The 121,192-nt window shown below is 43.4% G+C and overlaps 1 protein-coding gene across 1 annotated transcript; it reads right to left on the bottom strand.

Moving 5' to 3' along the window:
• Window positions 1–3,840: 3,840 nt before the first annotated feature.
• Window positions 3,841–120,725, bottom strand: LOC137651334 (DNA repair protein RAD50.L-like). The gene is made up of 28 exons (XM_068384623.1): window positions 120,542–120,725; window positions 117,568–117,726; window positions 108,218–108,322; window positions 98,394–98,560; window positions 95,294–95,392; window positions 86,880–86,992; window positions 85,297–85,509; window positions 84,988–85,142; window positions 76,051–76,222; window positions 74,920–75,076; window positions 71,754–71,958; window positions 63,853–64,019; window positions 60,362–60,455; window positions 50,628–50,748; window positions 35,206–35,294; window positions 34,868–35,002; window positions 32,303–32,451; window positions 31,762–31,967; window positions 30,989–31,158; window positions 29,348–29,548; window positions 28,278–28,484; window positions 27,749–27,922; window positions 15,733–15,858; window positions 14,507–14,690; window positions 14,215–14,332; window positions 13,931–14,041; window positions 4,360–4,488; window positions 3,841–4,202 (listed from the first exon to the last, which is right to left on the bottom strand). Exons 2-28 carry the CDS (start codon window positions 117,694–117,696, stop codon window positions 4,160–4,162), a joined length of 3,939 nt encoding a protein of 1,312 aa, XP_068240724.1. The 5' UTR covers window positions 117,697–117,726; window positions 120,542–120,725; the 3' UTR covers window positions 3,841–4,159.
• Window positions 120,726–121,192: the final 467 nt, after the last annotated feature.

Raw genomic sequence — 121,192 nt, 5'->3', positions numbered from 1 at the left:
GGCATCTGCCGGCTGGGTTAGTACTTGACGGCACTAGCTAATAAATAGAGAGAAAGCATGGAGTGAAGGGTACCTTATTAATGTATGTTAACAGTAAATAAGGGTGTAAGTACTGAATCTTACTGCCTTCCTCCAGAAGGAGGGTTCAAATGGAAGGGGAGAATGTATTATTCAGGCTTCCATCCAAACACAAACCGTTGCCGGTCACTACCAGCCGCTGGTATGTGGAATGCAGTCCAAGAGAGGACTGAAAAACACTCTACAAAAAAGGGGTCTCCCATCGGCAGCCGGCACAGCTTTTCCCGGAGTCTTGCGTCCATAAGGGAAGGCTGAGCGACTAAACAGCTGCTGTGTAGGAGCCCCGGCCGGCCCCACAACCTGCCGGCAAGCGATGAGATTGTAGAACGACGGCCAAAGGGTTGCGATGGCTTAGGCCATCGCTAAAGGACAGAGGGGGTAGGGATAAGGGTCCTGTATTAAGTGTGGGAGGAGGCGGCAGGGTTGTCGGTCCTACCACACAACGAAGAAACTCTGTTTCAATATCGGCGCTGTCCTAGGCGGCAGAAGAGTATCTATTCTTCAACCTAGGGTCTGCCAATAGGGTTAAGAGGGAGGCGTCAAGGGTTTGCCGGCCCACCTTAACCTGGGAGAAACATCGTTTCAGTGCCCCATCCTAGGCGGCAGAAGAATGTCAATTCTTAAGTCTAGGGTCTGCGAGCACAGGACTAATCTTCTAGACCGCAGGGGAGAAGGTAACTGCATCATACAACCACTTCAGGTGCAGCCTAGGGAGGTCTAGCCTCCTATGCTGGCAGCTGAGGTCGACAAGGGAGTGACTACTCACCCTGCCGGCCAGCTGCCGGCTAAAGACTGAATACTCTGAGGTTCTGACCAAAACTCAAGTCGGCTATCTGCCGGCCAGGGATAAGGACAGAAAACACTAGGCCAGTCAAGCCGGAGTGTCTACTCAGTGGCAAGACCAAGATAGGGTTGTAGCCTAAGGCTACACTCAGAGGGAGAAGGGAATACCATTAAATCTCCACTGCAGACGATTATCGATTTATATAATAATTCTAGGAGATAACTATCTCCGCCTGAATTGATAAAACGATACACGAGGGTAAACCGGGAACATGTATGAAAGTATACTAAAGCACCTAGGCTAGTAGCCTAGTGCCAGGCGAGATTCGGTTACCTTAATCGCCGAAACTCTCTCGATCGTGGGAAGAGTAAATATATATATGCAATCAATATCTTACAAGTATAAATTGCCTAAATAGCTTCATATTTAAATGCTATTACAACAAGGTATGTCATTTTATATCATGCATGAAGGTAAACTAAAGCGCGTAGGCTAGGAAGCCTAGCGCGGGCGAGGTTCGGTTACCTAAATCGCCGAAACTCTAAAGAATACAATCGACATAATATATAACTTCCTAGAATTATATAACTGAATAGCTTCGTAAATATTCATGCTATTAAAACCAGGAAAGTCATTCAGACTCACTAAATAACACATGTGTTACGAACGACAGCGCCCATGGAGCCTCCTGTGATCGGCGTAGCTCCAACTCTTAAAATTAATCTAATTTCACTGTGAGGCAGGAGCTAAAATTTTTACACTGTAAAGATTAAATACTCAACTTTCCAGAGGCAGAAGAGGCTAGAGATTGCATTATAAATCCAATAAATCAAAGCGTAACGAGAGCAACAGGGGAAATCACCGTGCGAGACCGCTACAACTAAAGGAATAGCGTGCTGGGTTGACTATAGTGCCATCTAGATACCCTTCAGTAGTACGAGAGGAAAGGGTACCTTGATAACGGCTCCCCTTCTAAATTTGCCACTTTCCCCCTCTAAGCAAAAATGCTATTCGGGGTGAAGATCGCTATGTGTCTTATCAAGCATACGTCCCCTGATTATGCGATATCCTTGTAAGAAATTTAAGGATATTCGCGCCAGGAGTTAGAATTCTGGAGACCTAATGGTTAATTCTCTGGGAATATCACTGTAACCAAATATCCCTTAGAAAGCTACCTTAAGGAACCTTCTATCAGGACAACATGGTTTGAGCCCAAAAAAGACTGAATTGCACCCTACAAGTTGCTTTTAACCTAAGGGAGGAATTGGGCCAGAGGATATGGAAACCAGAGGATGCCACTCTTTCTCTTCTTCCAGGAGACACTCAAGATTCTTTCCTCCAGTCATTCTTTCAGTTTAGTTCAAAATCATCATCCATAATTATTGGGGTAGTATTAAAACTGTTTGGAACGGATGTGTCCTTGTACCTCTACGGAATTAAGTGAAAATATAATCAGAATAGCATTACTGATTAAACTTTTTTGATTCTACCACACATTAATTGGATGCACTGCATACTCCTATGAAAAATGTTCCTCAAATGAAACTATGAATAAGATTACAATAACTTTCGTTAGCTTTTCATTTGCAAAACTTATTTGCCAACCACTGTCCCGTAAGGGTTTATGCAAACCATCCCAAGAAACTATGCCTTCTGGGTAGTCTTTCCTGGGACTCGAGGGAAAAAAATGGAGGGGGTTAAAACTAATAGAATTTTCAGCCCAATGTCAAATCAAGTTTTTCACCAAAAAAAAAATTTACGCAAAACTTTACTGATTTATGTCTCGGAAACTAATTTTAGCCCCATGGAACAAGACTAGGGCCTTTGAGACCATTCAGCATCCAAGTTCAACTCTGGAAAAGCCCTTCAGTTTCCCCATATGAAGTAAAAAGTAAGAGGTTAGACAGAAAGAAGGAAAATCAGGAAAATAAAAGGATAAAATGAAGTGCAGCTAGATAACAAAAAAATGCTTCCAAGGGCCTAAGTCCACCATTTATCTCAGAGAATAAATACTAGGCCGACGCCTAAAACCACCTATAAACTAATGACTCAACAAGTCTTTAGTTCTAAAACTGTTATGAACCCCTTGAAGGCTGAACTTTATATCTATGCTGTACTGTCCTTTGTATAGCTGAGGTGAACTGTGTATGCTGTTGATTTTTTTTAAAGAAACAGAAAATTGTAAAGCACTCATTTCACAAAATATTTTTCCAGAAGAGTTTACCCATATGAAGACTTTTGTGTAAATATCCATAAATACAAAATCTGCTTAACTGCCATAGCCTCTGTACCATGATGTTCAACTGTCTTGGGTTAGAGTTCTCTTGCTTGAGAGTACACCATTAGGTCTGTTTCCTTATTTCTTTTCCTCCCTGGGCTATTTTCCTTGTTGGAGTCCTTGGGCTTAGAGCATCGTGCTTTTCCAACTAGGGTTGCAGCTTAGTTAGTAATAATAATAAGATTAATAAAGGCAGTATGTGTAACTTTCAATAATATCCAAACACGAATCTATTGTGGGTTGTTATCTTATCAAATTGTTGAACTATTCACTAAAAGTATGTATGTGCAGTACAAAATCTTTTGTGACATCAATATCCAAAATTTTATCAGTGAATCTATTCAAGCAAAATGCATTAGATTTTGAAATGCTTGAAATAATCAATATGAACTTGTAGGAAAATTTGTAAAATTACTCTGAGAAGCTGTATTCAACAACCTTTGAGAGCCAACTTGGTCCGTTTATATTCTATAACAGATTGTACTCACACATTCTAGTAACTTCTACAAGATTTCACATTATGAACACTGTATAGTTATTTCAATATCCTCCAAATATTTCTTCACCATTATCTTAGGAAAATATCATTTTTATCCTTTCCAGATTAATAATTTTGTTACAGTACTACACAACTTCATAAAAAGGACAAAACAACACTAAATCTTTTAACTTCACAAAAGGATAAGAAAAAGATGTTATTAAAAACTAATATTTATTAATAAAATGTTCACTGAAATCAGTTATTTTCCCAAGACTATCAGAAATAGAATATATAAAATTCTTTAAAATTGCAATCAGTGTAAGATGCATACCTGATAATATGAAATCATGATCTTCCATGTAAGTCCTGCATACCTTGGATATAACCATTTCTAATGGTTCACAGAGTACTGTACAAGATAACTAAAATCAACATCAACATCCCTACATAACAAATAATGAGAAAATTCAATACCGTTTGTAAATTTTTGCATTGCTAACTGATACGAGATATGGTATCAACGGAAATGCTACTTTCATTATAATGTATCAGCAGACATCCTTTTCACTGTCGACAATCCTCTGAAAAGAAGAAAATTATTTACCATACAAGGTTACCATATGTAAGTTTAAGTCTACCTGTATTCATTTAGGCATTCATTAAATAAAACAAAATACTGTAGTGTATTTCAAAGTAATCTCTGGATGAGAAGATAAAGTAATTGCACCTCAAACCTACCTTTCGTTTCGAGACACCTTATAATAATACTCCATGTAGTCTCGCATGGCCAGTTTCTGAAGGAACTCCATATCGTGAGTGATGACTACCAGCTGGAAATTTTTCTGATGTCTTCTCTTCTCAACGATACTGAAAACAGTGATATATTTTTACTTGCAATTTGAAGGAGAATATATCTCCGTTTCTTGATATTTATGGGTGGTTCTTTTAAGCTTTTTATTCCTTTCTCTATTATAAATTACAATACTGTTCGATTAACCTTTCTGGTTCTCTAATCTCATTACTCCTTCAACCTGGATTTATATATATATGATTACTCCAGATTTCTCAAAAGGATCCCCTTCAACTGTATTCAAATTGACTATTAAGATAAATTAAATTTCTTTCAATCTATAACTCAAATAACTAGGGATAATTATTTCAATAAAATAAAATCTTCTTAGGACAACACATGAAATCCTGTTTGACTATCCTCCTCATTATATTTATGAAGAAAATTCAATTTATAAAATGTGATACAAGTAGTATACTTTCATACCATTGTTATGTTTTAATTTCTTATAAAGTACCTGTATAGGAAACAAAATTCCATCAACACTGCATGCGACAAATCCTAAAAATCAGTTGGCAAGATCATCGAACAAACAGCAGCATTTTAGAAGTAAAATTGCTTAAGTATTGAAGCCCTTATCACTGTCAATTATGATGGACTGGTCATAGCGTCAGAATGAAGGATACACCCATTCCAAAACAAGTATTCTACTCAGAGTTAAGCAAGGAAACCCAAAGAGTGGGTGGACAGAGGATTTAAAGATTTTCGATGATCAATCTATTCTAAAAAAAAAAAAAAAAAAAGTATTTTAATTCCTTCATTCTACCTTGTTTCAAGTATTGTTTGCCTATCTAGTCTTCAGCTGCTGCTTATCTTAATTTGTTGGAGAGAAACTTACAATCTATTAAAATTCTTATGCCTGATCTAGACATTAATCTCTGGCACCATCGTTCAATTACTTTGTTACACATGTTCCATAAGATTTTTCATAATTCTGACCATCCTTTACATTCTGATCTTCCTAGACAGTACCATCCTGTTCATAATACAGTACTGGGTATGCAGTTAATGCTAATAATCAGACCTTTTCCATCATGAGGCTTAATACTACACAGTATTCTAGAAGTTTTATTCCAGCTATGACCAAGTTGTGGAATGATCTTCCTAATCAAGTAGTTGAATCGGTAGAACTTCAAAAGTTCAAACTTGCAGCCAATGTTTTATGTTTAACACGCTGACACAAGTCTTTTTACAGTTTATATATGAAACATAACAAATTTGTAAGTAATTTGTATTTTTCCTAGCACACAAAACTGAAGCTATCTATAGGGTATACTTTCAGCTGCGCCAAAAGTATACCCTATAAATAGTGGAGGGTTTGCATCTACGCCGGAACAAATCTGTTTTAATGTTGTTACTGTTTTTAAAATATTTTATTTTAATTGTTTATTACTTTTCATATAGTTTACTTATTTCCTTTCCTCAATGGGTTATTTTTCCCTGTTGGAGCCCTTAGGCTTATAGCATCCTGCTTTTCCATCTAGGGTTGTACCTTTGCAAATAATAATACTAAAAATAAAAGGGCTATCTGAAAACATATATGAAAATATGACATCATAAAACCTGGGAGATGCACATGACTGCATTGCTTGGAGGGAAAAAAACATTAACAGGAGAATGATGTAAAAAGAGCAAGAAGATCAGTTAAGACGTGAAAACCCACATCTACCTCCTGATAATGTAAACCCACACTGTTGAAGTGTGTGGATATAGAATTGGACTAGTTTTTCATTTGAGAACTCATTAAAGTTTTTGAAACTAATACTCGATATTAAGTGACAGCTATGAAGAGGGAACAATAGCTCCAGATCCTCAGTTACTTTTACCCCTAGTTTTCTTTTTATTCATAAATGCCATTCGCCTTTGGTCTTTATACAAAGAAGAACAAAATATACATTTATGGAAGCAGGTGACATTATAGGGTTACTTACTAAAAAGTAAATATATATGCTAAATGAACCAAATGAGAGCATAACCTAGATGTGGCAAGTATAACATTCAGTATTCTTGTCTGTGTATTTTTCTGGGCAAATTCTACGCTTTTGGGATATTTAGTTATCATTTCTGACACTTCATATATCTCTCAGCACAATCATAACAGAAATTATAAATATATAAACAGGCTGACAAAGAAATACGATGAACGTACGTACAACAAACTATTCATGTATAAGAGAAGCTGCAAAAAGCAAATACTTGGATAAGTATGGCAGACTGTACAGGCATATGTTGAAAGTATGCAAAAAGTTAGATAAAAGTTACACCAAAAACATTGTTTAAGAAAGCATACAAAATAATATTAGTTGCATTCAAATGAAATATAAACACAGCCCACTTATGCAAAATGTCTTTTAATATGCTACTACTCTAGTTCTCATACATTTAAATATAACCATGGAATGTAAATACATGTAAAGTGAAGACTGGGAAAAATGTTATTTTCCTTAGTAAAATAAATTTTTGAATATACTTACCCAATGATCATGTAGCTGTCAACTCTGTTGCCCGATGATCATGTAGCTGTCAACTCTGTTGCCCGACAGAAATCTAAGGTCGGGATACGCCAGCGATCGCTATACAGGTGGGGGTGTACACAACAGCGCCATCTGTCGAGTAGGTACTCAGGTACTTCTTGTCAACAAGAACTCAATTTTCTCCTCGGTCCACTGGTTCTCTATGGGGAGGAAGGGTGGGTCCTTAAATTCATGATCATCGGGTAAGTATATTCAAAAATTTATTTTACTAAGGAAAATAACATTTTTCAATATTAATCTTACCCGATGATCATGTAGCTGATTCACACCCAGGGGGGTGGGTGGAGACCAGCATACATGTTAACATTAGAAGCTAAGTATCCCGTATTTCATTTTAGCAGTTATTCAAAATAACAAACATAAAATAAATAAGTACCTGGTAAGGAAGTCGACTTGAACCATTACTCTGCCTTTTTAAGTACGTCTTCCTTACTGAGCCTAGCGATCCTCTTAGGATGCTGAGCGACTCCTAGGTGCTGAAGTATGAAGGGCTGCAACCCATACTAAAGGACCTCATCACAACCTCTAATCTAGGCGCTTCTCAAGAAAGAATTTGACCACCCGCCAAATCAACCAGGATGCGGAAGGCTTCTTAGCCTTCCGTACAACCCAAAAAACAACAATAAAAAGCATTTCAAGAGAAAGATTAAAAAAGGTTATGGGAATGTAGTGGTTGAGCCCTCACCTACTACTGCACTCGCTGCTACGAATGGTCCCAGGGTGTAGCAGTTCTCGTAAAGAGACTGGACATCTTTGAGGTAAAATGATGCGAACACTGACTTGCTTCTCCAATAGGTTGCATCCATAACACTCTGCAGAGAACGGTTCTGTTTGAAGGCCACTGAAGTAGCGACAGCCCTAACTCCATGTGTCCTTACCTTCAGCAAAGCAAGGTCTTCTTCCTTCAGATTAGAATGGGCCTCTCTAATCAAAAGCCTGATGTAATAAGAAACTGCGTTCTTAGACATCGGTAAAGCAGGTTTCTTGATAGAACACCATAAAGCTTCTGATTGTCCTCGTAATGGCTTTGTACGTCTTAAATAGTACTTAAGAGCTCTTACTGGGCAAAGTACTCTCTCTAGTTCGTTCCCCACCAAGTTGGACAGGCTTGGGATCTCGAACGACTTGGGCCAAGGACGAGAAGGAAGCTCGTTTTTAGCTAAAAAACCAAGCTGCAAGGAACATGTAGCCGTTTCAGATGTAAAACCTATGTTCCTGCTGAAGGCGTGAATCTCACTGACTCTTTTAGCTGTTGCTAAGCAAACGAGGAAAAGAGTCTTTAATGTGAGATCCTTAAAAGAGGCTGATTGAAGCGGTTCGAACCTTGCTGACATCAGGAACCTTAAAACCACGTCTAGGTTCCAGCCTGGTGTGGTCAACCGACGCTCCTTTGAAGTCTCAAAAGACCTAAGGAGGTCCTGTAGATCTTTGTTGGTGGAAAGATCTAAGCCTCTGTGGCGGAAGACCGCTGCCAACATGCTTCTGTAACCTTTGATCGTAGGAGCTGATAGGGATCTTACATTCCTTAGATGTAAAAGGAAGTCCGCTATCTGCGTTACAGAGGTACTGGTTGAGGAAACTGCATTCGCCTTGCACCAGCTTCGGAAGACTTCCCATTTTGACTGATAGACTTTGAGAGTGGATGTCCTCCTTGCTCTGGCAATCGCTCTGGCTGCCTCCTTCGAAAAGCCTCTAGCTCTTGAGAGTCTTTCGATAGTCTGAAGGCAGTCAGACGAAGAGCGTGGAGGCTTAGGTGTACCTTCTTTACGTGCGGCTGACGCAGAAGGTCCACTCTTAGAGGAAGAGTCCTGGGAACGTCCACTAGCCATTGCAGTACCTCGGTGAACCATTCTCTCGCGGGCCAGAGGGGAGCAACCAACGTCAATCGTGTCCCTTCGTGAGAGGCGAACTTCTGTAGTACCCTGTTGACAATCTTGAACGGAGGGAACGCATACAGGTCTAGATGGGACCAATCCAGAACAAAGGCATCCACGTGAACTGCTGCTGGGTCTGGAATCGGAGAACAATACATCGGGAGCCTCTTGGTCATCGAGGTAGCGAATAGATCTATGGTGGGCTGACCCCACAGGGCCCATAGTCTGCTGCAAACATTCTTGTGAAGGGTCCACTCTGTGGGGATGACCTGACCCTTCCGGCTGAGGCGATCTGCCATGACATTCATGTCGCCCTGAATGAACCTCGTTACCAGCGAGATCTTTCGATCTTTTGACCAAATGAGGAGGTCCCTTGCGATCTCGAACAACTTCCTCGAATGAGTCCCTCCTTGCTTGGAGATGTACGCCAAGGCTGTGGTGTTGTCGGAGTTCACCTCCACCACCTTGCTTAGATGGAGGGACTTGAAGTTTATCAAGGCCAGATGAACTGCCAAAAGCTCCTTGCAGTTGATGTGAAGTGTTCTTTGCTCCTGATTCCACGTGCCCGAGCATTCCTGTCCGTCCAGTGTCGCACCCCAGCCCGTGTCCGATGCGTCCGAGAAGAGAAGGTGGTCGGGGGTCTGAACAGCCAATGGTAGACCTTCCTTGAGAAGAATGCTGTTCTTCCACCACGTCAGTGTAGACCTCATCTCTTCGGAAATAGGCACTGAGACCGCCTCTAGCGTCATGTCCTTTCTCCAGTGAGCAGCTAGATGATACTGAAGGGGGCGGAGGTGGAGTCTCCCTAACTCGATGAACTGGGCCAGCGATGAAAGTGTCCCTGTTAGACTCATCCACTGCCTGACTGAACATCGGTTCCTTCTCAGCATGCTCTGGATGCATTCTAGGGCTTGACTGATCCTTGGGGCCGACGGTAAAGCCCGAAAAGCTCGACTCTGAATCTCCATACCTAGATAGACAATGGTTTGGGATGGGACGAGTTGGGACTTCTCTATATTGACCAGGAGACCCAATTCCTTGGTCAGATCCATAGTCCATCTGAGATTCTCCAGACAGCGACGACTTGACGGAGCTCTTAAAAGCCAGTCGTCCAAATAGAGGGAGGCTCTGATGTCTGCCAAGTGAAGGAATTTGGCAATATTCCTCATCAGTTTGGTAAACACAAGAGGTGCCGTGCTTAGGCCAAAGCACAGGGCTTGGAACTGGTACACGACCTTTCCAAAGAAGAACCTTAGGAAAGGTTGGGAGTCTGGATGGACGGGGACATGAAAGTAAGCGTCTTTCAGGTCTAACGAGACCATCCAGTCTTCCTTTCTAACCGCTGCTAGGACCGACTTCGTCGTCTCCATTGTGAACGTCTGCTTGGTGACAAAAGCATTGAGAGCACTGACGTCCAGCACCGGTCTCCAACCTCCTGTCTTCTTCGCTACCAGGAAGAGACGGTTGTAGAAGCCCGGGGAATGATGGTGCCGGACTATGACTACCGCTCCCTTTTGTAGCAAGAGCGACACCTCTTGTTGCAACGCTAGCCTCTTGTCCTTCTCCTTGTAGTTGGGAGAGAGCTTGATGGGAGACGTTGCTAGAGGGGGACTGCGGCAGAACGGAATTCTGTACCCCTCCCTCAGCAACTTCACAGACTGAGCGTCTGCACCTCTGCTCTCCCAAGCTTGCCAGAAGTTCTTGAGCCTGGCTCCCACTGCTGTCTGGAGAGGTAGGCAGTCAGATTCTGCCTTTTGAGGACTTGGAACCCTTCTTCGATTTGCCACGGTGACTGTCGGCACGGGTACCTCCTCTGCTGGAGGTTCTGCCACGAAAGGGCGGGATGAACCTAGACGCTGGTGTGTCCATCCTAGGTCTAGGCACGGAAGGTAAAGCTTTAGCCTTACGTGCGGAGGACGCCACCAGGTCATGGGTATCCTTCTGGATCAACGAGGCAGCCATCCCCTTGATCAGCTCTTCCGGAAAGAGACACTTGGAGAGCGGAGCATACAACAACTCCGACTTCTGGCAAGGAGTGATCCCAGCCGACAAGGAGCAAAGATGTTCTCTCTTCTTAAGCACTCCCGACACGTACGAAGCCGCAAGCTCACCAGACCCATCCCGAATGGCTTTGTCCATGCTAGACATGATAAGCATGGCAGAGTCCTTATCAGAAGGGGAAGTCTTTCTGCTTAGCGCTCCCAAACACCAATCAAGGAAGTTGAAGATCTCAAAAGCACGAAAGACTCCCTTCAACAGATGATCCATGTCAGAAAAGGACCAGCAAATCTTAGATCGTCTCATAGCCAGCCTGCGGGGAGAGTCAACCAGACTTGAGAAGTCGCCCTGGGCAGAGGCAGGAACTCCCAAGCCGGGTTCCTCTCCCGTGGCATACCAGACGCTAGATTTGGAAGCAAGCTTGGTAGGCGGAAAGATGAAAGCAGTCTTTCCCAGTTGCTTCTTGGACTGCAACCACTCTCCCATAACCCTCAAAGCTCTCTTGGATGAGCGTGCGAGAACAAGTTTGGTGAAGGCAGGAGCTGCTGACTGCATGCCCAGAGCAAACTCGGAGGGAGGAGAGCGAGGGGTTGCAGACACAAACTGTTCCGGATACAAGTCCCTGAACAAGGCAAGGACTTTCCGAAAGTCTAAGGAGGGAGGCGTAGACTTGGGTTCTTCTAAGTCGGAGTGCGGATCGTCCAAATGCGCAGCTTCGTCATCGGATACTCCATCATCCGAAAGCTGAGGAGGAAGTGGCAAAGGTGGAGCAGAAAGCTGAACGGCTGAATCCGGCAGCACGGGTGCATGCGTAGCTGCTGCGGATCCAACATCATGCCGCTGCTGGTCAGTCTGCGAGCTGGCAACAACAAAAGCAGAGTGCTGGTGCGTGGGAGGGACTGCCGTGGGTTGCGGAGCATGCCGCATAGTGTCAAAACACGGCAGCTCGACAGCACCTTCCCACTGCTGATGCGGTAGCTCACGCATGTCAACGGAGGGTGCAGCATGAACATGCGGCTGGCAGGGTGGACTGCGCATCGGTGGTGGAGCTCTCACAGGTGGAGTGTGGGAGCAGGCAGCCGCAGTATCTGCTGAGCGCACAACCGTGGCAGGTTGTAGGTTAACTGGTGCAGTGTCAACCTTCTCAGCACGATACTCCTGCATAAAGGAAGCAAGCTGAGACTGCATAGTCTGCAGCATGGACCACTTAGGATCTACCGTGGTTGGTGCGGCAACAGACGGAGTAGTTGCCTGCTGCGGAACCACTCTACCTCTCTTGGGAGGTGTGCAGTCTTCGGAAGACTGCGGCGAGTCCGAACTGACCCAGTGGCTACACCTGGGCCGTTGGACTCGCTCGGAAGGGACCTTACGCTTGAGAGGTCGTGAGACCTTGGTCCAACGTTTCTTCCTCGAAACTTCTTCCACAGACGAGGAATGATAGGGCTCATTCGTCTGTTTGTGGATGGGACGATCTCTGACAGATACGTCCGCAACCACTGAGGGTACATCCGTACGGTGATCAAGGCCTGCCGAACCCTTTGGTCCTTCGACATTGCTTCTCCCCTGGGCTTGGGAGCTTGCAAGAGGTCCCGGACTGGGAGGACGACTGGCACGAACAGATGTACCCTCATGCGCAACACTGACACTGACACTTTTCACTTCACTTGCACTCACTACACTTCCCACTGCACTATGCGCTTTCAACTCTTTGACATCTGCCAAAAGTTGATTCCGGTCATTAGCTAATGACTCCACTCTGTCACCAAGAGCCTGAATGGCACGCATCATGTCCGCCATGGAGGGCTGAGCACTAGTAGCAGGGTCGGGAGTCACCACTACAGGGGAAGGAATAGGTTGAGGGGCATGGGGAGAGGAAAAATCAAAAGAGCGAGAAGAACTCCTCCTGATCCTATCCTTCTCTAGCCTACGTGCATTTTTAAGGAATTCGTTAAAATCGAATTCCGAAAGCCCAGCGCATTCCTCACATCGATCTTCCAATTGACAGGATTTACCCCTACAATTGGAACAAACGGTGTGAGGATCTATGGAGGCCTTCGGAAGACGCCTAGAACAAGCCCTAACGCTACACTGCCTGTACTTAGGAACTTGAGAATGGTCAGACATCTTGAATTGTAGAAATAGTCAAGGGGGAATTCCAAAATCTAGCAAAGTTCGTTAACAATTAATCCAAATTAAATCAAAAAGCTTGCTAAGCTAATGATAAAGGTTCCTGAATAGCGAAGGCTAAAATCTAGAGCGAATACATCACCAAAATCGTGAAAAACAACTCCAGAAACAACAGCGTATCCAAGTAGGTCTTGCCGGTGGCACGACAGAGGAAAAATTGAGTTCTTGTTGACAAGAAGTACCTGAGTACCTACTCGACAGATGGCGCTGTTGTGTACACCCCCACCTGTATAGCGATCGCTGGCGTATCCCGACCTTAGATTTCTGTCGGGCAACAGAGTTGACAGCTACATGATCATCGGGTAAGATTAATATTGAAAATTATGCATACAGTAGTATATAGGAAGTGTAATACTGCTAGAAACAGCTTTTACAAATGTTTAGGTAATAGGACAGTTTAAATCCATTGTATTGATTGCTGTTACAAAGTACCATTAAGATTATATTCTCTAAAATTACTATCCTTCATATCTATTAGTTCTGTCTTGGTGTGTTGTCCTTAGTAAAACACAGCCAAGAGTTATGCTAGATCGTCTTTACAGAAACTGCAATGACTATGAAAAAGAGCAAAGTTGCAAACATCCCAGACTTAGTTATCCAACACTGTTATATAGCTTAATTTCATCCATTTTTCATTTCCCTTTTATTATTCATTCCTTACTTATCCATGTTTTATGCCACACTGGACTACTTACTCTATCAGGGCATTGAGCTTGAAATATTCTCCTTTTCCAAATAGTGTTGTAGCTTGACTTGAAAAATATCAAATGTATTTAATATTAATAACATAACAATAGAACCCACTGCAAACACTAAGTGCAATAGAGTAATGTAATGAAAAGAAAAAATAAATAAGTAGAACATACTTGAGAAGTGCACTTGCCAAAGCCTCAATATTTTCAGCATCTAAATTGGTTGTAGGTTCATCTAAGGCTAAGATGCCACAGTTCAAGCTAAAAGTTTCTGCTAATGCCATCCTGGAATAGAAAAATAAAAAAATGACAGACAAGATGAAAAACACTAAAATACCCGTAACGTAAATTTAATTTCAACGTAAATGCAGCAACATTTTTGCTCTATCAACTTTATACTGCCATGTATTTCAAATAAATCTATTCTTTTCAATAAACATGAGATATTCAAGTAGTACCTTATAATCAGGGAAGCCAAGACTTTCTGGCCAGCTGAGCAACGACCTCGCATGTCCATTTCTGTACCGTTCTTTACCATAACTACACGGTAATTATACGTCCGCCTCTTATCAGCACCTGTGACAGAAGTCTGTTATTAACCCTTAGAGTGCCAAACTCTCACAAAAAAATTTGACCACTCAAGCAAAAGGCACTTTTTGGCAACATTTTAATTAACTAATTCTTGCAAATGAACTATTTTCTTTTTCGTATAGCTCAATAAGTCTTAAGGATAAAAAGCATTTCACTAACCTTGTGACAAACTTTCATCAGTCTTGATTTCTACGAAGTCAATGTCGTTTCCTTTATATGTGGTCCGCCACAGATCCCTGATGATTGCATTAATTGTGTGCATCTTGTCAGAATGGAAACGCATGATGGCACTGTCTAAAGCAGTGTAATACTTGTCAAGATCATCAATAGCTATGTCTGTGCACTGAAAATAAAATGGAGCAAATCTATAAGTACAGTATTATTTCAGCTCACTCGCTTTTAATACATGAATGCATTATATGAATTCAAAATGTTTATTAAAATACTCAGAATATTAGAATGAAAAGTCAACATTTTCTTCTTTCATGCACTAAACCTATATCTTCTCAACTGACCTATTAAGTGTCATTAAATAGACTATTAGTAAATATAAACGGCACATTGCAATTAACAAGTGATAAATAGCTGCACGACTGGCAAGTGACACTGCTCCCCTAGGCACTCAGACCATTGAAAAATTTAAGTATACTGCAACTTTTCTCTGGTTGGATATAAAAGAGTTTGTGACTAAATGCTTTTCCTCTATAAGACTAGTCATTGAGAAATATTCATTGTGTTTATAACATGGTACAAACCACTACTTCAAACATGAACAGCTACTGAAGGAGTTGGAAATTATGGAAAAGAAATAGTTGTTTGTATTACAAAGTTGAATTTTTCAAGGCCCATCAAAGACGAGTTAAGGTTCTTTGCAATGTTGCTCTCTACCTTTTACTTTATAACATTCATGTTTGATTTCTTCATAATTAGCTGTTTAGCTTCATTAACTTCACCTTGCAATAATTTCCATGTCTCAGTTAGGAATACATAAATAAGGCTACTCCTGTTTCTATAAATATGGTTCAAATCTCATTAAATAAATCAAAATAACAATGCAGCATTAGTAATTTTTGTATTTACAATCTAAGAACTTGCTTCAACCATACAACAAAGGAAAAGCAACTGGATAATAGGTAACAAATATGCATTGCTTGATCAATTTACTGCAAAAAGTGGGTTCCAGTTGCTTAGCATGATAACAAAGTTCAATTTCTATATTCAAAATGATGTGAAATAAGTTGGGCATCTAAGCTAGTAGACTTGAGGAATGAAGGAAAGTTAAAAATTAGTAAACAATGTAGCCAATGTAAAGTGGACAGTGAAAAATACTTTTTAAACTGTTTACTTGCGTAACATTGTGCAAAAGAGGTGGTATGCACACATACCTTCTTCTCAAAGTACTTGTCCTTGTAGTTCGCTTCCGCATCTCGAAATTCTTTCCGTGCTAAATCCTCTTTCAGCTTCTTGACTTCATCATCTATTGTTCTGGTGCTTCCGTCTATTTTGGCACTCTGCAGAGTAAGAGTATCATGAGTATAAATTCACCCGTCTTAAACTCAATTCTTTGTAATAATCTGTTGTATGTACCATAAAAATCAAATGATTTCAACATAAAAAAACGGGAAAAATCTACACCTTAACGAAAAAGAATCAATTACAGTACCAAACCATCTGCAAAACAATAAGTGCTTAAAAGAAAAGGCAGAGAATGCTATCTCTGCTTAACATTAATTCATAAATAAGTTGTGAAGAAACTACAGCACAAAGTTTCATGAAAAGAACCATTACATACATGATACCTTGCAAAAGCAGACCGACTGAATGGAAATCCTTCCAACAAGGAAATAATCATAGCCTTTACTAGTGGGAATCCTGCTAAAAGATTTCTTTTAAACATATAGAAACCTTGAAAAGATTTTTGTTGATAATGAACTCTATTATACAATCAAAAATTTTCGCAAATGTTCCTAAAATACCAATATGGAAAAGGGAAAGTTATTCTGACTTTCATGCAAGTCATATTTTGAAATTTCTGGATAAAGCTGTGGACTAATTCACTACTTTTTCTCATTACCAACGTATAATTCTAAATATTTCCCGAGACCTTCCTTAACCCTTATTTGCCCAATCTCTCTCAGCAATTTCCATAGATTAGATAGCTTCCATGGATCTTGTGAAAGCATGAGATAAAGTGACTCATGTTTGCATAACTAAGAAATATACAAAATTCTTTTAAAATTTATTATTTGTAAATTGGAACACTCAAACACTGGTGGGAGGAAGTCTCCCAGAACAAAAACTAAGGGGTTCTTTTCTTCCCTGATTATGTCACTCTTCCTGATCCTGTAAAGGAGAGAGGTAAGCAACTCCAACCTCATAACAGCTATTCATAAAACTGCAGAAGCTGCTGGGTTTCGGCCATTACTGGCTTAAAAGGAAACTAGTTCTAGGAGACAGAAAACTTATCTCCACTTAAAAGGAAACTAGTTCTAGGAGACAAAACCTATCTCCCTAAGGCGCATCAAGAGAAAGGTTTGGTAAGACATCATCCCATCATCCCTTTTGCCAGGAGGATGGGTGAATTGCTTCAAATTAGACCTCTAGCCAGTGTGTAACCATTGTGGCTGATGTATTACTATGAGAGGGAAAAAAGAAAGATGGGATAGCACGTTATTCTACTCTTCTTGAGACTTATGCTGAACATGTTACCTTTAACAGGATGCATACTAAGTCTCGTGAGGGAGCTGGGAGCATTACACAACTACTGAGCAGCCATCTCAGGACCTAAGGAAAAGGAGTTCAAAGGTCTGTTGGGAACGTCCGTAAGGTAAAGAGAAAAAGATGCTCTGTCGCTTTCATACCAACCTTCAGCTACATGTATGCAGACAGATAAAACAGAAGACTAATTGCAGGGCTAGGCTTTTGGGTTCTTCCTTGACATGGCAGACGTACATACTGGCCAAAGTCGCATCTGAAAACAAGCACCATCACCATGCCAGGAGGAACAGTGTCTGGACACTTCTCTTCTTGTTCCTGCTGGGGGTAATGATAATGCTGCAATGCATGCTTGCACACAAGGTGTAAAGTTCTCCTTAAGTAGCATGGCAGTGGCCTGATATGCCACTTGGTAACTTCATGACAACTAACACGGAGAGATAGGATTGAGAAGGTTCCGAAGTGGTGTTCAAGACCTACTGTTACAGGGTGTTCATCAAAGATTTAGAGAAAATGAGAGCTACAGAACCTCCATCCCTCAAATGCTCGACTTGATGAAGAGCCTAAAACTCTCCTGATTTTCAAGGAAAGATCCGTATGATGCCCTCTTCAGTTAGAAGTAGGTATATGTACCAGTGACATGAAGACGAGAACCATACCAACCCGGGACCAAAGTCACAGAACAAGCAAAACTGCTCTAAGCTCTCTTCAACCACGGACCTATCCCCCTAAGAGAAGGGATCCGCACAATACTGAAGAGCCTCTTCTTCTCCAAATCTCTTGCTGAAGATTTTGAGTTAAAAATCCTCTGATGCCTTCCACAGGTTGGCAGGAGGCATATGCTGTTCTATACAACTCCCTTCATAAAGCCTATCTCTCTTGCGATACCTACCTGAGTCAGCAGAATGGGACACTATTCGCCTTAGGGCCAACCTACATCATTCCAAGGAAGGGATCAAGAGGTGGAGCAACATATTCCAGCCTACCCAGACAGTGCAGGTACTCAATCCCCAGAGAGACTGTTACCTGCTGATGACATGTAAGAAGTATCTGCCATAACAGGCTCACAGTTCAGTCCTGGGAACATGGTCACTGAGTGAGCTCAGTAACCACTTCTCAAAGGAGGGTAGCTTCAAGGGCAGCGTATACCTTACCCTTACCTGGCCCACAACAATATTCAAGTTTTTATTACAACCAGACTCGTAAGCGAAATAAGAACAAACTAGAAATTACCACATTTATAGTAAACCTGTGATGAGTTTGCAAGCAAACAGAAATGCTATGTCATCCAGAGTGATCCCGTGATGAAATGAACCAGATGAGCTGATACATCATCAATAACAGTGCAATTCAAGAGCATGTACAATATAAAAAGCCATCTCTCAAATTAAAATGATATTGTTTAAGAGTGCTCCCTTTAGTGAGAGAAGGGATAAAAGGTCTCTTATAGAGAGAATTGCTATGTGGAAATGCAAGTATTTAGCTCCAGAAGGATCAAAGTAATTCAAGAATGCAAGACTCATATGGGAGGAACCCGATTCTGTAAGGTGCAAGCGAACATTCAGAATCCTTACTCAAGTACAACAACTATGACCACTAGACCCAACTATAGAAGTTAGGTTAGTGTAAGCAACCAGGCAGGCAAGCCAGACAGACTTCCTGCCCACAAAAGAAGGCTCACTGGCCTTCTGAGAATAATAAAGGAAGTTAAATAAGTTAAAACTCAAACAGGTTCATTACTCACTTGGCTGTTAAGTGAGTATTGGTGCGTTATATCGCTATCAACTCCGCTAAAACAACTATTTTCTGTATTGGGAAACAAACAGTTAATGATCTGTTTTAAAATGTAGAAGCTTTATTGCTTTGCAGTGTATGCTCTTCAGTTCCATAAAAATAAACTTGAAACATATTTCCTGATAGGAGCCTTGAGATATCCTAATTCTAAACAGAGTTATCTAAAACCCAGGCAGAGATATGAATTGAGCAGGAGAGCTACTTTAAAATCCAATAAGTACTTACCATAATTTGGAAGGTGGACATCTTAAAGCAACAACAACAGAGAAACTATTAGCGTGCTACTTACGATTAACTGCTAAATTGTTTCATTACTTTACAGGGAATGTATCTTTATAAAAGAAAAGAATTTAGGAATTTTTTGTAATGATTTTTTTGGGGTAAATATCAACAAACCCTGCTTCTAGAGAAAAAACAATATGAACATCAGGGAAGGTTCATAGAAATAAATTACATATCATTAACCTGTTAAGCGTCACCCACGTGATAAACCGTTCACCACGATCTACTCGGTACCGCCTTCAACTGCATATTCCGTTCATGACTTTAATTACCTTTTTCAAGCCGTCAGTCTCGTGATATGTTATTTTCATTAGTAAAATAAATTTTTGAATATACTTACCCGATAATCATGTAGCTGTCAACTCTGTTGCCCGACAGAATTCTATGGAGGGATACGCCAGCTATCACAATACTAGAAGGGGGTGTTCTTACCAGCGCCACCTGTGGCCAGGTACTCAAGTACTTCTTGTTGACACCTCCTCAATTATTCCTCGGTCCCACTGGTTCTCTATGGGGAGGAAGGGAGGGTCAATTAAATCATGATTATCGGGTAAGTATATTCAAAAATTTATTTTACTAATGAAAATAACATTTTTCAATATTAAACTTACCCGATAATCATGTAGCTGATTCACACCCAGGGGGGTGGGTGAAAACCAGTGTACAAGATTAAAGGATAGCTAAGTATCCCATATTTCATATAACAGTTATCTCAAATAACAATGAAATAATAAGTACCTGGTAAGGAAGTCGAATTGAACCGTTACTCTGTCTCTTTTTTAAGTTCGACTTCCTTACTGAGCGCAGCGTTCCTCTTGGAGGCTGAATCAACCCAAAGGTGCTAAAGTATACAGGGCTGCAACCCATACTAAAGGACCTCATCACAACCTTTAACCTCGGCGCTTCTCAAGAAAGAATTGACCACCCGCCAAATCAACAAGGATGTGGAAGGCTTCTTAGCCGACCGAACAACCCATAAAAAGTATTCAAGAGAAAGGTTAAAAAGTTATGGAATTATGGGAATGTAGTGGCTGAGCCCTCGCCTACTACTGCATTCGTTGCTACGAATGGACCCAGGGTGTAGCAGTACTCGTAAAGAGACTGGACATCTTTGAGATAGAATGATGCGAACACTGACTTGCTTCTCCAATAGGTTGCATCCATAACACTCTGCAGAGAACGGTTCTGTTTGAAGGCCACTGAAGTAGCCACAGCTCTCACTTCATGTGTCCTTACCTTCAGCAAAGCAAGGTCTTCTTCCTTCAGATGAGAATTTGCTTCTCTAATCAGAAGCCTGATGTAGTAAGAAACTGAGTTCTTAGACATTGGTAGAGAAGGCTTCTTGATAGCACACCATAAGGCTTCTGATTGTCCTCGTAATGGTTTTGACCTTCTTAAATAGTACTTAAGAGCTCTAACAGGGCAAAGTACTCTCTCTAGTTCGTTCCCCACCATGTTGGACAGGTTTGGGATCTCGAACGACTTAGGGCAAGGACGGGAAGGAAGCTCGTTTTAGCCAAAAAAAAACGAGCCGCAAGGAACATATAGCCGTTTCAGATGTGAAACCTATGTTCCTGCTGAAGGCGTGGATCTCACTTACTCTTTTACCTGTTGCTAAGCACACGAGGAAAAGAGTTTCTAATGTGAGGTCCTTAAAAGAGGCTGATTGGAACGGTTCAAATCCTGATGACATTAGGAACCTTAGGACCACGTCTAGATTCCAGCCTGGAGTGGACAACCGACGTTCCTTTGAGGTCTCAAAAGACCTAAGGAGGTCCTGTAGATCTTTGTTGGAGGAAAGATCCAAGCCTCTGTGGCGGAAAACCGCTGCCAACATACTTCTGTAACCCTTGATCGTAGGAGCTGATAGGGATTTTACGTTCCTTAGATGTAACAGGAAGTCAGCAATCTGGGTTACAGTGGTACTGGTTGAGGAAAACTGCATTGGCCTTGCACCAGCTTCGGAAGACTTCCCATTAAGACTGATAGACTCTGAGAGTGGATGTCGTCCTTGCTCTGGCAATCGTTCTGGCTGCCTCCTTCGAAAAGCCTCTAGTTCTTGAGAGACTTTCGATAGTCTGAAGGCAGTCAGACGAAGAGCGTGGAGGTTTGGGTGTACCTTCTTTACGTGAGGTTGACGCAGAAGGTCCACTCTAGGAGGAAGAGTCCTGGGAAACGTCGACCAGCCATTGCAGTACCTCGGTGAACCCTTCTCTCGCGGGTCAGAGGGGAGCAACCAACGTCAGCCGTGTCCCTTTGTGAGAGGCGAACTTCTGAAGTACCCTGTTGACAATCTTGAACGGCGGGAATGCATACAGGTTGAGATGGGACCAATCCAGCAGAAAGGCATCCACGCGAACTGCTGTTGGGTCTGGAATCGGAGAACAATACAAGAGGAGCTTCTTGGTCATCGAGGTAGCGAATAGAACTATGGTTGGCAGACCCCACAGGGCCCAAAGTCTGCTGCAAACATTCTTGTGAAGGGTCCACTCTGTGGGGAAGACCTGACCCTTACGGCTGAGGCGATCTGCCATGACATTCATATCGCCCTGAATGAGCCTCGTTACCAGCGTGAGCTTTCGATCTTTGACCAAATGAGGAGGTCCCTTGCGATCTTGAACAACTTCCTCGAATGAGTCCCTCTCTGCTTGGAGATGTAAGCCAAGGCTGTGGTGTAGTCGGAGTTCACCTCCACCACCTTGTAAGCTGGAGGGACTTGAATTTTATCAAGGCCAGATGAACTGCCAACAACTCCTTGCAATAGATGTGAAGTGTCCTTTGCTCCTGATTCCATGTTCCCGAGCATTCCTGTCCGTCCAGTGTCGCACCCCAGCCCGTGTCCGATGCGTCCGAGAAGAGACGGTGGTCGGGGGTCTGAACAGCCAAAGGTAGACCTTCCTTGAGAAGAATGCTGTTCTTCCACCACGTTAGAGTAGACCTCATCTCTTCGGAAACAGGAACTGAGCCCGTCTCTAGCGTCATGTCCTTTATCCAGTGAGCAGCTAGATGATACTGAAGGGGGCGGAGGTGGAGTCTCCCTAACTCGATGAACAGGGCCAGCGATGAAAGTGTCCCTGTTAGACTCATCCCCTGCCTGACTAAGCATCGGTTCCTTCTCAGCATGCTCTGGATGCATTCTAGGGCTTGGAAGATCCTTGGGGCCGACGGACAAGTCCAAAAAGCTCGACTCTGAAGATCCATACCCAAGGAAACAATGGTCTGGGATGGAACGAGCTGAGACTCCTCAAAATTGACCAGGAGGCCCAGTTCCTTGGTCAGATCCATAGTCCATTTGAAAATCTCCAGACAGCGACGACTTGTGGGAGCTCTTAAAAGCCAGTCGTCTGACGGAGCCGGACACAAGATCATGATACTGCTGCACAGTCTGTAAACTGACAATCATGGGCAAGCGAGGAAGTACAGTGACAACCCGAATCTGTCTAGACTATCTGGGTCGTACAGACAACTCCTTAACGGGTTGCTGAGGTTGCCGCACTGCGTCACAACAAGTCCCTTCTGTTGGTTGTTGAACGTCTTCCCCGTGACACATTGACTCCGTAAACAAAAATCCTCTAACAAGGACTAAGCTTGGACTGCATGTCATGCAACACAGCTCAAGGTCTATGGGAGCAGGTGTGGTAACAGACGGGATTAGCGGCTGAAGTGAAACCATTACCTTCCCTGTAAGCATGTTATGCTTAAATAAAAGTCCATAAGAGGTTATGCAGCTAAAGGCTCCCTCCAAATGACAAAGTCCTCAAGGGAATATCAGAAGGAGGGAGAAAAGAACTTTCTCATCTACAGGGACCTTATCCTAGAAAAGCTAAGTTCTCTGAGTGAGGGTTCACTGGTGCAAAAGCAGCAGACTAGAAGGCAATGTTATGAAACTGCTTGACAGTCTAGTGAGTTGGCAACAACCCAAGATATGTTGAGAAGCATGCGGTAAGGTATGCAGAGCATGATGAATGCAGAGTATGCTGTATGCAGAGCATGCTGTATGTAGAGCATGTTGTATGCATAGCATGCTGAAAGCAGAGCATGCTGTATGCAGAGCATGTTGTATGCAGAGCATGCTGAATGCAGAGCATGCTGAATGCTGAGCATGTAGTAAGCAGAGCCTGCTGTAAGCAGAGCCTGCTGTAAGGAAAGCAGAGCGTGTGCATGGCGTTTAACATTTCTCAGAAATTCCATGACCAGTGCTAGAGTGCTTTATGCATGCTTGCATGGGATTTAAAAATCAACATAATGTTTACCTTACATTCATAACTCATGATTCATATTGTTGCCATGGTTAGAAAATGGAGGTAAGGTATGCTGAACAGCAGAGTCAGAACGAGCTGGAACAACAACAGTGGAAGGTGCAGAATCAGGGTGCACGGGTTGAGCTCGGTGCAGCAGCTGAGGAGACTGACTCACAGGTGGAAGAGGTTGTACCTCCACCGAGAGTTGCACCACCGGTGGAGCAGCCAGGGGAGGAGGAGGAAGAGTGGGGTAATCCTCCTGATCCCAAACCGAAGGTTGCCTTAAAGAAGGCTGAGGCTGAACAACACTGGGAACAGCGAACACAGAAAGAGGTTCAACATCGTACGCCTGGCAGATGGTGCTGCGACTGGGTGCAGCGAGTGCAGGCGGGTTGAGCACAGGCTGAAAGGGTGCAGGGGAGGTGCAACACTCTCAGCCCGACACTCACACAACAGGTCCGAAAGCTGTGCTTGCATGGACTGTAGTAGAGTCTACAACATCGTACGCCTGGCAGATGGTGCTGCGACTGGGTGCAGCGAGTGCAGGCGGGTTGAGCACAGGCTGAACGGGTGCAGGGGAGGTGCAACACTCTCAGCCCGACACTCACACAACAGGTCCGAAAGCTGTGCTTGCATGGACTGTAGTAGAGTCTACAACATCGTACGCCTGGCAGATGGTGCTGCGACTGGGTGCAGCGAGTGCAGGCGGGTGCAGCACAGGCTGAACGGGTGCAGCCGGTTGGTGCACCACCGGTGCAGGCGGGTGCAGCACAGGCTGAACGGGTGCAGGCGGTTGGTGCACCACCGGTGCAGGAGGAGGAGGAGGTGCAACTCTCAGCACGACACTCACGCATCAGGTCCGAAAGCTGTGCTTGCATGGACTGTAGTAGAGTCCACAACATCGTACGCCTGGCAGGTGGTACTGCGATCAGGCGGAGCGAGCATAGGGGGGGGGAGTGTAGGAGCACTCTCAGCCCGACAAACTGATGACTGAGGAGAGACAGAGCTAACCCAATGACTGCATCCGGGTTGTTGAACTTTACTTCGTACGTCTGGCATAGGTCTGGACTTTACGTTTAAGAGGTCTTGAGACCTGAGACCAGCGTAACTCTGCCTTTATTTTCTCCTCTAAATCTCTTCTGCAGACGAGCAAAATAAGGGCTCAATCGTCTGCGGGTGGGAGTGACGGTCTCGGTAAGACACGCCCACAACCACCGAGGATACTTCTGTGCGCCGATCAAGGCCTGCCGAACCCTTATGCCCTTCGACATTGCTTCTCCCCTGGGCTTGGGAGCTTGCAAGAGGTCCCGGACTGGGAGGACGACTGGCGCGCACAAAAGTACCCTCACGCATAACACTGACATACTTTGCACTAATCACTTATCACTTTGATTTCTGTTTGCACTTATTTCACTGAACTCGAAACTTTAAGTGGTTTGTACCTGAAACACGCAATTCTATCCTTCTCAAAAGTTAGTAATTGCGAAAACAGAATTACAATGTAACAGAAAAATCTAATGAAAGAAAATTCAGTGGCTGGAAAGAGACTAAACACTAGATCACTCTAGAAACGTTTAGTTTCTTCCCCTAAAGAGACTAGGGATAAGAGCAAAACGATAACGACGTTACTCGTACGCCTGGCAGGCTTGAGGGAAACGTTTATCCTCTTTCTCCCTCCGTCTCTATCTCTCTCTCTCTCTCTCTCTCTCTCTCTCTTGACTTAGAACCTGAGAGAAGAGCCCAATCATATATATCGTTAAAACATATTATTGTTAAAGGAAAAAACTGAAATATTTCCCAAAAAGAAAAGTTCCTTATTAGGATCAAAACCATTAAGTTAAGAAAGAATGAACAAAACGCTAGAAACGGTTACTCTTTACTGCAATGTGAAACCGTGAACATTCTTTCTCTATCGTAACGATAGAGTGCAAGTTGAAACGTTCTGAACGTCAACAACTGCCGAGACAAACAAAACGTTAGTTCAACTTTGAAAACAGTACGAGACTATCAAAGAAATTCTTTCAAAGACCTTAAAATAGCATAATATGTTAACAGGTAAAACCGAAATGACGGGCTCACGATAATTAACTTCGGTACCAAGAAAAGACCGCCTACTATTAGGAAGGTCGAATATAAACAAATATAAAAATTAATTTTAATAAGTTTATAATAAAAGGAAGTTAATCGAAGAGGCCTATAAGAGGCGGAGAGATATAAAATAAATCTATAACTTTTGTTAAGCAAAATTAAGAAAGAGAGTCTATACTCTCTTAGACACCAACACTTCCGTCTAAGGGAAGGGTCGGCCATTGAAAGGTGAACGAGAGTTCATACTCTCTTCGTAACCATAATTAATCAAATTAATTCCAAAAGCTAACTAAGCTAATATAGAAGTTTCCAGTAAAGCGACAGCCGAAATCAAAGAGAAATACTTCACCAAAGTCGTGAAAATACTCCAAGAACATAAGCGTATCCCAGAACGTCTTGTCAGAAGCACGACAGAGGAATAATTGAGGAGGTGTCAACAAGAAGTACTTGAGTACCTGGCCACAGGTGGCGCTGGTAAGAACACCCCCTTCTAGTATTGTGATAGCTGGCGTATCCCTCCATAGAATTCTGTCGGGCAACAGAGTTGACAGCTACATGATTATCGGGTAAGTTTAATATTGAAAAATTACGTTTACTCGTATAGTAAGTATAGGATCACCACTTGGCAACACTTTCAGCATATGGGGGCTGTAAATAGAAACTTATATGATGTCTGGCAACACAGAGAGAGAGAGAGAGAGAGAGAGAGAGAGAGAGAGAGAGAGAGAGAGAGAGAGAGAGAGAGAGAGAGAGAGAGAGAGAGAGAATAAAGTGAATAAATAATGTACAAATGTATGACGAACATATTTGAAAATTATACAGGAAACGATATGGAGAGAGAGAAAGAGAGAGAGAGAGAGGGGAGAGACTTATCCATTTGCTTTTGTTGCTTATCCAGCCATAAGATTTACGATTGAAGATAAAAAGAACCCAATAGAATATTCAGTATTATGTAGCCATTTGAAATGAAATAATAGTATTAATAATTTTTTTTTTTACTCTACCATTTAATTAATATCCCTACTTTTAACTATAAATACGAATTATAAGCATAAAGAAATGATATTAACTTTGAAAAATTATCATTAGTGAAATGAACGCTCAGGGCAAAAAAAGTGTGACGGTATGTTAGCGGCAACCTGGTCCAGGGGGGACGCTTAACAGGTTAAAGGCTTGGTCACTGAAGCTCACAAAGAGTTGGATCCAAATCTTAAGAAAGCCTTGAAGGTTTAGGTTCATGGAATTAGAAGTGCACCTACATCTCTGAATTTTTGCAAGAATTTTTCTTTGAAAAGGGTTATAGCGGCAGCTCAATTACGTACCAAATTGGTTTTCGCTAAACATTCCCTTAAAGATTCATGGTTTGGTTATCAAGATCGTGTTGGCAATATAATCTGGCAATATTTTGAGCTCAATTAGTTTATAATTTCTTTATTGTTGTTTACAAGTTATAAGTTTAAGTACTTGGTTTTGGGTTTACATAAATAGAATTTAGATCAAGTTTTCATATACAAACAATCTGGAAGCCAGTATTTCTAGATTTCTTTTTTAAACAATGTGGAGTAATGTATTGGTTATGCATTTTGCTAGAGAGAGGTTACCAATTACCTATACAGGTGAGTCTAGAATCACATAATTTGGTACTTGGTTGGAATTATTTTTCCTATCTCTTTCTTTCCCTGACATCCCAGTTTCATTAGTGTGGGAGTCAGTATCATGAACATCAAGGAAGTTTCATAGGAATAAACAGATTTTTTATAAAAAAAATTTATTCCTATATTCACCTGATGTTCATATGTATATACATGCTCTCCCTCCTCCCCACTGACTGGTGATGTCAACAAAATACAATATAATTTCAACTACAGAATGAAAAGACATAGAGAGACTGGTGATCTACAGATATGCTTCTTGCCGTCTACAAGCTATTAACAAAACCCTAATTATTACAGTCTTTTTAAAGAATATTACCAAAACTATTGAGTTATGTAACTACTCTCATGGGATTTAGCTCAAGAATCTGAAAATGGAACAGGGTAAGCTGAAGAGCCTGGACAACTAGGTGGGGAAGAGTATGAAAAGAACAGAAAAGTCAAATAAAAGCAGAAACCAATACACCAAGGTGCAATTGGATACAGTCAAGAGCCTTTAGTTCTTTCTACCTCGTGAAGAACGAGGCACAATTGAAAAGTAAACTGCTCAATGACCCTTGCAAACAGGCTGCATGTCGATCAACTGCTAAACACAGATTTTTCAACGACTAACAATGTATCTGCCTTACCTCACTGTACATTTCTTCGTATTTAACATTTAGCCGATTTTTTTCATCGCGGATACCAGACTCGTCCTTGTCTCTAATGGATGATTCAATAGTGTTTATTTCCTCTTGCAACTTCTTCGCCTCTTCTTCCTTATCTCGAATTTTCTTCTCATCATCAAGATTACGCTTTCTTGCCTATATGCAAAGTAAAAGCATACATGTGTAGTATATATAGAAATAAACAATATTACAATATAGCACAACTAAATGTACTTTTGCCAATAGAAGACCGTGACAATATAGTAATAAATGGAACAAGATAATGTCTTTCTTCACAAAACATCAAATGCTACATGGCCAAAAAGACTATAAAACAATATATTTCATATAAAATAATCACAAAAGATTCTCTAAGAAATCTATATTAAAGCTTTAGTATGCTTTTACACTTATATATTATCCTAATGTAGTTTATAAAGTACAAAATAACAATAACTTGCTTAGAACTTTATATTCCTGAAACCAATATACAGTTATAAAGTCAGCTTACCTTTTGATTACTCAAATCCCTTTCAAGCTGACGTTGGTCATCCTCTAGCATCTTCTTGCGTGCATCCAACGAAACTGAATTGTCCTCTAACTGACTCAACTTCTGCCTGCTCTGTTCAAGAAGTTCCTCCTTACCTCCCCGAATGTAATCTTGAATGCTGGCCTGGAGATCCTTGGCTTTCTTTTGGTCTTGGCGCACAGTTTGCAACTGTCAAAATGCACGAATGGATAATGAGATAACAGTCACAGACCACCTATTAAAATCAGCGTGGCCTTCCATTTAAATTACAACAACGTTAAAGATGCTTTTTCTATTTCTTTTCTTATATGTGTCAACAAAATTCTGACTTAAAGATAACCATAATTCTACTGCATATTGGATAACAAAGTAACATGAGAGACATCAATATGATTCACAGCACAACCAATTACTTAATGTAACCAATTACTTAATGTAAGATCAAGAAGAAATTGAGCACAAAAGCATTTACTGTACAGTAGGTTAAAAATTGAGGGAAAAACATCTCAATAGAGAAACTTCTTAATACACCCTTAATAATTCACAAATCTATAAAGTAATTGGTTGTAAGTTGAAAATACTTATCATGACTATTGAGATCTTACAAAAAATGTTTTTTTCAAACAGCCCAACTACTCATTTAGAACCTTTATTATTGGTCTCCTAAAATAAGAAAAAAAAGTGAAAAGGTTTAAAGAACTTTGTGAAATAGCAATGAACATTGAACAATAAGAGGGTGGAGGGAGAGAGAAAATTCTATCAAAACTGTTCTTACCACAATAGACTTGTAAGCAGTGGTCCCTGGCCTTACGATAAGGTCTAATACCAAAAACAATAATACTTTATGCATCAAAAATAAACTGGAGTCAGAATTCCAGTCTAGCAGTTTAAAGAAACCCTTGATTACTGTGCATAGTGTAATACCTATTATTATGTTTAATATGAAAATTAATCTCACAATTTAAAAGAAGAGAAATAATGTAAACAGATGAACAGAAGCATATTCTATAGTATCAGATATGCAAGAAGCAAAGTGTCACTCAACAACTTACTTTCGAGTTTTCACTATCGACCCATTTCTCCTTCTCGCTAGTCTTCTTCGCCTTCTCTTGCACCTTTTTTTCTATTTGATACTTGAAGGGTGCAACATCCTCTCTAGCCTTCTCCAACTCCTCTTCAATGGTGACTCTTTCACTTTCAAGTTTCTTCAGTTCCTCCTTCAAACCCTCTGTTTCTTGTAGTTTTGTCTTCATCTGCAAGAAAAAGTATGTGATTCTTTATTTTAATATATCCTGAGTAAATTTAAATATAAGTTACTGTATTCAAGCTTCACTTTGACAAAGTCTGAACATTTCATTAGTTTTGCTACAATTGGGCATTTCCCATATTGATAGTTCAGATATACAAAGTATTTGTAAATAAAAACCTAGTTTTAAGCAAGCCTCAACTATATACAATGGATAGTTTGACAATTGGATGCTGGAATACAGAGCAAATTCTGATTACCTTAGACGTGAAAAAATAAATTACCGAGAAGCATGATCAAGGTACAGGTGTGGAAAACCAGGCTTTCAATTGGACAATAGTATATCAGTGATTTGTACAATTCTTAAGGAAAAAGATTAAAGGCAATTGATGCTGCAAAAGGGGTACAGTATTACATTGACGAAACGACAGCCATGTGTTCTTGATAATGTGGAGAACTTGCTTCTCATCTGCATCCAAGAGAAGCATTTAGCAAGAGATACGATAATAGAGAATACAATTTACGAAAAAGCAGTTTTAACATGCTGCATTTTTGAAAAATGAGCCATGTACATCAAAAGACAAAGAAAAAGGAACATTTGAAACGAGCCGTGGCTGGTTTGAAAAGTCCAAGAGAACAGTAATTCAAAGTGTTGCAAGACATGCTAAGGCTGCAATCTCTAATGTGAAGGCAACAGAAGGATTTTTTTCCTCAATTTAAAAGGAATTTTGAGTCTTTCATGCCTCAGAAAGTTTTCTACTGCCAGACCTGTCTGTTCTGAAAGAAGATGCCCAAGAGAAGCTTCATTACTGCAGAAGAAAAGCCAATTTCCATTTACAAGCACATGAAAGATTATCTAAGCCTGCTGTTCTGTGAATGCCAGCTGGGATTGCAAAATCTATCTTTTGGTGTATCACTTGAAAAATCTATGACCCTTTAAAAAATACAAGGTAAAACAACAAGGCTTGGGTGACTTGCATTTTAGTTGTGGAATGAGCTTGTATTTTTTGGCCCAAGATCAAAAAGTACCTCATAGAGAATAACCTCCCACTCCCACCCTTGATGCTTAGATGGAGGAATTCAAATTCATAAGAATCAGGTTCCTGCCGCCCAGCCCAATACCACTCCAATTCTCCAACTCATGGATCAGCAGGTGATCTAAAATTTCAAAAAGCTGTACACAAAGGCAATGTTCCAGTGATCCTTCAAGGTCACTGACAGGACCACAATCACTCTCTTAGTCCCATGGATACAGATCTGGACTTTAAAATATAAACCATCCCTGCCTGTTTACTCTGAACATCTTTACAAAGGAAAAGATAATGGTAAAAGTGGACACAATGATGGACAAATAAAGAGAATAAATGGTGTACGTAATCATGCAAAACTTTTTCTCCTCACTCACTGTAAGAGTTTTTAATATGCTAAAACCAAATATACCCTTTACCTCCAACTCCTTAGTCGATAATCTGAGCTTACGATCCTTGAGAGCTTCCAGCTCATTCTTGTGTTCTTCGAGTCTATCTTGCAAGTCGCTCTCTTGTCTTCGGTAATTCTTAATTTCTTCCTCTAAATCACTCTGTTGTTTCATTGCCTCTTCCATGGTAAGGTCTCCATCTAAAAGTAAAATAAAGATAAAGGATCCAATTTTTAAGACCTTTCAAAATAAAATTTATAATATATACTAGTTAAGACAGCCTGTTGTGTAGCACACATGTAACTTGGTACTTTAGGATGTAATTACTGGTGTAATTTGAAGAAGGATGGTTTACAAATGACGAGATGTCTGTCACAATGACAAGAGGATCCAATATCTATTCAAAACTTTACTAGATAATTTTCAAGCAATGTAATAATACCTAAACTTAAAAAACTATAAGATACAACTTTTTGTGACTTGGAAAAATAATACTAAGATTGAAATACTGTATCAATAAAGACAGTGACTCCACGTAAAGCTCACAAAAGTTCACAATTTCAAATCCTTATCTATGCTGTCCCTCTGATTGTTAAGATTCCAATAACAAATAAAATTATACATGTGAAAACTTACAGTACTTTTCTGAAAAGCAAAATCCCTTATTGAAAGAAATATATCACTTTATTAATGGCAAATCACAGTTAATCCTTTAACATTGTACAATGGAACTAAGAATATACTGAAATACACAGGCTACAGACATAAGACCATAAAATGAATTTAATATAAATATTTCTAACCTCCACCTCCCAGTGAAGTTCTCAAATCCTCGATCTGTTCTTTCAACTGCTTGATTTTCCTCAGGTGGTTGTCCATCATCACCACATCACTGTGGACCGACGATGCGGTTTCTTCATCCCCGCATGTTATTTGTAGGATCTCTGAATTTGACTCGAGGCCAAATTTGATAGTCTCTACTTCTTTGCGATCTGTTTCCATCTCTTCCCTGAAAAGCATTGCATAAATAAACATTCAAATGGAGAGAAAAATGCCATACCAATACATTTGCTAGTTAAAAACCTTGTTTATCCCAGGTATAATAAATTTTAGATAAAGATTTCTAGTTACAAAACATTTACATTTAATCAAACATTTCACCAGAACTGCAGACGTCAATAACGACAAAATGGTGCATAACGAGTAGAATCTGAAGTAATGACATAATAATTCTCCCCAATCTGTTTATGGAGACCAATAAATGAAAAAAAAAAACTAAAGTGCAAGCATCTTTTAAATATAGTTAATTAGTCAAAGAGAAATAAGAAGCTATTTTTTACTTACTTCATTTTGTCTAAGAGAACTCTAGCAGAATTTGCTTGATCTTTGAGAGGCTTCAGGGCTACCATTTTCTCATACATTTTTTCCTCTTTCTCAAGCTTTTTCTTTGCTTCATCTAATTTCTTGGGGACTTTCTTAACCTTGTCTTCCAGCTGAAAATTGAGTAAATAAAAATTTTGAATGTAACATAATTCTAGAAAGAATTTAATAGTGCATGATCGAAGATAATCTCTTAGATCAATACTCTTACTTGTACAGGACGTATAAAAAGAAACTCTGTTCAAACCAGTTCTAAATTTAGAAATGAACTAATTTTCTTATAAAAGTAGAAATAACTGAAAACTAAAGATCATCCATTATTTCTACTCAACTATTCATATCCACTATTTCCTCCTCCTTGGAAGATAGCCACATGAATGATATTGAAGGTGTTTTCTTTTATAACAATTTTCCTTTCTTATACAAAAATAAGCCTAACTTTATCAATTTTTTTATGCGATCCTTCCGCGGGTAATTTTTGCTATAAAATTACCCCCTGGAGGTTAAGCATAACAGTTTTCAGGAGGGACAAAACAGAAGGGAGAAAAAACAGGCCTCTGCGAGTTCAAGCTCAAAACGCCACCTTGCGTTTTGGACACCGTCTTACAATACCATCAATTCCTTTTTTATCCAAAATGGGATCCAAAATAGTAGAAATAATCAAAGAGTACTAGAGGAACAGAGTTGTTCCCTACGCTCAACAACAATACATATATATATATATATACCAAGGCCCTTCCCCTAATTTTTGGGGTTAGCCGACATCAAACAAATGAAACAAAAAAGGGGACCTCTCCTCTCTACATTCCTCCCAGCTTGACAAGGGACTCAACCGAGTTTGGCTGGTACTGCTAGGGATGCCACAGCCCACCCTCCCCCGTTATCCACGACAGATGATGCTTCATAACGCTGAATCCCCTACTGCTGCTACCTTCGCGGTCTTCCGAGGCACCGGAGGAAGCAGCAGAGCCTACCGGAACTGCGTCACAATCGGTTCCATTCAAATTTGATCTATCCAAACAGGTTAAGTAATCTAAGTTTAATATCCCGAAGGACCAAAAAATTCTCTTCTATGACTGACAGTCAAAACCAAAACCCACTATTGAATCTGTAGAAGAGAATTTCAACTAAACTTCCATGAAATTACCAATAAACATCTTTAGTCAACTTTTAGTCAAGTAACTTGAAAAATTGTATATAATGATTTCTATTTGCTGACACAAAGCAGGGATAATAATAACATCAGGCTACTGATTTGCTTCATAAATTAATGAATATTACCATGAAACGTAGAGAGTAGAGGTCCCCTTTTTGTTTTTGTTTCTTTGTTGATGTCGGCTACCCCCCAAAATTGGGGGAAGTGCCTTGGTATATGTATGATGTACCATGAAAGATGAGGTTTTAACAAGATGGGAAGAAGTATTGGCAAATTTTCATTCCAACTGAGAGATTAATTATCCACGTTGTCACAAATAATTAGGACATTTTGAGTATGAAAAATCTTAATAGCAGTAGGAATATCAGACGATATCGTAAAATAAAAGGCATCAGAACTTACCTAAATTAACCTAAAGTATCAAGATACATTTCCGTAACAAATAGAATAACTGAGGCAAATATACATTGAGAAAACTGAGGCCTGCAATTCAACCCTCAAGTTTTTCTATATGAAATGGGGCACATGAATAGTGAAGAGTAGTAAAAGGGCTTACTGGGTAACTCATTGCCAATGTAAGTGAATGAAGGGTTTACCATCTTTGACTGCGACATAAAAAATGCAATGAAGACAATACAGTTTGTTTAAAAAAGGAAAATAGTCAGAAATAAAGAATTAAAATCTTGCAAACAAAGCAACTATGAAATTCTTAATTTAAAAAATAAGGGTGAGAACGGGTGTAAGAAATGAGTTAGCAGCTAGAGTGAATATGAATGTGTTGAGGTGGTTTGGCCGCGTTGAGAGAATGGAAAATGGCTGTCTGCTAAAGAAGGTGATGAATACAAAAGTTGATGGGAAAAGTACAAGAGGAAGGCCAAGGTTTGGGTGGATGGATGGAGTGAAGAAAGCTCTGGGTGATAGGAGGATAGATGTGAGAGAGGCAAGAGAGAGTACTAGAACTAGGAATGAATGGTGAGCGATTGTGACGCAGTTCCGGTAGGCCCTGCTGCTTCCTCCGGGGCCTTAGATGACCGCAGAGGTAGCAGCAGTAGGGAATTCAGCGTTATGAAGCTTCGTCTGTGGTGGATAACAGGGGAAGGTGGGCTGTGGCACCCTAGCAGTACCAGCCAAACTCGGTCGAGTCCCTTGTCAGGCTGGGAGGAACATAGAGAGGAGAGGTCCCCTTTTTTGTTTCATTTGTTTGATGTCGGCTATCCCCAAAACTTGGTTGAGTCCCTTGTCAGGCTGGGAGGAACGTAGAGAGGAGAGGTCCCCTTTTTTGTTTCATTTGTTTGATGTCGGCTATCCCCAAAATTGGGAGAAGTGCCTTGGTATATGTATGCAAAAAGAAAAAAAAAATGAAAATTACATACCTCTTGAATAAGCATTTCAACATCTTCCTTGGTTCCGAAATCTCGATGGCAAAGAGGGCAACAATCGTCTTCTTTCAGCCTTCCTATGAACCTATTTAGCACCGTAATTGAACTTGACAAATCTCCGCGCTCTTTCTGAGAATGCAAAAGTATTCTTTATTGATCAGTTTCAAGGAAAAATTCAGAGAATATATCTCAACCAATATAAAAAAAATATAGTTTAAACTTGCAACACATCACACCATTCCTTAATCCCTCAATTCTAATATCTGGTTGAATATAATTTATAACATGAAAAAAATATTCTAAATTCCAGACAAAATATGAAATGCACTTACAGTCCAGTGGTTTTTTTTTTCCTTTGATTTCTCTAGCGCACCTTCCAAGTCTTGTCCTTGACATGTTTCAGTAACCTTTTCTTCAACACCTAATAAACAATAGATACATTTGTCACATATAATTGTACCATAAACACCTTACTAATTAGAAACAATTTAACAAGAATACAAGCTCACATTTCTAGATTGATAGGTCAAAAAACAAGTCTAAAGACGTGATTTATCTTGAATAATCAAGTCTGTTAAGGCTGCATATCTATAATAATAACTGAATATTCAATAAAATTATTTATCAGTTTAAAAATATTTCATATATAAGGTGAGATTTTATAATCTTTTAATAGAGCTAGAAATCCAATGCAGAGGTACAATCTACACTAAGAATAACAGGTAATACCTACGAGTTTCCAGTTCTTGTTTAACTAATTCATATAAAAAATAACTAAAATAATGCCATAAAGACTACACTATTACAGAGATTTACAGAATACCTGAATGAACAAGCATCTAAATACTGTAGTATTAAAGCATGGCATACTAAAAGTGCTATTGCAACAAAACCAACAGAAATTGTTAACCTAGAAGTTCAAAGATCTATAATAAAAAAAAAATTCCTACGGAAATTAAAATCATAGAAGCTTATATATGTAAGATGTTTAAATTCAAATTATTTCACTCGCTTTGCCTAAAGGATAAATAAAAAAGTCCATAGGGGATGATTACTTGCAAGTTGTTGAATACTTTGAAAAATTATCTTAAAAATAACAGATGTTCCATATTTATTATAATTCACTAAAGCGAGATTAATCGGCCCAATGAGTAAAACTCTACTCTTGCAGAGCCGGCTGATTCACATCGGAAAGAAAAAAATATTTATATTAATGGTAAATAAATAAATAAAATATGTTATTTTTATTAATAAAATAAATTTTTGAATATACTTACCCGGTGATCATATAGCTGCAACTCTGTTGCTCGACAGAAAAACCTACGGTCAAAATACGCCAGCGATCGCTATGCAGGTGGGGGTGTACATCAATAGCGCCATCTGTCGAGCAGGTACTTAGTACTCCAAGTAAACAAAGAACCAATTTTCTCCTCGGTCCACTGGGTCTCTATTGGGGAGGAAGGGAGGGTCCTTTAATATATGATCACCGGGTAAGTATATTCAAAAATTTATTTTATTAATAAAAATAACATTTTTCAATATTAAACTTAGCCGGTGATCATATAGCTGATTCACACCCAGGGGGGTGGGTAGAGACCAGCATTACATGTTTACATTATTATGAGCTAAGTATTTTGTATTTCATTTTAGCAGTTATGCAAAATAACAAACATAAAATAAATAAGTACCTGGTAAGGAAGTCGACTTGAACAATTACTCTGCCTTTTTAAGTACGTCTTCCTTACGGAGCCTCGCGATCCTCTTAGGATGCTGAGCGACCCCTAGGATCTGCAGTATCAAGGGTTGCAACCCATACAACAGGACCTCATCAAAACCTCTAATCTAGGCCCTTCTCAAGAAATGACTTTGACCACCCGCCAAATCAAGTAGGATGCGAAAGGCTTCTTAGCCTTCCAGACAACCCAAAAACAATAATAAAACATTTCAAGAGAAAGATTAAAAAGGTTATGGAATTAGGGAATTGTAGTGGTTGAGCCCTCACCCACTACTGCACTCGTTGCTACGAATGGTCCCAGAGTGTAGCAGTTCTCGTAAAGATACTGGACATTCTTAAGATAAAAAGACGCGAACACTGATTTGCTTTTCCAATAGGTTGCGTCGATTATACTTTGCAGAGATCTATTTTGTTTAAAGGCCACGGAAGTTGCGACAGCTCTAACTTCGTGTGTCCTTACCTTCAGCAAAGCTTGGTCTTCCTCATTCAGATGGGAATGAGCTTCTCGTATTAACAGTCTGATAAAATAGGATAAAGCATTCTTTGACAAAGGCAAAGATGGATTCTTAACTGAACACCATAAAGCTTCAGACGGGCCTCGTAAAGGTTTTTAAATAGAACTTAAGAGCTCTTACAGGACATAAGACTCTTTCTAGTTCATTTCCAACCATACGATAAGTTTGGAATATCGAACGATATTGGTCAAGGCCGAGAAGGCAGCTCGTGTTTGGCTAGAAAACCAAGTTGTAGAACATGTAGCCGTTTCGGATGAGAATCCGATGTTCTTGCTGAAGGCATGAATCTCACTGACTCTTTTAGCTGTGGCTAAGCATATCAGGAAAAGAGTCTTAAAGGTGAGATCTTTCAGGGAGGCTGATTGTAGCGGTTCGAACCTGTCTGACATAAGGAATCTTAGTACCACGTCTAAATTCCAACCAGGTGTAACCAAACGACGCTCCTTCGTGGTCTCAAAAGACTTAAGGAGGTCCTGTAGATCTTTATTGTTGGAAAGATCTAAGCCTCTGTGACGGAAGACTGATGCCAACATGCTTCTGTAACCCTTGATAGTGGGAGCTGAAAGAGATCGTTCTTTCCTCAGATATAAGAGAAAGTCAGCTATTTGAGTTACAGAGGTACTGGTCGAGGATACGGATACTGACTTGCACCAGTTTCGGAAGATTTCCCACTTCGATTGGTAGACTCTAAGGGTGGATGTTCTCCTTGCTCTAGCAATCGCTCTGGTTGCCTCCTTCGAAAAGCCTCTAGCTCTCGAGAGTCTTTCGATAGTCTGAAGGCAGTCAGACGAAGAGCGTGGAGGCCTTGGTGTACCTTCTTTACGCGTGGCTGACGTAGAAGGTCCACCCTTAGGGGAAGTGTTCTGGGAACGTCTACTAGCCATCGAAGTACCTCGGTGAGCCATTCTCTCGCGGGCCAGAGGGAAGCAACTAGCGTCAACCTTGTCCCTTCGTGAGAGGCGAACTTCTGCAGTACCTTGTTGACAATCTTGAACGGAGGGAATGCATATAGATCTAGATGTGACCAATCTAGTAGAAAGGCATCTATATGAACTGCTGCTGGGTCCGGGATTGGTGAGCAAAATATTGGGAGCCTCTTGGTCATCGAGGTTGCGAAGAGATCTATGGTTGGCTGGCCCCAGGTGGCCCAAAGTCTCTTGCATACATCCTTGTGGAGGGTCCATTCTGTTGGAATTATTTGTCCCTTCCGACTGAGACAATCTGCCATGACATTCAAGTTGCCTTGGATGAACCTCGTTACTAGTAAAATGTCTAGACCTTTTGACCAGGTGAGGAGGTCCCTTGCGATCTCGTACAATGTCAGAGAGTAGGTCCCTCCTTGCTTGGAGATGTACGCCAAAGCCGTGGTGTTGTCCGAGTTCACCTCCACCACTTTGCCTTGAAGGAGAGACCTGAAGCTTTCCAGGTCAGACGTACTGCCAGTAGCTCCTTGCAGTTGAAATGCATTGTCCTTTGACTCGAGTTCCATAATCCCGAGCATTCCCTACCGTCTAATGTCGCACCCCAGCCTACGTCCGATGCGTCCGAGAAGAGAACGTGGTTGGGAGTCTGAACAGTCAGGGGAAGACCCTCTCTAAGGTTGATATAGTCCTTTCACCAAGTCAGACAAGACTTTATCTTTCCGGAAACCGGGATCGAGACCGCTTCTAGCGTCTTGTCCTTTTTCCAGTGAAAAGCTAGATGGTATAGAAGAGGACGGAGGTGTAGTCTTCCTAGTGACACAAATTGATCCACGGATGACAGTGTCCCTACCAGACTCATCCACAGCCTGACTGGGCAGCGTTCCTTCTTCAGCATCTTCTGGATGGATAGCAGGGCTGTAGGTTGATCGTCTTGTTCAGCAACGTCCTCATCAGAGGGTTCCTCATCCGAAACTGATGAGGAAACGGCAACGGAGTGGGCAACGTCTGACTCGCTGAATCCGGTCGCACTGGTGGATGCATGACGGAGCCGGACGCAATATCATGGCACTGCTGCACAGTCTGTGAACTGTCAACAACCATGGGTGCGCGAGGAAGTACAGCGTCAACCCGAAACTGTCTAGACTGTCTGGGTTGTGCAGTCAACACCCTACCGGGTTGCTGAGGTTGACGCACTGCGTCACAACAAGTCACCTCTGCTGGTTGTTGAACGTCTTCCTAGTGACACACTGAACGTCAACAACCACCTCCGAGCGTCGCTTAACGTCAACGTGCGACTGGCAACCCACACTGGGTCGCATCGGTGGAGGAACCACCTCAACTGGCAGACGCGAGTAGGATACCTCAGCGTCAACAGGGCGCACAACCAACCGGTTGGAAGGTTGTTGGCCAGAAGGTTCTTCTCAGCATTTAAGTCCTCTATCAAGGACACAAGCTTGGACTGCATGTCTTGCAGCAAAGCCCATTTAGGGTCTACGGGAGCAGGTGTGGCAACAGACGGGGTTAGCGACTGAGGCGGAACCATTTACCATCCCTGGAAGCCTTGTTATGTGTGACATAATAGTACAGCAAAACTTCAAAGGCTCGACAAAAGTTGAGAAGTTGACCTGTAAACAACTTGGAGCGTCTCCTGGCTAGGCGCCAGGGCGAGTCTACCAGAATTGAGAAGTCTATCTGGGCAGAGGCATGAACTCCCAAGCCGAGAACTTCTCTCGTGTCATATCAGACTCTCGCTCTATAAGCCAGTTTAAAAGAAGGGAAATCAAAGGCTGTATCCCTAAAACTCCTCCTGGTGCAAAAACCAGTCGCCTAGCCAACGTAACGCTCTCTAGGAGAGCGAGAGAGCACTAGCTTAACAACAACGGCTTCGAAGTAGCTAGGCCTAGTGTAAGTTCTGACGTTTAGGCGAACGAGGAGCAGCAGTTACAAGATCCGGACGAAGATCCTTAAAAAATCATCATGATTTAATTAAAGTCCATAGGAGGCTAAGCAGCTTAAGGCTCCTCTCCAAATGACAGAGTCCTCAAAGGAATATCAGTAGGAGGGAGAACAGCACTTTCTCATCTACAGGAACCTTGTCCGATAAAAGCTAGGTTATCTCAGTGAGTCTCTCACTGGTGCATTAGTAGCAGACCAGAAGGCAACGTCATGTAACTGCTTGACAGTCTGTGAACTGTCAACAACTGAACTGTCAACCACAACAGGTGCGTGAGGACATACAGCACTGGTGCATTAGTAGCAGACCAGAAGGCAACGTCATGTAACTGCTTGACAGTCTGTGAACTGTCAACAACTGAACTGTCAACCACAACAGGTGCGTGAGGACATACAGTGTTCACTCGAGACTGCTTTGACTGTCTATACTGGGCAGTCAAAAAAACTCTAGAATGCGGAGGTTGACGCACCGCGTCAAAACAAAACAACTTAGGTTGTTGTTGTAACTCGCGAACGTCAACGGAGGGTTCCGTGCGTCGCTGAACGTCAACATGCGGCTGGCAGGGTACACTGCGCATGGGTGGCGGGACTCTCACAGCTGGAGTGCGGGAGAAGGTAGCCTCAGCGTCAACTGAACGCACAACCGTGGTTGGTTGTAGGTTAACGGGTGCAGCGTCAACCTTCTCCGCACGAAAGTCCTGCATTAAAGATGTTAACTGTGTCTGCATGGTCTGCAGCAAAGACCACTTAGGGTCTACAGTAGCAGGTGTGGCAACAGACGGTGTTACTGCCTGTTGCGGTACCGCTTTGCCTCTCTTAGGAGGTGAGCAGTCGTCGGAAGACTGCAGCGAGTCCGAACTGACCCAGTGGCTACAACTGGGCCGTTGGACTTGCGCGGAAGGGACCGACTTGCGCTTAATAAGCTGCGAGACCTTGGTCCATGGTTTCTTACGAGAAACCTCTTCCGCAGACGAGAAGTAAATGGGCTCTCTCGTCTTTGTGTGGGTGGGGCGATCTTGGGTAGATACGCCCGAAACCACGGAGGGAAACGTCTGTTCGTTGATCAAGGCCTGACGAACCCATAAGTCGTTCGACATTACTTCTCCCCTGGGCTTGGGAGCTTTCAAGAGGTCCCGGACTAGGTGAACGACAGGCACGAACAGACGAACCCTCGGACGCAACACTGTAACACTTTGCGCATATCACTTTATCACTTCGATTTTCTGTTTTGCACTTATTTCACTGAAATCGAAACTTTTACTGATTTCTACCTGAAACACGCAATTCTACCCTTCATTAAAAGGTAGTAATTGCGAAAACAGTCGTATAATGCAGCTCATTAATACTAGCAAAAACAGAAAACATATATAAAGATAAAGAATTCAGTGGGTGGGAAAGAGACTAAACACTAGTTCAAATAAACTACGTTTACAATCTCTCACCGCACATAGCCTGGGGACAAGAATAAAACCCTAGAAACGTTTTACCTTCTTCCCCGTACAGCGACTAGGGAGGAGAGTAACACGAGAACAACGTTACCCGCTTGAACGGAACGTTTTTTCTCCTCTCTCTCCCTCCGTCTCTATCTCTCTCTCTCTTTCTCTCTTGATTTCGCACCTGAGAGAAGAGCCCAATTATATATCGTCAAAAAAAAAACATGTTATTTGGCTAAAGGAAAAAACTGAAAGGTTTTCCAAATAAAAAGTTCCTTTAATTTAGAATTTAAACCATTAAAGCTAAGAAAGAATGAACGAAACGTCAGAATCGATTTACTCTTACTGCAAAGTGAAACCGTGATACACTCTCTCTCTATCGTAACGATAGAGCGCATGTTGAACGTCCTGAACGTCAACAACTGCGTAGTCTAAAAAACTAAACGTTAGTTCATCTTTGAAAACAGTACGAAGACTATCAAAGAAATTCTTTCATAAAATATTAAATTTAAAAAGTTTTAAATTCTTTAAAGGCTAAATACGATATAACGGGCTCAACGTTGATTAACTTCGGTTCCAAGTTAGGACCGCCTACTATCAGGAAAGGTCGCATATAAACAAAACATAAAAATTTATTTTTATATGTTTATAATAAATGGAAAGTTAATCGAAGAGGCCTAATAAAGGCGGAGAGATATAAAATATATAGATCTATAACGTGTTAAGCAAAATTACTAAAAACCTAAACACACTTCCGTCTAAGGGAAGGGTCGGCCATTTAAAAGTTAAAGAGAGTCCATACTCTCTTTGTCACCATAATTAAATCTATCCAAAACGAGTTCAAGTTTTGAGATGAAGATAAAACCCCTGCATAGCGAAAGCTCAAAACTAGAATAGTGTACTTCACCAAATAGTTGTGAAAACAAATCCAGTTAGTAACAGCGTATTAGTAGGTCTTGCCAGTAGCCCGACAGAGAGAAAATTGGTTCTTTGTTTACTTGGAGTACTAAGTACCTGCTCGACAGATGGCGCTATTGATGTACACCCCCACCTGCATAGCGATCGCTGGCGTATTTTGACCGTAGGTTTTTCTGTCGAGCAACAGAGTTGCAGCTATATGATCACCGGCTAAGTTTAATATTGAAAAATATTAAATATAATGGATGAAAATATATTGAGGTAAAAATCTGGGATAAATACAAATTTAAATCTCATCTATAAGGGAGTAGTAAAAAAATAGAGGGTAGGGCATGAATGTAAAGAGAGTTCTGTATGAGAAAGTGATTGTAGCAACTGTGATGTATGGATCGGAGTTGTGAGGAATGAAAGTGATGGAGAGACACAAATTCAATGTGTTTGAGATGAAATGTCTAAGGAGTATGGCTGGTGTATCTCGAGTAGATAGGGTTAGGAACGAAGTAATGAGGGTGAGAACGGGTGTAAGAAATTAGTTAGCAGCTAGAGTGGATATGAATGTGTTGAGGTGGTTTAGCCACGTTGAGAGAATGGAAAATGGCTGTCTGCTAAAGAAGGTGATGAATGCAAGAGTTGATGGGAGGAGTACAAGAGGAAGGCCAAGGTTTGGGTGGGTGGATGGATGGAGTGAAGGAAGCTCTGGGTGATAGGAGGATAGATGTGAGAGAGGCAAGAGAGCGAGCTAGAAATGGGAATGAATGTCGAGCGATTGTGACACAGTTCCGGTAGGCCCTGCTGCTTCCTCCGGTGCCTTGGATGACCACGGAGGTAGCAGCAGTAGGGGATTCAGCATTATGAAGCTTCATCTGTGGTAGATAATATGGGAGGGTGGGCTGTGCCACCCTAGCAGTACCAGCCGAACTCGGTTGAGTCCCTTGTCAGGCTGGGAGGAACGTAGAGAGGAGACGTCCCCTTTTTTGTTTCATTTGTTTGATGTCGGCTACCCACCAAAATTGTTATTTTTATTAATAAAATAAATTTTTGAATATACTTACCCGGTGATCATATAAGCTGTCAGCTCTGCTGCCCGACAGAAAAACCTAAGGACAAAATACGCCAGCGATCGCTATACAGGTGGGGGTGTACATCAACAGCGCCATCTGTCGAGCAGGTACTCAAGTACTCCATGTAAACACAGAACCAATTTTCTCCTCGGTCCACTGGGTCTCTATTGGGGAGGAAGGGAGGGTCCTTTAATATATGATCACCGGGTAAGTATATTCAAAAATTTATTTTATTAATAAAAATAACATTTTTCAATATTAAACTTAGCCGGTGATCATATAAGCTGATTCACACCCAGGGGGGTGGGTAGAGACCAGCATTACATGTTTACATTATTATGAGCTAAGTATTTTGTATTTCATTTTAGCAGTTATTCAAAATAACAAACATAAAATAAATAAGTACCTGGTAAGGAAGTCGACTTGAACAATTACTCTGCCTTTTTAAGTACGTCTTCCTTACTGAGCCTCGCGATCCTCATAGGATGCTGTGCGACTCCTAGGAGCTGAAGTATCAAGGGTTGCAACCCATACTAAAGGACCTCATCAAAACCTCTAATCTAGGCGCTTCTCAAGAAAAGAATTTGACCACCCGCCAAATCAACCAGGATGCGAAAGGCTTCTTAGCCTTCTGGACAACCCAAAAACAACAATAAAAAACATTTCAAGAGAAAGATTAAAAAGGTTATGGAATTAGGGGAATGTAGTGGTTGATCCCTCACCCACTACTGCACTCGCTGCTACGAATGGTCCCAGGGTGTAGCAGTTCTCGTAAAGAGACTGGACATCTTTAAGATAAAAAGACGCGAACACTGACTTGCTTCTCCAATAGGTTGCGTCCATTATACTCTGCAGAGATCTGTTTTGTTTGAAGGCCACTGAAGTTGCGACAGCTCTAACTTCATGTGTCCTTACCTTCAGCAAAGCATGGTCTTCCTCATTCAGATGGGAATGAGCTTCTCGTATCAACAGTCTAATATAATAGGAAACTGCATTCTTCGACATAGGTAAAGAAGGTTTCTTAAAGCACACCATAAAGCTTCTGACTGTCCTCGTAAAGGTTTAGTTCGTTTTAAATAGAACTTAAGAGCTCTAACAGGGCACAAGACTCTTTCTAGTTCATTTCCAACCAAATTAGAAAGGCTTGGAATATCGAACGATTTCGGCCAAGGACGAGAAGGTAGTTCGTTTTTGGCTAGAAAACCAAGCTACAAAGAACATGAAGCCGTTTCAGATGAAAATCCGATGTTCCTGCTGAAGGCATGTATCTCACTGACTCTTTTAGCTGTGGCTAAGCAGACGAGGAAAAGAGTTTTTAAAGTGAGATCTTTAAAGGAGGCTGATTGTAGCGGCTCGAACCTTTCTGACATAATGAATCTTAGTACCACGTCTAAATTCCAACCAGGTGTGGCCAAACGACGCTCCTTCGAGGTCTCAAAAGACTTAAGGAGGTCCTGTAGATCTTTGTTGTTGGAAAGATCTAAGCCTCTGTGACGGAAGACTGCTGCCAACATGCTTCTGTAACCCTTGATCGTAGGAGCTGAAAGAGATCTTTCCTTCCTCAGATATAAAAGGAAGTCAGCTATTTGAGTTACAGAGGTACTGGTTGAGGATACTGATACCGACTTGCACCAGCTTCGGAAGACTTCCCACTTCGACTGGTAGACTCTAAGAGTGGATGTCCTCCTTGCTCTAGCAATCGCCCTGGCTGCCTCCTTCGAAAAGCCTCTAGCTCTTGAGAGTCTTTCGATAGTCTGAAGGCAGTCAGACGAAGAGCGTGGAGGCTTGGGTGTACCTTCTTTACGTGTGGCTGACGTAGAAGGTCCACTCTTAGCGGAAGTGTTCTGGGAAAGTCCACTAGCCATTACAGTACCTCGGTGAACCATTCTCTCGCGGGCCAGAGGGGAGCAACCAACGTCAACCTTGTCCCTTCGTGAGAGGCGAACTTCTGCAGTACCTTGTTGACAATCTTGAACGGGGGGAATGCATAAAGGTCTAGATGGGACCAATCCAGTAGAAAGGCATCTATATGAACTGCTGCTGGGTCCGGGATTGGCGAGCAATAATTTGGGAGCATCTTGGTCATTGAGGTTGCAAAGAGATCTATGGTAGGTTGGCCCCATGTGGCCCAAAGTCTCTTGCATACATTCTTGTGAAGGGTCCATTCTGTTGGGATGACTTGACCCTTCCGACTGAGGCGGTCCGCCATGACATTCATGTTGCCTTGAATGAACCTCGTTACTAGAGACAGGTTTAGATCTCTTGACCAGGTGAGGAGGTCCCTTGCGATCTCGTACAACTTCAGAGAATGGGTCCCTCCTTGCTTGGAGATGTACGCCAATGCCGTGGTGTTGTCGGAGTTCACCTCCACCACCTTGCCTAGAAGGAGGGACTTGAAGCTTTTCAAGGCCAGATGAACTGCCAGTAGCTCCTTGCAGTTGATATGTAACGCTCTTTGCTCCGCGTTCCAGGTGCCCGAGCATTCCCGACCGTCTAATGTCGCACCCCAGCCCGTGTCCGATGCGTCCGAGAAGAGAACGTGGTTGGGGGTCTGAACAGTCAGTGGCAGACCCTCTCTGAGGTTGATGTTGTCCTTCCACCAGGTCAGTGATGACTTCATCTTCTCGGAAATAGGGATCGAGACCGCTTCTAGCGTCTTGTCCTTTCTCCAGTGAACAGCCAGGTGAAATTGAAGGGGACGGAGGTGCAGTCTCCCTAACGCAATGAACTGGTCCAGCGATGAAAGCGTCCCTATCAGACTCATCCACTGTCTGACTGAACATCGGTCCTTCATTAGCATGTTCTGGATGCATCCTTGGGCTTGACTTATTCTGGGGGCCGACGGAAAAGCCCGAAAAGCTTGACTGTGAATCTCCATCCCTAGGTACACTATAGTTTGGGATGGGACCAGTTGGGACTTTTCCATATTGACCAGGAGACCCAATTCCTTGGTCAGATCTAGAGTCCACTTTAGATTCTCCAGACAGCGACGACTGGACGAAGCTCTTAAAAGCCAGTCGTCCAAATAGAGGGAGGCTCTGATGTCTGCTAAATGCAGGAATTTGGCAATATTCCTCATCAGTTTCGTAAAGACAAGAGGCGCCGTGCTTAGGCCAAAGCACAAGGCTTGAAATTGGTAGACAACCTTCCCGTAAACGAACCTTAGAAAAGGTTGGGAATCTGGGTGGATGGGGACGTGAAAGTATGCGTCCTTGAGGTCTAAAGAGACCATCCAGTCTTCCTTCCTGACCGCTGCTAGAACAGACTTTGCCGTCTCCATGGCGAACGTCTGCTTGGTGACAAAGACATTCAGAGCACTGACGTCTAGCACCGGTCTCCACCCTCCTGTCTTCTTTACCACTAAGAAGAGACGGTTGTAGAAGCCCGGGGATTGATGGTCCCGGACTTTGACTACCGCTCCCTTTTCTAGTAAGAGAGACACCTCTTGCTTCATAGCTAGTCGCTTGTCCTCCTCTCTGTACCTGGGAGAGAGGTCGAAGGGAGTCGTTGCTAGAGGGGGCTTGCGCAAGAATGGGATCTTGTACCCCTCTCTGAGCAACTTCACAGATTGTGCATCTGCGCCCCTGTTCTCCCAGGACTGCCAGTAGTTCTTGAGTCTGGCTCCCACTGCTGTCTGAAGAATGTGGCAGTCAGACTCTGCCTCTAAAGGCCTTGGTACCTTTCTTCTTGCTCCCACGTTTCCCTTCGGCACGAGCACCTCCTCTGCTGGAGGCTCTGCCACGAAAGGGCGGAATGAATCTTGACGCTGGAGTATCCATCCTGGGTCTAGACACGGAAGGCAAAGGGGCGGCTTTGCGTGCAGATGACGCAACCAGGTCATGCGTGTCTTTTTGAATCAAGGAGGCAGCAATCTCCTTGATCAACTCCTCTGGGAAAAGGCACTTCGAGAGAGGGGCAAACATAAGCTCCGACCTCTGACATTGAGTTACTCCAGCTGACAAGAAGGAGCAAAGGTTTTCTCGTTTCTTGAGGACCCCGGAAACGAACGAAGCCGCAAGCTCACTGGAACCGTCCCGTATGGCCTTGTCCATGCAGGACATAATGAGCATGGAAGTTTCCTTGTCAGAAGGGGAGGTCTTCCTGCTCAACGCTCCCAAACACCAGTCCAAAAAGTTAAACACTTCGAACGCTCTGAACACTCCTTTCATCAGATGATCTAAATCTGAAGGAGTCCAACAAATCTTGGAGCGTCTTATGGCCAGCCTGCGGGGAGAGTCTACTAGACTTGAGAAGTCGCCCTGGGCAGAGGCAGGAACTCCCAAGGCGAGAACTTCTCCCGTGGCATACCAGACGCTCGATCTGGAAGCGAGTTTCGCAGGGGGAAACAAGAATGCTGTCTTCCCCAGGTGCTTTTTGGACTGCATCCAATCTCCCAACACCCTTAAAGCTCTCTTGGACGAGCGGGCGAGGACGAGCTTCGTAAAGGCAGGCGCGGATGACTGCGTGCCTAAAGCGAACTCAGATGGAGGTGAGCGTGGGGCCGCAGAAACAAACTGATCTGGATACAAGTCCTTGAACAGTGCAAGTACTTTCCTAAAGTCCAGGGAGGGAGGCGTGGTCTTGGGTTCGTCGATGTCCGTGTGCGGGTCGTCAAGGTGTGCAGCGTCGTCATCATCAGAGAGTCCATCGTCTGAATGCTGAAGAGGAAGCGGCAAAGGAGTAGGCATTGGCTGGTCAGCTGAGTCCGGCAGCACGGGTGCATGCGTGACTGCACTGGACGCAACGTCATGGAACTGTTGGTCAGTCTGAGAGCAGGCAACAACCATAGCTGCGCGGTGGCGCAAAGCGTCTACTCCCGACTGTATAGTCTGCTGTGGGCGAGTAGGGGTAACCACAGTGGGTTGCGGAGGTTGACGCACCGCGTCAAAACAAAACAACTTAGGTTGTTGTTGTTGTAACTCGCGAACGTCAACGGAGGGTTCCGTGCGTCGGCGAACGTCAACATGCGGCTGGCAGGGTACAGTGCGCATGGGTGGCGGGACTCTCACAGCTGGAGTGCGGGAGAAGGCAGCCTCAGCGTCAACTTGACGCACAACCGTGGTTGGTTGTAGGCTAACGGGTGCAGCGTCAACCTTCTCCGCACGAAAGTCCTGCATTAACGATGACAACTGTGTCTGCATGGTCTGCAGCAAAGCCCACTTAGGGTCTACAGTAGCAGGTGCGGCAACAGACGGTGTTACTGCCTGTTGCGGTACCGCTTTGCCTCTCTTAGGAGGTGTGCAGTCATCTGAAGACTGCAGCGAGTCCGAACTGACCCAGTGGCTACAACTGGGCCGTTGGACTTGCGCGGAAGGGACCTTGCGTTTGAGAGGTCGTGAGACCTTGGTCCATTGTTTCTTCCGAGAAACATCTTCCGCAGACGAGGAATAAATGGGCTCTCTCGTCTTCTTGTGGGTGGGGCGATCTTGGCAAGATACGTCCGAAACCACGGAGGGAACGTCTGTCCGCTGATTAAAGCCTGTCGAACCCTTTGGTCGTACGACATTGCTTCTCCCCTGGGCTTGGGAGCTTGCAAGAGGTCCCGGACTGGGAGGACGACAGGCACGAACAGACGCACCCTCAAGCGCAACACTAACACTTTTCACAACACTTCCACTCACTAGGTCACTACCCACTGCACTCTTACCCTTCAACTCCCTGACGTCTGCCATGAGTTGGTTACGGTCACTCGCCAATGACTCGACTCTCTCACCCAGAGCCTGGATGGCACGCATCATATCTGCCATCGAAGGTTGTTGAGTGCTAGAAGGGGGATCAGGAGCAACCACTACAGGGGAAGGAATAGGTTGTGGGGCATGGGGAGAGGAAAAATCAACTGAGCGAGATGAACTCCTCCTGACTCTATCTCTCTCTAGCCTACGTGAATATTTAAGGAATTCGAGAAAATCGAATTCCGAAAGCCCAACGCATTCCTCACACCGATCTTCCCATTGACAGGATTTACCCCGACAATTGGAACAAATGGTGTGCGGATCGATAGAGGCCTTCGGAAGACGCCTTGAACAGTCCCTAGCACTACACTTCCTGTATTTAGGGACTTGAGAAGGGTCAGCCATCTTGAATTAGTCAAAGGGGAAATTCAAAATCTATCCAAGTCGTCAACAAATAATCCAAAATTCAATCAAAGAATGCAAGGAAGTATTGAAGATAACCTCTGCAAAGCGAAAGCTAATAACTAGAAATGAGTACTTCACCAAAATCTGTGAAAATCAATCCAGTAAGCAACAGCGTATTTAGTAGGTCTTGCCAGTGGCACGACAGAGAGAAAATTGGTTCTGTGTTTACATGGAGTACTTGAGTACCTGCTCGACAGATGGCGCTGTTGACGTACACCCCCACCTGTATAGCGATCGCTGGCGTATTTTGTCCTTAGGTTTTTCTGTCGGGCAGCAGAGCTGACAGCTTATATGATCACCGGCTAAGTTTAATATTGAAAATTAGGGGAAGTGCCTTGGTATATGTATGTATGTATCTATAAAACCTATGTTTCTTAAAAAAATTTAAAATCCTAAAAACTAAGAAATTCTCTGTCTGATAAAAGGTCATGATGCTCCATAGTGTCAACCATACAGGGAATATTAATGTGGGTAGAACTTGATAAATCAATTGATCAATAAAGTTTAGGTTTCATAAAAGCCGAACATCATGTGACACTGATTAAGTCACTTACTAATCACATACGGATATGATAAAGTGCTTGAAACTCTGTAAGGAGATATCCCTTTATGCTCCTTTTTTGGCACATTTCCGAGAGTACTGAAGGTTCTTAGCAGTGTCCTTTCAGGCCCTGCTACAATATTTTCCATCATCTACTTTTCAACTATTCTATTTGGTCTCTTCTTAACTGCCTGTACAACTTCTTTAAAATTCATTCTGCTTCCAGACAAGTAAATAATTCTACAATTGATGCATCATCTGAATTCTGTATTATCCCATACTTAAAGCCAACAGTAACCACTAAAAGCACTAAAGATTTCAAAGACTACAGTATAACTCCATCAAGAACTAGTTGCTGCTGAATACCAAAAAAATCATCAAAAATAAACAACAGGCATTATCTATAAAACCTAATTTCAAAGTTCTGACACAAAAACGTCCTGAGTCTGAGCTCTACTAAAATATTAAAACCAATTCAAGTTGCTATAATCACTATATCTAGAGTTGAAGGACTATACTGTACTACTCACAAACATACCTCTAATTTCCTCTTCTTTTTTCTTAATCATGCTCTTGTGGTTTTCAAGACGAGTCTCTAACATGGTTTTCTTCTTATTAAGGCTCTCTTTTTCTTCACGCAATTCTGCAGACCGTTGCCTCTGTAACAGTTATGCTGTATTTATGTCTATGTACAAAGAATATATATATTTTTTTTTTCTGTTTGATGTCGGCTAACCCCCCAAAATTGGGGGAAGTGCCTTCGTATATATATGTATTTATATACAAAGAATATTACAACTCACATATGTATTCTTTTATTGATTTGGTATGAATTTCAATAACCTACTATTATTGAAGGGTCATTCTTTTATTTCCTTCAACTTTTAGTCAACTGAGATCTATTCGCATATAAGAAAATCTTAAAACATAAAATGGTATTGAAAATATATAACTTATCAAAAATCTAATTAGAAAGACTGGATATAAATATACAAATAAATAAAACCTGCCTCCTAATGTTTACTCATAAGAAATATTCAGTAAATTTAGCTAAAATTTCCCATGAATGGCAGTTTCCAGAAATAAGTCTGCAATAAAAGGTATTCTAATAAAGTGTGTATTTTTGCCCTTATATTTTTTTCTCCTATATGTACCATCAATGCAAATGTATTTGCTATAGCTTCAGGTAACCATTACTTATATGTTTAAATCACAGCCTTAATTAAAGCGCCTTCTCTTAAATATGCTGAAAAAATTTTTCCCAATATGTCTGTGGGTCTTTCATGCCACCAAAGAACGTCGTTTCAGTTTATAAACATTGTTAATGAATAATGTTAATATTAGTGTATTTGTAAAGCTGATAATGACTTAAGTTTAATAACAGCATACTTCATCACCCTTCAATGTATATTTTGCTTACTAACATTGATAGTAATTTGATATAGTGGTGTATTTCATTTGTGTACAAGACTATTTTTGGGGGGTGTCAAGGTTTATTACATGATTAATATTTTTAAGTGTGTTATTTACTATATAAATTTTTATTTATTCTTTTGTTATTCTACCTATCAATCATGCTATTTTGGTATGTATTATTTTTATATAATAATAATAATAATAATAATAATAATAATAATAATAATAATGATAATAATAATATATTTACAATACCTTAATATTCTAATCTGCTAAAATTGAAAAGAATAGAGCATTTATAAAGAAACAAATAACATTTCAATTAAGTGAAAACATTCAAAGAAATCCAGTATCGTACTTATATTGGGTCATTTTCAATTTACCATAAAGGAGTTCAGGATCCTTATAAAAACTAACTCAATACTTATTTTTTTTTTTTTTGGATAAAGTACACTATGGCCATCAAAAGATCTTATGACGTAAAACAAGCCAAACTATTTGATAGTGTGAAAAGCCATTTATCTTATTTCAGGGGGCAGTGAACATGAATTTAACCATATCATCAACTTAAATCTTACCCATTTTAGAAAGGCATTGATCAATTACAATGATATGCTTGTAAGTCAACTGATACATTTCTGTTGACTTGGTTTTAAAAGAATGTAGCGTACATGTTATAGATCCTGTGATAACACTGAGAACTATTGTTTAACAGGAAAACAATTAATTAACAATTCTTTCCTATAATATTTTATAAAATATGTTATTTTCATTAGTAAAATAAATTTTTGAATATACTTACCCGATGATCATGTAGCTGTCAACTCCGTTGCCCGACAGAAATCTACGGTCGGGATACGCCAGCGATCGCTATCCAGGTGGGGGTGTACACAACAGCGCCATCTGTGAGCAGGTACTCAAGTACTTCTTGTCAACAAGAACTCAATTTTCTCCTCGGTCCACTGGTTCTCTATGGGGAGGAAGGGCGGGTTCTTTAATTCATGATCATCGGGTAAGTATATTCAAAAATTTATTTTACTAATGAAAATAACATTTTTCAATATTAATCTTACCCGATGATCATGTAGCTGATTCACACCCAGGGTGGTGGGTGGAGACCAGCATACATGTTAACAAAGAAGCTAAGTATCCCGTATTTCATTTTATCAGTTATTCAAAATAACAAACATAAAATAAATAAGTACCTGGTAAGGAAGTCGACTTGAACCATTACTCTGCCTTTTTTAAGTACGTCTTCCTTACTGAGCCTAGCGGTCCTCTTAGGATGCTGAACGACTCCTAGGTGCTGAAGTATAAAGGGCTGCAACCCATACTAAAGGACCTCATCACAACCTCTAACCTAGGCGCTTCTCAAGAAAGAATTTGACCACCCGCCAAATCAACCAGGATGCGGAAGGCTTCTTAGCCGACCGTACAACCCAAAGAACAACAATAAAAAGTATTCAAGAGAAAGGTTAAAAAGGTTATGGGATTATGGGAATGTAGTGGTTGAGCCCTCACCTACTACTGCACTCGCTGCTACGAATGGTCCCAGGGTGTAGCAGTTCTCGTAAAGAGACTGGACATCTTTGAGATAGAATGATGCGAACACTGACTTGCTCCTCCAATAGGTTGCATCCATAACACTCAGCAGAGAACGGTTCTGTTTGAAGGCCACAGCTCTCACTTCATGTGTCCTTACCTTCAGCAAAGCAAGGTCTTCTTCCTTCAGATGAGAATGTGCTTCTCTAATCAGAAGCCTGAAGTAGTAAGAAACTGCGTTCTTAGACATCGGTAGAGAAGGCTTCTTGATAGCACACCATAAAGCTTCTGATTGTCCTCGTAATGGCTTTGACCTTCTTAAATAGTACCTTAGAGCTCTAACTGGGCAAAGTACTCTCTCTAGTTCGTTCCCCACCAAGTTGGACAGGCTTGGGATCTCAAACGACTTAGGCCAAGGACGGGAAGGAAGCTCGTTTTTAGCCAAAAAACCGAGCTGCAAGGAACATGTAGCCGTTTCAGATGTGAAACCTATGTTCCTGCTGAAGGCGTGGATCTCACTTACTCTTTTAGCTGTTGCTAAGCACACGAGGAAAAGAGTTTTTAATGTGAGGTCCTTAAAAGAGGCTGATTGGAGCGGTTCAAATCTTGGTGACATTAGGAACCTTAAGACCACGTCTAGATTCCAGCCTGGAGTGGACAACCGACGTTCCTTTGAGGTCTCAAAAGACCTAAGGAGGTCCTGTAGATCTTTGTTGGTGGAAAGATCCAAGCCTCTGTGGCGGAAAACGGCTGCCAACATACTTCTGTAACCCTTGATCGTAGGAGCTGATAGGGATCTTACGTTCCTTAGATGTAACAGGAAGTCAGCAATCTGGGTTACAGTGGTACTGGTTGAGGAAACTGCATTGGCCTTGCACCAGCTTCGGAAGACTTCCCATTTAGACTGATAGACTCTGAGAGTGGATGTCCTCCTTGCTCTGGCAATCGCTCTGGCTGCCTCCTTCGAAAAGCCTCTAGCTCTAGAGAGTCTTTCGATAGTCTGAAGGCAGTCAGACGAAGAGCGTGGAGGTTTGGGTGTACCTTCTTTACGTGAGGTTGACGCAGAAGGTCCACTCTTAGAGGAAGAGTCCTGGGAACGTCGACTAGCCATTGCAGTACCTCGGTGAACCATTCTCTCGCGGGCCAGAGGGGAGCAACCAACGTCAGCCGTGTCCCTTTGTGAGAGGCGAACTTCTGAAGTACCCTGTTGACAATCTTGAACGGCGGGAACGCATACAGGTCGAGATGGGACCAATCCAGCAGAAAGGCATCCACGTGAACTGCTGCTGGGTCTGGAATCGGAGAACAATACAATGGGAGCCTCTTGGTCATCGAGGTAGCGAATAGATCTATGGTTGGCTGACCCCACAGGGCCCATAGTCTGTTGCAAACATTCTTGTGAAGGGTCCACTCTGTGGGGATGACCTGACCCTTCCGGCTGAGGCGATCTGCCATGACATTCATATCGCCCTGAATGAACCTCGTTACCAGCGTGAGCTTTCGATCTTTTGACCAAATGAGGAGGTCCCTTGCGATCTCGAACAACTTCCTCGAATGAGTCCCTCCCTGCTTGGAGATGTAAGCCAAGGCTGTGGTGTTGTCGGAGTTCACCTCCACCACCTTGTTTAGCTGGAGGGACTTGAAGTTTATCAAGGCCAGATGAACCGCCAACAACTCCTTGCAATTGATGTGAAGTGTCCTTTGCTCCTGATTCCATGTGCCCGAGCATTCCTGTCCGTCCAGTGTCGCACCCCAGCCCGTGTCCGATGCGTCCGAGAAGAGACGGTGGTCGGGGGTCTGAACAGCTAATGGTAGACCTTCCTTGAGAAGAATGCTGTTCTTCCACCACGTTAGAGTAGACCTCATCTCTTCGGAAACAGGAACTGAGACCGCCTCTAGCGTCATGTCCTTTATCCAGTGAGCAGCTAGATGAAACTGAAGGGGGCGGAGGTGGAGTCTCCCTAACTCGATGAACAGGGCCAGCGATGAAAGTGTCCCTGTTAGACTCATCCACTGCCTGACTGAGCATCGGTTCCTTCTCAGCATGCTCTGGATGCATTCTAGGGCTTGATTGATCCTTGGGGCCGACGGAAAAGCCCGAAAAGCTCGACTCTGAATCTCCATACCCAGGTAGACAATGGTCTGGGATGGGACGAGCTGGGACTTCTCTAAATTGACCAGGAGGCCCAGTTCCTTGGTCAGATCCATAGTCCATCTGAGATTCTCCAGACAGCGACGACTTGTGGGAGCTATTAAAAGCCAGTCGTCTAAATAGAGGGAGGCTCTGATGTCTGCCAAGTGAAGGAATTTCGCAATATTCCTCATCAGTCTGGTAAACACAAGAGGTGCCGTGCTTAGGCCAAAGCACAGGGCTTGGAACTGGTACACAACCTTTCCAAAGACGAATCTTAGGAAAGGTTGGGAGTCTGGATGGATGGGGACGTGAAAGTACGCGTCTTTCAGGTCTAACGAGACCATCCAGTCCTCCTGCCTGACCGCTGCTAAGACCGACTTCGTCGTCTCCATCGTGAACGTCTGCTTGGTGACAAAAGCATTGAGAGCACTGACGTCCAGCACCGGTCTCCAACCTCCTGTCTTCTTGGCTACCAGGAAAAGACGGTTGTAAAAGCCCGGGGATTGATGATCCCGGACTATGACCACCGCTTCCTTTTGTAGCAAGAGCGACACCTCTTGTTGCAACGCTAGCCTCTTGTCCTTCTCCTTGTAGTTGGGAGAGAGGTTGATGGGAGACGTAGCTAGAGGGGGACTGCGGCAGAACGGAATTCTGTAACCCTCCCTTAGCCACTTCACAGACTGAGCGTCTGCACCTCTGCTCTCCCAAGCTTGCCAGAAGGTCTTGAGTCTGGCTCCTACTGCTGTCTGGAGAGGAAGGCAGTCAAAACTTGCCTTTTGCGGACTTGGAACCCTTCTTGGACTTGCCACGGTGACTGTCTGCACGGGTACCTCCTCTGCTGGAGGCTCTGCCACGAAAGGGCGGGATGAACCTAGAAGCAGGTGTGTCAACTGCTGCAGGGCGGAAGGGTCTAGGCACGGAAGGTAAGGTTTTAGCCTTACGTGCAGAAGATGCCATAAGATCATGAGTATCCTTCTGGATAAGTGAGGCAGCCATCCCCTTAATCAGCTCCTCCGGAAACAGACACTTGGAGAGAGGAGCAAACAGCAACTCTGACTTCTGGCAAGGAGTGATACCAGCTGATAAGAAGGAGCAAAGATGTTCTCTCTTCTTAAGGACTCCTGATACATACGAAGCCGCAAGTTCACCAGACCCATCCCGAATTGCTTTGTCCATGCTAGACATGATCAGCATGGCCGAGTCCTTATCTGAAGGGGAAGTCTTCCTGCTTAAGGCTCCCAAACACCAATCGAGGAAGTTGAATATCTCGAAGGCACGAAAGACTCCCTTCAACAGATGATCTAAATCGGAAAAGGACCAGCAGATCTTCGAACGTCTCATAGCCAACCTGCGGGGAGAGTCAACCAGACTTGAGAAGTCGGCCTGGGCAGAGGCAGGAACCCCCAAGCCGGGTTCCTCTCCCGTGGCATACCAGACGCTCGACTTAGAAGCAAGCTTGGGAGGCGGAAAGACGAAAGAAGTCCTTCCCAGTTGCTTCTTGGACTGCAACCAGTCCCCCATAACCCTCAAAGCTCTCTTAGATGATCTGGCGAGAACAAGCTTGGTGAAGGCAGGCGCAGCAGACTGCATGCCCAGAGCAAACTCGGAGGGAGGAGAACGAGGGGTTGCAGACACAAACTGCTCAGGATACAAGTCCCTGAACAAGGCAAGGACTTTACGAAAGTCTAAGGAGGGAGCAGTAGACTTGGGCCCTTCAAAATCAGAGTGAGGCTCATCCAGATGTGCAGCTTCATCATCCGATACCTCATCATCCGAAAGCTGAGTTGTAAGAGGTAAAGGCAGAGAAGAAAGCTGAACGGCTGAATCCGGCAGTACGGGTGCATGCGTACCTGCGGATCCAACATCATGCCGCTGCTGGTCGGTCTGCGAGCTGGCAACAACAAAAGCAGAGGGCTGGTGTGTGGGAGGGTCTGCGGTGGGATGAGGAGCATGCGGTATGGTATGCAGAGCATGCTGTAAGGTATGCGGCTCATGCTGCATGGTATGCGGAGCATGCTGTAAGGTCTGCAGAGCATGCTGCATGGGCTGAGGAGAATGCCGCATAGTGCTGGAACCCGGCAACTCCTGATGCGGCAGCTCACGCATGTTAGCAGATGGTGCAGCAAGAACATGCGTCTGGCCGGGTGGACTGCGCATCGGTGGTGGAGCTCTCACAGGTGGAGTGTGGGAGCAGGCAGCCGCAGTATCTGCTGAGCGCACAACCTCGGCGGGTTGTAGGTTAACAGGAGCCTTCTCAGCATGATACTCCTGCATGAATGCAGCAAGCTGAGACTGCATAGTCTGCAGCATGGACCACTTAGGGTCTACTGTGGTTGGAGCAACAACAGACGGAGCAGTAGCCTGTTGAGGGACCACTCTACCTCTCTTGGGAGGTGTGCAGTCATCAGATGACTGCGGCGAATCCGAACTGACCCAGTGGCTACACCTGGGCCGTTGGACTAGCTCGGAAGGGACCTTACGCTTGAGCGGTCGTGAGACCTTGGTCCACCGTTTCCTCCTGGAAACCTCTTCCACAGACGAGGAATGTAAGGGCTCATTCGTCTGTATGTGGATGGGACGATCCTTAACAGATACGTCCGCAACCACTGAGGATACATCCGTGCGCCGATCAAGGCCTGCCGAACCCTTTGGTCCTTCGACATTGCTTCTCCCCTGGGCTTGGGAGCTTGCAAGAGGTCCCGGACTGGGAGGACGACTGGCACGCACAGATGTACCCTCATGCGCAACACTGACACTGACACTTTGCACATCACTAGCACTAACACTTCCCACTGCACTTTTCGCTTTCAGCTCTCTGACATCTGCCAAGAGCTGATTACGGTCATTAGCCAATGACTCCACTTTGTCACCGAGAGCCTGAATGGCACGCAACATATCCGCCATACCAGGCTGAGCACTCGTAGCAGGTTCGGGAGTCACCACCACAGGGGAAGGAAAAGGTTGAGGGGCATGGGGAGAGGAAAAATCCACAGAGCGAGAAGAACTCCTCCTATTTCTCTCCTTCTCTAACCTATGTGCATATCTAAGGAATTCGTTAAAATCGAATTCCGAAAGCCCAGCACATTCCCCACATCGATCTTCCAATTGACAGGATTTACCCCTACAATTGGAACATACGGTGTGAGGATCTATAGAGGCCTTCGGAAGACGCCTAGTACAAGTCCTAACACTACACTGCCTGTACTTAGGTACTTGAGAGTGGTCAGACATCTTGAATTTAGAAGTAGTCAAGGGGGAATTCCAAAATCTAGCAAAGTTCGTTACCAATTAATCTAAATTAATTCCAAAAGCTTGCTAAGCTAATGAGAAAGCTTCCTGAATAGCGAAGGCTATAACTTTAGAGCAAATACATCACCAAATCGTGAACAAAGACTCCAAAATCAACAGCGTATCCAAGTAGGTCTTGCCGGCGGCACGACAGAGGAAAAATTGAGTTCTTGTTGACAAGAAGTACTTGAGTACCTGCTCACAGATGGCGCTGTTGTGTACACCCCCACCTGGATAGCGATCGCTGGCGTATCCCGACCGTAGATTTCTGTCGGGCAACGGAGTTGACAGCTACATGATCATCGGGTAAGATTAATATTGAAAAACAACCCACATATAATTAATTGTTTTTATTGTAGTAATTTGAGTTTTATCATCATTGTTAGGACTGTACTGAACAGGCAACATTTCTTCACATAAATAGATGCCCATTTAGGCTACGGGAGAATGAGCATCTTTGCTTCAGCTGCCACTACTAATTGTTTTATGGTCAAAAAGATGCTAATAAAGGATGGAAACCAGACCCACTACTCCTTGACAACTCTTTAACTTATTCAATTTTTTTCTTGTATATTAGAAAAGAAAAAAAAAAGAAGAGGTTGTGAAGAAAAACATGTACAGTTGTATTTTAGTTTTTAACTGTCAACTTGGTTCCCTCTTCATGTAACCTTAAGCTTTGACAGTACAAAGGAGCCCAAATGAGAGAGAAATTTTATTTTTGCCAAAAAAAAGTTTTTGTCTTTGGAGATGGACACATTGTGGTGATGTCTCTTCTAAGCATACATTTAAGGTAAATAGTGGACCATACAGTCGTAAGTGTAGTGTGAAAGTTATTCTGAATATTTATATTATGGATCTGTATATATGTTCCTCAGAATCATATAACATTTATAAAATTAAAGAAAAAGTATATAGTATTTAAATTTTAATCAAAGTCAAGACATATTTCTCATGGGCTAAACATTAAAACAAAAAGAAAATGATAACATGTAAAGAAAACACCAAGATTGTTGGCTAGACCTCCTCTATATCCTGAGAATTAGCACAAGCATCGCAACTCATTTAAATGGTGTAAAATACAGGATTTACTCAAATTTACATTAAAAACCAAGGTGACCAAAAATAGAAAATATCAAATTACATCAATGAGGGAATAAAATCAGAAGAAAATCTTACACTAAAATAGGGTAATATATTACTTTACCAAAACCTTCATTTGACCCTATTCTGAGCTTGGCAGTATTGCAAAAAATCATCAACTTATGCTAAGTATAGCCTTGGACCTGGGAATTGAAGTCCTGAAAAAACAGTTGTGCAAAAAACTCTAAAAGTATGCTGAATCTATTTTACTTTTGTTAAATCATTCCGTACTATATATAGCTCACGATTAGTAAAATGATACTTTGAAAAATGAGACCTGAGCATCATCACCTCACATTCTATAATTGCAGAATTCAAAATTCAACATACAGGTTGCATGAAAGTACATCTGATGAAGTTAGAATGGTTTGAAATTGTGCCTTCTGTTTTAGAGCTTACTAAGACGCAGTTCCGGTAGGCCCTGCTGCTGCCTCCGATGCCTTAGATGACCGCGGAGGTAGCAGCAGTAGGGGATTCAGCATTATGAAGCTTCATCTGTGGTGGATAATGTGGGAGGGTGGGCTGTGACACCCTAGCAGTACCAGCTGAACTCGGTTGAGTCCCTTGTTAGGCTGGGAGGAACGTAGAGAGTAGAGGTCCCCTTTTTGTTTTTGTTTCTTTGTTGATGTCGGCTACCCCCCAAAATTGGGGGAAGTGCCTGGGTATATGTATGTACTAAGAAACATAAACACAGTATTGACACAACAAAGATATTGATGCACTGCACTTCTTTACAAACATATAGTACTCACTGAACTATTAAGGTAAGCTTCTAATTTATTCTTGATATTTTCCTCTGGAATCTCACCAAACATATGCTCAAATTCATCCTTGTGTTTTCGTTTACTGGAAAAAAAGATAAAAATACCATATTATTATTATTATTATTACTATCCAAGCTACAACCCTAGTTGGAAAAGCAAGATGCTATAAGCCCAGGGGCTCCAACAGGGAAAAATAGCCCAGTGAGGAAAGGAAATAAGGAAATAAATAAATGAAGAGAACAAATTAACAATAAATCATTCTAAAATAAGTAACGTCAAAACTAGTCTTGCAATCATGTTTCATAGCTAATATCAATTAATATAAAGACCTCCTAAAATTAAGGAACCTATTTCAATGATAAATTTTTTATCTATTTCATCACAATTCCATATACAATATTAAACACTAGTTATCTTGTATAAATATAGTCCTCAGCCTTTAGAACTCTCATTTCCTTTTTTCAATAAACAAGAGATTTTAGTAACAGGTATTTTCTACTGTGTACATTCATCAATCATATTTTCTATAACCGCATTTCTGTCAAATCTAAAAAAAATATATGTATATAATTAAATTTCTGACAATTCTACATTTCAATTCAACCATCAACAAGACCAAGACACCAAATACCATATGAGCTACTGTTCCTTAAAAATAAGTTTGCTTACCTAGAAAGGCAACCCATTTTCTTAAATACTTCTTTGTCATCACCATTCACAATGCCTTTTGTAAAAAGTAATAAGGGAGAGAAATTATTTGGAATAAAAGAAATATACAGAAAAGATAAACAGCAGTCCCTGTTGGGATTGTTGCAAGGAACGTGATTACCATTCTAGCATAAAAATAAAATCACACCAAAAAAGGAAGTGCATTACAAATTTCAAAAGTATTTCGTATTTTTCCTAGCAATACAAATATAGAGGACATGTCTCCAGCTGAGCTACAACAGCTGTTGAATTCATTAACAAAGTAATTAATGACAGGTGGTGAGCAAGATTGTGATGACCTGTCCCTCTACCTGTCGGAAGCACGGCACTTTCGGCCTTCGGCTCTGGGCTAAGAAGGGGGTTGGTTGAGGAGGGAAGTTCCATTTTACAAGACTCTGATTGATTTGTACATTAGGCAAGGAAAAATACAAATTACTCTTAGAAATTTGTTATTTGTCCCTAAGTGTATAAAAACCTTTCGTCCTCTAAAATAGGGAGACTTACTGATTGATGGGTCTGATGTCTCCCTAGAACCAAGCTAGTTGGTTTTTTTTCTTCATCGGAAGTGCCAACCTACCTAGTCACGTACAGGAGCTGAGATGACACCAGCAAACTCTTATTTGCATATCATAGAGATGAATAGATGAATAGGGGTTGGCCTGTCCAAGAAGATTGATACCTTGTCAAATAAGGGATCCCCCTGAAGAGGATATACCGGTAAGTAAGAAATAACATACCTTGTATATGATGATCCCAGGGTTGGAATAAATTTTATCCTCCACCTTGTTAGGGAGGATGGGGGAGAAACTTCTTTAGATTTTAAAGAATGGACCTCAGAAGTGTAGCTTACCAGCATCATGTCAGATCTAGTGAGTAAATTCCTCCCAAATAGAGGGAGCAGGAAAATGAAGACCCAGTTAGTCCACTTTTCCTTCCAGACTTACATTTATATGTCACAATAAACACATAGATATTTCCTGTCCCATGTGGGAGCTAGGGTGGCTACACAATTGCTTGATCAGGCACCACTGGACCAAGCAAAAAGTGTCAAGGGATCAAGCACAAAATGTCAAGGGATCTGTGGGTATACTCCCGTATATAAAAAGCCTTGAAGGTGATCTGGTGTTTCCAAAAACTAGCCTTTAACACAAGGCAACTGAAAAATTCCTATTGAAGTCTAGGGTGGGGGCAATACCCATGACTACATTAGCTCTGGTCCTAGCTGGTATCTCAATCCTATCAGCAGTCCAAGTATACGATGTACGAATTATTTAAAGAAACCAAAAAGAGATGGTGTTCCTTGATACCTCTCTCTTAGTCCTGGTAGTGATAAGGATTGAGTCGCAGACACCCGGGCCTAATGTGTTGGGTCATCTTCAGGCAAAACTGCAGGGACCTCATGGGACTCAAAAGCATCATATCTCTGATCCCCATCCGACCAGAAAGTTCTAACAGGGTACAGAACGTGTAAGAGCCTTGTAAATGAGGATCATCTCCCACTCCAGGAGGCTGAGATCCCAGGCTGGGCAAGACTACTCGAAGCTCCTCATAAGCATTGACAAATCCCACTAGATGTCTATACCTTTCCATGGAAATACTATACTCAAGACTGTGGCCGCGGGGGCATGAAACAATTAGAATAGCGCCAACGTTATCCCTGCGTGTCGTAAGAGGCGACTAAAAGGGACGGGACGAGGGGGCTGGGAACCCCCTCTCCTATATAAAAAATCCTGTGAGACAGCAACAAAGAGATGGAGCTGGGGGGAGAGTGACTGCTCCCCGCACTCTAGTTTGTTTCTTGTTGTTGTTGGCTACCCCCCAAAATTGGGGGAAGTGCCTTTGGTATATGTATGTATGTATGTAAGACTGAGCGGTAGCCTTTGACATCCACAACTGACAGGCACTTCTCTAGGCGAAGGAAGACAAGGAAATCCACAACCTGCGCTAGAGTTGTTCCAACCGGAACAACAGCAATTGCAAAAGATGGCCCACTTTCCCTGGTAAACAGCAGCAGAGAACTGTCACATGCACCTAGACCTCTGAACAGTGCCTCGCGAAGACTTATGCATGTAGATGCTTGATAGCCTCCAACCATGTGGAGTTCCGGCGACTTCACAGATTAAGATACCATTTTGCATGTGGCCACCTGGAAGCCATCAAGGTCATCCTGAGTCCTGCCATATTCAACACATGGTTCATTAGCAGATGGATCAGGCTGAACGGATGAACTGCGTAGGTGTCCAGAAGATACCAAGGTGTCTTCGAACAAGGACCATAGGTTTGAAAAAGGGGACCTAAAAACTAAGGAGCTTTCAGTTTAGCTGTGTAGCAAACAGTTCAGTCACCAAAAAACTCCACAGAGCAAGAAGTCTCTCCACTATGCTGGGATATAGGTAACTCTCCAACTCTATTACCTGCCCTTGTCTACTAAGTGTGTCTACCAGCAACATTCCTCTTCCCAGAATGTATCTGGTTGATAACTCAACAGCACAAAATGTCACCCAGATATCCTTTTGCTTCATCAGCTTGCAAAGAGTGGGAGACCATGCCACCTTGCTTATTGACGTAAGCCACTACGGTGGTGTTGTTGCTCATCAATACTACCGAGTAATACGCCTCATTAAATGTTCTTGGAATGCTTCAAGCACAAGAAAGCCAGCCTGCATTTCTAGAACGTTGACATGAAAATGCATTTCTTCTGACCAAGAGGAATCTAATAACATCCTTACCTTTATGAACGATAACAAATTTCCGAAACCTCTCGTACTTACATAAAATGGACTTTGTTTTCCAAACTATCCTTCTCTTGAACATGAATATCAAGTTTAGATCGCGCTTGGGCTTGACGATTCATTTTGTTAACAACTCGTTTCTTATCTTCCAGCCTCAGCTCAACTTCACTCCTCAACCTTCTAATTCCTTCAATTTCTTCTCTAGCCTGAAGTTAACAGAAAAGAGTACACAATAAAAATTACTATAGATATATAACTGATAGAGTACTTTATTTAAAAATCACAACACAGAAATAGTGTAAAAATATATCAAGTCAGTTTTACAATCTCATTAACAATGTAAATTTTCAAAGCTATAACAGTAATCATCTTTCAGATTTAAGATTTAATTAAAGCTTCATGGCTATCATTCAACTATCTTCCATCTACCTATATACTGTTATTTTAAAACCCTAAATGCTATAAAAGCCAAATCAGTCCTTGGAAATTCCTTACTACTCTCCACATGGATTTAAATAGTAATGACTGATATCGGTCTCTCTAGTAAAATCAATTCTGAAACTGAAAACAAATTACTTTGGATAGACTCTGGTTCTGAGAATTTGAACCATATAGAATCTGGTTCTTAGAATTTGGGCTATAAGGTATTGGACCTTGTGGCAGTAAAAAGGAAAAGATAAGAGATTGGACAGCAAGATGGAAGCAAGGAAGCGGGAATGAAGGTATGGTAGACGACTAAATAGGGAACAAAAAGATGCCACAAAGACTATAAGTAGTACCTTCAATGTACTGATGGCACTGATCTCTATGGGGAAAAATATTTTAGCCTGTGGAGGCTATTTAAAGGAAAACATTTTCACTGGACCAATCTAATATCTGCAAACAGTAACTCCAAACCACAGCATTTAGGTAGATAATCAAATTACTGTACGAAGAGTGTTGGATATCAATTGAATATTCATCCACCTCTCATGTCTTTTCCATCTCTTCCTTTAGTCAGCTGTAGACAGAACTAGGACTGCATTAATACATAGCTAAAAATCACAGAATGAAAAGCCAAAGAAATACAAAACACATTAACCAACTCTATGTACATAGCTTAACAGCTTGAAAAAGTTAATACAATTACATAGTTTTCAAAACTGATCCCTTATCATCTAAGCTTCAATACATCCAAAAGCAATTGTACCAGATTTTAGAATATAAAGTAAATTCTACTTACCAAATTTTTAGTGGTTCTTTCACAAAAATCACAGGCTAACAGTGACATTAATTTATGTGTTCATTAATCTACCCACAGTGCTTCCCTATTAAAGACTTACATCAATAATTTATGTTAAAAGCTTATCTCACACACACATGATGTCCCTGATCCCTAATTTTTACTTGAACACCTCATTCTTATCTGCTTCTCCGCAGAGGCCAGTTTTGTAAAATCATATAAATATGTTATTTTCATTAGTAAAATAAATTTTTGAATATACTTACCCGATGATCATGTAGCTGTCAACTCTGTTGCCCGACAGAAATCTACGGTCGGGATACGCCAGCGATCGCTATACAGGTGGGGGTGTACACAACAGCGCCATCTGTGAGTAGGTACTCAAGTACTTCTTGTCAACAAGAACTCAATTTTCTCCTCGGTCCACTGGTTCTCTATGGGGAGGAAGGGCGGGTCCTTAAATTCATGATCATCGGGTAAGTATATTCAAAAATTTATTTTACTAATGAAAATAAAATTTTTCAATATTAATCTTACCCGATGATCATGTAGCTGATTCACACCCAGGGTGGTGGGTGGAGACCAGCATACATGTTAACAAAGAAGCTAAGTATCCCGTATCTTATTTTAGCCGTTATTCAAAATAACAAACATAAAATAAATAAGTACCTGGTAAGGAAGTCGACTTGAACAATTACTCTGCCTTTTTAAGTACGTCTTCCTTACTGAGCCTAGCGATCCTCTTAGGATGCTGAGCGACTCCTAGGTGCTGAAGTATGAAGGGCTGCAACCCATACTAAAGGACCTCATCACAACCTCTAATCTAGGCGCTTCTCAAGAAAGAATTTGACCACCCGCCAAATCAACCAGGATGCGGAAGGCTTCTTAGCCTTCCGGACAACCCAGAAATATTTCAAGAGAAAGATTAAAAAGGTTCTGGAATTAGGGAATTGTAGTGGTGGAGCCCCCACCACTACTGCACTCGTTGCTACGAATGGTCCCAGAGTGTAGCAGTTCTCGTAAAGAGACTGGACATTCTTAAGATAAAAGACGCGAACACTGATTAGCTTTTCCAAAAGGTTGCGTCGAAAGTATTTTGCAGAGATCTATTTTATTAAAAGGTCACGGAAGTTGTGATAGCTCTAACTTCGTGTGTCCTTACCTTCAGCCAAGCTTGGTCTTCCTCATTCAGAAGGGAATGAGCTTCTCGTATTAACAGTCTGAAAATAATAGGATAAAGAATTCTCTGACATAGGCAAAGATGAATTCTTAACAGAACACCATAAAGCTTCAGACGGGCCTCGTAAAGGTTTTTAAAATAGAACTTAAGAGCTCTTACAGGACATAATACTCTTTCTAGTTCATTTCCAACCATACGATAAGTTTGGAATAACGAACGATATTGGTCAAGGCCGAGAAGGCAGCTCGTGTTTGGCTAGAAAACCAAGATGTAGAACATGTAGCCGTTTCGGATGAAAATCCGATGTTCTTGCTGAAGGCATGAATCTCACTGACTCTTTTAGCTGTGGTTAAGCATATCAGGAAAAGAGTCTTAAAGGTGAGATCTTTCAGGGAGGCTGATTGAAGTGGTTCGAACCTGTCTAACATAAGGAATCTTAGAACCACGTCTAAATTCCAACCAGGTGTAACCAAACGACGCTCCTTCGTGGTCTCAAAAGACTTAAGGAGGTCCTTTAGATCTTTATTGTTGGAAAGATCTAAGCCTCTGTGACGGAAGACTGATGCCAAGCTTCTGTAACCCTTGAAAGTGGGAGCTGAAAGAGATCGTTCTTTCCTCAGATATAAGAGGAAGTCAGCTATTTGAGTTACAGAGGTACTGGTCGAGGATACGGATACTGACTTGCACCAGTTTAGGAAGATTTCCCACTTCGATTGGTAGACTCTAAGGGTGGATGTTCTCCTTGCTCTAACAATCGCTCTGGTTGCCTCCTTCGAAAAACCTCTAGTTCTCGAGAGTCTTTCGATACTCTGAAGGCAGTGAGACGAAGAGCGTGGAGGCCTTGGAGTACCTTCTTACGCGTGGCAGACGTAGCAGGTCCACCCTTAGGGGAAGAGTTCTGGGAACGTCTACTAGCCATCGAAGTACCTCGGTAAGTTATTCTCTCGCGGGCCAGAGGGAAGCAACTAGTGTCAACTTTGTTCCATCGTGAGAGGCGAACTTCTGCAGTACCTTGTTGACAATCTAGAACGGAGGGAATGCATATAGATCTAGATGAGACTAATCTAGTAGAAAGGCATCTAAAAGAACCACTGCTGGGTCCGGGATAGGTGAGCAAAGTATTGAGAGCCTCTTGGACATCGAGGTTGCGAAGAGATCTATGGTTGGCTGGCCCCAGGTGACCCAAAGTCTCTTGCATACATCTCTGTGGAGGGTCCAATATGTTGGAATTATTGTCCCTTCCTACTGAGACAAACTGCTAAGACATTCCAGTTGCCTTGGAAGAAATTTGTTACTAGTGAAAAGTCTAGACCTGTTGAACAGGAGAGGAGGTCACTAGCGAACTCGCACCATGTCAGAGAGTAGGTCCCTCCTTGCTAGGAGATGAACATCAAAGCAGTTGTCCGGGTTGACCTCCATTACTTTGTCTTGAAGGAGAGACCTGAAGCTTTTCCAGGTCAGACGTACTGCCAGAAGCTTCTTGCAGTTATCCTTTGACTCGAGTTCCATAATCCCGAGCATTCCCTACCGCCTAAGGTCGCACCCCAGCCTACGTCCGATGCGTCTGAGAAGAGAACGTGGTTGGGAGTCTGAACAGTCAGGGGAAGACCCTATAAAAGGTTGATAAAGTCCTTTCCTCAGGTTAGACCAGACTTATCTTCCGGAAACCGGGATCGAGACCGCTTCTAGCGTCTTGTCCTTTTCCAGTGAAGAGCTAGATGAAACCGAAGAGGACGGAGGTGTAGTCTTCCAAGTGACACCAATTGAACCACGGATGACAGTGTCCTAACCAGACTCATCCACAGCCTGACAGGGCCGTATTCCTTCTTCAGCATCTTCTGGATGGATAGCAGGGCTGGGGATTGATCTTCTTGTTCAGCCATGTCCTCATCAGAGGGTTCCTCATCCGAAACTGATGAGGAAACGGCAACGGAGTGGGCAACGTCTGACTCGCTGAATCCGGTCGCACTGGTGGATGCGTGACGGAGCCGGACACAAGATCATGGTACTGCAGCACAGTCTGTGAACTGTCAACCATGGGGATGCAAGGAAGTACAGCGACAACCCGAAACTGTCTAGACTGTCTGGGTAGTACAGACAACCCCTTATCGGGTTGCTGAGGTTGCCGCACTGCGTCACAACAAGTCACCTCTGCTGGTTGTTGAACGTCTTCCCAGTGACACACTGAACGTCCACAACCACCTCCGAGAGTAGCTTAACGTCAACGTGCGACTGGCAACCCACACTGGGTCGCACCGGTGGAGGAACCATCTCAACTGGCGGACGTGAGTAGGATACCTCAGCGTCAACAGGGCGTACAACCAACCGGTAGGAAGGTCGTTGGCAAGAAGGTTCTTCTCCGTAAAAAATCCTCTATCAAGGACTAAGCTTGGACTGCATGTCTTGCAACAAAGCCCAAGGTCTATGGGAGCAGGTGTGGCAACAGACGGGGTTAGCGACTGAAGCGGAACCATTTACCCTCCCTGGAAGCATGTTATGCTTAAATTAAAGTCCATAGGAGGCTAAGCAGCTTAAGGCTCCTCTCCAAATGACAGAGTCCTCAAGGGAATATCAGAAGGAGGGAGAACAGCACTTTCTCATCTACAGGAACCATATCCGAGAAAAGCTAGGTTCTCTCAGTGAGGGTTTCACTGGTGCAAAAGCAGCAGACCAGAAGGCAACATTATGAAACTGCTTGACAGTCTGTGAACTGTCAAAAACTGAACTGTCAACCACAACAGGAGCGTGAGGACATACAGCACTGGTGTATAAGTAGCAGACCAGAAGGCAACGTCATGTAACTGTTTGACAGTCTGTGAGTTGGCAACAACCAAAGTTGTGTGGGGAAGCCTCAACCCCTGACTGACTAGTTAGCTGCGGGCGAGTGGCGGTAACCACAGTGTGTTGCAGAGGCTGACACACCGTGTCAAAACACGGCAGCTTGTGGTAGCTCACGCACGGCAATGGAGTGCTCTGTGTGTGGGAGTCATCATACATCTGGCAGGGTTGACTGTGCATGGGTGGAGGAGCTCTCACAACAAGAGTGTGAGAGCAGGAAGCCATGCCGGGCGCACAACCGTGGGAGGTGTAGGCCCACGGGTGCATCGTCAACCTTCTCCGCAGTCGGAGTGTGGGAGCTGGCAACAACAAAAGCAGAGTGCTGGTGCGTGGGAGGGGCTGCGGTGGGTTGCGGAGCATGCTGAATGGTATGCGGAGCATGCTGTATGGTATGCGGAGCATGCCGCATGGGTTGCGGAGAATGCCGCATAGAGCTGGAACCCGGCAGCTCTACAGCACCTTCCCACTGCTGATGCGGTAGCTCACGCATGTCAACGGATGGTGCAGCAAGAACATGCGTCTGGCAGGGTGGACTGCGCATCGGAGGTGGAGCTCTCACAGGTGGAGTGTGGGAGCAGGCAGCCGCAGTATCTGCTGAGCGCACAACCTCGGCGGTTTGTAGGTTAACAGGTGCATTGTCAACCTTCCAGCACGATACTCCTGCATGAAGGAGCAAGCTGAGACTGTATAGTCTGCAGCATGGACCACTAGGGTCTATGAAAGACAACAACAAACAGAGCTACTGTCCGTTGTGACTGAGGGTCTAAAACAGCTGGTGCGGCAACAGACGGAGTTACTGCCTGTTGCGGTACCACCTTGCCTCTCTTGGGAGGTGTGCAGTCGTCAGATGACTGGAGCGAGTCCGAACTGACCCAGTGGCTACACCTAGGCCGTTGGACTTGCGCGGAAGGGACCGACTTGCACTTAAAAGCTGCAAGATTTGGTCCATGGTTTCTGCGAGAAACCTCTTCCGCAGACGAGGAATAAATGGGCTCTCTCGTCTTTGTGTGGGTGGGGTGATCACGTCGGCAACGTGTGTAGATACACCCGAAACCACGGAGGGAAACGTCTGTTCGTCGATCAAGACCTGTGGAACCCATAAGTCCTTCGACAATACTTCTCCCCTGGGCTTGGGAGCTTGTAAGAGGTATCGGACAAGGTGAACAACTGGCACGAACAAACGAACCCTCGAACGCAACACTGTAACACTTTGCGCATATCACTTTATCACTTTTGATTTTCTGTTTGTACTTATTTCACTGAACTCGAAACTTTAAGTGATTTGTACCTGAAACACGCAATCCTATCCTTCATTAAAAGGTAGTAATTGCGAAAAAAGTTTTACAATGTAACAGAAAAACATAATGAAAGATAAAGAATTCAGTGGCTGGAAAAGAGACTAAACACTAGATCAAATAAACTACGTTTAAAATCTCTCACCGCATAAAGCCTGGGAACAAGAATAAAACTCTAGAAACGTTTTACCTTCTTCCCCTATAGCGACTAGGGAGAAGAGTAAAAAACGAGAACAACGTTACCCGCTTGAACGAAACGTTTATCCTCCTCTCTCTCCCTCCGTCTCTATCTCTCTCTCTCTCTCTCTTGACTTAGAACCTGAGAGATGAGCCCAATTATATATCGTTAAAACATATTATTTGTTAAAGGAAAAAAAAAAAACTGAAAGGTTTCCCAAATAAAAAGTTCCTTTATTAGAATTAAAACCATTTAAGCTAAGAAAGAATGAACGAAACGCTAGAATCGGTTTACTCTTACTGCAACGTGAAACCGTGAAATACTCTCTCTCTATCGTAACGATAGAGCGCATGTTGAACGTTCTGAACGTCAACAACTGCGGAGACTAAACTAAACGTTAGTTCATCTTTGAAAACAGTACGAGACTATCAAAGAAATTCTTTCAAAAACATTAAAATTAAAATAGCATAAATTCTTAACAGGAAATACGATATGACGGGCTCAATGTTAATTAACTTCGGTTCCAAGTAAGGACCGCCTACTATTAGGAAAGGTCGCATATAAACAAACATAAAAAATAAGTTTTATAAGTTTATAATAAATGGAAAGTTAATCGAAGAGGCCTATAAATGGCGGAGAGATATAAACTAAATCTATAACTTTGTTAAGCAAAATTACCAAAAACCTAAACACACTTCCATCTAAGGGAAGGGTCGGTCATAAAAAGTGAAAGAGAGTCTATACTCTCTTCGACACCAACACTTCCGTCTAAGGGAAGGGTCGGCCATTTAAAAGTGAAAGAGAGTCCATACTCTCTTCGTCACCATAATTAAATCTATCCAAAACGAGTTCAAGTTTTGAAATGAAGATAAAACCCCTGCATAGCGAAAGCTCAAAACTGGAATAGTGTACTTCACCAAAAAGTTGTGAAAACAAATCCAGTTAGGGACGGCGTATTAGTAGGTCTTGCCGGTGGCACGACAGAGGAAAAATTGAGTTCTTGTTGACAAGAAGTACTTGAGTACCTACTCACAGATGGCGCTGTTGTGTACACCCCCACCTGTATAGCGATCGCTGGCGTATCCCGACCGTAGATTTCTGTCGGGCAACAGAGTTGACAGCTACATGATCATCGGGTAAGATTAATATTGAAAATTATATAATATTAAATGATACAAATTTATACAATATTAAATGCTAAAATAATTCAGAGTAAAAATAATTTACCTTTTCTATATTCAATTTTTTTTCCTGCTTCTTAAGCCCTTCTTCAACTTGAGCCAGCTGTTGTTTGACTTCATTTAGTGAACTAGCTGAATACTCCTGTTCATTCCGTTCAAGCTCTTGTTTAATGCTTCTCTGCTTGATCTTGGAATCATCCCTCTGTTTTTCTTTGGTTCTAATTTCCTGTTCTAATGCTGCTTCTCTCTTTCTGATGGTGATAAAATATAAATCCTCTTTTAGCTCAAGGAAAGGATTTGCGATAATACATAGTCTTGAGACCACTTTTAAGAGTGTCTCTGCTGAGATGGTATGGGCACGTATTGAGGATGGATGGTGGGGAGCGAGTGAGGAGGGTTTAGGAGGAACCCTGTTAGGGGGATAAGATCAAGAAGGAGGCAGAGAATTAAATGGCAAGATAAGGTGAAGGCTGATATGGAAAGAGGTGATATGGTAAAAGAAGATGCCTTTGATAGAAGGTATTGGAAAGAGAGCATCAGGCAATCAATAATGATGCGAAAGAACAAGTCATGAGACCACTTTAGTGTGGAGAGTAACCAGTGTTCTAGTTACCATTTTGATAATTGCCGAGGGTTGTGAGTACAATAATTGTTGTTGACAACACATGCAGTCATATACAAAATCTACAAAACTTATCTAATCTACTGTTATAGAAATCAACGAGTTTGTAAATAACTCCAGTCACAATCAGTCAGGATAAAAACCTTCAACAATTATAACATGAAAATGAGTACCTAACCTCAGAAGTTATTTCTATCAGTCTTCATTTCAAAAGCCTGAATATTTTTTGTGTGGCTTTAGTCTTTTGTTTAGATCAAGAAGCAAACAAAGCCTTATTGCAAAGTTAATAACCAACTTTTTTCAAAAAGGATAATGGAAATTGTAATCAAACTTTTTCTTGAAAGTATAACAAACATTTTCTTAAAATTTAATGTATTATTTCAATACTCATCAAACTCATTGTGATATAAGCTTTGACAGTGCAGTTTTGATTAACAAATGCATAAATTTGATGATCAGTAGATCCAACTTTCTTCACAAAGGATAATGGAAATTGTAATCAAACTTTTTCTTGAAAGTATAACAAACATTTTCTTAAAATTTAATGTATTATTTCAATACTTATCAAACTCATTGTGATATAAGCTTTGCCAGTGCAGTTTTGATTAACAAATGCGTAAATTTGATGATCAGTAGTAGATTTGTAAGAGCATTATAAGCATTATAAGGTTTATGAGCATTATAAGCATTATAAGGTTGTGAGAAGACTTGTATCTTCTCCTCTAATTCCATTAAAAGAAGAAAAGACTTGCATTGGTTAAGGATTTCAACATTACCAACCCTTACATTAAGAGTATTACTCCACCAAAAGGACCAACACTAACCCAAAAACAAATTAGGGCTAATCCAAAGAATGTCTCTAGAGAATTCAAGTACCTTAACTGACCCCCTCACTTCATAGCCAGGAAGAAATCAATCATAAAAAAATAAAGAAATAGACATTACTTTATAAATCTAAAATGTCCCCTACCACAACTAGAAGATAAAACAAATATCATGAAATATACACAACTTAGCCTTGAAGTAAGAAGAAGCAAAGACTGTGCTACTACTTCATTAGCCTGCACTTATTACCTTTTGCAGGGAGAAATTTCTAATGAAATTAATAGATGTAGCCATTTCTCTAATATCATGTATTCTACCTTCAAGGTATGGAAGATAAAGACTAATTTTAAGTTAGGTTGAGCTTCCATGATTACACTCTATGAAAAAGTACATAAGTGTTCCTTGACATAGCGTTCCTTGACATAAAATAAGATTTATCTCTAAGCAAAAGAAAATCTTGATATTTAACATAAAAGAAATTATCTCTTCACGTACTCCTTGAAGGCCCTAACTGGCCAAAGGGACTTTCCACATTATTTAAAAATATCTTGAAAAATTCATTTAAAAGTAATTCTTGTTACTTGAAGCTGGTAATATGAGAAGAAATTGCTCCTTCTGCATCTTGGGTGATGCAAGGGCTACACAAAATCTTCAAAGAAAGCTATCTAGACCCACCTGACTCTGTAGTCAAACTGAGGACTGTAAAAGAATTCTAACCCTACCAAATGATTTAGCAGTCAAACCGCATGGCTTTTTTGGGGGGGTTATTCTACTTAACTCATCTTAGCATATAAACTATAAAAGATAAGACTTTGCAACATTTTCAACTGCATAGCTGACTAAATTTCCTTTCCATTGATATATAATGTTAAGTATTTTGTAAAATTTTCATATTTCCTTTCCATTGATATATAATGTTAAGTATTTTGTAAAATTTTCATATTTCCTTTCCATTGATATATAATGTTAAGTATTTTGTAAAATTTTCATATATGTAAATATTACAAGGAACAGAAAAAACCTGGTAATTACTAGACGTAAGTTACGTCATATGGCGGTGAAGGGAGTAGAAATAGTGGATGTAATTGCGTCCAATGGCGCTCAAAGGGTTAAGACTACGCTAACATTCCAGGAGATAGCAATACTAAAGGATCTGATAACATACTTAATGAATGTATTGTTGGCAAGATCTAAATTGCATGTTGTTGTATTATAGCTAATATAGATTTATAACCTTTGATAGATGCAACCAAAAAACCTTTGGCATATCTAAGAAAACAAAAAAGTTAGCAATATTATTCAGAGGCATTGGTAGCAGATAATGCAGTTCTGTCTTGAAAGAATTACAATATTTGATGATGGCATATTTTAACACATTAGCAGATGCAAAGGGTCGCACTGGGTAAGGAGAGAGCGTCGAGATGTTATCGTGACGCGACCAGAGAACTTACTGGAGATCGAGACCTGAGCAAGCATGCTCTCTGACCGGGGGTTAGCCTCAGGGCGCGTATCACTCCACCTGAGGTTACCCCTCATAGAAAACGGGACTAGGGTAAACTACACAAAACTCTGGTCGGTTGGGAGGAGATCCCAGATACTCCTAAGAAAGTAGTTCGAGGTAAGTACTCCATGATGGAACAAATAAGAATTAAATTTTCCAATCTGGAATCACTGCCCAAAATCATGGTATTAGTGTTAGGAGATAAAGACATCTTACAAAAGTAAAGAAGCAAAATCAAGAGAATCAAATCATAAATATATTTACCTCAAAGCATCAATCTCCAACTGGATTTCATTTTCTTGCTTCTCAAAATCTTTCTTTTTTGTGAGAATGATTTGATACTGATCTGCAACATACCCATCTAAGTGTGCCAACAGTCCCTTGACCTTTTCATCATCATACTGTTGAATGCCAAAGAAATCTGAAATAAGAAATAATTTCATATAACCGTGCGGAAATTTCTGCAAAAAATTCCTTACATCAAACAAATTTCAATTGATGCTATTTTCACATCAAAGTAATGGAAGGCCTTGCATGAAAATACTCATCAACTGTCCTTAACCCTCTGAGGATCTGTGCATCATCCGTTCACGTAGCTATATAGAAAATTTATTCAGCTTTCAGTTGTCGTGGCCTATTGGAAGCATCCCTGCAAAGCGCTCACCGGATTTGGGTTCGAGCCCCGCTCAAACTTGATAGGCTTTAGTGTCTGCAACCTCACCATTCGTGGGGAGGTTTGGGGTAGCCTATAGGTCTACCTGCTGAGTCATCAGTAACCGTTGCCACGCCCTCCCTGGTCGTAGCTTGGATGGAGAGGGGACTATGGCACTGATCATATGGATATATTGGCCAGTCTAGCTAAGGCAATATCACTGTCCCTTGCCTTTGCCATTCATGAGCAGCCTTTAAACCTTTAATGTAATTATCACTTTATTTATATCTATATTTCTTTGTTAGTTACTCCACAAAACGTAAACATACGTAGGTTGCCACATGATGTTATTGCTCACCGTAAAAAAGTTCACAAGTCATGAGCCTAACGATGATCTTGTCACAGCTGGGATCAATCTAAGAATAAATTAAAATATATCACACTAAACCTCTTCATTCTACCAACAACCTAGACATTTCTCAATTAAATTGCCAAGACCATATCATTTGCATGGCTATATCCTATTTAATAAGGCTACTTTTCTTTATTCATTTAGACATACATTACTGTACTACTGTTCTTTAAAACTGCCCTACAATTTTTAATATAACAAGCACATTCTTCTGGCACTCTTCCCTGCCAAACTCTTCAACAGAGTACGACCAAAACATAACCTTCTCTGAGAACCAGTTTTAGGCGCAACCTTTACATTAACCAATGGGAAAAGTTTTACCAACTCTCACCTGAAAATTCATAATCCTTCGTGACATTCTGGAGCAACTCATCTCGTTCCCTTATCCGAGCAACGTGGTTCTTATAGGCAAACTCAAGGCTTGTTTTAGAGTCTGTCACCCTCTTTATTTCCATAAGATTCTGTTTGATGTTTGTTGCAACCTGAACAGAATCTGATTCAACCTATTGAAAGATAACATTTTATTAGGTAGTTACATAGCAATATAAATACAGGTGCCTAAAGTACTTAGAAAATATTACTGTTGATCTCTTTATCTATTCTTGAAGTAAATGATTGTGGTTTACTCACAATAAGAGGGAGAGAGAGAGAGCGAGAGAGAAAGCGAAAAATATTTCACAGACTGGTGATTCTGTAACAAACTTTAGTTCAAGTACAGATGGAAATACTGTACCAACGTACAGGTACAAATACTTGAGGGGCATGAGACTCAGCCCAATTAAAAGTGTTGAGATAACAGAAAATAAGTCTTATTTCCATTAATATTCTTATTAACAAAGTATGACAAATTCGAAGATAATTTGTATTTTTCCTAACCATACAAACCTTAGCTATTTACAAAGGGTTATTACTTTTAGCGTAGCTGAAATGGCGAGCCATTAGAATTTAACGAGGGTGTATTACCCCCGCGCTAGTTAGCGGGGGGTAGGGGAGTGGTAGCTAGCTACCCCTCCTCCCCCTCACACACAGGTGAATACTCACTTTCACTTAGAGGTAGGACTTGTCTTGGGGGACAGGGCTGGCGGGCAAATATGTGTAAATAGCTAAGGTTTGTATGGTTAGGAAAAATACAAATTATCTTCGAATTTGTCATTTGTTCCGTAACCGAAATACAAACCACGCTATTTACAAAGGGTGACTTATCCCTTAGGAAGGGTGGAAAGTCCCCAGCCATACTGGCTTTGGCTTTACCCGGGGACTCAGAATCCGAGTGAGTCGCACTCGAGAAAAGGAGTCCCTGCACCTCACAAGTTCCTTGCTCCGCAAGGAACCATGTGGCCTACGTAAGCTTGTGTGTGAAGGAAGAAGTGTGACCCGTCTTAGGCAGTTGACCTGGAGTTCCAGAAGGAACTCTGGGTTAGGACGTTCCCAATACCACCTCGTCAGGGTATGGGGGACGCGACAGTATTGACTCAATACTCGGAACACAAGGAAGCATGGTTTACCTGCAGAGGTTCGAGGTCAGCTATGCAGAGACCAGGATGCTGCTTCCCCGTAGAGGGGATGATGAAGAAAGAAGTAAGGGCCAGACATACTTCTTTCGTTCATGCAGACTAAAACCTGATAACAATGCCCTCAACCTTCTGCTACCTGTCCAAAAGGAGCCTGAGGTTAGACCAGCTGTTGTGTAGCCACCACAGAGCGATAGAAAACGTATCGAGACTCCTGTGGGTCACGCCCTGCAGGAAGCGGGCTGCGAAGGTCATCAGACGCTTCCAGACTCCAGCTTGTAGCACCTGCGTCACAGAGTAGTATTACTCGAAGGCGAGGGACGTTGCGATGTATCCAACATCGTGCTGTAGGGCGACGTGACGGGGGAGGGTCTGAAGACAGGTCGAGATGAATGTCCTTGAGTCCGGGCTGAAGAGGTATACTGGTGACTCTCCCCCCATGTCCTCCTTGTGTTCCCAAATCGGCTGCAACTGAGGCCAAACTGCAGCTGGTCCCAGCGCTAACCTCTCGATTCCTTACTGGCAAGAAAGAGAAGGTCTTGGGACATCAGACACAGAATGGAGACTCGAAATCTTGAATGAATCGGACCGAAGGGTCGGGACCCTCAGATTCTGAGTCTAGCCAACAACTCAGGAGCGAGCCTGAATGTTGCCTTCCCCTCTTCCTTAGAAAGGGGGGAGTAGTAAGAGACCAAGAAGATTGCTTACACACTGGCCGTGGCCAGAGTGAGCAGAAGACCCAAGGCGGAATACAATCCGAGGCCTGTCGTAAAAGGGTCTTGAGAAGATCTCTTAAAGGACTAAAAGTCCGAGCCATGCTCCAAGTTGGAGGTCTTCCTCCGACTAGGGCAGGGACGATCGTAGCTTCGCATGAGCGAGGATAGATCCAGCGGGCAGGAAAAAGTTATTCCTTTAAGCCTGAAGGTCAGGGAAAGGCTGAGCGACAGGCTTCATTGCCAAGAGCGGAAAGGAGTTTCCTCCCGCCGAAAGGCAATAAGACCGTTATTGCTGGAGAAGAGGCCTCACGGGAAGAGGTATATCTCCCACGGCACCAACCACCTTACACTCTTCACTTTGCCTGGGAGACCCCTGTGGATGACTATCGCAGATGACGCGACCTCCGTACCGCGACTGTAGCGGGTTGTCTCTTCTAGAGGAGGAAGCGTAGTGTCTCCAGGCATGAAGCCGAAGCGACGCCCCGGTTCGGGAGAGATGTCGCAGTGTGGTTGCTTGAGTAGTCTGCGCCGTGGGAGAAGCTCTCCCAGGAGTTCCGTCAGGGGAAGCAGAGGGTCCAGAAACCGTTCTGCGCATAGTCCCAGTGGAGCTCTCCCATTGAAAGGTTGACAGACAACCTGGTTTTGTTGAGACCCATTGTCCGCAGACAAAAAGGAGGGAAGACGCAGGCGTCGAAGTTGTCCCACCATCACCGGAATGCATCTTGCCAGAGTCTCGGGGTCTGAGACTGGGGGGAAGACTAGCGGAAGCTTGAGGTTCCAAGCTGTCGCGATCAGGTCCCCCAGACCAGCACTTGCTGGTTACCCAAGGTCAAAGACCCCTAGGTACACTCTCTCTATGAGGCTCTGCTCGGATAGTCTGAGAGAAACATTCCCCTGCCTGGAATGAGAGAGCCGATGGTGGAATTGAGAGAATCTCAATCATCCCGGTATCTCTACTGCAAGATGTGAAGGTGTGAAAATGCGTCCCCTGCTGGTTAGCATGAAGTCGACACGCAACGGGGCGACTTGGCAGGAGCGGTAGGATCTGAAGAGGGGCCAGACTAAGGCCCTTAAGCCTGCCTGAATGATGGAGAGGTATCCTTCAGGTCTTGACCATAGGCCTGGACCGGAACATGCCCCCCCCCCCCCCCTTTCCTTTGACGAGTCCGAGAACCGCATCAAGAATGTGGGGAAAGGACGAGAATATCCACTACCATCAAGAGGCTCCATAGGTCAACACCCATTGCAGGTTTAATAGTTCCGCTGGTCCCATAGGGCCAGGGAGTCCGGTTAAACATTGCCTGAAGCCACCGGAACTTGGATCGCCCCACATGGAACTTATCCTGAGGCGACCGTTCGGACTATAAACGGGTCAATGAGGAAAGAAGAACTAGGAAACGTTCCAAGGTAGGGCTGAAAACTCTGCTTGACTGAGAACAGGTACTGCGACTCTCCTCAGTCTTGCCACAGTCAACCGAAAGGAAGGCTCGGAGGATGTGGTAACAGAATCTGGCGTCCCCAGGTGGTCACCCATCCAAGTACCGACGTTGCTTAACCTCGCTGGACGGACGAGAAGCGGGGTTTCCAACGTGGTAAGGCCGTTGACTCAATATCATGGCCAGATACTCCAGATGTTGAGGCAGAGGAAGAGAAGGCTCCAAGCAAAATACCATGAGCCCACACTCATGGTCAGCATCCGGAAGCTTTTCCCGGCGCTGAAGAAGGTCGAAACCCGAGCCTACCGGAGTTGACCAGCCCTCCAAACAGCAGAGGAGGCGGAAGTCTGCACCTGAGCGGCCAAGAGGAAGGCAGGGAGAGTTCTCTGGGGAAACAAACCTGCTATGCCACGGCGGGATAGCCACAATGCATCATAAGCAGGAATACTTGCAGTTTAGGCTGAATTCGACGAGCACCCTGGAAGATGGATGGAATGGAAACTGAAAGTACCCGTCCTTCCGATCCAGGGTTAAAGGAGTCCTGTCGCCTCGTTACCAGTCTGATCGATTCTGCTGGTCTACGCTGGCCGAAGTTTGTTCGACAAACTTGATCAGGGCTGAGAGGTCGACTATGGACATCCCCTCTCAGATCCTTCCTTACAAGAAAGGATCGACTGAGGGGGCCGGGGGTGAAGCCGTCGATGATCCTAAGGAAGACCTTCGCCTAAGGTATGGATCATTCTGCCCAACCGGGCAACTCTGCTGATGCTATGGCATAGAGGTTCAGAGACACTGAATTCGCTGACAGAGACGGCAGGCGCAATATCCTTGGCTACTCACAGAGATTGTGCGGGAATGGGCATCGGGAAGCTGTCATTCGGATGAGTAACCTTAAGCATCCTCCCAGCGAAAAAACCTGCAATCCTAGAGTTCGTGAACTCCTTTTAGGACTATGCCCCCCCGGGGGAGTCTCCCGTGCCATCTGTTCCTGACAGGAGGAAACTGCAATTGGACACCTTGTCCCAGTTGTCGTAGCCGATAACTTAGGCCGACGTGGTTGAAAGAAAAGGGAGCTGGAGCCCTGCAGAGTCTGGAAGAAAGCGCCTTGGAGGAGTGAAACCGGAAGTCAATTTACTCCGCACAGCAGCTGTCTAAGTCTCTGTCCTTGGGCAAAGACAAAACTCTTCTCAAGGATGGAAGGGTGTCTGAGGTCGTTGACCTCCACAGATGAGACACCCGAAGGAAGCCTTCAGTCAGCGCGTCCAGATGGTACAACATCGAGCTTGTCCGCAAGTAGATACTTAACGACGAAAGGCCAAGGTGCCTGAGCTCGAGAGGAGGAAAGTACCCTTGATCTTCCTGTAGCTTCCTTGAACCAAACCTCGGGCCGTAACCGAGGAGGGAAAGAACCTGGTAAGCTCCCAGAGGAAGAGGTAAGCAGTCACCCCTTGTCCGATGGAGACCACGAAGTCCACTCCTCTCTTTCTCTTCAGCGTAGGAGAGACAGCCGCTGGTTTGTTACCCTGGCCGGCGAGTGCTGGTTTCATAACCCTCATTAACGCCCGTGCCAGCGGATCAAACCATGTCTGCTGCTCCAAGGACACAGAGTCCGAAATCCTCGCTAAGGTGAAAGGGATCGGGCGATCCTTTGGAGTGGACACGACGGTTCCTGCCTGAAAAGAAGGTGGGGAAGAATGCTGTACTGACCTGTCTTCGTCCTGCACTACCAACCTGTGCTTGGATGGAGGTGATCCCGAGTGCCGCCTAGGAGCACGCGTCCCTGCTGCTACCACCGGCTGTGGAATTCGCCGCGAACTATGGTCGCGCGAGGGCGAACGGTCGCGCAAAGGCGAATGGTCGCGCGGGCGCACAGGCGCGCAGGCGAGCGGTCGCGCGGGCGCGCAGGCGAGCGGTCGCGCGGGCGAGCGATCGCACGGGCGCGCAGGCGAGCGATCGCGCGGGCGCGCAGGCGAGCGATCGCGCGGGCGCGCAGGCGAATGGGCGTGAGGGTGGGCAGGTAAATGAACACGTGTTCGAGGCGACGAACGCAAGCGATGGCGTGACGGCGAGGGATCGTGCTGCCGCGTAGGTGAAGAAGATCGCTGGCGGTAAGCGATGGCGAGCAGCATGTGTAGGTGAATGATCGCGTGATAGGGTGCGATGGTGATCAGCATCCACAAGAGGGCGAGCGTTCAGGGTTGTGCGATGAGGAGCAGCATGCGTAAGCGGGCAATCGTGCAGGGTTGTGCGATGGCGAGCAGCATGCGCAGGTGAATGATCGCGTGAAACGGTGCGATGGTGATCAGCATCCGCATGAGGGCGATCGTTCAGGGTTGTGCGATGAGGAGCAGCATGCGTAAGCGGGCAATCGTGCAGGGTTGTGCGATGGCGAGCAGCATGCGCAGGTGAATGATCGCGTGAAAGGGTGCAATGGTGATCAGCATCCGCAGGAGGGCGATCGTTCAGGGTGGTGCGATGAGGAGCAGCATGCGTAAGCGGGCGATCGTGCAGGGTTGTGCGATGGCGAGCAGCATGCGCAGGTGAATGATCGCGTGAAAGGGTGCGATGGTGATCAGCATCCGCAGGAGGGCAATCGTTCAGGGTGGTGCGATGAGGAGCAGCATGCGTAAGCGGGCGATCGTGCAGGGTTGTGCTATGGCGAGCAGCATGCGCAGGTGAATGATCGCGTGAAAGGGTGCGATGGTGATCAGCATCCGCAGGAGGGCGATCGTTCAGGGTTGAGCGATGAGGAGCAGCATGCGTAAGCGGGCGATCAGCATCCGCAGTTGAGGGTCGCGCGATGGCGATCAGCATCCGCAGTTGAGGGTCGCGCGATGGCGATCAGCATCCGCAGTTGAGGGTCGCGCGATGGCGATCAGCATCCGCAGTTGAGGGTCGCGCGATGGCGATCAGCATCCGCAGTTGAGGGTCGCGCGATGGCGATCAGCATCCGCAGTTGAGGGTCGCGCGATGGCGATCAGCATCCGCAGTTGAGGGTCGCGCGATGGCGATCAGCATCCGCAGGTGAGCTAGTAGCTGGCGAACCATGTTCCTTCAGAAGTGTTGGAGAACATTGGCGTGCCAGCTGTAACACACGTGGGCGATCCGGAGATCGCTGGCGAGCTGATGATCGCTGACGAGCTGACGATCGCTGGCGAGCTGATGATCGCTGACGAGCTGATGATCGCTGACGAGCTGATGATCGCTGACGAGCAGAAGGCTACGCGTGGAAGCCTGCGCAAGAAGAAGAGTCCTTGACCCCGACCTGAACCGAAGTTCTAGATCGCGAGGGCGAACGTGGGCGCACAGGGCGCGTAACAGGAACCGCAGGGAAGATCATCTTGAAAGCGCTGACGAACAGGAGAGCGCTGATGAGCAGAAGGGCGCGCAGGGAAACCCTGACACGCCAGGGAAGAACCCCCATGGGGGCAACCCTTTGCCCCGAAGGGATCGTTGTCCACCGGGAGACTGATGTCCGTCGGAAGACCGCTGTCCGTCGGGAAGACCGTTGTCCGTCGGGAAGACCGTTGCCCGTCGGAAGACGAGATCAGACTGCTGTCCATCTGCACCAAGGCGGAAGATCGAGAAAAAGGAGTTGTAGGCTGCAAACGGAGATTCAAAAAGGCGCCTCAAGCACCCTTATAGGGAGATGAGAGGCCCTTACGACGAGGCGGACGGTGGGCCTTACGGCGAGGGAGGACAACAGCAACAGCAACAGAAGAAACCTCCGAAGAGGAGTCTCTATGAGTGTACTCTCTCGCGAACGAAAGAGAAACACTTCGTGGAAGAGACTGGTCAGCCAGTGACCTAAAAGGAGCAATCCTCCGAAGAGGAGCTCCTGCAGTTGCCCAGCCCCTTGAGCGAAACTGCAGGTGCGACCGCTCAGCACCAAGAGCATAGTCGCACGAAGAAAAGGCAAGAGAAGAACCCCCCAAAAGAGGAAAAGCTCAAGCCTGGACAGGAAAAACTTCCCTCGGAAGGAAAGTTATCCGCCCAAGGAGGCAAGCCTCCTGACTGTTCTAAAATGAACTGGAGAGCTGTCCGTCGACACGGGAGTACTACCAGTAGAAGGAGACACGCCCCTGACGACAATACAAGGGGGGAGGCAGCAACAGGCGAATCCCCAGGACTCAACCAGACAGCTCACACCGTTGCTATATTACAGAAACGAACTAGATCGGTAACTGTAAAAAAATAAAACAAATAATATTAGTACACATTCATTCCCCCGGGAAGGCTCCGAAGAGGAATCCCGAGGAAAAGGAACAAGAATTACACAACAGGCACGTGCCGTCACAACCACTTACACTCGCGGAAGGAGAGTTGTAACCAAAACAGAATTATAACAATTATAATTATGTAACTATGTAATTATGTAATTTAAAAATGAATGAACACTAAAGAAAAAACGAAAACCCCGAAAGGAATCGTTCTACGAGGTGAAAAACAAAAAACAACTACAATTAGATTCATAACTAATTGATACAAACGTACGGCGTAGCAACCCCCCACACGGAAAGGAAGCTAGGCTACAAGGGCGTAGTAACACGTAGTAAAAGGGTGAACGACCTCAAGAGAGAGAGAGAGAGAAAGACATAAGTCAAACTCGATCGCCACCCATAAAATACGTCGTGGTGGCCTAACTGCCGAGGCCTCCACGTAGATATCGTACACTACACACACACATCTGAAAAGGAAACTTACTTATTTCTATACTCAAATATATATACAAACATGAAAACATGTTTACATATATATTGAGTAAAAGAAAAGTAAGCGATTAAGTAAAGACAAAACAGACAATGGCTGCCAAGCGAGGACCAAGACAGAGACGTCTGTCACAGTCCGAGCCAAAAGTGAAAGTGAGTATTCACCTGTGTGTGAGGGGGAGGAGGGGTAGCTAGCTACCACTCCCCTACCCCCCGCTAACTAGCGCGGGGGTAATACACCCTCGTTAAATTCTAATGGCTCGCCATTTCAGCTACGCTAAAAGTAATAACCCTTTGTAAATAGCGTGGTTTGTATTTCGGTTACGGAACAAACAGCATTTTGTGATGTTTTAGTTGGTACAATCTCAGATATAGTTCCACAGTTGTGTTATTGTATACCAAAGATACAATGAAACCATGAAAATTTTCTTGAATTATAGATCTCATCTCATCTCAAGGTTGCCTTAAATGTCAAAATATACAGTAATTAATTTTTCAATTAGATTTAGTGCCACAGAAGGTAGCTGAAAACCAAAGGTCAGAATTCTGTACCTCAATTAAGAAGAGAGGATGAGTAAAGTAAAATGTCAGTGAAATTTGACTCGAGAAGAGCATGAGGCAAAAAACAACTAAGCTGGAGGGCAAATCATTAAAATGCCTTCAGTGGATCATGCAAAGCACACTTCCACGAGTAATTCCACACTCTTCCTTAGCCAATCTACCATGAGAGCATAAACATGTTCCTTTAATATGCTGAATGATGGCTTCTAAACAGATGTATTTGCATATGTATAAAATGCTTCATATTCCTTTTAAAACTAACAAGAAGTCAATACAATATATCTGCAAGCAGCAATAAAACATGTGAGACTCGAAAACAATTTAGAAGAACTTACTTTCCGTAACTCCCTTTCTTTCTTTTCCAAATTTTGCTGAAAATCTTGTATCATATGCCTCAATTCCATATCAGAGCAAGTGAACTCCTCGTTTTGCCCTGCACGAAGCTCCTCTTGTGCTGTCCTAAGGTTCTCAAGTTTTCCTTTCTTTTCCACTGCAATCATGTTATGAGGAATTAAAAAATTGAATGCCCTGATTTTAAAAGGTGTAAAACAAATAGTATTTAGTCTTTTCTGGACATATTTGCAACATATGTAATTCGTAGGAGCAACATATTACAGAACGAAACAAAAAGTAATGACACTTACGATACGAGAGCCTGATTTCATTCAATTTATTTTCAATCTTCTTTATTTCATTCAATCTCTCACAGATGGGAACCATGTCATTCTGAAGCTTCTTTTTCTTGTCGCGTAACTTTACTAGCGAATCTTCCCTCTCCCTGAGACACTTTCTTTTGTCATCTGCCTCTGCCTTCCACAGTTTTAACCCCGTTAGCAATTGGTCCATTACTTTTACTTCTGTAATGCAAAATCCAATCTGTAAATTGGCAATTAAAAACTTTAAATACACATATTTTTTACAGAAGACATAACTACCATTTGATTGCTCATTGGTGCATGGTACCAGCTGTCCCCTCTGTCTCAGGCTCTTTACTATTCAATATTTTAATGAAGCCTCTGACTTTAGGTTTTAGAACTCCATGCAGCATCTTAAAACCTAAGTGATCAAAGAAAAAGACTCAGATAAAATATAATCCCTTTTAGAATGCAAGCCAATAACTATCCATACCCCCACTGAATGGGCAACAAGCAAACACAAAAGGACAGAGTGTATATTGACAGATTAGTTTTTCCTTGATAAATTTATGCAATTTTGTTCATCCTTTTAATAAACACTTACATTATAATTCTTATTTCTTTGAATTTTATGTGTTGGTATTAACTTTGTTCATAATCACAATGACTACACCTTGGTTAGTTATAATTAAGGAATAATGTTAAATAAGCTATCCTAGTCTAGGCTATTCACCTCTATCAGCCCAATGAAGTTATTAGTGTGGATAAGGGAAGGATTACAAAAGTTCTGTCTTCCATATACTATAGATTATTTTTTTTCTTCTACGAAACCAGAAATTTTATTAAAAAAATTGATTTTTATAGTCCCCTAGTTATTATTCAGCTTCTCTTTTGAAGCTAGTTAACTGCAACTTCTCTCTTGAAGCTGGTTATATAAAGATGTCTTCTCTAAAACTAAAAAATTTTGCATTTTTCTCCCTTGCAAATGCCATGGCCATCTTGTGTCATATTGCAATCATATGACAGTGTACGGCAATACTACAGCAAGGGTAGACTATATTACTTGTCTTTCAGTATCAAAGTCAAAACTAGTTCATCAGCTTCTTGACATATCACTATACTCAATTTTTCTTAATGAGGCTCATTTGCACTGACTCGCATCGGTGCCCTTTTAGCTTGGAAAAGTTTCCTGCTATCTGATTGGTTAGAATTATTTCGTCCAACCAATCAGCAATCAGGACACTTTTCCAAGCTAAACGGGCACAACTGCGAGTCAGTGCAAATCTGCCTCACTAAAAAGAATTGACTATAGTCAGTGGGGATTATGTACATGAATGCTAGGACTTAGAAGAGTATAAAACTAAGTAATTTTATCATTAAAATTCTGTTCATATCTACGAACTTTCCCTGGCATTCATATGGCTGACTTCCACACTGAGATGTAGGTACAATAGAGAAGGAAAAATTCCAGAAATATAAACCTCAGGTCTACTTATGGACTTTAAATTACTAGAGACACCTTTACTTAAAACCATTTTAACATTCTTTACTTACCTTGGACCCACTTGACTGGCAATAGCTCTAACACTTACCTTCCTTCATGGTTTTCCTGAGCTTCTTGATGCTATCAAGGCATTTTATGTATCTGGTTGCATTGAAGATTGCATCAAATTTATCTTTTACCTTCTTTCCTTCATCCAGAGGCCTGAAAGATATGTATTTAGGAAAATGTTATTTTTATAATAAAATAAATTTTTGAATATACTTACCCGGTGATTATATAAGCTGCAACTCTGTTGCTCGACAGATAACTCTACGTTAAAAATCCGCCAGCGATCGCAATGCAGGTAGGGGGTGTACTTCAACAGCGCCATCTGTCGTGCAGGTACTCAGTACTCAATGTAAACACAGAACTCAATTTTCTCCTCGGTCCACTGGGTCTCTATTGGGGAGGAAGGGAGGGTCCTTTAATATATAATCACCGGGTAAGTATATTCAAAAATTTATTTTATTATAAAAATAACATTTTTCAATATTAAACTTAACCGGTGATTATATAAGCTGATTCACACCCAGGGGGGTGGTAGAGACCAGCAATAATTGTTTACATTATTATGAGCTAAGGATTTTTTATTTCATTTTAGCAGTTATTCAAAATAACAAACATAAAATAAATAAGTACCTGGTAAGGAAGTCGACTTGAACAATTACTCTGCCTTTTTAAGTACGTCTTCCTTACGGAGCCTCGCGATCCTCTTAGGATGCTGAGCGACCCCTAGGATCTGAAGTATCAAGGGTTGCAACCCATACAACAGGACCTAATCAAAACCTCTAATCTAGGCGCTTCTCAAGAAATGACTTTGACCACCCGCCAAATCAAGTAGGATGCGAAAGGCTTCTTAGCCTTCCGGACAACCCAAAAACAATAATAAAACATTTCAAGAGAAAGATTAAAAAGGTTATGGAATTAGGGAATTGTAGTGGTTGAGCCCTCACCCACTACTGCACTCGTTGCTACGAATGGTCCCAGAGTGTAGCAGTTCTCGTAAAGAGACTGGACATTCTTAAGATAAAAAGACGCGAACACTGACTTGCTTTTCCAATAGGTTGCGTCGATTATACTTTGCAGAGATCTATTTTGTTTAAAGGCCACGGAAGTTGCGACAGCTCTAACTTCGTGTGTCCTTACCTTCAGCAAAGCTTGGTCTTCCTCATTCAGATGGGAATGAGCTTCTCGTATTAACAGTCTGATAAAATAGGATAAAGCATTCTTTGACATAGGCAAAGATGGTTTCTTAACTGAACACCATAACGCTTCAGATGGGCCTCGTAAAGGTTTAGTTCGTTTTAAATAGAACTTAAGAGCTCTTACAGGACATAAGACTCTTTCTAGTTCATTTCCAACCATACGATAAGTTTGGAATATTGAACGATATTGGCCAAGGCCGAGAAGGCAGCTCGTTTTTGGCTAGAAAACCAAGTTGTAGAACATGTAGCCGTTTCGGATGAGAATCCGATGTTCTTGCTGAAGGCATGAATCTCACTGACTCTTTTAGATGTGGCTAAGCATACCAGGAAAAGAGTCTTTAAGGTGAGATCTTTCAGGGAGGCTGATTGTAGCGGTTCGAACCTGTCTGACATAAGGAATCTTAGTACCACGTCTAAATTCCAACCAGGTGTAACCAAACGACGCTCCCTCGTGGTCTCAAAAGACTTAAGGAGGTCCTGTAGATCTTTATTGTTGGAAAGATCTAAGCCTCTGTGACGGAAGACTGATGCCAACATGCTTCTGTAACCCTTGATAGTGGGAGCTGAAAGAGATCGTTCTTTACTCAGATATAAGAGGAAGTCAGCTATTTGAGTTACAGAGGTACTGGTCGAGGATACGGATACTGACTTGCACCAGTTTCGGAAGATTTCCCACTTCGATTGGTAGACTCTAAGGGTGGATGTTCTCCTTGCTCTAGCAATCGCTCTGGCTGCCTCCTTCGAAAAGCCTCTAGCTCTCGAGAGTCTTTCGATAGTCTGAAGGCAGTCAGACGAAGAGCGTGGAGGCCTTGGAGTACCTTCTTTACGCGTGGCTGACGTAGAAGGTCCACCCTTAGGGGAAGTGTTCTGGGAACGTCTACTAGCCATCGAAGTACCTCGGTGAACCATTCTCTCGCGGGCCAGAGGGAAGCAACTAGCGTCAACCTTGTCCCTTCGTGAGAGGCGAACTTCTGCAGTACCTTGTTGACAATCTTGAACGGAGGGAATGCATATAGATCTAGATGTGACCAATCTAGTAGAAAGGCCTCTATATGAACTGCTGCTGGGTCCGGGATTGGTGAGCAAAATATTGGGAGCCTCTTGGTCATCGAGGTTGCGAAGAGATCTATGGTTGGCTGGCCCCAGGTGGCCCAAAGTCTCTTGCATACATCCTTGTGGAGGGTCCATTCTGTTGGAATTATTTGTCCCTTCCGACTGAGACAATCTGCCATGACATTCAAGTTGCCTTGGATGAACCTCGTTACTAGTGATATGTCTAGACCTTTTGACCAGGTGAGGAGGTCCCTTGCGATCTCGTACAACGTCAGAGAGTAGGTCCCTCCTTGCTTGGAGATGTACGCCAAAGCCGTGGTGTTGTCCGAGTTCACCTCCACCACTTTGCCTTGAAGGAGAGACCTGAAGCTTTTCCAGGTCAGACGTACTGCCAGTAGCTCCTTGCAGTTGAAATGCATTGTCCTTTGACTCGAGTTCCATAATCCCGAGCATTCCCGACCGTCTAATGTCGCACCCCAGCCTACTTCCGATGCGTCCGAGAAGAGAACGTGGTTGGGAGTCTGAACAGTCAGGGGAAGACCCTCTCTAAGGTTGATATAGTCCTTTCACCAAGTCAGACAAGACTTTATCTTTCCGGAAACCGGGATCGAGACCGCTTCTAGCGTCTTGTCCTTTTTCCAGTGAAAAGCTAGATGGTATAGAAGAGGACGGAGGTGTAGTCTTCCTAGTGACACAAATTGATCCACGGATGACAGTGTCCCTACCAGACTCATCCACAGCCTGACTGAGCAGCGTTCCTTCTTCAGCATCTTCTGGATGGATAGCAGGGCTGGGGGCTGATCGTCTTGTTCAGCAACGTCCTCATCAGAGGGTTCCTCATCCGAAACTGATGAGGAAACGGCAACGGAGTGGGCAACGTCTGACTCGCTGAATCCGGTCGCACTGGTGGATGCGTGACGGAGCCGGACGCAATATCATGGCACTGCTGCACAGTCTGTGAACTGTCAACAACCATGGGTGCGCGAGGAAGTACAGCGTCAACCCGAAACTGTCTAGACCGTCTGGGTTGTGCAGTCAACACCCTACCGGGTTGCTGAGGTTGACGCACTGCGTCACAACAAGTCACCTCTGCTGGTTGTTGAACGTCCTGAACGTCAACAACCACCTCCGAGCGTCGCTTAACGTCAACGTGCGACTGGCAGCCCACACTGGGTCGCATCGGTGGAGGAACCACCTCAACTGGCAGACGCGAGTAGGTTACCTCAGCGTCAACAAGGCGCACAACCGACCGGTTGGAAGGTTGTTGGCCAGAAGGAGGAACCACCTCAACTGGCAGACGCGAGTAGGTTACCTCAGCGTCAACAGGGCGCACAACCGACCGGTTGGAAGGTTGTTGGCCAGAAGGAGGAACCACCTCAACTGGCAGACGCGAGTAGGTTACCTCAGCGTCAACAGGGCGCACAACCGACCGGTTGGAAGGTTGTTGGCCAGAAGGTTCTTCTCCGCATTTAAGTCCTCTATCAAGGACGCAAGCTTGGACTGCATGGCTTGCAGCAAAGCCCATTTAGGGTCTACGGGAGCAGGTGTGGCAACAGACGGGGTTAGCGACTGAGGCGGAACCATTTACCATCCCTGAAAGCCTTGTTGTGTGTGACATAATAGTATAGCAAAACTTCAAAGGCTTGACAAAAGCTGAGAAGTTGACCTGTAAACAACTTGGAGCGTCTCCTGGCTAGGCGCCAGGGCGAGTCTACCAGAATTGAGAAGTCTATCTGGGCAGAGGCATGAACTCCCAAGCCGAGAACTTCTCTCGTGTCATATCAGACTCTCGCTCTATAAGCCAGTTTAAAAGAAGGGAAATCAAAGGCTGTATCCCTAAAAACTCCTCCTGGTGCAAAAACCAGTCGCCTAGCCAACGTAACGCTCTCTAGGAGAGCGAGAGAGCACTAGCTTAAAAACAACGGCTTCGAAGTAGCTAGGCCTAGTGTAAGTTCTGACGTTTAGGCGAACGAGGAGCAGCAGTTAAAAGATCCGGACGAAGATCCTTAAAAAAAAATCATCATGATTTAATTAAAGTCCATAGGAGGCTAAGCAGCTTAAGACTCCTCTCCATCTGACAGAGTCCTCAAGGGAATATCAGTAGGAGGGAGAACAGCAACTTCCTCATCTACAGGAACCTTGTCCGATAAAAGCTAGGTTACCTCAGTGAGTCTCTCACTGGAGCATTAGTAGCAGACCAGAAGGCAACGTCATGTAACTGCTTGACAGTCTGTGAACTGTCAACCACAACAGGTGCGTGAGGACGTACAGTGTCCACTCGAGACTGCTTTGACTGTCTAGACTGAGCAGTCAAAACAACTCTCGAATGCGGAGGTTGACGCACCGCGTCAAAACAAAACAACTTAGACTGTTGTTGTACCTCGTGAACGTCAACGGAAGGTTCCGTGCGTCGCTGAACGTCAACATGCGGCTGGCAGGGTACACTGGAATGCATGGGTGGCGGGACTCTCTCAGCTGGAGTGCAGCAGAAGGTCGCCTCAGCGTCCACAGGACGCACAACCGTGGTTGGTTGCAGGCTAGAGGTTGGTGTCAACCTTCTCCGCACGAAAGTCCTGCATCAATGACGTTAACTGAGACTGCATGGTCTGCAGCAAAGACCACTTAGGGTCTACAAGAGCAGGTGCGGCAACAGACGGTGTGACTGCCTGATGCGGTACCGCTTTGCCTCTCTTAGGAGGTGAGCAGTCGTCGGAAGACTGCAGCGAGTCCGAACTGACCCAGTGGCTACAACTGGGCCGTTGGACTTGCGCGGAAGGGACCGACTTGCGCTTAATAAGCCGCGAGACCTTGGTCCATGGTTTCTTACGAGAAACCTCTTCCGCAGACGAGAAATAAATGGGCTCTCTCGTCTTTGTGTGGGTGGGGCGATCTTGGGTAGATACGCCCGAAACCACGGAGGGAAAAACGTCTGTTCGTTGATCAAGGCCTCTCGAACCCATAAGTCGTTCGACATTACTTCTCCCCTGGGCTTGGGAGCTTGCAAGAGGTCCCGGACTAGGTGAACGACAGGCACGAACAGACGAACCCTCGGACGCAACACTGTAACACTTTGCGCATATCACTTTATCGATTTTCTGTTTTGCACTTATTTCACTGAAATCGAAACTTTTACTGATTTCTACCTGAAACACGCAATTCTACCCTTCATTAAAAGGTAGTAATTGCGAAATCAGTCGTATAATGCAGCTCATTAATACTAGCAAAAAACAGAAAACATATATAAAGATAAAAAATTCAGTGGCTGGGAAAGAGACTAAACACTAGTTCAAATAAACTACGTTTACAATCTCTCACCGCACATAGCCTGGGGACAAGAATAAAACCCTAGAAACGTTTTACCTTCCTCCCCGTACAGAGACTAGGGACGAGAGTAACACGAGAACAACGTTACCCGCTTGAAGGGAACGTTTTCTCTCCTCTCTCTCCCTCCGTCTCTATCTCTCTCTCTCTTTCTCTCTTGATTTCGCACCTAAGAGAAGAGCCCAATTATATATCGTCAAAAAAACATGTTATTTGACTAAAGGAAAAAACTGAAAGGTTTTTCAAATAAAAAGTTCCTTTAATTTAGAATTTAAAACATTTAAGCTAAGAAAGAATGAACAAAACGTCAGAATCGATTTACTCTTACTGCAAAGTGAAACCGTGATACACTCTCTCTCTATCGTAACGATAGAGCGCATGTTGAACGTCCTGAACGTCAACAACTGCGTAGTCTAAAAAACTAAACGTTAGTTCATCTTTGAAAACAGTACGAAGACTATCAAAGAAATTCTTTCATAAAACATTAAATTTAAAAAGTTTTAAATTCTTTAAAGGTTAAATACGATATAACGGGCTCAACGTTGATTAACTTCGGTTCCAAGTTAGGACCGCCTACTATCAGGAAAGGTCGCATATAAACAAAACATAAAAATTTATTTTTATATGTTTATAATAAATGGAAAGTTAATCGAAGAGGCCTAATAAAGGCGGAGAGATATAAAATATACTGTATAGATCTATAACGTGTTAAGCAAAATTACTAAAAACCTAAACACACTTCCGTCTAAGGGAAGGGTCGGCCATTTAAAAGTGAAAGAGAGTCCATACTCTCTTTGTCACCATAATTAAATCTATCCAAAACGAGTTCAAGTTTTGAGATGAAGATAAAACACCTGCATAGCGAAAGCTCAAAACTAGAATAGTGTACTTCACCAAATAGTTGTGAAAACAAATCCAGTTAGTAACAGCGAATTAGTAGGTCTTGCCGGTAGCCCGACAGAGAGAAAATTGAGTTCTGTGTTTACATTGAGTACTGAGTACCTGCACGACAGATGGCGCTGTTGAAGTACACCCCCTACCTGCATTGCGATCGCTGGCGGATTTTTAACGTAGAGTTTTCTGTCGAGCAACAGAGTTGCAGCTTATATAATCACCGGCTAAGTTTAATATTGAAAAATCAATACTGTACGCTGTACATATTTATCACCACCAGGAATTTGAACAAGATAATTACGTAATGTAACTTTGCTTATTAAAAATTACATACAGAATAACAAAATATAATATGAAGATGTTCAGTAAAGTCTTCTTTTCTATTGTACATGCCATATAGCATGAAATAGAAAACTAAAACTGTATCAGAGAAATCTCCGATAGCCAATACAAAAGTATAGTAAACCATTTTACTTAAACTATAAATATGAACATAATAAGTAACAGAATTTATAATTAGATAAAAAGTAAGATTATTAACTTCTTGAAGAAATATTTGATAAAAGAAACCACAAGAAGAATAATGCAAGTAACAAATGAATCGAATTAAAAAAGATACTTTAAACAATAAATCCAGGAATAATATAAACAATCCCTTAAACCTATGGAACTATATGGGAATGAAAATGAACAGCATTACAAACATCAAAAACTCATAGTTAATTTGTGCTTTATTACTTGTCCAATTATTAGTATCATCATCATCATCTCCTCCTACACCTATTGACGCAAAGGGCCTCGGTTAGATTTCGCCAGTTGTCTCCATCTTGAGGTTTTAAATCAATACTCCTCCATTCATCTCCTACTTCACGCTTCAAAGTCATCAGCCATGTAGGCCTGGGTTTTCCAACTCTTGTGATCTCTTGTGAAGCCCAGTTAAAAGTTTGGAGAACTAATCTCACTTGGGGAGTGCTAAGAGCATGCCCAAACCATTTCCATCTACCCCTCACCATGATCTCATCCACAAATGGCACTTGAGTAATCTCTCTTATAGTTTCGTTTCTAATGCTGTCCTGCCATATAACTCACAATATTCTTGAGGGATTTTCTCATATATACAAAATCTGTTGGATATTGTTTCATTGTCATACCACGACTCATGTCCATACAGTAACACGGATCTCACTAAACTGATATATAGTCTGATTTCTATATGTAATTTTAGGCAATTTGATTTCAAAATTTTACTTAACCTAGCCCTTATCTAATCTGCTTTTTCAATCATTCATTAAACTCCAATTCTAAAGACCCTGTATTAGAGATCATAGGTTTTAAATATTTGAATGATTCCACCTTATTAATCCTTTCTCCTTTCAATGATATTTCATCTTCCATTGCCTATTCCATTCTCCTCATCTGTCTTTCTTCTATTTATCCTGAGCCCAACCTTGTGTGATATTTCATACATTCTGGTCATCAAACTTTGTAAGTCCTGTGGTGTTCTGCTAATAAGGACAGCGTCATCAGCATACTGTAGGTCAGCTAATTTCCTGTTAACAATCCAGTCCAATCCTTCTCCACCATCCCCAACTGTTCTATGCATTACAAAATCCATGGGGCGGGTAAACAACATAGGTGACAACATATTCCCTTGGAGTACTCCACTTTTCACTGGAAATTCAATTGATAGGACTCCACTAACATTAACTTTGCACTTGCTAAGCTCTTGAACACTTACTCAGTAGTAATAAATGACAATGTAAATGGAGTTACCATAAATTATACTATTATATTCTTATTTTTTTTTCCTGCATAGACGGTCGTTTCCTGTTCTTTCACTTACAATTTCCTTTTTGTTACAATTCCCATGATTGATATTAATGTAATTCTCTTCCTTTCTTTTCTCTTTTTGTCACTAGAAACACATTACATCCAAACCGAATTTTATATTTCAATACTCTATATACATAAACAAATCACTTGTACTTACCAAGAAGAATCTTCTTGATGACAAAAAATAACATTTTCGAGAACTGGCTTTGATACTGATAAAAATTCAGCCATCTGTAGATCAAATTCTGCACATTTGCTGTGGAACAAGAGAAGAATTCGTCATGATTCATGTATGTAATATAAATTTGTGACTTTCCTCAAATGCCTTTCTCAAGGTATACAGATATTTCAAACATAGACTTGACTACCAACATTATACTTTAACCCTTTTACCACCAGGCTATTTGGAACTTTCCAACCCTTAACCCCCAGGGGTTATTTTTTTTCAAGCACATTTTGCAGTATATTTTATTAAAATTGCTCTAACAGCCTTAATTTTCGTCATAGAGAGGTCAGGTTGGTTTCATTCTCTTGGAAAATGCCTGAAGTTTCTCAAAAAAAATTATCAAAAATATGCAAAAATAATTTAAATAGCAGTTTTTTGCAAGAACGTACCGATATGTCCATGGGGGTAAAGGGATGAGTTTTGTGAAACGTACCAGTACGTCCTTTGGGGGTAAAAGGGTTAACAACGGAATCCCTCTGTCATGAGACATTTCCCAGTACCTGGTTAGCTCAATTCAACATAGATGACCATTATTTTGCATGTGCAGTAAATTGTGAAAAATATTTATTTACATAATCTTGATGGTCAAATTTCTTGACAAAAACATTCAGATCTTTATAAATATATACAGGTATAGGTACTGTACTGACTATGTAACCAATAGTTTTGCAAATACACAATATCAGTTTCATCCATCACATCAAGTTCCCAAGCACATCAACAAATATCAAAATATTGTGCATTGGAAAACTTTTAAAATCATATCTGTTAACCCTTTTACCCCCAAGCTATTTGGAACTTTCCAACCCTTAACCCCGAGGCATTTTCTTTTTCAAGCACATTTTGCAATATATTTTTTTAAAATTATGCTAACAGCCTTAATTTTCGTCATAGAGAGGTCAGGTTGGTCTCATTACTTTGGAAAATGCCTGAAGTTTCTCATAAAGTTATCAAAAATATGCAAAAAAATGTAAATAGCAGCTTTTTGCAAGGACGTACCGTTACCTCCATGGGGGTAAAGGGATGAGTTTGTGAAACGTACCAGTGCGTCCATTGGGGGTAAAAGGGCTAAAATGTCTTTCCCCAAAAATTTTATTAAAATACTACCCTTCGCTCATTGAATTAATGAAATATTGAATAATTAACAATTCAAATCCTGTAGCAATGAAGCAGAAACTCAAGAAAACCTGTACAGTAATGTATGCATATGAACCATAAAATAACTGGCTTAAAAAATGTCAAGAGAAAATAATCATATCTTTAGTGTCAGAAAAATAAAATAAAATAAACAATATAATTACCCGAGATATCATATAATTAAAGAAAACTTTAACAACTATATGCAGTAGCTTCACATATTGACTATCAGTTTACAAAGTCTCTAACTATACATACTGTAATGTATATTGAGTATATTGAAATGAAGCAAGGTTATTGGTTTAATATTCATACTAATTTTTTTCAACACATTGGAATACTGTATAGAAGAAAAAAGATGTAAAGAAAATATGTATCAATGTACAGTACAGTAAAAAGAAAATATAAAGTCAAATTTATGAAGATACAACCATATCTTGGCTTTCTGAACCCAGTACCATTTACTTAACAAACATTTTAATTACTTATTCTACTTGAATAACTGACATTAGCTTGTCCTAGTCTCTCTTGTTTGTTGTTACAAATAACTGCTCTGATATTCATGTTATTCTGTTCCTCTGTCTTTCCTTACTTTTGGGCTTATTGAATAAATGCTATACTAAGAGTTTCTAGTCTGTAGATTCTGATCTTCAATGGAAGACGATACTGTTCATTCATACGATTAATAGATTGCTTTACATGAAATACTTATGGATTTACTTACCTGATTTTTTTTTACAATTCATACAACACAGCCACATTCATTACTTGAAACTGATATGAAGCACAAAGGCAATAAGAATGAAATATAGATCTGAGATAGGGTAATGAAATTCGATGTACTCTTTCAGGCACAAACGTCAAACAAGGATGAGTTGTCAATTTATATTCTCTTTCCTTTATTATCTATGTATATTGAGATGAAGTGTCTAAGGAGTATGGCTGGTGTATCTCGAGTAGATAGGGTTAGGAACGAAGTGGTGAGGGTGAGAACGGGTGTAAGAAATGAGTTAGCGGCTAGAGTGGATATGAATGTGTGAGGTGGTTTGGCCATGTTGAGAGAATGGAAAATGGCTGTCTGCTAAAGAAGGTGATGAATACAAGAGTTGATGGGAGAAGTACAAGAGGAAGGCCAAGGTTTGGGTGGATGGATGGTGTGAAGAAAGCTCTGGGTGATAGGAGGATAGATGTGAGAGAGGCAAGAGAGCGTGCTAGAAATAGGAATGAATGGCGAGCGATTGTGACGCAGTTCCGGTAGGCCCTGCTGCTTCCTCCGGTGCCTTAGATGACCGCGGAGGTAGCAGCAGTAGGGGATTCAGCATTATGAAGCTTCATCTGTGGTGGATAATGTGGGAGGTTGGGCTGTGGCACCCTAGCAGTACCAGCTGAACTCGGTTGAGTCCCTGGTTAGGCTGGAGGAACGTAGAGAGTAGAGGTCCCCTTTTTTGTTTTGTTTCATTTGTTGATGTCGGCTACCCCCCAAAATTGGGGGAAGTGTCTTTGGTATATGTATGTATGTATGTATGAAAATTTTACAAAATATGTAACATGTATCAGTGAAAAGGAAATTTAATTAGCTATACAACTATAAATATTGTAAAGTCCTGTCTTGTATAATTTTGGCATTAAGATGAAATAAGTAAAATATCCAAGAAAAGGGCCCAGGACTTGAGGGCCAAATCATTTGGGAAGGGCTAGGGCTAAAAGAGCTAATCTACATAATTTCTATAACGATAAAGTTTATCACACCTCAGATATTTCTTTGATGATGAATTTCATTGATACAGGAACATGCTGGATATATACATGGTAGCTGTGTAAAACGTAAAAATTTAAAGCAAATCAAACCTCTAAATATACATTACTGTATACAGTATGCTGTTCAGTAACTTGCCTCGATATACTTTCACCCCTGCTGCCATCTGGACGTCTTTTTGTATATGTAGCATCCAGCGTCTTAACCACTAAATTTTTGGATTTTTGAGTAACTTCTAGAGAACGACACGCTTCAATGTCTTTGCCGCCCGCACTTTTGAAGAGAAGTTTAACTTGCCCATAAATCTGAAATAAAGATTACTTATGAGCCTTTTCCCTGGTAATGCATACAGATACACACAATACACCATTGATTCATTCAAACTTTCCTTCTGTATTGAAGATTAGTTTCAAAATGTTATTTTGAAAAGTAGGTTTTAAATTTTGGCTCAAGTATAATAATCTAATCTACTCACAACTGGCATATATGAGAAATCTTAAAAAAAAAAATTTCCTAACTTTACTAACCGAGTTCTTTACTTGTATGGAGTAGAAGAACAAATGGTTTGTATTCATACAGGAACAACTTCCTATTCAAGTTAGCCAGGTCGTTAAAGTACAGTGTACAAGTACCTCACTTATGTGAATTTTAACATTAAATAAATAAAAAAAAACACTCTACACATAATTTGACTTAAAAAGAAAGTGTACTACACCAGTCAAGGAGCGATCAACCAACCCCATAAAAAAACAAACACAAGAACGGTGAATTAATCCGTTAACCGAGAAAATATAGGCTAATACAGTACTTACAAGGAGCAATAATTCTTGACCAATCAAACATCACATAACTTAAGAAAGTTACTTTAAAGATGCAAAGTAGGTTGGTCAGGGCAGTAGCCAGCTGTTGAGACACTACCACTAGAGTTATTGGGTCTTTTGATTGGCCAGACAATACTACATTGGATCCATCTCTCTGGTTACGGTTCATTTTCCCTTTGCCTACACACACACACACCGAACAGTCTGGCCTATTCTTTACACATTTTCCTCTGTCCTCATAAACCGGACAACATTGATTACCAAACAATTCTTTTTATTTCACTGTAATTGTTCAGTGGCAACTTTTCTCTTTGTAAGGGTAGAAGAGACTCTTTAGCTATGGTAAGCAGCTCTTCTAAGAGACGGACACTACAAAATCAAACCTTTGTTCTCTAATCTTGGGTAGTGCCATTGCCTCTGTATCATGGTCTTCCACTGTCTTTTGAGTTAGAATTCTCATGCTTGAGGGTACATATGTTCACACTATTCTATCTTATTTCTCTTCCTCTTGGTTTCTTAAAGTTATTTTAGTTTATATAGGAGATATTTATTTTAAACTTGCTCTTCTTAAAATATTTTATTTTTCTTTGTTTCATTTCCTCACTGCCGTATTTTCCCTGTTGGAGCCCCTGGGCTTATAGCATCCCGCTTTTCCAACTAGGGTTGTAGCTTAACAAGTAATAATAATAATAATAACAACAATAAAAGAACACAAGGAGTGCGGGTCAACTTCAGGCTTAAGAGAGGAAAGCGCCACACGATTTGCCGGCCATAGGCCCAGGGCAATGACGGGGATGCTCCACATTGCACTAGTAAGACACCGCGAGACACAGGAACACAGATGGAAAAGGATAAGGAAGAACACAAAGGGGCCCCATGGGGACCGCGTGAGACACAAAGGGGTCGGGGACACAAAGGGTCGCACTGGGTTAAGAGAGAGCGTCGGGATGTTAACCGCGACGCGACCAAAAACTTACTGGAGATCGAGACCTGAGCAAGCATGCTCTCTGACCCCGGGTCGTCTCTGGGCGCGTATCACTCCGCCAGAGGTTACCCCGCATAGAAAACGGGAGTAGGGTAAACTACACAAAATTCTGGTCGGTTGGGAGGAGATCCCAGATACTCCTAAAAAAGTAGTTCGAGGTAAGTACACTGTGTTGGAACAAATTTTATTTTTCTTTGTTTCATTTCCTCACTGCCGTATTTTCCCTGTTGGAGCCCCTGGGCTTATAGCATCCCGCTTTTCCAACTAGGATTGTAGATTAGCAAGTAATAATAATAATAAGAAGAAGAAGGCACTAAACACTGCACCCACCATGTTAAGTTTATCATATCTCTCAGTATCTGAACACGTAACCATCATAGTACCCAAGAGTAATGGGGTCCATTGTTAGATATTATACACATAAATGTGTAAAATAAATAAAACATTTTACACATGAAGCACCTGGGACATTCCACAACAAAACAATGTAAGGGCTCAAATCACCAAACACCAACTAGAGCGCAAAATTAATCGAAACAGAGCTACAAAAGGACCAAAGACTTATTTCTTATTATAGCTGAAGGAGGAACATAACAAAGCCATGGTTTGGCAGTGCTTGATGACGGAGTTTGGCGACATAAGCTTTGGCCATCACCCATTGAGAACATGGTTATCATAGCAAAATTTGTTTTAAATTTAATTTTCTTAGAGCTAAGATTCAAAGAATTAATACCAAATGAATTTCAGACAAAATTTATTGATATAATGCAAGTTACAAAAGAGGTAGTCCAAGCGTAAAGATGTATGTATTCCATTAACAACTCTAAGTGGCGGCAGCCTCTACAACATTCAGTATTTTATGTTTTACAACAATGTGTCAGAGATACGACAAAACTGAGTGTTTGTCAGTGCAAGTGCACTTGGTAATGTAAGTCAAAGTGACAAATAATCATACTGCAGAGGCTTTAACAAATTATGTTACGCTATAATATATCGGTAAATATGCAATGTTTTGTATCAGTTATTAAATAAATCATGAAAATATATAAATGAAAATCTATTATTCATGTAGCAATATTCTTGATAGCAGTCTCTCGAGATCAACTGCAAAAAAAAAAAAAAAAAAAAAAAAAAAAAAAAAAAAGAAGAAGAAGAAGAAGTAATTGTGGGTTGTTAAAATGAATTGTTGATTGATTACATAAAAATACAAAAACATTTTAAAGAAGCATAATTCACTTTGAAAAAAATAATCATTTTCAAACCTATTTAGTATATACTGTATGCAATATGTTCTCTCCTAAAACTAGTGGTCAACTGTAAGAACTGATTGGATCAAGAAGATTACCTTATAGTACTCTAAGTGTAAACAAGAAAAGCAATTCTTTTTACCGAAAGATGATATTTTAATTATAAAATAAATTTTTGAATATACTTACCCGGTGAATATATAATAGCTGCAACTCTGCGGCTCGACAGACAACATACTCAAAAAACTCGCGAGCGATCGCTATGCAGGTTGCGGGTGTGCCCACCAGCGCCAACTGTCGGCCAGATACCACTCTTGTATGTAAACAAAACCTTCAATTCTTCTCGTCCCGCTGCGTCTCTATTGGGGAGGAAGGGAGGGTCATTTAATTTATATATTCACCGGGTAATTATATTCAAAAAAAATTTTTATAATTAAAATATCATTTTTAAATATTTAACTTAGCCGGTGAATATATAATAGCTGATTCACACCCAAGGAGGTGGGTAGAGACCAGAGTTAATTATGTTTACAGCGTATAAGTTAAGAGTTTTTTCATTTTGACAGTTATCAATATAACAAAACCAAAATAAATAGGTACCTGGTAAGGAAGTTGACTTAGACGATTACTCTGCCTTGTAAGTCTGTCTTCCTCACGGAGCCCAGCGATCCTCTTAGGATGCTGACAGACTCCCAGGAGCTGAAGTATCAAGGGCTGCAACCCATACAACAGGACCTCATCAAACCCCTAATCTGGGCGCTCTCAAGAAATGACTTTGACCACCCGCCAAATCAACCAGGATGCGAAAGGCTTCTTAGCCTTCCGAACAACCCATAAAAACAATATCAAAAACATTTCAAGAGACAGATGAAAAGGTTATGGAATTGAGAAGTGTAGTGGTTGAACCTTCACCCACTACTGCACTCGCTGCTACGAATGGACCCAGTGTGTAGCAGTCCTCGTAAAGAGTCTGGACATCTTTCAAGTAAAATGACGCGAACACTGACTTGCTTCTCCAAAAGGTCGCGTCCATGATACTTTGCAGAGATCTATTTTGCTTGAAGGCCACGGAAGTTGCTATAGCTCTAATCTCGTGCGTCTTAACCTTAAGCAAAGATCGGTCTTCCTCATTCAAGTGTGAATGAGCTTCTCGTATTAACAATCTGATAAAATATGACAAAGCATTCTTTGACATAGGTAAGGATGGTTTCTTAACCGAACACCATAACGCTTCAGATTTACCTCGTAAAGGCTTAGTACAAGCTAAATAGAACTTAAGAGCTCTAACAGGGCATAATACTCTCTCTAATTCGTTGCCTATGATCTCTGATAAGCTAGGAATATCAAAAGATTTAGGCCAAGGACGAGAAGGCAGTTCATTCTTGGCTAGGAAACCAAGTTGAAGAGAACAAGTGGCTTTTTCTGTCAAAAACCGATGTTCTTGCTGAAGGCATGAAGCTCACTGACTCTTTTAGCTGAGGCCAAGCACACCAGGAAAAGAGTCTTAAGAGTGAGATCCTTCAGGGAGGCTGAATGTAAAGGCTCAAACCTGTCTGACATGAGGAATCTTAGGACCACGTCTAAATTCCATCCAGGTGTAGCCAAACGACGTTCCTTAGAGGTCTCAAAAGACTTAAGGAGATCTTGTAGATCTTTATTGTTGGAAAGATCTAAGCCTCTATGCCGGAAGACCGAAGCCAACATGCTCCTGTAGCCCTTGATCGTGGGAGCTGAAAGGGAGCGAACTCTTCTCAGGTATAAGAGAAAATCAGCGATTTGGGCTACAGAGGTACTGGACGAGGATACAGATACTGACTTGCACCAGTCTCGGAAGATTTCCCACTTCGATTAGTATACTCTAATGGTAGAAGCTCTCCTCGCTCTTGCAATCGCACTGGCTGCCTCCTTCGAAAAGCCTCTAGCTCTTGAGTCTTTCGATAGTCTGAAGGCAGTCAGACGAAGAGCGTGGAGGCTTTGGTCTACCTTCTTTACGTGTGGCTGACGTAATAGGTCTACTCTTAGAGGAAGACTTCTTGGAAAGTCTACCAGCCATCGAAGTACCTCGGTGAACCATTCTCTCGCGGGCCAGAGGGGAGCAACTAACGTCAACCTTGTCCCTTCGTGAGAGGCGAATTTCTGCAGTACCTTGTTGACAATCTTGAATGGTGGGAATGCATATAGGTCTAGGTGAGACCAATCTAGGAGAAAGGCATCTATATGTATTGCTGCTGGGTCTGGGACTGGAGAGCAATAGATTGGAAGCCTCTTGGTCATCGAGGTTGCAAAGAGGTCTATGGTGGGTTGACCCCAAGTCGCCCAAAGCCTCTTGCACACATCCTTGTGGAGGGTCCATTCGGTTGGAATTACCTGACCTTTCCGACTGAGACAATCTGCTAGAACGTTCAAGTCGCCCTGGATAAACCTCGTTACCAGGGAGATGCCTCGATCTCTTGACCAGATGAGCAGGTCCCTTGCGATCTCGTACAGTGTCAGGGAGTGGGTACCTCCTTGTTTGGAAATGTACGCCAAGGCTGTGGTGTTGTCTGAGTTGACCTCCACCACTTTGTCTCGAAGGAGACTCTCGAAGCTCATCAAGGCCAGGTGAACTGCCAAAAGCTCCTTGCCATTGATATGCATGCTCCTCTGACTTGAGGTCCACAGACCTGAGCATTCCCGACCGTCCAGTGTCGCACCCCAACCCAAATCCGATGCATCTGAGAAGAGAACGTGGTTTGGTTTCTGAACTGCTAGGGGAAGTCCCTCTCGTAGACTGATATTCTTTCCACCAATTCAGGCAAGTCTTTACTGTTTCGGAAATCGGGATCGAGACCGCCTCTAGCGTCTTGTCCTTTTTCCAGTGAAAAGCTAGATGGAATTGTAGAGGTCGGAGGTGTAGCCTTCCTAGCGAGACAAACTGCTCCAGGGATGATAGAGTTCCTACTAGACTCATCCAATTCCTGACTGAGCAACGTTCTCTCTTCAACATCCTTTGGATTACGAGCAGGGCTTGATCTATTCTGGGGGCCGACGGAAAAGCCCGAAAAACTGGACTGCGAATCTCCATCCCTAAATACAGAATAGTTTGGGATGGGATCAGCTGGGACTTTTCCAAGTTGACCAGAAGTCCCAATTCCTTGGTCAGATCTAAAGTCCAATTGAGATCCTTCAGACAGCGATGACTGGACGAGGCTCTGAGAAGCCAGTCGTCCAAATAAAGGGAGGCTCGGATACCCGATAAATGGAGGAATTTTGCCACATTCCTCATAAGCCTCGTAAACACGAGAGGAGCAGGACTTAGGCCAAAGCACAGGGCCCGAAACTGGTACACCACATTGTCGAACACAAATCTCAGAAAAGGTTGGGAATCTGAGTGAATGGGGATGTGGAAGTAAGCGTCTCTTAGGTCGAGAGAGACCATCCAGTCTCCCTTTCTGACTGCTGCTAAGACTGACTTGGTGGTCTCCATGGTGAACTTTGTCTTTGTGACAAAGACATTCAGAGCACTGACGTCTAGCACCGGTCTCCAACCTCCTGTCTTCTTCGGTACTAGGAAGAGACGGTTGTAAAACCCCGGTGATTGAAGGTCCGAGACTTTGACCACCGCTCCCTTCTCTAGCAAAAGAGACACTTCTAGTTTCAGGGCTTGTCTCTTTGCTTCCTCTCGGTACCTGGGGGAGAGATCGATGGGGGACGTCGCTAGAGGAGGTTTGCGTACAAATGGGATTTTGTACCCCTCTCTGAGCAACCTCACAGACTGTTGATCTGCGCCTCTCTTCTCCCAGGCTTGCCAGAAGTTCTTGAGTCTGGCACCTACTGCTGTCTGAAGCTGCGGGCAGTCAGACTCTGCCACGCGAGGACTTGGCTCCTTTCCTCTTTCCTCTCTTCCCTTCTGCACGAGTACTTCCCCTGCTGGGGGCTCTGCCACGAAAGGGCGGAATAAACCTGGACGCTGGAGTGTCTATCCAAGGTCTAGCAGACAAGGCAGACGAAGGGGTCCCTTTGCGAGCCGAGGACGCAACCAAGTCATGGGTGTCCTTCTGCACTAGAGACAATGCTATTTCCTTAACTAAAAGTTCAGGAAACAAGAACTTAGACAAGGGGGCAAAGAGTAGCTCAGATCGTTGACAGGGCGTCACTCCTGCTGACAAAAAAGAGCACAGAGACTCTCGTTTCTTTAGGACTCCTGACGTAAACGAGGAGGAGAGCTCATTGGATCCATCGCGGATGGCCTTATCCATGCAGGACATAATGAGTAAGGAGACATCTCTATCGGCTGATGAGATTTTCCTACTCAAGGCTCCCAAACACCAGCCAAGGAAGTTGAAAACTTCAAAAGCCCTAAAGATGCCTTTAAGAAGATGGTCCAGGTCTGAGGATGACCAACTAATCTTCGAGCGTCTCATGGCTAGGCGGCGGGGAGAGTCTACAAGACTTGAGAAGTCGCCCTGGGCAGAGGCAGGAACTCCCAAGCCGAGAACTTCTCCCGTGGCATACCAGACGCTCGATCTAGACGAGAGTTTAGATGGGGGGAAGGCAAAGGCCGTCTTCCCTAAACTCCTCTTGGTTTCCAACCAATCGCCTAACAGCCGTAAAGCTCTCTTGGATGAGCGAGAGAGAACGAGTTTTGTAAAGGCTGGCATGGCAGCAGGTACGCCTAAAACAAACTCAGACGGCGGCGAACGAGGAGCCACAGAGACAAAGTGTTCAGGAAACAACTCTTTAAAAATGAGCATGACTTTTTTAAAGTCCATAGAAGGCGGAACTGCTCTAGGCTCATCAATATCTGAAGGATGATCCTCAGGCTGAGGGTCAGCAACGTCCTCATCCGAAAGTTCCTCATCTGACAACTGATGAGAAACAAGCAAAGGGGTTGGCAATGCTTGACACGCAGCGTCCGCCCGCACTGGTGCATAAGTGGCGGACCAGGACGCAGCCTCCTGAAACTGCTGAACAGTCTGGGAACTGTCAACAACAACAGGTGCGTGAGGACGCACAGCGTCCACCCGAGACTGCTTAGACCGCCTGGGTTGTGCAGTCAAAACAACTCTAGGTTGCGGAGGTTGACGCACCGCGTCAAAACAAGTCAACTCTGATGGTTGGCGAACGTCCAGAACGTCACCAGGCGCATCAGCGAGTTGCCTAACGTCCACATGCGGCTGAAAATCCACACGAGACCGCATCGGGTGTGGTACAACCCCAACTGGTTGACGTGAGCTGGCTACACCAACGTCAACAGGACGCAGAACAGAACGCTTGGGTGGCTGACGGCCAGGATCTCCATGAGATAAACGGCTAGGTTCAACGGAAACCTTCTCTGCGTTGTAGTCTTCCATAAGGGACGCAAGCTTAGACTGCATGTCCTGCAGTATAACCCATTTAGGGTCTACGGTAACGGGTGCGGTAACAGACGGGGTTAGCGCCTGAAACAGCACAACTTTGCCTTGCTTAGGCGGCGAGCAGTCATCCGATGACAGCAACGGGTCCGAACTGTCCCAATGACTACATCCAGGACGTTGGACCTGTCCTGAAGGGACCGACTTGCGTTTCAGAGGCCTAGAAACCTTGTTCCATGGTTTCTTGCGTGAAAAGCCTTCGGAAGACGAGGTAAAAATGGGCTCTCTCGTCTTATGGTAGGGGCGATCTTGACGAGATACGCCTGATACCATAGAGGGAACGTCTGTTCGCTGATCAAGGCCTCTCGAACCCATAAGTCGTACGACATTGCTTCTCCCCTGGGCTTGGGAGCTTGCAAGAGGTCCCGGACTAGGTGAACGACAGGCACGAACAGACGAACCCTCGGTCGCAACACTGTTCACAACACTTTGCGCACTAATCACTTTCCCACTTTCCGCCGTGGCACTATGGCACTTAAGTTCCTTCACGTCAGCCATGAGTTGATTACGGTCACTTGCTAACGCTTCAACTCTCTCCCCCAAGGCATGAATAGCACGTAACAAGTCTTGCATAGACGGTTCCTGAGTGCTAGAAGGGGGGTTAGGAACAACCACTACAGGGGAAGGATTAGGTTCAGGGGCATGTGGAGAGGAAAAATCTACGGACCTAGATGAACTTCTCTTTACCCTATCTCTCTCTAATCTGCGTGTATACTTATCATATTCGAGCCAATCGAATTCCGAAAGGCCCACGCATTCCTCACACCGATCTCCCAATTGACAGGTTTTACCCCGACAATTGGAACAAACAGTATGAGGGTCGAGAGAAGCCTTTGGAAGACGCCTATTACAGTCCCTAGCATTACACTTTCGAAATCTAGGTACTTGAGAAGGGTCAGCCATTTTGAATTAGTCAAAGAAAATTCCAAAAACAATCCAAGTCATCAACAAATAATCCGATTCAATAAAGAGTTCAAGAGTTTATGTTGAGGAAAAACACCTGTACTGCAAAAGCTCAAACCAAAATAAAGTACTTCACCAAATATGATGGGAAAACTCCAGGTTCTACAGCGAGTATAAATACGTCTTGTCGTCAACGTCGACAGAGAAGAATTGAAGGTTTTGTTTACATACAAGAGTGGTATCTGGCCGACAGTTGGCGCTGGTGGGCACACCCGCAACCTGCATAGCGATCGCTCGCGAGTTTTTTGAGTATGTTGTCTGTCGAGCCGCAGAGTTGCAGCTATTATATATTCACCGGCTAAGTTAAATATTTAAAAAGGTAAATGTGACATAATGGAACTTCAACGCATTATATAATCTAGAAGTCCATAATTACGTAGCAATCCATAATGTAAAATACAATACTGTATTGTACAATGTGATAAACTATTGAGCATCATACCATACAATGCTGGTTTCAGATTCATGAGTACCTAATAACACTGAGAGAACAATAATGTGAATTTCAAAATTATAATTACATAAAGTACAGTATTATCAACTAACTACTAACCTGACTTTCCATCGCCAACTTTGGGTCATGTACAAACGACTGACCTCTGCCGCATCCCGGAGGCAATTCCCCCGAAGTGATGTATTTGAGGCATTCGATGATTGTCTGCGTAAGAAATAAATAGATTTACTTATATGATCACATAAAAACATCTCAGTCAAAACTAGAGGGGCACTCACTAATGAGCATGAAGTAGTCTTATTTTGCACTAAACTCCAATGCGATGTATTTTCTTCAAAATCAAGTGGATTTGCCCTTGGGTCACATCCCAAATGTCCGCCAAGTTTTGTTGAAATTGGTTCAGTAGTTTTGGCGTAATGTCCACAAATAAAATATAAACATTGCAATTATTTTCAAGGTTCTGCTGCATATTTGTACTTTGATGTACTTTATCTAAAATATTACAACTTTATCCTTGGGTCATAACCCACATAACTACCAAGTTTGGTCAAAATTAGTACAGTAGTTTTTGTTAGTTTCTCACAAACAAACAGACAGACAGTTGTGAATACATACCCTTTGCACAATTAGATTTGAAATACTTGGCGTACTTTTTCAAAAAAACTATTTACACCTTTGCAAAATATGCATTACGATGTCTAGGATACACACAAGAATTACTCAGTTGACTTTACAAAATTTTATTGAAGAAAAATACTAATAAAAAATACCTATAAAACTACGAAGTTTGATAATAAAAAGCCCTATTAGCGGATGCTAATGACTGCAATAAAGGAGAGCAAGAACTAAAATCCAGTCACCTAGGAGCAAGTGTTGCACAGTGCACTTTATTGAGCAGAATATTCTAGTCACAGTCTAGTGCACATTTTACCATTCTATTTGTAAAACAACGACCAATAATTTCTTTGGAAACCATTGCAATTAGAGTATCCAATCTTATCATGGAAGGAGATTAAAGTATTTCATAATTGTCATGAAAAGGGATGCCTGACCACCACAAGCAACAGCACTCAAAAACACCCATTTTACGTATGTAAGTGATGGCAATTATCAATACTAAAGTCCAGTAATGCATACTCTTTTCAAACTGGACTCTACCTAATATTTTCTAAACATCTGATTCTCAACCTCAATGTTTCCCGTGATCATAATTTTAATTAAAACATTACCCTTGACAATCAAATATAAAAGGAGTTTAATTAAACAGATAAGTGTAAAAATACCATCGTAAACTCCTCAATAAACTTCTTTTAAAAGTCAAGGGAGGCAATATAGTTCAAAATGACAAATTCGAAGATAATTTGTATTTTTCCTAACCATACAAACCTTAGCTATTTACAAAGGGTATTACTTTTAGCGCAGCTGAAATGACGAGCCAATAGTTTTTAACGAGGGTTAATTACCCCCGCGCTAGTTAGCGGGGGGTGGGGAAGGGTAGCTTGCTACCCCTCCCCCCTCCACACACCGGTGACTTGCTTCACTTCACTTAGAGGTAGGACTTGACTTGGGGGTCAGGGATGGCGGGCACATATGTGTAAATAGCTAAGGTTTGTATGGTTAGGAAAAATACAAATTATCTTGGAATTTGTCATTTGTTCCGTAACCGAAATACAAACCACGCTATTTACAAAGGGTGACTTACCCCTTAGGAAGGGTGGAAAGTCCCCAGCCTTACTGACTTCGGCTTGCCCGGGGGCTCGATCCCTCAGTGAGCAGCACTAGAGAGAGGGAGCCCCTGTACCTCACAGGACAAGTGGCCTACATAAGTAGTGTGAGGAGGAAAGTGTGACTCGTCCTATGAAGTTGACCTTGAGACCTTCAGATAGGAATTCTAGGATAGGACGTTCCCAATACCACCTCGTCAGGGTATGGGAGACGCAACAGTATTAAGCTTAATACTAGGAGCACAAAGAAGCATGGGTTACCTGCAGAGGTCGAGGTCAGCTATGCGAGGACCAGGATGCTGCTTCCCCAAGAGAGGGGAGAATGAAGAAAGAAGTAAGGGTCAGACATACTCTTTCATTCACAGACTAAGACCGGGTAACAACGCCCTCAACCTACTGCTACTTGTCCAAAAAGGAGCCTGAGGTTAGACCAGCTGTTGTGCAGCCACCACAGGGCCGATAGAGAACGTATCGAGGCTCCTGTGGGTCACGTCTTGCAGGTAGTGGGCTGTGAAGGTCGTTTGACGCTTCCAGACCCCAGCTTGAAGTACCTGCGTCACAGAGAAGTTTCTCTTGAAGAACAGGGATGTAGCAATACCCCTGACATCGTGGGCCCGAGGGCGACGTGACGGAGGAGGGTCAGGATTCAGGGCATGGTGGATAACCCTTCGAATCCAAGCAGAGATGGTGTTCCTGGTGACCCTCCTCTTTGTCCTGCCTGTGCTCACAAACAAAGCTCGCACATGAGGACGGACTGCAGCCGTTCTCTTCAAGTAGTACCTCAGACACCTCACTGGGCATAGTAGCAGCTGGTCTGGGTCGTTTGTTACAGAACGGAGACTCGCGATCCTGAAAGAGTCAAACCGAGGATCCGGCACTCCAGGATTCTGAGTCTTGGCCACAAACTCAGGGACGAACCTGAACGTTACCTCCCCCCATCCCCTTGAATGGGCGATGTCGTACGAGAGACCATGAAGTTCACTAACTCGCTTGGCCGAGGCCAAGGCGAGTAGGAAAGCCGTCTTCCAAGACAGGTGGCGATCGGAGGCCTGGCGCAATGGCTCGAAGGGAGGTCTCTTGAGAGACCTGAGGACTCGAACCACGTTCCAAGGAGGGGGTCTCACTTCCGACTGGGGGCAGGTAAGCTCATAGCTACGTATGAGTAAAGAGAGTTCTAGCGATGAAGAAATATCCACGCCCTTCAATCTGAAGGCCAAGCTTAAGGCTGAGCGATAGCCTTTCACTGCCGAGACAGAAAGGCCATTTCTTCTCGCAGATACACAAGGAAGTCCGCTATTGCTGGAATAGTGGCATCGAGTGGAGAGATACCCCTTCCACGACACCAACCACAAAAGACTCTCCACTTCGCTTGGTAGACTCCCTCAGAGGACCTTCGCAGGTGCCGAGACATTCTCTCCGCAACCTGTTGCGAAAAGCCTCTCTCCGCGAGGAGACGCTGGATAGTCTCCAGGCGTGAAGCCGAAGCGAGGCTACGGCCCTGTGAGAGACACCGGAGTGGGGTTGTCTGAGAAGCTCGTGTCGTGGAGGAAGCTCCCTTGGGAGTTCCGTCAGGAGTTGCAGAAGGTCCGGAAACCATTCCGCGTGATGCCATAGCGGAGCTACTAGAGTCATGGAACAGTTGACCGATAGTCTGGTCCTGTTGAGCACCCCTCTCATCAGACAGAATGGTGGGAAGGCGTACACGTCGATGTTGTCCCACCGTTGCTGGAAAGCATCTTGCCAGAGTGCCTTGGGGTCCGGGACTGGTGAGCAGTACAGGGGCAGCTTGAAGTTCAAGGCTGTCGCGAACAAGTCCACCGTCGGGGAACCCCACAAAGTCAGGACTTTGTTGGCTATCTGAGGATCCAAAGACCACTCGGTACTCACTATCTGCAAAGCCCTGCTCAGACTGTCGGCGAGCACATTCCTCTTGCCAGGAATGAAGCGAGCTGATAGTGTTATCGAGTGGGTTTCGGTCCACCTCAGAGTCTCTACTGCAAGATGGGATAGCTGTTGCGAAAAAGTGCCTCCCTGCTTGTTGATATAAGCCACTACCGTGGTGTTGTCGCTCATCACCACCACGGAGTGACCCGCCAGGAACCGTTGGAACTGTTGAAGGGCCAGAAAGACGGCCTTCAATTCTAGCAGGTTGATGTGTAGGCACTTTTCTGATTCTGACCAAAGGCCTGAGGCCCTCTGGTTCAGAACGTGCGCCCCCCACCCTTCTTTTGACGCGTCCGAAAACAGAGTCAATTCCGGGGGGAGGACGAGAAGACTCACTCCCTTTCGCAGGTTCTCGTCGGCCAGCCACCACCGCAAGTCCGTCTGTTCCAGAGACCCCATTGGGATCAGAATGTCCGGGGAATCGGATCCTTGATTCCACCGGGACTTGAGCCGCCATTGAAGGGATCTCATCCTGAGGCGGCTGTTTGGAACCAGACGGGCCAGGGAGGATAGGTGGCCTAAGAGACGCAACCACGATTGGGCGGGGAGTTCTTTTCGCCTGAGGAAAGGTTCTGCCACCCTCCTCAGCCTTGCTATCCGGTCGTCTGATGGAAAGGCTTTGTGGAGATTGGTGTCTATTAGCATGCCTAGATAAACCAGTCGTTGGGACGGCTGCAGAGAGGACTTCTCGAGGTTTACCACGATCCCCAGATCCTGGCAAAGATCTAGAAGCCTGTCTCGGTGTCGAAGAAGGGTCGACTCCGAGTCTGCTAGGATCAGCCAATCGTCTAGGTAACGAAGGAGACGAATGCCGTTCCTGTGCGCCCAAGTCGAAATCAGGGTGAACACTCTGGTGAACACCTGAGGAGCTGTGGAGAGACCGAAACACAGCACCTTGAACTGGTAGATCTTGTTGTCTAGGCAGAATCTCAGGTACTTCCTGGAAGACGGATGGATTGGGATCTGGAAGTACGCATCCTTTAGATCCAGTGTACACATGAAGTCTTGTGGTCTCACCGCAAGTCTGACCGTGTCTGCTGTCTCCATGCTGAACCGGGTTTGTTTGACAAACCTGTTCAGAGCCGAGAGATCGATGACGGGTCTCCAGCCTCCAGTAGCCTTCTTTACAAGAAAGAGTCGACTGAAGAAGCCTGGAGAGCCGTCCACGACCTCCTGGAGAGCACCCTTCTCGAACATGGTCTCGACTTCGGCCTGAAGGGCCAGCCCCTTTGCCGATCCCATGGCATAGGAGCTCAACGACACTGGATTCGCTGTCAGGGGAGGTTGAGATGACGTGAACGGGACGCGATAACCTTGGCCGATCACTGAGACCGTCCAAGCATCGGCCCCGTGATGTTGCCACCTGCGGATGCAACGTTGAAGGCATCCCCCCACAGGTGGACACGCAGGGGGACTGCCACCCCTAGGGCTTGCGGCCGCGGCCGCCACCCCTAGAAGTCTTGCCTCCCCTGGAGGACTTACCGCCCCTCTTGACCTTGGCTGGAAAGGGCTGGGGCTTAGACACCACTTTCTTAGCTGCCGGTGCCTGTTTGGGAGCCTTACGAGGCTGTTGCTGCTGTTGTGGCGGGGCTGGAGGCTTATAGGGCCGAGTTGTAAGGGCCCTGTGGAGGAGGGAGTCCGTGCTGGATTTCCTCCACCTCTCAGCCGTTCGCTCCAAGTCTTGAGGCTCAAACAGGCTCTCCCCCAGGAGGGAGGCATGTCGGAGCCTACACACATCTACGGCGGGGACCTTCGGATGGAATCTCTCGGACACAGCATCGCGACGCTTCAACACCGAGTTGGCCCACAGGGTGGTAACCTGGTGCGCCAAAAACTCGATGGAGTGGGTGCCCGAGAGCAAGAAGGTCTCTAGGGCCTTCCTATTGGTCTCCTTGGACAAGTCCTCCGATCGCAATAGGATGCCCAGAGATCCTAACCAGAAGTCCAGCCACGAAGTGGCCTGCATGGCACACTTAGCAACCTTCTCGTGGTTAAGGATCTCTGCCGCCGAGAACGACACCTGCCGGGCAGAGAGTTTCTCCAAGGGAACTCCCTTCGCCAGCTCCTCCACAGAGTGATGGAGAGGAAGAGCGAGGTTGTGCTCACCCAGGATCTCGAAATACCTCCTCTGCTGAAGGCGAGGAGGAGGGATGAGTTTGTTCCCGGCAGTGGAACGACTGGAGGAGGCAAGAAGTGCGAGCTGAGCATTGGCCCTAGCTCTGGCACTCTTCAGCCCCCGAGACCAGGGCAGAGCTGCACTGGTCTTAGGGGCCTTCCGAACGTCAAACACTTCATCCAGAATCGTGTCTTTGCCTTCACGGGGGGGGAATGACTGGATCCGTAAGACTGTTAAGTTGCCTTATCAGGATTAGGACCTGCCAGAAGGCATGTTCGGACTCTTGCTGTTCTCCTCCCTGCGGGCTGGCAGCTAAGTCTCCTGCCCCAGGAATCTCTTCCTGGGGTGATACGTGGACATTCCCCTGGGTAGTCGTGGGTTCCTGACGAATCCTTGCAAAGGATTTAGGGATGGTCTTGGAATCCTTGGGTTCCCTCCTGGGAGGGATACAGGATCCCAACAACGAGGTTCGAGGGGCCCCTTCCTCACGAGACGATTCTCCTGCCTGAAGCGAAGTCTCCCCCCCTGGTGCCGAGGGGAAGACTACCGCCCCACTGGACTCACCTGAGGACGGAAAGGCCTCGTCCACGGGAGAAGGAGAGAGTACTCGTGCAGGAGAGGGGACCCTCGAGACCGACCTCTTGGGAACCAACTTCGCCCTGGGGGAAGTCACCACGAAGTCCACTCCTCTCTTTCTCTTCAGCGTAGGAGAGACAGCCGCTGGTTTGTTACCCTGGCCGGCGAGTGCTGGTTTCATAACCCTCACTAACGCCCGTGCCAGCGGACCAAACCAAGTCTGCTGCTCAAAGGACACAGAGTCCGAAATCCTCGCTAAGGTGAAAGGGATCGGGCGATCCTTTGGAGTGGACACGACGGTACCTGCCTGAAAAGAAGGTGGGGAAGAATGCTGTACTGACCTGTCTTCGTCCTGCAATACCAACCTGTGCTTGGATGGAGGTGATCCCGAGTGCCGTCTAGGAGCACGCGTCCCTGCTGCTACCACCGGCTGTGGAATTCGCCGCGAACTATGGTCGCGCGAGGGCGAACGGTCGCGCAAAGGCGAATGGTCGTGCGGGTGATCGTGCGGGCGCGCAGGCGAGCGATCGCGCAGGCGCGCAGGCGAGTGGGCGTGAGGGTGGGCAGGTAAATGAACACGTGTCCGAGGCGACGAACGCAAGAGATGGCGCGACGGCGAGGGATCGTGCTGCCGCGTAGGTGAAGAAGATCGCTGGCGATAATGACCGCGTGATGGTAAGCGATGGCGAGCAGCATGTGTAGGTGAATGATCGCGTGATAGGGTGCGATGGTGATCAGCATCCGCAAGAGGGCGGTCGTTCAGGGTTGTGCGATGAGGAGCAGCATGCCTAAGCGGGCGATCGTGCAGGGGTGTGCGATGGCGAGCAGCATGCGCAGGTGAATGATTGCGTGAAAGGGTGCGATGGTGATCAGCATCCGCAGGAGGGCGATCGTTGAGGGTTGTGCGATGAGGAGCAGCATGCGTAAGCGGGCGATCGTGCAGGGTTGTGCGATGGCGAGCAGCATGCGCAGGTGAACGATCGCGTGAAAGGGTGCGATGGTGATCAGCATCCGCAGGAGGGCGATCGTTCAGGGTTGTGCGATGAGGAGCAGCATGCGTAAGCGGGCGATCGTGCAGGGTTGTGCGATGGCGAGCAGCATGCGCAGGTGAATGATCGCGTGAAAGGGTGCGATGGTGATCAGCATCCGCAGGAGGGCGATCGTTCAGGGTAGTGCGATGAGGAGCAGCATGCGTAAGCGGGCGATCATGCAGGGTCGTGCGATGGCGAGCAGCATGTGTAGGTGATCGCTGGCGAGCTGGTGATCGCTGGCGAGCTGGTGATCGCTGGGGGGCTGGTGATCGCTGGCGAGCAGAAGGTCGACGCGTGTCCTGTGAGAGGGCAGGTGGTGCGGCGCGTTCACGAGCAGAAACGGGAAGATCGCTGGCGCGTTGGCGAACATGTGTTTCTGACACACGCGCAGCACGATGTTGCGTAGCCACAGGACCAGGTGGATGGCGAGCAGGGAGTTCAGCAGGAACTAAAGGGTGGTCAGAGACCGCAGGGCGATGGTCCTCAAATGAGCGCTGACGCTCGGAAGAGAGCTGACGAGCAGGAGAGCGCTGGCGAGGGTGGCGAACATCAGGAGAGAGCCGACGAGCAGGTGAGCGTCGGCGAGCAGGAGATCGTCGACGAGCAGGAGATCGCTGGCGAGCAGGAGATCGCTGGCGAGCAGGAGAGCGCTTGTGCGCTAGCCCTGCTTGCGTAAGGGAAGAATCCCTTAGCCCCGAAGGCGAAGATCCGGCAGGAGATGGTGAGCGGTCTGCAGAGAGGTTCAAGGAGGGCGGAGCAGTCGGTTGAGGCTGACGAGGAGAGTCCCCCCCGGAGGACGAAGACCCAAAAAGGCGCCTCTTAGTCCCCCTGTAAGGGGAAGGGAGGCCCTTGTGGCGTAGAGGGCGGTGAGCCTTACGGCGGAGGCGGCCTCGGGGGAGATCGTCGGGACCATCGGTCCTCCGAAGGGGAGTCTCCGTCAAAACACTTCCCTCAGAAGGAAGCTGGGCAGCAGTCGAGACCGAAGGACTCACTTCCCCCTTCGAAGGATGCACGGAAGGAGGAGGAGAGCCTAGAGCACCATCACCAGCAACAGCACCTGCGTCGGAAGGCCCAGCCACGTCGGAGGCCTCTGTCACCACGACGTCGACAATAGACAGAGGGTCTACCTCCGCTACCACCGGCGACTGTTTAACAGCGGCCCCCAACGAGACAAGGTCAATAAGAGCGACCCTGGAGGGCAAACCCTTAAGCCCCAGGGACGACCAAATCTGTAAAAGATCATCACTGGATAAGGCATTATTATCAATAACCTCCCCCGGAGGAGGAGGGGGAACCGCCTCGCTATGGGAGGCGACGCCCTCTCCCCCCACCGAAGGTAGGGAAACAGAACAAGGGCCTGCGCTCCCACTCGGACGACTCTCCTTAGGAGGCGGACGAGGGGGAGCTTCGGAGGAGGTTTGGGCGGCGGAAGAAGAGTCCCGAGAACCTTCCTCCTTCAAGGCTAACCCCGGAGGAGAACGGTCTCTCTTGGACTTCTTCTTACGCCGAAGGCCAAACCTCTCCCACTGGGAGGCAGACCACTCCCTGCACTCACGGCACATGTTATCCTGGTCGCACCGTCGGCCCCGACATTGAGGGCAGAGGGTGTGAGGATCCGTAATCACGTCCGACACGAAAGTCCCACAAGGACGGCCGGCAACTCCAGGGCATGTACGCATATTAAATAAAAGAAAATAACTGAAGGTCAACTTCCAACCAATCACACAAGCTGAAAAGAAAAAGAAGAAAATTAAAGGCTGTCACGAAGGCGATGAACAGACACGTCTGATCACCGCCGAGCCAAAAGTGAAGTGAAGCAAGTCACCGGTGTGTGGAGGGGGGAGGGGTAGCAAGCTACCCTTCCCCACCCCCCGCTAACTAGCGCGGGGGTAATTAACCCTCGTTAAAAACTATTGGCTCGTCATTTCAGCTGCGCTAAAAGTAATACCCTTTGTAAATAGCGTGGTTTGTATTTCGGTTACGAAACAAATAAGCTTTTAACAGATTCTACCTAATTTTTGTTTAAATGAAGGTAAAGCCAGACGTTGCAACACTTACAGTTTTACCACATCCATTTTGACCAACGATAAGGGTCAATGGAGAGTAGAAGACCACTTGCTGCTTGTCATCCTTCTCAGGACCAAAACTTCGAATCCCTTGTATCTGTATCGCCTTTATGGTCGACATTATCTCGTACTTCTCTTAAAATTATAAAATCTGCAAATGAAGAAAGAAAAATTAATCATACCTATAGGAGTTCATGAAATGTTTAAAATACATACTTAAGCAAACAAAGTCTCCTTTTTGAGGCAAACTGCAGTTTGTATTGAAGAGTTTTGCATCAACCATCCTTTCGGGCCTGCCTACATCGCTTTCTGCTCTTTATTTTTCACTAGTTGTCTAACTATAAACTTTTTTATTTTTGCCTTACGCCAACTTTGGCTTCCCATCTAATAACAAAGGCCTCCAATCAAACAACCCTGTGGTCTCATTAACCTAATTTAACACAATAACAAATATTAATAATTTTTCAAAGTTGGCTATAATCACATCATGGACTTCATTAAGATCAAGGTAAAAATTACTATGGGGTCCACTGTGAACACATTTTAAATTACGTATATTACAAAAGACACTTTATAAGATCATAATTATCACAACATACAAGAAAAATTTATCTTGGCAACACTAATTTGATTACTGTGCTCATGAGATTCAGAAAAACTACTTACTGACAAAAAAATTGATTTAAATATCACTATATTTTCTCAAAAGAATCCAAAATAGTAAACATATAGAATCTTCAATAAATATGGAAACCTAAACTTACCCTAATTTGGTTTACATATTACCAGGTTCTTTAACAGTCTTTCAAGGATTCTTTTCTGTTCCTTTCATTCAATAAATCGAGAAATTGCGTTGTGTTTAAATAATTATTTGACCAGGAATAAATTATTCTTATTTATTACTAACCTTAACTATTCATTGTAAAGTTTCCTATCCGGCAACCCGAAGTATAGTCTTATTTTACAAATGTCTGCTAGTAACGATATCTAACGTGCATGCATGCCCTTCAATATCACTAACATCACAAAACACTTATAAAAATTAGACTTAGCTTAATCCATGATGGTAAGAACTCTCTTGGTGGTGTGTTAATTCCTCCCCTCCCCCTGAGATACCGCAGGGTAACCAAGACCCTATCATTCACGCTCGTGAGCCGGTACTAACTCGTTCTGAGTTAAATCACTCAAAGACGACTGAGGATCCGCGCATCCGCGACCCGCATTCGTCAAAAACAAACTTTAACAACTCATTAACAATTGCTTAGAGTCAAACAACTATTGAATATATTTTACCTTTCAAAAAACTTCGACCACAAAGAAATAGTATATTATTACAAACAATTCAATACAACAATTATAATTTTCTACACATCTCACATTGCATAATGTTCATAATATTTCCCTTACAAAATAAAAGATAAATGACTGTTTACTGGTCTTTATAAATACACTATCGTGATTCCATCTTAAGTCACGATAATCACCATCATATATCATGAAGTCGAACTGAATATCCTTAGCAAAATTTAATCGAATTATCATTGATAAATCTTAATGAGTTTTAAACAGCACTTTGACTGCAGTTATGAGTGGTGTCCTGGGGGGGGGGGGGGGGGGGGGGCACACGACTCAACTCGAAAAGGCCGTCTCTCCCACGGACAAGAGGAACAGTCACCCCTTTTGTTCCTGAAGGAACATACCCTTACAGGCGAGGAGACTGACGAACAATAGCTGATGGAGGGATGTCTTCCCTCGAAAGGGAAGACTGTCCAAACCCTGGAGGGGGACCTCAGGGCGGCTCACTTTGTTTCTCCTCCCACCGAGTGAACTTAGCCAAACGATCAACTCTGTGGACTGTCCTTGAGACATGGCCAAAGCTAGTCCCTGGGATTGTGGGATCCCCTACCATCACTCTTAAGGAGTGCTTGTCCTTAACTGCTTCTGCTCACAGCCAACCGCCAGAGAAGGGTGAACGCCATGGAGGGCAGGAGAAAAAGTCTCGACAACTGAGCGTGCAAGCACACCCAATCTTCCTCCAGCGTGGATAAAAAATGCACATCAACTAACCTAACCTACAAGACAAGTCCTTACCTACTAACCTAAAGGGGAGCTAAAGCCCCCTGCAACCCACCTTACACTAAGCCGCTAATGCTAACCCCATCGTTTATTATTTCTAGGATAGTTAAATTTTATTTGCAGTGAAAATAAGTGCCCTTTTCGAAGAAACAGGATGTTTTTTAATAGGTAACGCTTGTCTATTAGTGCAAAAGATTTTAACTTCTGTAACTATAATAAAACCCAAGGATTAAGTTTTGTATTTGTACCTAAAAATTACATACACCTAGTAAGTTGAAATAAATCGGAGCCTTTGCATATCAGCGGCCAGTTCGTCCCATGTCGATTAAAAATTTACATCAACTAAGCTCAAGTTTCCCACTTACCCTAATCTACATGCCATGTCCTTACTTACTTACCTAATGGGGGGGGGGGGATTTACGCGGCCCAACGAACCCCAATACACTTCTGTACTCAAAGTTAGCCGTAATCATACCTGCAGGTGGCCGCTATCATACATACAACCCAGTAAATCTAGGAGCTCCCAACCTCGAAAAAAGGGTAATTTTGTATATTATTCCATGGTGTGACATGTAATAAACTACAATGAAACCGAAATAAGTATAACAATAACATCTTAAAATAGGTTAGTTGGACCGTGTTTCAAGGTGGCGGTGCATAGGTAAACTGGGATCAATTCCACGTTAAAATTATGATGATTTACATAGACACTAGTTCCCACGTTTGATTATGAATCAATTCTACAATAATACCATCAATTCATGACTGTATATTATTCCAGTAAAAAAACATGCTACATATGGTATACTGTACTGTGCCGAAAATCCAACAAAACCACCTACGGTAAGATAACATTCTTTTAGTAGAGCTACTAAATTTCGCATACTTACCCCAAAGTTCATTTGTCTTGATGGATAATCTTCTCTTTTAGGTGTTCAGAATATAAATGCAATGTGACAACACGAGAAAACTTATACTATTAACTTTATATGTGACTTTTCCTACGATAGTGGGATACCATGATGTAACTTGTTCGATTCAGTGTTTGTTTACAATTTTACTTCGGACCTCTTCCCGCCCTTCTCGGCTTACACGATGCCACGATTCAGCTCCTGTGATAACATTTTCTTTTGCATTATAGTAGATTATATTTTTTTCCTGAAATATAGATATTTATTTATATATCACTAATGATTATAACTTATCTATATCATTGTATTTTTCCTATAGATTGAACTAATATTCAATAAATGGGCTTATGTTTTACGATGTCACAGTTTCTACCTTCTTACAAATTTTTTTTTTTAAATGGCTCTCCCCAAACATAAAAATATTTACCGATATATTACTAATTCAGAAGGATTTTTATCAAGGCATTTTACTTACATATATAAACAATAATTTCTTTATTTCTTGCCTTGAAATTATTAGGGGAGGGATTATTATTTTAAGGTTAATATTATGATACAACTTATCGGGACTAAAATGTGGTAGGCTACGTAAAAATTAAGCATAATAATCTGTTTTTATTTCAATCGTTA

The sequence above is a fragment of the Palaemon carinicauda genome, chromosome 12 (genome assembly GCF_036898095.1).
Source record: "Palaemon carinicauda isolate YSFRI2023 chromosome 12, ASM3689809v2, whole genome shotgun sequence".
Classification (NCBI taxonomy): domain Eukaryota; kingdom Metazoa; phylum Arthropoda; class Malacostraca; order Decapoda; family Palaemonidae; genus Palaemon; species Palaemon carinicauda.
Note: the sequence above shows the minus strand (reverse complement) of the source record. Positions and strands in the feature narration are given on the sequence as shown.

Excerpts from the sequence above, each read along its gene's own strand:
- LOC137651334 (XM_068384623.1), bottom strand. The coding sequence starts at position 117,696 with ATGTCGACCATAAAGGCGATACAGATACAAGGGATTCGAAGTTTTGGT. Across the intron at positions 35,295-50,627 it reads AAAAGAAGAGGAAATTAGAG|GTGTTGAAGAAAAGGTTACT; the intron begins GTATGTTTGTGA and ends ATTGTTTATTAG. Across the intron at positions 4,203-4,359 it reads AAGGTGTCTCGAAACGAAAG|AGGATTGTCGACAGTGAAAA; the intron begins GTAGGTTTGAGG and ends TCTTCTTTTCAG.